The following is a 144,179-nucleotide window of genomic DNA, read 5'->3' on the forward strand; positions in this document are numbered from 1 at the left end:
TTGACAAACATTTTCTGTTCAGATTTGTTTTTTGTGTCTTTTAATGTCTAATGATGTAGTTTTGTATTTGGATGTTTGGCTGCTCATTGTTTGAGAGATTTTGAATCTCAATCACTTTCGTTCCTGGTTAAATGAAGGTTAACAAAAAAAAAGGTGTATCTAGTAGGGGTGTGACGAGATATCGCAATATCATAAACATGACAATATTTCTCAAAGGGGTGAAATCAGAACAGAGACAGAAAGCAACAGCCATTGTGAAGGAGTCTGATGTTGAACTGGATATTTACAGTAATTGTTGTGTGCCATTGTTGTGTGGCGTTCTAACCTCTCTCCATTTTTCAAAAGCATGTCCAACATTTATCCTAGTTTTAACACGTTTCTGTCCGTGGAGCTCATAAGAAACATGCAGAGGTCGGGTAGAATCAGTTATATCTGAACCAGTTCACTTGCCCGCTTCCATCACTGTAACACCTGATGGTCTGTTGTTCACCTGGAAGACAACGCTATGTAAAGTGCCCATTGGTATTAACTAATCCCATTCACATGCATTCCCACACCGCTGGTTATGCCACCTGGGCCAATTTGGGGTTCAGTGTCTTACCCACAGACACTTTGACACATGTTCTGCAGGAGCTGAGATCGAAGAGGACCAGCTCTCCCACTGATCCAAAGCACCCCTAACATCTATCAATGTCTCGAACAGAAAACCAGACAGGTCTCCCAAATGCCTGAAAAAAGCAGGGCAGCTCAAATTAAAAATATTCACAAATATACAGTCTCATGGAGGTATCGGCAAAATGAACAGTTACTGTAAAAAAACACAGAAGAGAAACGTATACTAATACACCAGGTTCATGTGGGTGTCTGTAGCTGCATGTGTGTGTGTGTGTGTGTGTGTGTGCGCATGTGTCGTGTGTGTGTCTGCATGTTTGCGTGGGTTTGTGTGTGTGTGTGTTGTGTGCGTGTGTGTGTGTGTGTGTGCGCATGTGTCGTGTGTGTGTCTGCATGTTTGCGTGGGTTTGTGTGTGTGTGTGTTGGGTGCGTGTGTGTGTGTGTTGTGTGTGTGTGTGAGTGTGTGCACGTGTTAACATTCTTAAGCTGCACCATGCTTCTCTTGGCAGAGGCTTTGCCAACCTCGAGACATGCTGTGTGTGTGTGTGTGTGTGTGTGTGTGTGTGTGTGTGTGTGTGTGTGTGTTGTATCAGTATCTTAGGTGCATGAGGGCAGAAGCTACCTGGCACTGATTGCAAAGTCTCTGTATCCGTTGTGCTCTCTCTTTCTCCACTCCTCTGTCAAACACACACGTACACTCCTCGTTGTATTGTCCACCAACGACTATTTTATACATGCAATTCATTTTGTTTAATTAATAACATAGAGTTTTAACTGACAAATGCTATTGTAACAACAATAATCATAACTTTCAAAGAATCATTATTTATATTTGAACAAGGGTTGGGCGATATGGACCAAAAATCATATCTTGATATTTTTTTTGCAGAATGGCGATACAGTGAATATATATTTCAAGGTTAGAATGCAGAAAGGTTTTAAGACCGATGTAGAGCTGGCTAAACACTGAAGCTTCTGCAACATGGCAGTCTGCGTGAGCATCGACTCTTAGGAGGAGGGCGTGGGGGGAGACAACTCTCTCCAATGTTTTGAATTTGGACTGCATTACTCATTTTAAACTCTGTGTGTAGTTACATATTGCTCCTTTAAGTGATGATAACAAGTAAAAGATGACTTTGAGAATGCAATAGTTGTATCTAATCGTAATAGAGCCTTTCAGTTAAGAAGAGTTAAACCTCATTCCCATCTTCTCATGAGGTAAGGTAGAATCCTTTTTCATCTTAATATGTCACAGATGGTGGACTTGAACTGATTGTTTGTGGCCTTTTGTCAAGTTGCTATGATGCACCAGCTAAATCCTAAAAGAAGATACGTCAACAACTGGAAAGTTACATCTGTATAGTATTAGAGCCTGTGGAAGAATCCGTCTACATCTTCTCACAATTACTTTTTTGCACTCACCCTCTGGAATAAAAAATCCACATGAAATTGCGAGTTAATGCAAATCCGGGAACGCTCTCGCTTTTTCAAAGCTGCCCTTTTCAATTATTTTTTATTAGCATAGATAAAATGTGTGTAATGTGAATGTTGTCGGTTGGAGTAACCACTCAGCAGAGATTAATCAGGAGCCTCAGTACTTTCATTCAGCTCTATGGAGCGCAATACTGTATGATCTAAAATATTAAGTTTTATTTTAACAGCCGCCCCTAGCTAGGCAGCTCTTAGGTTAAAATTATTATTTTATCTTTTAACTTACATAAAAGTGTTATGTTAACATGCCAATGTGCTGCTTGAAATATCGAAATACATAAACTATAAATAAGTTAATTATAAGCTTTCTTTACAATGACTATGTCTTTACAATGTGGAAATATAATCTGAAGAAACGTTAAGATTCTAAAGCATTCTCTGTCTTCAGGCTTCAGCATCGTGAACATGACAAACTTCTCTGTCTCATTTATCGGTTATTTTGTGCTGCAGAATAAAAAAGGATCTCATAAGATGCCATTACCAAGAAGTGCTCTGAAAGAATAAAAATCCATATATCTCAATAATATCAAAAACAATAGAAAATCAATTCTTTTTTGTTCCCTCCTGTATGGAATGGTAGAGATTTCTTCCAGAAATGTTTTTTTCAATTTATCTTATCACCTTTTTCGAACATTTTTTTTTGCAATTTCTTGTCAGTTTGGGAAGAGCCAGCTTCCTTTCACAGCCTCTGAGCAGCAGCTGATGTTGTTGTGAAATAACATTTGGTGGAGTTGGTCTGCCAAGCCAAGGCTCATCATTTAGCTATGATGCAAACTTCTATGATGAATGTTTTACTGCATTTCTTGACAGAAAAATAAAACACACCATCTACTCTTCTGACCAATCAAAGCTCTTTTACACTACTTGTCACATTCCCCCGTTCAGACCATATTGACACACTGACAGTAGATGATGTCATGTAAAGTGATAATCAGTATATACTAAGGATGAACCTGCTAACCAGTTAAACTATTAACCAGTTAACTGGTTAAATGATTAACTGGTTAACTGTGATGCTTTAAAACATCATGGTTAATTAATCGTACAGGCTCGCTACATTGAGTCTTTGGTAAATGGACTTGAGCTTTTCTAGTCTTCTGACAACTCAAAGCGTTTTTACACCTCAGGTCACACCTACACATTCAGACACTGAACGCAGAGGTTGCTATGTAAAGTGACCATCAGAAATAACTAATCCCATTTAGGGTACACCAAGAATGACCAGGGATTCTTGCTTGAAAAAGCAATACTTGTAATTATATGTTTAAATATTGGATCAGCATTAAAGGAAACATAATACAACAAATTTAATATAAAAATATATAGGGTTGGAATCCTGCCTGTGGCTCCCTTCCTGCATGTCATTCTCCACTTTCCCTCTCTCCTAGATTCCTGACTCTATCCACTGTCCTGTCTCTAAAATAACGGCATAAATAGCCTTGAAGTTATTATTACGAGTGTCTTTTAACCCACAAAACATGTGCCTGCTGTTATATTTTATTACAATGCTTAAACATGTGTAGTGAGGTCCTAAATTCACTACTTAAATGGTTTAGCCAATCACCATTTAGTGTCAATTAACATTCAAAGAAATCTCCCCCATGATCTCCTGCCATGATTAGTTTGCTACACAATCTGCAATTACCGCAAGAGCTATGCAACATTCAATTGAAGTCCTGTTGAAAGAATACAAAACCTTTAGATCTCTGAGCAAGAGAATGAGCCCAAGGAGGGCAAGGAGGAGGGAGGAACAGCAACTAACAGAGGGGCATTGAAAGCATTTTTCTTCAGGAGGAGAAGGAGAAAACCGACAGTCTTGGATTGATTAAGATTTGACAAAGGTGTTGGGAGTTTCAGGATTGTTTTCTCTCTCCTTTGTCTTCCTTAGGGACGATCTGCTATCGAGCCTGAGTCATACATCAATGGCCATGGACAGATTTAAAAGTCCAATTTGACAGATTTGCAACTTGAGGTTTGTGTCAGCCTTCATACCCGCAAAACCAATATAGAATTTGAGAGCATAAGGCCATTTGAAAATAACTATCTCTACATGTTGGTCTCTTGGTTTCCCTTCTAATAAGCTTGGACAGTTAAATCCTTTTTAACATTTATGAGCACTGAGAGATCAGTGACATCAAAGCAGCTTCCTGGAGCGGCTGGCAGAAGACATTGGTTAAAAGCAGAGAATCAACATGTTCTGCACTTGATAGGTCCAAAATACCAGTGCACACTTTTAGACAGTCTTTCTCCTTTATGGCTCTGGGACCTTGTACATATGAAACTAGACAGAGGTAGTCGGATTTGTTTTTTAAAACCAACTGCTGTGTGAAGAAGGTGTGATTATCACGTACAGAGAGGCTCGCGTTGAGCGACTTCTGTCCGGTGTTGACATAAGTCAGAGCTCAACATTTCAATCACGAATGTGGATATTATTTATGCACTTGTATCTCTCTAATTGGAAACAATAGAATCGAGCTGATTTGTCGCTGACGCTTGCTCACGTCGCGTGCTCTTAGGACAGGCTGTTACTCAAATACAGTCAACACAGCATCTTGAGCCTGTTTTATTCCTAAGGTTCGCGAGCTTACTGTTTAGTTAAGAGTGATGGCTTCCGTGGTTTTGTGGTTGATACATTTGAGTTACAAGTGATCAGTCAGCATTTTGTCAAGTTGGTGTCAGAATTGTGTATCAATAAGATTTAGAACAAAGTTTACCAAGAACTGTCAAATACAGAGCGAGTGGAGATAACAACAAATGCCTCCATGTAAATTCATGTGACAGAGAAATTATGAAAGGAGGAGTACATGGGAGGGTACATGTGGAGAACATGGGGGGGTACATGTGTAGACCCATGAGCCTGCTGTTAGCCCTCAGCAGTTCCACTCCAGCAGTGGGGTGTTAAGTACCCTGCTCCGGGGCTCTTTCATGGTGGCTGCTGAGGGACAGCAGTGTGTGTCACCTTCTGTGCTGAGATTCTCCCTGCTGGAGACGGTTGCCAAGTGATTGTACTCCCAATACACTGTTAGAGTGAAGAGGGATTTATACTTAACCTCCTTAACATTCAAGAACTGTCTAAAACTGTCAATATATTATAATGATCAAGGTGGTTAGCTCTGTAGTAACACGTGTCTAAATATTTTAAAGCATGACACATGAATTTGCTTTGTATTTTTTGAGTGCTTTGAAACATTTTAAAAATATTTGAAGCACAATAGTTTACCCATTGTCAAAAAGGTTTTCAATCCTGTTTTAAGTGGAGATGCACGATCCACTTTTTTTTCAGTTCTGATCTTGTTTCCGATACATATGTAATGCTTTTATATCTTAAGGATTAATGTTATTGTTGTTGTTATGTGTCAGGCTGCAAAAAGCTGTAGTAATCCCAGCATTGCAGTGTGATGTCTTCACATATAAACAGGAAGCAGCAGCAGCTGTCAGGTTTTCCAAATTAAATCTTTTAAACTGAAGTGTAAGAATTATACTTTTAATCATAAAGAAGGAGTTCTTCCTTCTCATCTGAATGTCGTCATGGAGACGAATTGTGAGCACTTATAGTTCTGTCTGAATGTCTTCAAAGTGAGAATATGATATGATACCAATATGAGATTGGATCGGTCCAATCTCTAGTTTTAATTTAATGCTGTTTTGTTTTTTCATTTGATGAAGAACAGAGGATTTTCTCATTTTCATTTACCGACATTAATCCTGAATATGTATGGACGACCCATCACCAGTCATGTCTTAAATACAAGCCATAGTTGTAAATTAATGTTGTAATAAATTCCATTTCATGCAGAATCTCCAACCAGCTGATGGACTGTCAGTGGTCTTTTAAACCTCCAACCTCTCTGACCTAAACAGTCGGCCTTTTTATTCTTGAGGTCTGGGCTGTATATCAAGTTTTTAAGATATAATATAGTTTATATTACATTAAATAATGTTATGTGTTTCTTCATTAGAGCCCCATTTTGCCTGTTTCTCCCCTCGCTGTCTGTCCTGCCCCGCCTCGCTCCCTCTCTGTATATGAAACTCAAAAACCGGCTGAATAACAAAAAAAATTATTTCACAAAGGGGTAGTTAAATTTCATATAATTTTTCATGTGCATGTTGATATTGTGCATCTGGCTGTCTAGAAAAGCGCTTCTGTGACATTTGAGATATATATAGTAAAAAGAAAATGGTAAATGGACTTTTACCATTTTCTATTCTTTTCAGTCTACTCAAAGCGCTTTTTCATCACAGGTCACACCTACACATTCACACACTGATGGTAGAGACAGCTGTGTAAAGTGTCCATCAGAAGTAACTCATCCCATAACATTATTTTGTTATTAACATCACATTTAACATTTCAAGTTATAAACTGAAAAAAGACCTAACATTTGCAGCATCTTTAAAAGACGTATCGTTTTTCATCTCAGACGAGGTTTAACCAGGCAAAGACATCCTACATTGAACTGGCAGTCACACGTTCTAAGAGCTACGAAAATATGTTCATTTGGGTCTAAGAACATGTCAATCAATGATTCAATATTAGGGGTCCAATCATTTGATCCCTGGTTGCTCCAGTCCAGAATCAGTCATATCCATCTGTGCATGTGGCTGACTGTGTGAGAGACATTTCAGTCAATATAAGATAAGATAATTTAATTTGGTTGAGATTACGAAACGTTTTTAAACACACACGCTGCCGTTAACATAAGTATACAACATTTATATATATAAATGTTTTATTTTTATTGTTTTAATATCTACTTTTATTCTGAAATGTGTAAAATGGTAAAAAAAAATATACAGCTTACAGTAACTATAGGCTTTTATAATGATATGGTTTATTATGGATAATACTGTTACTGTTGTGTTTCCAAACTTTTGACAGGTAGTATACATATCATATATATTATAAGATAATAATGTAATAATATAGTAGGACTAATCAATATTTTATATTTTTATATTCAGATTTATTATTTGTATTATTTAATTACAAAACCACGGCTCTACAAAGGAGACACTGGAAGCAGCACCGAATGAAGAATGGACAAACACGTATTATTCATTTAAAAGATAATTCTGAAATCATAAAAAGATAGGTTATATATTTTAATTAGGCTATTTTAAAAACTATTAATTTAATTCACAGTTGCATACAGGCAAATCAAGTCCACACACTAAATGCACATAAACACACGTGGGAAATTAATTAAAGCTCCGCTGACGTCCCAAAATCATTCCTCTCTCTCTCTCTTTCTCTCTAGCTCTCTCTCTCTCTCTCTCTCATGTGTCCATGACATCCTGTGCTCCTGACAACAGACCGACCGACCACCATCAGCAGCAGCTACAACTCACCTAAACTCTGTTGACCAACATTGTCTAAGATCAGATCTTTCCAGTCACAGTTGTGTTACCTGACATGAGGATACCGTCCACTGACATTGCATTATTTCTCCATAAATCTGCGGAGAAGCCGGCGTTACTCTGGGTATATTGTGCGTATGCAGACTACGTCTGGAGCAAAAGCGGCAGCTTTAAGGTGACAAAGGGAGACGGTCTGCACGATTTCTGAGAGACTCTCTTTGGCTGCCTTTCCATCTCCCCCAAAAAGAAGAAAAAACATGAAACCATTGATTTGAACTCCAAAGCAGGGCTGCCGTGTCCGTCCATTCACCAATTTAACCTCGTCAATTTAATATAAACACAAATAACTCACAGTGAATCTTTAAGCAGTGTGTCCAGGACTTACCATGGTTGTTCAATCTCCCAGTCTCTGAAAAAGTCGAACTCAAACAGATCCATTGCTTTTGCTTCAGCGCTGCTTCTGCTTCTGCCGCTGCCGCTGCTGCTGCTGCTGGTGTTTAAAATCCGAAGCTGGTGCTACGTGGTTCTACATGGGCTCCCTACTGCTTGTGTGAGTGTGTGACAGAGAGAGAGGGAGAGGAGGCAGAGTTGAGACAAGCGGCGGCCGCTGCCAGGAAGCTGCTACGTGGTCGAGGCGAGCTGACAGGCGGGCAGAGGTGGAGGGAGGGAGGAGTACAAATACAGACTGAGGAGAGCTGGGGAATACACTGATATATTCAGAGCAAACATTTCTTCCCTCACACGAAGAGTTGTGTGCCACAAATTCTTGAAAACAAAAACAAAAACGTCATTCTATTAAAAAAAAAAATTGTGACACTTTATACGTTAAATGTTAAAAATAATTCTAATACAGTCTAAGTTACTTTCTATTTATCAGCTGTTAGAGTAATCAATGGAGTATCATTTTCTTATGAGACAAATAGAATTGAGAATAGTACACTTCATGATCTTAAGATGTGTGATTTAGTTTGATTGTAATTATTTTACTGTAGTAAGCTATTCAAACTCTAAAAAACCTGTGTGAAATTCCCTTGCTTGCTGAGCTATGCTCCTTTGATCCACTTCAACTTTATTGTCCTCCAGGGACATTTGGTTTGCAGCCATGTGAAAACAATAAACATATAGAAACACAGGCACAAAGACTCAGACAATGGAAACAACATGCACAGTGAACAACATTAAGTACATAAATAGTCCTACTGGAGCTCATCAGTTAACAAGGGCTGCATGGTGGTGCAGGGGTTAGCGCTGTTGTCTTATAGTGAGGAGGTTTCTGGTTAGAATCCACCATCAGCCTCCCTGTGTTGAGTTTGAATGTGTGGGTTCTCTCCAGGTACTCTGCCTTCCTCCCACAGTCCAAAGATGTGCTGTTTAACAGATGACAATATTAAACCCTGACCTTCCAGTTGAGGAAACACAGCTGTCCCAGCAGCAAGATCTACAGTCTATAAACCTGTTGGCTCTAAATCTATAGCTTTTATTTTGTTCTCTTGTGTCTGAAACATCTTTTTAATCTTCTCTTTGTGATCTTTTGTCATCACAGTGCTTCATTTATTTTAATTCAGCGCTACTATAACCACATATCTGTTACAGTAATGGTCTGCTTATCCAGTCACTGTCTGTATCCACTGTGCTTCACCTGCGACTAAATAAAGGAATAAATGTCTCAATTACTAATTCTGTGTGTCTGTGTGCGATGGATTAGATCTGTTTGATTAGCCTCTTTTGATGATTTCAAATCAAACATTGGTAGCCAAGTTACTTTATGCAACCAGCTCTTTGTCTCAGATCAGCCAAGGTTACAGTAACAACAACACATGCAACCCGCTGTGGGTCATACACTTGCTGCAACCCACTGTGGGTCATACACTTGCTGCAACCCACTGTGGGTCATACACTTGCTGCAACCCACTGTGGGTCACACACTTATTGCAACACATGCAACCCACTGTGGGTCATACACTTGCTGCAACCCACTGTGGGTCATACACTTATTGCAACCCACTGTGGGTCACACACTTGCTGTAACCCACTGTGGGTCACACACTTATTGCAACCCACTGTGGGTCACACACTTGCTGCAACCCACTGTGGGTCATACACTTGCTATAACCCACTGTGGGTCATACACTTTCTGCAACCCACTGTGGGTCATACACTTATTGCAACACATGCAGCCCACTGTGGGTCATACACTTATTGCAACACATGCAGCCCACTGTGGGTCATACACTTATTGCAACACATGCAGCCCACTGTGGGTCATACACTTATTGCAACACATGCAGCCCACTGTGGGTCATACACTTATTGCAACACATGCAGCCCACTGTGGGTCACACACTTATTACACATGCAGCCCACTGTGGGTCATACACTTATTGCAACACATGCAGCCCACTGTGGGTCATACACTTATTGCAACACATGCAGCCCACTGTGGGTCATACACTTATTGCAACACATGCAGCCCACTGTGGGTCATACACTTATTGCAACACATGCAGCCCACTGTGGGTCATACACTTGTCCACACATGCCCAGGGGAACTTGTGACTGGACATTTGGTTCCTTTAAAAATTCCTTCAACCCACAAGCATGTGTATTTCTTTTCCTTGAATTGGAAGAGCACAAGAAGTCTAAATGTATTTAAAGTGATGTTTGAAAATACTGGCTGTGTGTTCATGTGTGTGTGTGCGTGCGTGCGTGCATGTGCATGTGTGTGTGTGTGTGTGTGTGTGTGTGTGTGTGTGTGTGTGTGTGTGTGTGTGTGTGTGTGTGTGTGTGTGTGTGTGTGTGTCTGTCTTTGTTTAGGATGGTGTGTCACTTTGTTTATGTGTGTGTGGTTGTGTGGTTGCGTGGTTGTGTGTTTGGGTCTGGTCTGGGGCAACATGCCAACACTGCTCTGCATCACACAACCAGAAGGAACAGCAGCCTGAGCTGAGGAGACAAGAAGAGAGGAGAGCTAACCACAGCATGATGCAATACTGTCTGAGAGTGTTATATTATGACCTTGATCAATTTCAGTTACATCTGACATCCCAAATCAAAATTCCAGACATCTTCTTGGACTTTAGAGACTCTACATTCAACCAATAGTCAAGGATTTTGTGTGTGTGTGTGTGTGTGTGTGTGTGTGTGTGTGTGTGTGTGTGTGTGTGTGTGTGTGTGTGTGAGAATAAGAAGGGCTGTCCAAAATTAGGTCAGACTCCAGGAGACAGAGAATGACTGGAGAGAGAGGGAGAGGAGAAGACGGAGCGACATGGCAGAATGTAAAAAAGGAAATGAAGGAAAAGCTAAAAAAAGAGTGAGATAATAAAAAAGACAGCGGTATGAAGATGAATCGTGGTAAGGTCAAATGTACAGAGAGCTTCACACAAAAAGTCAATGCCCACTCATTGCACAGTCATTACAATCAGAGTATATGTTTAGAGATGTTCTATTGTCTTTGCCAAAAGTGGTTTGCAGAATGGTTAAGGCCACAGCTGTGTCAGTTATTCATATTTTAATGACAACACAGAGTGAGAGTCTCACACACACACTCACACACACACACACACACACACACACACACACATAGACACTTGGCTGAAAAAGAAATACAAACTGCTAAAATAGTCATGAAGGACCAAGTTCTCATATTCAGCTCATTACACTTGCTGTGTATCTTGCAGATTTTTTGGGAGTGCGTGTCATGAATTTTCAATGTGTGTCTAGACTTTCTCTCGCTTCCAGCTCCATGAAAGTTGCAGAGAATCAACGCAGTGCCACAGCTCCCCCCTGTGGATTAAAGTAAGTATTAGAAGATGATACAACATTGATGTTCATGTTTAAAAAAAAATGGACTTGGTAAATGGACTTGAGCTTGAATAGTTCTTCTGAATACTCAAAGCGCTGAGTCACACCTGAGGTCACAGCTTTTCATTCACACACTGATGGTCACTATGTAAAGTGACCATCAGTAACCAATCCCATTCCTACACATTCAAACACTGCAGTGGAAGCAGCGAGAGCAAATTGGGGTTAAGTGTCTTGCCCATGGACCCACTGGACATGTAGCTTCAGGAGCTGGGGATCAAACCCCCAACCTTCAACCCTCAGTTGAGAGATGACCGACTCTACCAACTGAGCCATAGCCGTCTAGTGCATATCTCAAGTCTTTTCTACTTTTTCTCTACTTCACTCTTGTCAGTACAACAGTAAACATGCATCATGATTTTGATGTTCAAAAAAAAAAGTTGTCCAGCCTAAAACGTTTTTTTTAACCTGCAGTGAAGTGCTTTGAGAAGTCAGAAGACTAGAAAAGGGTTAAACGAGTCAAGTCCATTTACCATTTACTCATTTAGATTCATGATATCAGCCTGAGAGCTTGTCCATTGCCATGTTTGACTTTTAATTGATAACTGATAGTAGTCCTTAGACTCCTTAAAAGGCACACATCAGCCAGAGCTCTGGGAGAAAGAACAACCTTTATTCATCGAAACAGCTTGCATACAAAAGATATTGCACTATAACCAGACATGTCAATCCAAACATCTTGAATGACAATATGTACAAAAGGAAAAGAAATGCCCCAAAGTGCACACACGCTTTTACAGCTTTTTGACTACATTGGTTTAAGTGTCTACAGATTATCTGTGTCTTCACTTCTTGACCGTCTACTCATGAACATCGTCACTGCAGAGGCTAGTAAGTGTTAGTGTTATATACACTCAATGACGGTTCAGATCTCCTGCAGACTGGCTTACAACAATAAGCAAAGTTTTGGGTCGTCTTTTGTTGGTCCTACATAAAGCATGTTACAACCTTAGTTTGACTGAAGTATATTGTAGCAGTATATTGAAGGTCACGTCAGTCCAATGGCCTGTTTTCAATTTGAGCATCCTGTGGGGATGAACAAGAATTATTGTCATCCAGGCCAAATGCAGATGCCCATCCCATTGGAAATTGGGTTAAAGTACCAGATTTAAAAAGAACAGACAGCTACGGTGCCATGATTCGCTGAAAATACTCTTAATATACCCACGTCAATGCCAATCTTTGATAAATCAAATTTAATTTCTGTTATTTCAAGCTTTCTTGATCAGAAAAACAAATTTTCTCAAGACACAAATCTGTAATCCAGCCTCCCACCTCCTTTATCTGTTGAGACCAGATGTCGTAGCTGAAATAAGAAAAAGTTTGAAGAAAGTTTAATGTGAAAAAAACTCATCTGTTTCAATGACTTTACATTATACGCAGTACCAGTCATTGATTTTTTAATGTAATGTATTATTATTTAAGAAGTTTCATTTACGTTAAGTGAATCACACTTTTGAATCACTCTTACAAAACCTTTAAAGGTCACATATTGTACAAAATACACTTGACTATGTTGTTCTAACACTAATGTGTCCCTAGTCTGTCTACAAACCCCCCAATTATGAGAAAAGTCCATCCTCTCCGTCTTTTTGTCTGCTCCACTTTTCAGAAAATGTGAGCTCAAACAAGAGATTTGGAGATTTTCCCTTCATGACATCACAAAGGGCAGTAACCCCTCCCCCAGGTGGGTGACACTCCCACAGCTAGGTGTTTGTTCTGCCCTCTGAGTCTGCCTTCTCATCGTAAACTATAGGGCATGGACCGATAAAGCCTGAGCCACCCAAGCCCTTCCAGAGAGGGGCGTGGTCTAACAGCTCATTTACATTTAAAGAGGACATATTATCCCCCTTTTCCAGCTTTTCAAACAGTCCCCCTGTGGTCTAAATGAAACATCTGTGCTGTGCTTTGGTCAAAATATAACATGAGGTTTGTGACCCTGTATAAACCAGCTCTCCAATAAGCAATAAGACCTTTTGTAAGATAACAAAGGGTAAGGTTTTTTACCTCCTCTTTCGTAAAGTGTCTCTAGATAACACTTGTTATGAATTGGCGCTATAAAAATAAAGATTGATGTATCTTTCTGTAAAAGTTTGTCTGGCCAAGCAACAGTAGCTAACGAGGGTGGGGATTAGAAGTGGGCGATTCCTGTGTGGGGTTTTAACTTAAGAATTATTTCCAGCCTGGACCTTCTCCGTCAGCTCACCCTGTTTCTGCAACACCATGGACATTTGAGGATAATTCACAGCAGTATGCGTTTCAACCCGACGACAGAGAATAGTTTGTGTAAACTTCATGGAGATAATATCAAGAGCTGTAACTTTTATCTTTGATATGAAACAGCAAAAAACAGGAAAAAGATCAGGATAACTGGAAACAATAGTACAAATCTTTTCTCAGACAAATAATGACATCATTATATACAGTACGCCATCATCGCTTCCTTTAGGTTACTCACTTGAGCAATCTGTTGATGCTCTGCATAAAATGCTTACTGGAAGAAAATAAAAACTGCAAGATGGCTGTAGTGTGCACAGTAAGTTTTAGAGCTAAGGCAGATTGATAGGAAAGAAATCAAAACAAATCAAACATTTGAGAAATAATAAAAGAAACGAGTGCCACATAACAGTTTCTTTAGTCATTTTCTAAAGGTTGAATGTTTTCAGTGTGTCATTGATGCTTGACGTAATTAAAGTAACACTAATTGAATAAACTTATCTTATGTATACATTTTTTTAAACGTGTCAGATACCATAGAGTATCCTAAATGAAGACTCAATATGGACATGCATTGCACAACGAGAAAGGTATGATCTTAGCTGAAGAAATGGCTCCACTTTAGAAGTCTTTTAAGTTCACCACCTTAATCAGTGACTGGATGAGGGGGAAAAGGATTAAAGTTACACTTGGAAAATATACTTTTCAATCTAGATAACATTTTTTAAGTTTTTTTTTCTGTGGAGAGATGACTACCAATGACTTTGGAAAGAGGTCAAGGGGTCATGAGCTCTACTCGTCTCAAAACAAGGACGTGAATCCTTTTGATATCATGCTATATAAATACAAATGTCCATGACAAATCATTCAACCAGGACGGAAGCTACAAGTTTATATTTGCTAACGTCGTATACAACCCTGAATACAAAGCCTTCAGTGTTGAACAGGGTCAGTTGGTCCAAGCAGGCAGTTCTGAGGTGTGAAAAATCATCAATACTGATATCAGCCACTCTTTGAGTTGGAGCTCAGATAGATGAGGCTTTGGATAATACAAACTAGTGTGAAAACATGACATATCAGCACGAAGTAGCTTTTATACATCAGGTTCATCTACTTCAATCATCCCTGATTTACATGTGTCAACTGTTGAACTAAACAACTAAACAAAGTTAAAGGCACAGTGCACACAATCAGGAGATGTTTCTCTGAGTGTAGGAAAAGTTTATTTATGTGTAAATCTTATAAGGTCTGTTTTATTTGATTACCACTATGTTTTAAGAAACTGTTGAAGATGAGCCACAGTGGCTACTTTAAATTTGAAGTCATGTGTCTATTTTTGTCTGCTTGGTTCAAAGTATCAGAATCATTCTCAAGTTACTTTATTCAATGGTAAGAAAATAAATGTTTAAAAGGATTAGAAAATGTTTTATTACTTGCAGAGGTAAATGAAAAGTTTGATACCACCTTGATTTAAATGGGAAGGCCTTTGCCGGATCAAAGGGTATAGGTTAGCTTAAAAACTGGAAGCATGCAGAAGTTTATAGGAAAAACACCTCACACAAATGTAGATTCAGTCTCTAAAACCATAGATAGTCATTTTAAATATCAGGTTGTTTACAGTTCAAACAAACAGGATGTAATGATGTGGGTAGTTAGCTTTAGAAGAAATGCAGGTTAGAGGTCCCATACTATACAAAATACACTTTACCATGTTTTTATAACACTAATATTTGTACACAGTCTGTCTACAAACCCCCCAATTATGAGAAAAGTCAATCATGTCCGTCTTTTGCCTGCTCAACTTTTCAGAAAATGATTTTCCCTTCATGACATCATAAAGGGCAGTAACCCCTCCCACAGGTGGGTGACACTCCCACAGCTGTTTGTTCTGCCCTCTGAGTCTGCCTTTCCACTGTAAACCATAAGGCATGGCGTAAGAAAGCCCGAGCCAGAGAGGGGCGTGGTCAAACACAGCTTATTTGCATTTAAAGCTACAGACACAGAAACAGCCTGTTCTGAGCAGGGCTGAAATAGAGGGGTTTATAGGCATGATCAAATACAGGATCAGGATTTATAACAAGAAACTTCACACACATGTTTTGGGGAGCTCTGAGACTTATTTAAACTGGTTGAAATGGAGGACAATATGTGACCTTTAAAATAGACTGAGGCGAAGTAGGAAACTGTCCTGAGCTGTGACGAGTCAATATTTGACCTTCTACTTGGAGACGCCCTGTTCTCTGGGCTAAAGAGGAGAGGGAGCATCCGGCTTGTTCTCCGTGTGACTGGTCACCCAATGAAAATATCTGAAGCGTTATGAAGTGTAAATAAGACAAAGGAGACTGTGAAATGCTGATTCAGCTAAATTATGCCACAGTGCTTAACACCAACCTATCCCAACTTTTTTAAAGTTACTGGCATCAAATTGAAAACAGGCGTATCATTACACAAACATCGTCTTTATGCTATTTTCATTCAATTATGTGGTTGCAATCGACCTCATTCCCTAATATACGTGTGGAATCATCTAGCTCTGCTCATAAAACTGGTGCATATGCAAAATCACCATCAGATTCATGACGTGCACACCGGCCAACTTGTGCTCACCACCTTGCATACTGTAAGTGAATCAACCTGCAATCACTATACTCTCAATATAAGGACATCCGACTGGTGTATCAGGACGTGAGTGGTTAGGTGAAGACAGGTAGAATTTGCAGTCATGTATGTACCCTGCATGCCCTTAAATAGAATACCAATTATTTTGTTTTGACAATAGCTGCTGGATGTCATGGCACTGCTGGTGCGAGTGGTCGGCGATTTAATGAACGTCAAAACTGTTACATTTGAATGTGTACATTGTTATAATTTATTTTAAAATACGTTTTTAATTTAAGATTAAAGATTTTAAGTATCAATTTCATGATTATTTGATTCATTCAGTCAATGCATTATTAAATTCAAGGTTGTAATTATTCTTGTCTATTAAATGTTTTTTTTCAACTGAATGTAGTATTGATATGTCGTGCATTAAGTTAAAAGGATGTGTTCACATTTTTTCTAGTCCAGCATTAGTGCGTACGCATGGATTCAAGGATGTTCTAGCTTTGTTCGCAGAGAAAGAACATATTGATGAATCTCAGATTTGTGCGACAAATGGTTTAAGCAGATTTGTATGTGCGCACTGTGTGAATGAAACATTTCAGGAATTTGGATTGTAAATACATTTTTTTAGAATATCAAAGTTATCCCACACCAATGTTTCTACAAGAAATAAGTCAAAGTGAATCAAACATGCAAGAAACAACCCTGTTTGAGTTTCACAAAACCCTAGAGAGAAATGGAATATGAATGAAATGGAGGACCATAAATCCAAGGCACAACGTTTTCTCAAAGATGTCCAAACAGAAAGAAGCCCCGACTGTGGCTCAAACATTTGTAAATGAGGAGATTTCACAAAGAGGCTCAGATATCGAGTCATGTGGATGAGACTCAGTCGCTTTATTACACCTGACTTTAAACTCTAGCTTGGGACGGTTTCAGAATACTTGCTCAAGCTGTAAGTTAGTCAGGTGATATGAAACATTGGGTACTGTAGGAGCAGGAAGGAAATGCACAGGTGAAATCTTGCATGCAAAACAAGAACGCATTGCAACTTTTATGATCACTGAACAAGACCTGAATTTATGGTTTCAAAGATAACAATTTATTGTGACTCAAAGTCAGAGACCCTCCTCTCTATTTACACAAAAATAGGCAAGAGAAAAGAACAATATAAGATGAATGACAACAGTTAGATAAGAAGGCTTATCAGCCCCACATCAGTTTGAAAACCAGGAAGAGAAAAGCTGAGAGCAAAGGTTTATTTAGTAAAGGTATACGTCGGTGAAACGTTTCTTCTACAACACTTCAAACAGGTTCTCTAGCTGCAAAACAAAACAGTGAAGTACAAAAAGTTTGTATAAATTAAAGAAAAGCTTCTGTGATCACCCGACTACATTCATGATGATGCTGCCTTAATCTTTCAACCTCATCAAGTTTGTCTGAGAAGCGAATTGTCACTGTACTCATTAAGATGTAGAACAGATGTCGATCTAATCAAGCAAAGAAAAGTCCAGATCACAGGCTAAGCCTTCTCGGTGTGAAACCCCCCAGTAGAGACTTCAAAAGGCTCCCATCAGTCTAGTGGGGGATCCTTTTAACCGGCCGTTTCCAAGGAGATATTGAAAAATAAGCCCCTCCCTGTATAAAAAGGAGAGCCAGTGCAGAAGGGTACTACAAACATACTGTATATCAGAACATATGTATCACAACAGCTTGGATTCTCTGTACAACAAAGTTTTATTGATGACTGTTTATTTAATGACTGTACACCGTTTGGGAATATAAAGTCTGAATCTGTGTTCTAGACATCTTATACTGAATTGATTATTCCTTTAGCGGTGCTACATGGTATGAATTATTCACATTTACAGTAGCTTCTCTTTTTTTGTTTGTTTGTTTGATTCCCATAATTGTGGAGGCCAATCCGTAGAGCGTTATTGGTGTAAACTACTCATCCGTGTCAGCACAGATATGTTTGAAGCAGGAATAATGCTGCTGCCTCGTATGTGTTCTGAAGTAAATATTTAAAAGGAGTCACGTATGACTGCAATGGATCCGTGTTCACAGTTTCACCCTGGACAGTAGAAGCTCGCGAGGAATGAATCCATAAATAAAAACAATTGAATCTTCTTTCTGTATAATCCTCATGCAGCCTAATTTCAAACATGTTTACAGTAACTTTCTCGGTCAGCTTGGAGAAGACATTTAGGCTGTTTCCTGTCCCACCAGCCCCTCTGAGGTCTGTGCTGCAGGTTCTCAATACAACAAGGGGTCTGTGGGGGCTAAATGGTCCATGTTTCATCAGTGCTCACATACAGAAGACAATTTAAAGTGAATTCACAGGGACTGTTGTCTTAGTCAACTGATCACATGAAAAGTAGAGCCCGACCGATTAATCAGCCAGTCGATAATATCGGCCGATATGAGAATATCCAGTGAATATCGGTATCGGCTAATCTTATCGCATGTATGCACTGATATTACTAGATTTATTCATCAATCAAATAGCATTTAATTTGAGTATCATTGTATTTAACTAGTAGCGCTCTTTCTAGTTGTCACCAGCAGAGTGCGCTATATGGACTACAACAAGCATCATCACTCTCCAGAGTGTCAAGCAGTGATGCACATATATGGTTACTCTCCAGTTAAGTGACCATCTTGTGTTTATTTTACATCTTTTCCACAAGTGTTTGATAATTGCATTTGAGGGATTTACACAATAAATGTGTACATCTATGTCTTTCTATCTCTACAGATCTAAGAAAGATGTCAGCCGATATATCGGTATCAGGTTTTTTTATCTCCTTGATATCGACATCGCTATCGGCCCCAAAGATCACATATCGGTCGGGCCCTAATGAAAAGTAATTCATTTGAAAAGGAACCCTGGTAACTGACATGTTGTAGCCCGTTGGAGTGTCTGAGTAGTGGGTATCTTTGCCTCTGCTGTGCCTCAGATTTATGTCTCCACATTGGTCTAGTATGCTGCTGAATGAAAGCTTGGTCACACAGTCGGGGAGACTGAAGTTCTACATAACTGAGTTAACAAAACACAGATGACATCAATGATGGAACAAGTACTTGTTGAAAAATTCATTGCCTTTGCATACCTGTGTGCATTTCGATCTGCAACATTGAAACTCTCTCCTCTTTGCTGATCCCAAAGGCAATTAGGATTTAGACACAATGATCAGGGCTAGAAGAACTATCTTAAAAAACAAAAGAAAGAGGAAAAAGCTAAGTGCTGAAAACATCTTCTCTTAGTCTGGAGGATCTGGGTCCCCCCCCCACCCCCCACCCCCCAACGTCTCAAGGTGACACCAAAACACATCTGCAACTTCTGAAAAAAGGGGTTTTGGAATGAATCAAGAAAGTTTCAAAGTCTCTCTGGAAAAGCACCTGGAAGTTGCTGAATGGACTTTCTTCTCAGCAATGTTCTGTTACGATTGCCAAGTGTTGGGGGGGCAGTAAACACCTCCAGTCGACACACAGTCAAAGTGTGCCGTGGGAGTGGCACATTTCATCCTGCTCACGTTTTTTGACGTTAGCTATAATATGAGTGCAAGTTATTTTCTGTTCCTTAATTCAAATCCTTTTCTGGAAGGGCCCTGGGTTCTTGTTTCCTCATCACAGTATGATTTCCTTGATTCGTTTGATTTTATTTTGATGTGAGAAATTTCAGGTCAATGAAAAAAAAAACAAATAAACAAAGTTTAGCCTTTAATGGATAGGGGAGCACGTTTGACGTTATGCCTCTGTGAGTGATGAGCTGTAGTCTACTTTTTTTTACCAAAGTGGTAGTTTTTTTTTTTTTTAAGTTTTGAATCAATCAAGAACAGGAGAAACCAGACCAGTCAAGAAGAAATCCAGTCCAGGCCACTCAGAAGTCAACAAAGCAGACCAAACAGAAACCAGATCACCTCCGGTCTACAGCTTCACAGAGGTGAACTCTTCCATGCTGATGAAAAATATGTGTACCTGCGTGTTTGACAACAACAGAGAAAGAAAAAAGCCAAAGAGACTCTATGATGGTTTACGACGGGGTTGGTCGCGTGTGTGTTTCTGAGTGTGGTTCTCTGAGTGAGAAGGTCCTCCAGTGGTGTTTCTACGACACTCCATTCACCAGCGGAGGAGCGTCCTGTTTTTCCTTCTTCATCCCTCGGTCCCTGACGGGTCTCTGATGGTGATGGCGAGATGGGCCCTCGCTGCCAGCACTGATGCCAGCCTGGGATGAGTTGGGACCTCCTCCTCGGCCTCCTGAGGAGTGCTGCACGCTGCGCTCATTGTTACTGTCCACGCGGATCTGTGGAAGACATGAAGTACTGCCTGATTTCACAGTCCACAGCTACAAGAGAGTTCTATGAAGGGTAAATGGACTTGAGCTTGTATAGAGCTTTTCTAGTCTTCTGACTACTCAAAGCACTTTTACACCGCAGGTCACACCTACACATTCACCATCTCATCCATACACTGCGACGTAGCCGGAGCAATTTGGGGTTAAGTGTCTTGCCCAAGGACACATCGACATGTGGCTGCAGGAGGTGGGGATCAAACCCTCGACCTCCCGGTTTAGAGACTGACTCTACCACTGAGCCACAGCTGCCCTTGGCACAAACGCATGGTCAATGATAAATTGGGACATTTTCATCAAGCACCTCAGGATTACTCTGGGTATGCTTAAACTGTTCATTTTACTCTTAATATTTTGAAGAGTATTAAAATGTGGAAGCTATATATCCAAGTGAAAACAGGGTTATGCCGTAAATACATCTTTAATGCAATCCTTTGATTTTGTCCATATATGCGATAAGTTAATTACAAAGCCTGTAATTAATTTGATTATTTTTTAGAATCCAGTAACAGCGCTAGTGATTATTACTTAATCTGTGATTCAGAGTAGAAAATCAAGTAAAACATATTTGGTCTGACTTTTGGAATTAGCAGTAAACAACAGAAATCATTCCCTCAGTTACAGTAACTGAGGGAATGATTTCTAGTTCAGGCATTTTTACCAACTGGTATCATATGCACGTGTCTGGCAGAACGACATCACAACTTTTAAGCTTTTAAAACAGCGACAGGAGTAGATTTAGATTAAACAGGAAAGACTAGATGTTTTCTAAGGTTAAACATAGATTACCTCAGCAAGTCTGTGTGTGTGTGTGTGTGTGTGTGTGTGTGTGTGTGTGTGTGTGTGTGTGTGTCTTGTTAGAGGCAGACATGCACTGGAGGTGTGATGGAGGGCAGACTGACTTATTAATTGATCCGTGATGTCTCTTGTTTAGATAATGTAATAACAGTCAAAAGGCCATGTTTAGTTTATTACGCTACTCTGGACGTTTGCATGATCAGTGATGAGTGACGTCAGAGTGCAATTAATGTGTGTCCATTTTTTTACACATTATTTTCTCTGTAATTAATTTATCAAATGAACGTGTTATTCTGACAGCCTTAATAATAACAATTTTCTTGGTCTCTATCATTTTAATTATGAACGTCAATGTGTTTCCTCTATAGTAACAGGATTTACCAAAACACAAAGATGTGTGTGTGTGTGTGTGTGTTACCTGTAGTGTGTCTTCCGGCCCTCTTGGCTTGGAGTCTCTAACTTGACGAGGTCTCGGGTCGCTCCACTGGATGTCGTCACCTGAGACAAGACGGACAAATCCTTGAGCTCCCCACACATCATAAGCTTTATCCCTGTTCCTCTACACCACATGAGATCACTTAAACCAACATGCTCTTGGACTAAGTGTTGGGTCAAATCTATGTGTTTGCAACACATCCAATAACTTCAGAAAAAGTTTAAAACTCTAAATATAAATCTGCTTGAAAATCAGGAATCTTATGACTTGATTCATCCCAATGATCAAAACCATGAAAAACATCTCAAACGGCCAATTCTTTTCTCTTCACTTGACTGAAGAGAATATCCTTTCATTAGCTTCATCTCAAGTCAAACTGATTCAGAAAGCTGATCAAGCAAATTCAAGTTCCTACCAACCTTTATAACCTCCCCCTCCTCTTCCTCTCCCCCCTCTGCCTCGCGGCCCTCCTCCGCCCCCTCTCCTTCTCCCGTCTGTTCGTCTTGGCAGTGTCCCGCCTCCGGTCATTAGCTCCTCGGTGGGGGCTAGCGACCAATCACTGAGCTCCTCTCTGTGGTCGGACTCGGTCTCTGATGCGTTAGACGCCTCTGAATTGGTGCCTTAAGAGTGGGGAGGACGCATTTTAAATTTCATTTAAACATTTAACCATTTCATTCACTAAACATAGACTGTACGAGCATGTTACTCTAAAGGAGACATGAGGACATTTCTCAGATTTTTTATTCATCAAAATGTTATCTTATCTTACCTGAGGCAAAAGCTGCACCACCGCCTCTTCGCCCGCGGCCTCCTCTTCCTCCTCCTCCTCCTGCATAGGGCTTCCCTCCTCCTCCAGCTCCTCTACCACTCCCCAGCCCCCCCATGCCATTATCAAACACGTAGGTCTTGTCTTTGAGGTTCCGAGGCCCTGTCCCTCCTCCTCCACCTCCTCCTCCTCCTATCTGCCTGAGCTGCTCGTCAATCTGAAGGCGCTCCAGACGAAGCTGATCCACCTCCTGGAAATCAAGGAGTTAACTAATTATTACACCTAGTACATTTCAATGTGCACCTTTAGTTTATTTTTAATCCTAATCAACCCTCAACCAAGCCCAGTTTTTAAAACGCTACTGGAAAACAACAATTAATTTGTGTTTGTTTGTTAAAGATTTCATGTTTGAATTAGTTTTTACTTTTCACTTTTTTTTGTATTTTACTGTACAATTCACAGTATAAATAGATAAAGGCCGCCAATATTTGTGTGTGAGTCATTCCGTCACATGATCATTGAAAGGAGAACTTCACAGAATAGCGGTTGAAAAATGTCTACAATCATTGTCTGTGTATGTGTGTAAATTTTCAGTCACTGAGAGTTGCTCTTTTTCATACAGTAATGTTAGCTTGCTTAGTTAGCTAGGTATTGTTAGTGTACTCCAAAATACCCTACTTTGTCCATACATGATAACATACTCTGTAAACAAATGACATCAAATACTTTGAGGTAAACCATGAACATGACACTGACATGTATCTGACCTCGCAGGGTTCAGTGATCTTCTCCTCTTTATTCTCTTAATGTCTCTGTGGTCGACAGTAAACTTGTCCCTGATAGCCACAGTTGATAAGAACCAAAGGTTCCCGTAATCATTAATAGGAGACGCATGCGGCTCATCGTTGACCCACTTATGAAAGCTTGAGGTAGTATTACAAAAACTTCTATTTCTTAAAAGGTGTTACTAAGTTAAAATGTTGAATGAGATGATATCAGCTACAAGTGTTGGAGGAATACCTGGAATATGAAACTTAAAACTACTTCGATATTGCAAGGAAACAACCTCATCGGTTAGTGTTGACCCACTTATGCATCCAAGGGTTCATTCATGTCTCACCATGTTTCTTTCATTTTTCAGGCACGCTGTTGTAACTTCTTTTGTTGTAAAGCTTTATTGTTCTGGCTTGGTAATTATTACCAGTCTGAGACTTGTTCTGCACAGATGGCAGTAGGGCTGAAGGAGATATAGTTTTACCATTACACTTGTGATGGGCGCATGTGCAATAGTGATATTGAGGCACGTGTGTGACCTGATGCGTGTCATGCTGCCCGTTTTGTTTGTTTTGATGTTATTAAAAACTGCCATGTCTTCTAGTTTCCACGCCTAATCATGCACAATCTGTGTCACCCGCTTGTAAAGGGCTACAGGCAACGCTGTAGTCACAGACACATAAGCATGAAGTCGGAGGCAGAAGCTCAAATACAGATTTGAAATGAGTGTATCCATGCTACTAGCAGCACGTCGTCACGGTGCTCGTTGATGCTGTGGCCACATATTCAAAACCACTGACAGAGACAAAGTACTGCATGAATGTGACTCACAGGCAGCTCAAGACGTGACCTTTAGTTTGATTAGAGGTTACAATCACAGGATTGGTCTAACCGTTAACTTTGGAAATTATTAGATGAGGTCAATGACGTTTAAATGGCAAAAAAGTAAAGTAAAGTATATTTTTGGAAAGTTTAAGAAGAAACATGATGCTCCAGCTTTCCTACTCGTACTCTGTGGTGTGTGTGTGTTTGTCAAAGCCACTGTCAGAGGGCTGGACCCAGTGTGCGTTGAAAGTAGGAGGGGGTTTGGATTTGAAATCAGAAGATGACTTAAAGACCAAAACAATAACAAGTACATTATCTCATTTAAACGTTAATAGATGTACAAAGAACCTGCATTCATCGGGTACTTTGTGTTTTCTAAGAAGAATAACTGTATATATCGCAATGACAGTTCTGCCTAAAAGGCAGCATGAAAAGCAAAGCACCATGGGATAAATGACTGAAGGTAGCCTGCTCAAACTCACCTTTAGATAGTTCAGGTGATAGTCCAGCAGGACCGTGGCATTGGTGATGCTCTCCTTTGTCCCAACGAATACAAATGGAACCATTCCCTGTGAAAGAGGATCAGAGAGAGAAGAAAGTATTTATTCCCAGGAGTCCATTCACTAATTCTCACTGTCTGAAAGTATGAAAGAAATATTCATTCATCATTTAAGGAGAGTTCTAAGAAGACTCTCCGTCAGGTTCAACAACGTGTTCTTAAATGACTGAATTGTTTACAGCTGTGTTCTTATCTCTTTGTGTTTGAAGTTGAAAGTGCGTGCCTGTTGTTCATGATTAGCATAGGTAACCACCCACTAATGCTCATAAAAGGGCATGAGTGCAGAGCCCTGCAGACACACTGGAGATGCCTTTCGGAGCGCTGGTGCATACAAACACACACAGGGTCAGATATCACCGACTCCCTGTCAAACGAACTGGACTTGAAGCGTGCTTGGGCACGGTACGGATTGCCTACTGTGAGTGCGCCCTAAGAGTGCTCGAGTGTTCATAACTTCTGTTCTTACCTAAGAACAAATCCCACAGAAGAAAACATCGGTGAATCCCAGAATGTTCTGAAGTAGGATTTAAGAACAGATTTGATCTTAAGAACAGTTGGTGAATGAAGCCAAATGCTCTCATGCCTGTGGCTGCTAGTTTATCTTTGTGTGTGTGTGTGTGTGTGTGTGCGCGTGCGTGGGTGTCCGTGTGTGTGTGTGTGTGTGTGTGTGCGTGCATGCGTGGGTGTACGCGTGTGTGTGTGTGTGTGTGTGTGTGTGTGTGTGTGTGTGTGTGTGTGTGTGTGTGTGTGTGTGTGTGTGTGTGTGTATACATATGTATGGTTGGTGTTTAGTGCTTTTGAATCTATTTGTTCATTTTTGTATGATGGTTTGATTTGTGTCTGTTTGTTGTTGTCTTCTGCCACGTTGAGTTAAGGTTTGTATGAAACGTGACACTGACCTCATCATCTTCTGCTGCTCCTGCTGCCACCGTCACTGCCGCCGCCGCTGCTGCCGCCGCCGCCGCCACACCTGCAGCCGCCAGGGGCTTTTTATCACTCTCAGGCTCAATACGAACACGCACCACACCAGATTTATCAACCACTTCCTGGATCAGTTTGCCATTTTTGCCTATCACCTTCCCTGTTAGGGCAAAAACATATTCAGTCAGTCTGCTTCGACTTGAAAGTTTAGTCGTCTCTTTCATTCTTTTACCAATCCCAGGAAGGTTCTCATCGTGAAGGTTAAGCGCCATTCTCACCTACTAAGTTCCGGGGAACTTTGATGACGTCTTCAGAGAACTCCAGGTAGCTCCTGGCCATACGGACAGCCTCCTGATCCTATGACAAACAGCCAAGAGAAAACAAATCTGACTACACCTATCTCTCAAGTTTAACTTGCATATGAAAATAAAGATGGGTAAGTTAAAAATAAAGTTTGAAACTTGACCGCACAGATATACAGAACATACAGCATACATGGAATGTAAGAAACAGCACACTTTAAGGCACTCCTACATATCCGTATCATACCTCTCCATATATGTGGAAGGTGCAGGTCTCCTCATCCAGGTCTATGTTAGTAACTCCGGGGACTTTTCTCGCTTGCTGAATGTTGGCCCCATGAGTCCCGATGGCTAGACCCATCAGATCATCCCGAACCACAAACTGTTCATGAAACCGTGACGCCAGCTGCCTTGAGCTCTGTGCAAATACAACAGAAGGGACAACGAGAGGAACAAAAAAACACAGGATCATTGGCACAACAGTCTGAGGACGTGTTAATGACTGCTGTAGGCATAAAATGTCAAGTCAAACGCCTCCTGGAATAAAGTAGTTCTCTATTTATTATTGTTTTCAAATCTAACTGTGTATTAAACTGGCAGATCGACCAGAGCAATATGTAACAACACTTGGCACAGGTATTTAGCATTCACCTGCAAGGAGGACTCCAGACTGGTGTTGTTAGCAATGCTAACGTTAGCCACGCTGGTCAAAGCTATTCCAAAGTGTTTACTGATGGCCAAATTTAACGTGCAAAGAACTGCATGTTGGTTCACTTCCCTTGTTTGGTCTGGTATGCGTTCTCCCCATAGACTGTAAATATTAATGGACGAAGCCTGAGTGATGTCACCCGGAGGCTCATCAGCATCAGTCGCCATGCAGGAACTCCTGTCTCAACGTAACTTCCAGTCAACCTAACGACAGGCTGAGAGCTGGAGCTGAGGCCGGTTTTAAGCCTCTTTACGAACCATTACATCGCACTCACCTGTCAATCAGGTCAGCTACGTACCTAACTATGGATAACACGTATCGTTGATCAAATCTAAACGGAGCCGTTTTAGGAAAAAGTCACCCCCGTACAATGTGTGCCCATGATGACAATAACTAATCAGACCTATTTCATTTTTTGTACCCAGCTGTAAACATGTCAAGTTAAGCTGTAAAAAATGATTTTTTAGCTGTGGTGTGTATGTGACATCCGGGGCATTTGGAGCCAGCCTGAAGTGGACACTCGACGAACTGCAGGATTTTGCTATTCCACATTTCAAGAGGATTTTAAGTGGACTAGAGTTCTTTGACCTCCTCACCAGAGTTCGTTTGAGCTTACACACCACCCCAAACCAAACTATCCGACAAAGCGTTTCAGAGTTCATTTCTAACAGCTTAGGTGTGAATGAACCCTTACTCTGTGAGACGGATGAGAACAGAATTTAGGGGGAAAAAAAGGTGTTTTTATTATATTCAGATCCATCGTGCCCTAATGATGATTACATGAAATTATAAGCCTTATTGGAACATTTACACACTTGATTTATTTTCTCTGTTGTATCTGATTTTAGTCTGCTTTTTTGTTTAACTTCTTCATATTTTCTAGTATAATAATTTGATCTGAGTTTTTAAAGATATGATATGGTGATCTGCTGAAGGCAGACATGTCCATGATCATGATAGCCTGAGTATGAACCAGCGCTCCCGTCTGTCCTGTAAGCACAGAACTGTGACAGATGATGTCAAAGCTGCATGCATTCCTGACTTTGCAGACTTAAGTCACACTGAAAAACATCCGATCTGTATCCGATTTAGGACCACATACTGAAGTGGCCCAAATCTGATTTGAAAAGATTTTGTTTTAATAATGTGCTTTTAACGTTTGTCTTTCCATTTTTTATTATTCCTGTCCATTTGTCTGTTCTGCCACTGACAAGAGCTGCTAAACTGTTTTTGGTTGTTTTATAGCAAAGACAATAAAGATATTTTCTATTCAGATTTCATGTGACTTGTGTGGTTCAAACTGTCGTAAAAAATCTGATCTGAGTCACATGAGAAAAAACAACAGATTTGGGTCACATTTGCCTTCAGTCTGATCTGCAGTCGAAGCCTTTAGCAACCTCCTGTCTGTTGTTTGTTAGTTAATGTATGAATGGTCTGGGTAGACTGTAAAAAGAAAAGCCCTATGGGATGAATAAAGTTGTCTGAACAGAGACAACTTACTGCAGAATAAACAGACTTCACACACACAAACAGGAAGGTCCATACACTAGAGGTGACAGTCTGTAAGCCTCTTTGAATGTCTGTATGTGTGTATGTGTGTATATATTCACCTCCAGTTGTCTGCTGGCCTCTTCGTTCCTCAGCATGAGAGACAGTTTGGTGCGAAGGCTTCTGAAGTGCATGTCACTCATCATATTGGCCCGCTTTGTTGTGACCTCGTTCACAGACTGCGAGAACAAGAAGAGCTTAATTCACACAAACAGTTCGACTTTCATGTTATTGATCTTATCTGTAAATGATGTGAGATAGAGTGCGTCTGTCAGACTTGCCAATGACGAACAAAACAGATTTAAATGATGAAGAAAGAATCCTTTAGGAAATAAGACATGTACATGTTTTCTTTAAAATAAAAGTTATTCAGTTACCAAAATGACCAGCTGCTTTTTCTCGGAGTCGTAGGTGACACTGAATGCTCCCACAGCCTTTTTAAAGTCTTTGTGTGCCGATTCCTTGGAGCACCTATCAACACAGAGTTACACAAGTAAGTAAGACTTTATTTATATAGCACTTTTAAAACACTCAGTTACAAAGTGCTTCACAAATAAAAGCAATCAAACAATTCATACAGTGAGGCAAATGTACATAAATAAACCACATTGAACAAGACAAGGTTAAGAACAACAAAAAAAAAAGCACAAACACACACAGAGTAGCTACAAGAGAGGGTTCTTCAGGGGTTACATGAAGGCTTGTCTGTACAGGTAACTTTTTAGATGCTTCTTGAAACTGAAGGTGTGTGGGAGTTGATTCCAAAGAGGGAAGGGTTAAAACAGCGAAAGCACGATCACCTTTTATTTTATAATTAGAGCGGGGGATGGAAAGAAGGCCAAGATTAGATGATCTGAGTGGACGAGGGGTGGGATATGGTACAAGGAGGTCAGAAATGTTGCTGGCGAGGCAATCATTATCATTATTAATATTATTATTGAGGGACAAAGGCAAATAACTGCATGTACAAACACAAACATGTGCAAGTGAAGCCCAGTCACAGCCATTTCAAATTAAATCTGGCTTAGAAAAATGGGATTCCTAAACATAAAGGTTTGATCATTTGCATGTTGTATTGTCGGCTTTGACCATTTCTGTTCTACGACAATTTAGCCAATTATAAACCCACACTGGGTTGGTCTGACAGAGGGCAATAAAAAGCTTCAGTGTATTGTAGCTTCTGTTTTTAAGTTAAATCCCTTTAACAAGGTACTAATACCACTGTTGGACTCATTTCCCTGGGTAACATGGCCCAACAGCTTTGCAGAAGTTTGAGCTGGTTCTCTCTATGCTTTGTTTCTACTTCCACGTGGACCTCAAGCACAGAGCATTAACTCCTAGTAAACATGTCAGTGCTTTTAAATCTCTGGTTCCTTGAGCCCGAGCTTCTGATAAAGAACATCATACATTAACTTTGGTGTATTTGCTGGATGTAACAGTGTGTGTGCATACTCACATCTGTCGTAGATCCTCTGGTACATCCAGTCTGATCTTGATGAAGGTGTTTTTGTTGGCTGGTTTATTTGGGTTGACCGGCCGTAACCGCTCCAGCGTCACTATCTCGTTTAATGTAGCATCACATGCGGCATACTCTATGACATAAAACTGGAGATACAGAGGCAACAATGAGCTCAGAGTAAACTTTTTTTAATACATTGTGAAAGTCAAATATGCACAAGAAACAAAGGATTAGAAAAGAAACAGAGGAAACAACTGTGCTTCAAATAATATCTCAGTTTGAAAGATGGCATCTTACCCATCTGTGGATTGTCACAGCAGCCTAGGTGAAATAGCTTGGTATTTCCCCAGTGTTTCCCCTACCATTATATTATATCAAATATCTTAATCCCAGAGCTATGGCTCTGGTGTGAATTGCCCCATAGGTCAACTGTCTTTCAAACCGGTCCTCACATCTTGAAGCCATACCGATTCTGAAACATTTGCAAGGAGCACATGAAATTGCCATATATTGCCATATTGATTCTTTGAGCACAGCCCTAGTCTAAACTACCGGTAACCAAAACATAGTGGAGGTCTTGAGCGCTCATGTCTCGTAGGTTCTTCGGGATCATTGGTGGATGGACGGCCTGCCCACCATGGATTTCTCTTTTACATACGTCATCAGAAATGAGAACCTCATGATTTTCCTCTATTTTATGCTGCTCTATCAAGAACAATATAAACGTACTGATATGAGAACGGATGTTTTCGCCTTCTCGCTAATATCTGCTGTTCTGATTTGACTTCATTTTAGGATGATTTTGCAACCTTGATTTTGAAAGGGGTCTAAAGCCTACCTCTCCTTTGACCATGCGGACCTTGGCCAGCCACCAGCCACATGGCTCCTTGTCGTTAGCCCTGGAATACACCTAGAAACAAAGACACACAGAGTTAACTTTGCAGCGATTTCTACAATTCATCCAAACTGACATCAATACAATGGGGTACTCTGGCAAGGAATCTGAAACACAAGCATAAAGCATGTATGTGACCATATATATATATTTTTTTTATCATATATAATCAGTATGGAAATGAACAAATTCATTGCAGATTTGAGGATGTTTTGAATTAAAGCCATGTTCAATTTCTTTGCCATTTTTTCTGGTATCGGCTCAGCACATAATATGACATTAATAATTAATAATATTATGTTTATTGAGATGCTCTTTTATTCAGTTCCGATACGATTCAGATACATTTGTACCCATAAGGGCTGGTTAAAAAAAAATCGATTCATCAATGCATTGCAATTATTATTTTCCCAATATAATATTGATTCAAGGAAATCCTGAGATTGATTTAATGTAATGACCACTGGGGGCACTGTGGGTGTTGTGAATTCAGGTCACTTTACATATAGTTTTTGTCCATGCCATTACAGCCCTGTTATGTTTATTACAAACTTGCTGCAAATTCAGCTCAGGCACAAATGTGCGTTAGATCATATTGTACTTGAACGTTTTGTTCTTTGTTTATTAAAGAATAATGCAACGATCAAATACATTTTTGAGTCAGTTTGTTCTAAACCAATACAAACAATGCCAACATAATTATTCAACAAATATCAGAAGGTACTGTGATGAGTTATCTGGGTATTCCTGTCATCCGTATATATTCTTCAATCGATATCGAAGCATATTGATCAATATCGAATGAAATCGATATTGCATCGTGACCCAAATAAGTGAAATCGAATTGAATTGTGAGGTTGTGGATAATAGCCAGCTCTATAAGTCGTACTGGTATCTTTGGGGGGTTTCACAGAAAGAACAAGTTTTCAACTGTCTTCCTGCGTGATGATTTTTATTGTGTTCAGTGAAGTCTACAACGTGCCGTTTCTGTGCAGCTGTGTCGTTCAGCCTTTTTTCTCTTCATGGAGTTTGCACTCCTACGAGCTACAGTACGGTAGTTGAGCTCTCAGCCTGCAGTGAAAGTTGTTAAGCACAGACCCCTCCCGAGCTCTCTGCTGGTCACTCTTTAACTTCTATATAGTCTTTTATATAGACTCAACAAGGTTTATTTACAGAACAATATACCACAGTTTTCTGTAAATGCATGAGGGAGGGGGGAGAAAAGATGTTAGAAAGTAGTGCAGCCAGCCTGGTCTGTGTCGCTATGTATCCCAATACACAATGAACCCCAACGGGGAGGAATTTTCAATGGCGTCACCTCGCATGCAGTGTGTTGGTGGTGGCGGTGCACCCTTGGTAAAGGAAAAAAAAAAGGGGCGTTTCTGCATTTTATAGGCTACTGGTATATTGGTCACACCGGTGTATAAATCGCAGCCAACTTTTAGGATGAAATAATCGATATTAAAAATGCGTCTTATATACCAGATTTTACGGATATTAAGAATTGTGTTTGCATTAATTATGAATCTTCAAGAGAAGTAGTTTAATGACAAAGTCTATAAAAAAACACAATTTAAGTCAATTTAATCACTTCCAGATTTTTGTCTTCATTTTTCTTATGAGTTCTTCCACTCATGACAGAAGCCTAACGCTAGTCATGATCCAAAGTCCATGCCCTGACTCTGAACGGACTGTGTACGGTAAAGACTGAAGCAGAAACAAGAACATCCACTCTGAGGTGTGGGATCATATCATCATTATTTAACATTTCCACTTAATTTAAGTTGAAAAATTAGCCTCAACAATCTCTTCAGCCCACACACACTGCATTCCTTTTTTTGCACTCCTGCTATCCTGTATTTCTAATTAAATCCTATCTGATAGTAAAAACTGTTTTCTTGATTCATTCACTTAGTACTTAATCAGTCTCACCTCGACCTCATCACTTTCATTTATTTCCTTGCAGAACCCTGTTGGAGGAGGAAAACGCACATCCTGGAAAGGGATCTGACGTTCTGGTTGCCAGCTGTGACAGAGAAACACACACAGAAGACAAAAATGAGCAGGATTTACAAGATGATGACAGTATGTTATGTTTTGTTGTGTATGTGCATTACTCACTTGTTTTCAAATGCCACAGTGACGGATCCTTCTTGAACATCCTTCACAAAGGCCTACAAGAATTACAGCGGTGACAAAACAAAGGTAAGAATAACAACTACAAGACAAAGCTGTACAAATAATCAATGCAACTTTGTACTGGCATCAAGCGTGTAAATGGGTACATTTTTTGGCTTCTCAACCGTGACTCAAACCCCAGCAGCTCTGGGCTTGAGTCAGGTTTGGCTCTGCCGCTTTCTGGTAAGTCAATGTGTGTCAAGTAGAGCAAGTAGGACATGCTATGCCTAGAAGGAAAAGGAAGAGATAGAGAGCCTAGGCTAAGGGTTGCAGTAGCCTGATTAGCTAACAGTTAACAAAAATGAAACCTTTTTACCCAGGGCTTCTTAAAACGGGTGGCATGCCCACTGTGGGGACACAGAAACAAGAAAGGGGAGACAAATGTGGCTAAGGGGAACATACTGTGTGCAGTGTTTCCCGCGCATAGACCCGGGTGTGCTGTCCAGCCTCCAGGTATACTTGATGACCATTTTTTTCCCCCTGACCCTCCTATATAATCGCGATCTAAAATCATTATCTTTTGTCTCTCACAAAGCTCCAGGGGGCGTGGCTTCAGAGCACCAGGCGAGGGGGCTTGAGACGAGAGGCTCCAGGCTGCAGCCATATACTCTTGCTCAAACCTCCAGTGACAATTGGCACCGTCTAGTTTGTTAAAATTTGCATTTTTATTATTATTAGAAGTGCAAAAACAAAACTAAAGTCAATCCATATAAAACTAAATACCGGTATGAACTATACATAGACCACTTGTGTACAGAGACATGTGTGTAGAGATATTCTGCAGGGCTTCAACATTGCAGAAACTCAAGAACTCTTTAAGTCCTCCATATGCCTTATCCATACATTTATACAGGTCCAAAGAAATGGGAAAATACATGCAACTGCAACAGAGAGTAAGGGGATAAACATCTGAGGCCATACGGGACTACAGAATACTTTTTAGTGGACATGATTTATGTCAAACTGTGAGGGATGCCAGTGTTGTGAAAAGCAAAACAAACTAACACAACCAGTTAAAAAACGTTTTAACTGGTTGTGTTACCAAACTCTGATCAAGTACAAAAAGAATAAAAATAATCCACAATAACCTTTAACCCATTTGGCCCGGTTAAACCCTGTGTGGGCTAAATTTAACACTTCAGAGATTAGCATACTGGATCTTGGCATCAAAGTCCACTTTATTACCAAATCCAGGAAATGTACATCACCAGCATGGTCAGGTTTACCTGTATCCTATATAGTTACATCTGTGAAGTCACACACTTATGCATCTTGACAAACCATGAAACACTAATCAAATCTCAAAGCCAGGGCCTGAAAATAATTCTTCAACATGCCACACAGTCAACTTTGAGCCATTTAGCCTGCTACTTCACAGACTAAACCAGAATATGAATGGTGATCCAAAAAAATTCCCATGAGGCATCCCATGCAGTAACCTAGATGCACTACATTAGTAATAAAGGGAAAGAAATACGATTTTAAGAGTTTCTTTGTGCCATGACTTCAATCCCACAGGAAGTTAGCCATTTCAATTCATACTGAAATGTTTATGTTTTTTTCACTCATTTACATGCCTCATATTTGATCAACCTACTCCAACGATATGTATTTAAACAAGATGAACCTTTTATTAGACAAGAGGAAGCTTCATAAAAACGACATTAAAGATGCATTAATTACACCGTCGCCATTCATCAGGAACATCGGCACCAAACGTTCATTTAATGACTAGGGCAGGGCAATATGACTAAAAAAAATATCACGATAAAAATGTTCACATCAGTCGATATCGATAATTATCACGATAAAAGACAAATCATTATTTCTCTGAAATTGAAAGGCTGATTTTTACTCTTGAGTGAAAGTTGAAGAAACCAGATGGTTAATTGTGATTTCATTATTCTTTAAAAAGACAAACTCTACTTGAACAGAGGAACATTTCACAATCATAAAGACAGTGCACGCTGCTGGATAATTATCGTTGTTGTTTTATTGTCCAGGCCTAGTCCCAACCTAAAGAAATCTACATGCTGATATCTAATCATGATCATTGACCCACCTTCTGGTAGGAACAAGTTAGCCTTAAATGACTGACATCATTTGAGGGTGATGATATGAAACAAATTACAACATTTTGTTATGAAGCAGTGCAACTAAATTAAGCAACGGAAGCCTTTCTGTAGCACAGCCTGTCTACATCAGCGCTTAACAGCAGAAACAAGTATAAATGGCTGTACACGATCTAGGTCAATTCCTGCATAACATAAAACATACAGATGTATATTTTGTTATGCTGGTGTTTCTTTTGATAGGCGGGGCAGCGTGAAGAAGGACAGTGAGAGGAGAAATGGACAACTTTAGCTCTATGTTTACATTGTTAATTTTAATGCAACATACGATATCCATATAATAAACAATACCTTCTTATCTTTTCACATGTTTGAAAACACATCAATATATTTTAAAACTTGACATATTGTCCAGCGCTTCCTTCATAAATGTTGCCCATCAGCAGAATATTTTCAGTGGAGTGACAACACCTTGAACACCTGAATGTAGAGTAACTGGTTACTCAGAATCACTACCACACAAATAGCAGTAGCTTGCAAATCAATGGACTCCACTCTGTTGATTTAGTTGACTGTTTCAGAGTGATAAAAGTGACACTTGGAATAGAATAGAATAGAATTACTTTATTGATCCCAAACTGGGAAATTGTGGAAACATGTGTCTGATATCAGGGAAGAGTATGTTAAAGTGCTTCTTTAACAACTTTCAAGACTGGCCAATAGGATCAACACAGCCAGGTACATTAACATCTACCAAACAATCAAATAGCAAGGCGCCTTGCACCTGCCTAGAAAAACACACACTCCTAACACAGCCTGTAGTAAAATGTTTCTGAAATGTATCCACTCACTCATTGTCCCATTTGTTGACTTGTTATGAGCCTGGGAACCTCTGCAGCTCTAATGAAAGAAAAACTACACTACAGCTTGGGGAAACTCCAAAGCATAGCAGAACAGAAACCAAAATCGTTGGTGTTATTCAGAGAAAAGCACTTGAGTAAAGAAAGTATTACCCTGACTAACAAATGATCAAATGTTAAAACCAACTCCTGTCCATCAGTCAGCAGACAACACTGGATCACAGACTGTAAACAATAACGATACTATTACATCAAAGTGTGCAGGTCATCTACACACAGTGATAGAAAAGGGAAAAGGACAGATAAAAGCAGTGATGTGATGAGCAGGAGTGTAGTGACAGCTTTGTTTACAGATCTTCATTCTTCACGTCCCGGAGGCTGGACGGACGCGCTGAGGCCCCGACAGACGTTTCTATGTCACTTAGCCAAAACCTTACGCGGTAAATGACACGATAATGTTTTTAAAAAAAAGTAAATTTCTTACCTTATAAAATGCCCCACTTGTTCCCCTCACTTCAACGACTTGTTCATCCATGACGTAAGTAACCACAGCTCGCCAGCTAGCCAACTACCGTGAGCGACTTTAGTAGCTAGCTAGCTAGCTGGCTAGCCCGACGCTAGCCTATGAAGACCCTGCTGCCGCTGGTTTTCAGCCCAAAACAGCCTCCGAGCTGGAGTCAGGAAGAGGCCACGATAACTGTATTTGACCGTAATGTTGTTTCCCGTTTGGCACAATCTATGAATTTTGCCTGTGTTTCTTACAGATTTGACATTGCGGATGTAAAATTAATGAAATTCGAAGTCTGTAGCACGCTGTATTAGCATGCACTGTCTGGGTTTGTTAATGTTGTGTGATTGGTAGTGAAGCAGCTACTGCAGGTTGCATTTTCCATGTGACGTCTTCGCTCTCTTCTTCTACGGAAACCGAAAGGCTGTTTACACTCACAGCAAGCTATTGCTGCTCTCAACAGGCAACACGGAGGAATGCATTTTCACAACTCAGGAGAAGTTATCTCAATAAAAATGTATATAGTCCCCCCCCCCCCCCCACTCACAAATGACCTCATCACGTCTCCTAAACAAAATAAATTCTCAAGAATGAGCCCAATAAATCGCCCTGAAACAGCATCGTTGTGTAGAAGTTATGTGGTCTCGTTTAACTTTTGATTGACTTTATTATTCTCAAGATATTTGGACATATATATATACATAAATATACAAATATATTTCCATACCAGCTTCCCCGTTCTTAGCTCTTGAAATAGCCTGACATTTGTTTTAAATTACAGGTGATTAATCCAATTCTCTTGATAGCTGATTTACAATACCAACACATATTTAGACAGAAAATTCTTACCTCTCAGATTATATAAAAAATTCTATCATTTTAAGAATTTAATTTTCTAACAGTGTTTTCTATGATGATGCAAAGGGAAATTATAGACCCAAAAAGGAAGAAAATGCAGTGAATAACTTTTCAGACTTCACTTATAGATAGATAGGTATAGACCTGGAGATGTCTGCAGGCCAAGAGTCTTTATGGAAAAATACACAGCATCTTAACTGCTTTCTGTATGGGAGCAAAAAAAAATCAACAACCCTACATTGGTAAATAACTGTGGGAAATAAAAAGTACATCAGTGATGACTGAAAAGCTCACTGTGTTCATTCTTAAGACGAGAGATGTATAAGCACTCAGTGAAAAGTTAAGTGCTAAGCTCCAAAAATGATGATCTGAGACAGGCAGAATTACTTCAGCAGTTTTATCAGAAGTCTGTGAGATTGTAATGACGACAACGTTACAAGTGAATTATATTATTGAAAATCTGATACAGTAGAGAACAATAGTAAACTCATAGGCACACAAATTGTCAATTTGAAACAACAGAAAATTCACAACCAAAAACGGTCAACTCAGATTTAGCTATCCTCATAAAATTCAGACAAGAAAGTAAAATATAGTAAGATGAGTGTTAAGGCGTTTTTTTTTAAGGAGAAACTTGACGTATTTATTTTAAACTAAATGTTTTGAAGATGAGACTAGATTCAATACTGTATGAGGATCAGATGTCGGTCAAGAAGCATCCTTGAAGCTGAAAAGTCAGCGAGCAAGAGCTGCTGTGCAAAAAGAGCAAAAACAGAGCCATATTAATTCTAATGATCTGAAATAAATAAATAAACCATCTATCCATCAAAAAAAAAGTTCACACAGGTTCCTGTAGATTGTCTTGGAACATAACCTAATTCAGAGACGGGCTTTGTTAAACTTTTGTGATGGAATTAAAAATACAAATTTATAAACTAAAACTGTAATAGTTGAAGAATCATATAAAGTAAGATAAACACGTTTTAAAAAAAAAACAAATAACATAAAAATATGTTCAAGCATGGTCTGTTTACAACTTTCTTGTCTCTTACTCACCAACATTTCCAATTAGTTGATTATAGATTTTGTTTTGCACTGTGTTTTTTTCCACTGTAAACTTTAATCTGATACCGTAATGTTTCTGTTGTGGAGGGGAAAGAGTTTTTTTTTTCGTGCAATAATCCAAAGTAAAAATATATTCTGCATACTTTCACACAGGACACGGAAAAACAGCAAATATTCCCATTTCAAGCTGAAATCACCTTAACAGTTTTCAAACTAAACTCACACCATGTATTTGTTGTTTAACTAGCCCAACTATTTCAACTTCCTGCACAACTTCTCAGGACTCTCTGACCACACAAGCACCACATCCCCATACTGGCCTCGTGTTCTGCTGATTCATTTATATCCATTCCATATTGAGACGTCTCACAGATCACAACAAATACCTGACCATATTTGAAATGGATAAGGCATCCCTTTAACAGTAAACATTGCATTTTAAGAATAACACGAACAAAATGCAAAAATGACAGCAAGATATTTTTTATGAACAAAACATAGAAAAAAAGGAAGGCAAGAGAAAACATTTGCATTATACATTTAAAAACACAATGAGTCATGATTTCAAAATGACTGTTACATGTTAATAACAAGGATAACCAAACACTTCCCTCTTTTCAATAATTTCCATCAAAGTTAAATGTTATCATACTCAGATCTGGTAGTTTATGAAGATCATATAGACATGTTATTATTTTTCTTGTTATTAATTAGCTTGTCCAGCTTTCTTACATGTATAATGGTGATTAATATGTCATGTTATGCTAATCTAATATCAAACAAAGCCATAGATTATTTTTTTTGCAGGTACACAGTTGTAGAGTTTTACCTCTTCTCTCATATACATTGTAATTGGATATGATCCCGCCTCCCATCACTCCTAATTCATGTGTCCTTTTGGCCACTTATTTGTCCATGTAACACTGAGAAATTTAAATGAAGAATGAACTCAACCTGATAAAGCTCTATGAATTTCACTTGGACTTGCACAGTGTTTAGATTGCTTAAGTATATGTATTGTAATTCATCAGGAAACCAGTGTGAACTGAACACCAAGGCTCCGAGGTGTTATGCTGGGCTGTGGAGTCAATTAGACATAGTGGCCAAACATGTAACTGCGGCCTCTGGGGGAGTCATCTACTGCACATTTTCCCTTAAAACGGCATTTTCCCAATATACTTTCAAAATGAGGAAAAGACGTGTTAATTGGCTACTATTGAGTAATATCTCAGTGATACTGATGTAGAAAGCACAGACAAACAGCTGTTACTTTGACTGAATTGGGAGTTAATGTGGCCTACTGGATATACTGAAATATTGTGCAAAGGCTAAATCTTTTTGTATTTCCCCACAAAGTGAAACCTGGATAAGCCACTCTGTTAAGAGGCATGGAGAGCACATGTTTACATCAAGATCAAAAGGTGCCCTGAATGACATCGACATTTCTTGTTCAATGGGTAAAATGAACTTACAGCTTATAAGATAATATGTGAAATGATGCCTGATTCCCTCAAGCCGGTCCCTTTTTCAGGAAACCTTGTTGCCAAGCTCTTCTTGCATAGGTCCTCTGAGCTTACCTCAGAAAAATCCCATTAACCTTTTGGTACGTTTTCTCATTGTTCATGTGGTATGTCTCAGTTTTCACACATGCACTCCAGCAAAAAATTCTAGACATTTTCAAGAAGGCCTGCACCTGATATCTTCCTGAGTTGCTTATTCACACATACCTCATAGCTTGAAGCGACAGAGATCAACACTATAATTGCCCCTAAATCTATGCTACGTGTATTTGGTCATAGTCACAGTATCATGAATGACGGAAAGGAACATACTGGTGAGCTGAAAAGAGTATGTAGCTGCTCTATAACGATGACCGCACAGGTCGCAAACTGATCGCATGATATACACAATTTTACCCCCCATCTGCTAAACCACAGTGATTTTTCCTGAACATTTTCTACTTTTTTCAAACAAGCTGGAATTTAACTCAGGGGCTGGCAGGAAAAAGTCTGGATAAAGTCAGGTTAAAAAATACATGCAGCTCACCCTGAAAATGTTGTGAAATTTTCAGGAGTTTAGTGCATGTGTGAAAACAGCTTCACTGTGATTTAAGGGTCAACTGCTATACTTGTGAAGGGTGGACCTACTTAGATATGTATAGACTTAGATTTTTATATATATGTATATTAAAAAAAATGAGACAAAAAGAGTGTCATTCATCCTGTCCAATAGTCCATATTTTGACTCTTAGATATGAGATCATCCCAAGTGGGCCTATGCTTATTTTGCCAGACTGATTTCTCCTAAACAAGACAGATCCAGCTTTTTAAGGCAGAAGATAAATGTTGGGAAATGCTGCTTTCAGTTGCGGTTGAAGATCGATAAGGGTGTTATCATAAACAACAAACTGAAGAAGGCTTAATATAAAAAACCTTTCTTGAGGATACCCAAATGATTCATATGAAGTGTAGTATTTTCCTTCACTCTAGGCAGACTGAAAATATTTTATTATGTGTCTACATATCCATAAATGAATTGAAATTGTATTTGTTTATACTGCAGTCAAAAAAAGGCAACATAGTTTTGGAATTGTTAATCATACCCCTAAAAAATGTGTCTATTTTCTCTGTATCTCCACATCCACATTCCTTCATTGCCCCATCACTATGAACAAGTCTATTGATATGTCAGTCCCTTGCAAAATCATAACTCCATATCCTCAGCTTCTAGAAGCACAATGCTTTGAGTTCCAGGCTCAGCCCCTAATCCTCCTCCTTAACCAAGAAAAGTTACCCTTGGTATAAAAGACATTCTTCATTTATTCTTCGTCTTCTCCTCTACTCTGACATGCACAGTTTTCCTTCTCTCTCTCCATTTATCATGCCTCACACTTGTCCGTTTCCTCAACATGGACAATTACTCTTTGTTTCAGTCTCTTGTGTGAGTTGGACTTTCCCATTCTCTCTCTGCACATCTCTGTAAAGTAGGGATTTCTGGGCTTTTAGGCGGCAGGCCAGTGCCATGAAGATAGAGTCGACGTTTTGACTCTCCTTTGGGTCCTTAGCTGACGTCTCAAACAGCAGCATGTTGTGGGCATCAGCAAACTTCAACGCGGTGTTGGAAGGCACCTGTGAAAGCACAATTTCTTGGTTGCAGACTCAAATGAATATAGGAAGGTCTCATATTAGTATAGGTGGGTTCCTTTTTTGAGTTCACTCACCTGTATTTGGTCCACAAGGTCACACTTGTTTCCTACCAGGACTCGAGGTACTGATGCTGAGACGCGATGGCCGTTACACTCCTAGAAGACAAGATTATACAGTATTTAAAAACATACTTACCTTCAGTGGATTTATTTCGGAAGTCCTTTTAACATCCTATAGAATCCTCTAGAATAAAATAACTTTTCGACTAACTCTACTGTTACCCAAAAGGCTGTCTAGCCAACTTCCAAAACAAGTGATTTATTTTTGTAAACCCTCCTTCCCTGACCCTCAAAGCCCTCCCATCCACACCACAACAGTAACTGAAAGTTGAAAAGGAAAAACCACCAACATTGTAAAAAAACACTATATAGCTGATAAAGTAAGAAATAAGGTAAAGGAAAAAAGAGTGACGTAAAAACGTTAGAAAATACATAAATAGATCATAACTGTCTTTTTTTTTTTTTTTTTTTTACAGTGGATCTTTTCTTTTGTGTCACTGCCCATTCAGTGCTGATACAATTTTTCCAGTACAAGTACTAGAAACTACTGTTTGAAGTACTGTTTGGAGAACTCCAGTCTGGTTTCAGTCACTTCACAGTACCAAGACAATCCCTAAAATCACAAATGATTTGTTGATAGCAGCTGACTTTGACTAACAATACTCATCAACCATGACTTAAGCGCAGCTTTAGACACCATCTCTCACACACTCCTTCTTGACAGATTAGCTTTCTGTCAATGCGCTCAGTTCAAATCATATCTTTCTGGCCACATACAGTTTGTCAAACTCTAAAACTACAGATCACAGCTCTCCCCAGACATCACTGGTTTTCTTCAGGGCTCTGTCCTGGGGTCTCAGGATTGTCTACCTCCTACCTAACAATTTGGAGTTAATTTCATTGCTACACTGTTGACAGGCTCTATCTCATCCAAGTCGAACTCTTCCCTTCCACCATCATCCCTCTCCAACTGTCTACTTGAACTTCAATCCTGGTTCTCTTATAACTTTCTCAAACTTAATAGCAATAAAACGATTATTCTCCTTGTTGGTTCCAAATCCACTCTGGCAAATACTGACAGTTTCCATAGACAACACCATAGTTCCTCTCTCCTTCTAAGTCAAGGGTCTGGGTGTCATCCTTGACAGCACACAACCCTAGAAGCATACATCAATAATGTAACTCGGTCTGCATATTTCTACTTACACAATATCAATCCTCTCCGCTCATCACTCAACACTCAGTCAACACTCTGGTTACCTCCATATTGATTAGTGTAACTCTCTCCTTCTGGCCTTCCTCACAAGCTTCTCCATAAACTTAAACTGATCCAGAACTCAGCTGCCCGGATCATCAACAGAAACTCTTCCATAAAATACATCACCCCTGTCCTCAAACAACTTCACTGGCTGCCTGTCAACCTCTGTAGCTCTCTGACGTCCTTCATACCGACATCTCTTACCTTACTTTCTGGACCTACTCCTCCACATTTCCTGCTCTTCCTCCTTCCTGCTTAATCTCTATGGGGTCTCAAGCTTTTAGCTGTGCAGCCGCCCCCCCCCCCCCCCCCCCCCCCCCCCCCCCCCCCCCCAATCTCTGGAGCTCTCTCTTTTCAGCTGAGGCTGACAGAAAAACATTGAATAGGTATTGTCTTTCATGGAGCAATGTCAGATTTATTTCAAACAAATTGGGTGTTATTTTTAAATGTCCGCTTTGATTATTTAACAATAAAAGTGGAAGAGAAGTAAAATGAACAACTCGTATTTTTTGGTTGTCAAACTGTTGTTTCATCCTGGTCATATTAGCAGAGAAGTTAATACTTCATCAATTTCAGTTATTAAATTGTGTCCCACCAATATTATTTACTTTCTGGTTCAGCGTGATTTATTAGAGTTTTGTGTCACTTTAAACAGGGGAAACTCACAGCATCAGACTTATGTAGCTTTGGTGTAAAACTCTTTTCTGCCACTGGGTGTCAGTAGCAGCAATGCTTTGTTATTGCTTTGTGCTGTACTCCTGGTTTAGCAGGAAGTCAGCCAGCTGTAAAGCAGAGACAGTCTCAATAGTAGCAAAGCATGCCAATGTTCACAAGATTGTCTTTCTTGTGTTTTTGCAGGTTAGCAGGTCAAAAGGCGTAAGTATGGAGTCCCCCTGGTGACATGGACCAGAGATAATAACACATGGCCAGAAGTTAAAAAGCTGTGGCCATGAGAAAATAACTCTTTGAATGAGATGATTATTGTAAGTCATATCTATGCAGTAGCCATTCATTGTCGCTTTAGACACTTTTCAGAATGACGAACAGACAAAAGGAGTAAACATACGTTTTAGCTTTTAATGTTAAAACCTCTTCTAAAACACCTGCTTTTCAATGTTATACTACACTGATCGTAACATTACATGGAATCAGTTCACAATGCCAGAAGAGATAGTGGTTGAAATAAAGTGGTAGAAATTGTAATAGGATAAGCATTCTTTAAGCTCACATTGAAAATATGTTTCCTACATACACAACTACACAACGACTTGAAATAGTTACTTTTCATTAGTGATCATTAAGGACATGGTAGGAGCAATGCTAAATAATGTAGCAGCATATGCAAACCAAAGCTTTATGGTGGAAACATCCTAGCCCTCTGCTAATACATAGTCTGGGGAACTAACAAGTGGGAATACAAAAACTTTGAGATATGTTAGAGTTTATGAAATTGTACCTTCAACCTTTTCTTCATTTGCAATGTCTAATTGTTTTTAAGTAATTTAAGCCAGATACCAACCTCAATCCATGTCTGTAAATTGCGAAAGGAAGCCATCTTGGTGACGTCGTACACAAAAACCACTGCATGGACATTGCGGTAGTAGTGTTCTACCATGGACTTACGAAAACGCTCCTGGCCAGCTGTGTCCCAAACTTGCACCTGTAGAGAGATTCAAGAAAACACTGTGTTTCGATATGATTGAAAACTTGTATGTTCAAGTTCCAAGATTGCTCAATGCTGCCATTTAGTGTTTGTGATTTTTTTGTCATAAACCCCTGGCAGTGCTAGATTTGGTTGTCAGTGAAACAACAGCATCCACTGTTAACAAAATCCAGACAGCCAAGTTAACTATGAGCACATTTTTATCAATCACAGGACAATAGAAGACAATGAAAAATAAAACCCTGGCAACAATGAGTTGTTGCCTAAGAGCTGGGAAGACACAGCACATGGTAGTGTACTTCATCAACTTGAAGCGCAAAGAAATATTGGGCCATAGGGTCTCATAAGAGCACATCTCTATATGATAGACTTTTGAATGCCAGAATCAAAGGCCCAAAGGATGTCAGCTCTGAGCTTTTTACAGCATTTAAAGTGTATCTAAATTAAATGGAGTGAAACAGGCCCAATACTCAGCCAGGGAGGGTCGCCTGGAGAAAAAGGTGTAGGAATGGAGTTTCTGTTGTCAATAAGCCCTTTTTTAAGGTTTATTTTTGGACTTTTCATGCCTTTATTTAGAGACAGGACAGAGTAGAGTCAGAAATCAGGGAGAGAGAGAGAGTGGGGAATGACATGCGAGAAAGGAGCCACAGGTCGGAATCAAAACCAGGCTTTCTGTTTGGAGGACTACAGCCTCCTTACATGGGGCGTGCATTCTAACCACTATGGCTACCGCTGCCGCCATTATGCCTTTTAACTTACACAATGCATACGCAATGGCGGAATATTGGTGTCACAGTGTGAGATGTGAAAGCACAAGAGGCACAGAGTACAAACACAGCGGGAGCTCCCGCATACACACAAAATGAGATTGTTCCCTCCATTACACTTCTGTTAACAACTCTTATGGCGGATCAGGAGAAGGACTTCGCCCACCATTCTGTCTCCATGCGTTTCACATTGCATACATGGTGTCAGGGTCGTAGCTTTGAACTGTCAATTTGTAAGCACCCATTGAGACATGGTGAATGTTGACATAATTCTTCCAGTCAATCTATGAAACACAATTTAAGATAACTTGGCTATATGTCACAGACTTGTGAATCATTACAACTATTTTATCCACCAAATCCTATCTCCAGTCTTAGAGCTCAGTTCTGCTATTTTTAGTCCCCTGCAGCCTAAAACATTTGTTGTTGCCTATCAGTGCGCTACTTTTATCACCTGCCAGAGGACTTGAAAGCGAAAGAACAATCCAGTTAAATCCTTCTACAGCATAATTTATCATAGTTTTAAGTACATGTTGAGGTTATTCAACACAAATCCTGTTCCATGTACACTTTGAGTCAAACCTTTAACCTGAGCTGCCACTGTGAACCTCTCTGTGGTGGTGTATACTTTCACTTTACCAATAGAGGATTTCACTGTGGAGGCAATGAAATCGCCATCTGCATGATTACACATACAAATACAACAGATGCAATGTGAGGACTCCTCCACCCACAACGGCCAAGTTGTACATTTTCAGTTCTCACAAAACAACCACCAGCACTGAAACAATGCGACAAGATCAAATCAAACAAGTCCTTCACTATAAGAAGTGCCATCTCTTTAAATACATACTGTTGTAGTTTTACAATTCAGAAGTGGGTATACTCAATGTACTAACACATAAATGAGTATACCTGATACACAGGGGCGTGTCCAGACTTTTTTCACTGGGGTGGCCCAACTGGGGCATTGACTTATTCAGGGGTGGCCTTAAGTGTGATGTGCGCACAAACACACACTGATAAATATAAATGATTAACCCTTTCCATCCTGACAAATAATATGTAATTTATAACACAAGATAAAGAAAACATCAGTTTAATTTCTTAATGAGCCAAAAAGAAGATTTATGTCTTAAGTCACAATTTAAAGTACTTAAAATTGTATATTCAGACTCCTGCAGTCTAATTAGCAATGTTTTGGTCCTGACACATTGCCAGTTAGTTCATTGCAAGTAAAAAGCTTGCATTATATTTCCAATTTAAATTACAAACAAAAGAAAATATGCTACATTGATATGAAAACTATAGGCAGCCTTCTGCAAAAAATACCTAATAGTTTTAACATAAGGCCCGCCTCTGACATGGCAAATGGCCAATCACAGTTTAGGATCTTTGGGGAGGCACCTGGGGTGGCCAGTCAGATTTTCATGTCACCCCTGCCCACCCGATAGACACGCCCGTGATCCTACAACATGAAAGTTACAACAACACCCTTAAAACTTTGCTATGGTATGATTAAAAGGATGGTTTCTTTTCAAATGTATGGTTGTATGAGGAAGTTGTCAGTTGTAAGTGTATTAGCCACATGAGATGCCTTTCAGCTTTATACTTATAAAATAAGTGTTAGTACGGGGTCAATTTTACCACAAAATTGTTTTGAAGAAAAACTGACATAAAAATAAATGATTATGTAAATGTACACTCTATTTGTAAATGGTTCTGCACTTTCCGGCCGTCTACAATATCATTGATAGTCTCATGGCAAACTGTCAATTGTATGCTGATAATTATTTTGCATCCTGATGCTGACACTTAAAAGGTCAAGAGGTCACCATCTTCCTCTGGGGACAATAAATATCTGCAACAAAATGAACGGCCATGCAGTCGTCATCAAAATGTTTTGTTGTTGGCCAAATGGATGGTAGAACAAACCAATTTTAACATTGATGGATCAAACTTATAGAAGGACAAAAAAAATGACCTTTAAGAAGGGGCAGGGGATAATGCTTAGAGAAAGAAGGGCACAAATTAGCTTAATCTAGATCAGAAGAACATTTCAATTATCCAGGCATGCTGATCTAACAGGGGAGGTGTAAGGTGTACAGAGTAATGGGTGAGTGAGTGTGTTTGTGAGTCAGCATTAGGGGGCACCTGGAGGTTGCAGACAGGCTGTTTGACTGAGACAGAAAAGGGGGGGGGAGCCTACACATTCAGGTATATGACAGTAAACAACATAGAAAACAATCTTCACAAGGAGCAAGACATTCATTAGCATATGATTTACATGGATGAGATTGAGTAACATTTTAAATGTACTCTTACTTTAACTAGTCTGATATTTTGCTGCTGCTTTACTGTTGAAAGATTGATTTAGCTACTTCTGCTATTGGGCCTATACGGGGTAGGCTAATTCAAATCACAACAATGTAATTCATTAATTACAAATATATTTACAGCAGGCCTACTACTAGCCTATAACCACTATTTTACATGAAGAACATTTGTTGTGGCTGTTATCGACTATACTCTGACAACAAATGAGATTTCACTCATTAGTCCAAAAGGAAGTTTTAACAAACAAGAAGAAAAACAAGTGCTCCTCTTGCATGCCTTTTATAGCTGCTCTTCAGTTTAATTCTAAAAATGATTCAATCAGGGAAGCTCTTAGAAAAGTTGATTTAGCAACAAAAATCAAATAAAGCTGTAGCATATTGCCGATATCAGTGCTTTATCTCCAACAGTGTAAAAACACAAACCACGACATAGGAGAAATTCAGTTAAAGAATAGATCTACTAGATTGCATTGTTATTTATCCCTGCAGTGGGGTAGGTTATTAGAAATTACAAAGGCTAGCCTATATGTTCCCAAAACCAGTTCTATTTCTCCCACGATAAGACATGATAGTTTTACACAAAAAACATCCAAAAGAAAGAAAATGGCCTTAAGACTTTGAGCAGCAGTTGCGCAACAAGAAGGAAAATCAAAAAAAAACAGGAGAGGGGGAGGAGGGAAGGAAATGAGGAAACACCACTGATCAACATCCATCCTCTCTGTTGTCTTACCTTGATTGTCTCCCCTTCAATCTCCACCGCCTTCTCCCTGAAATCAACGCCGATGGTGGCCTCGGTCTTGTCGGGGAAGCTGCCCCCGGTGAAGCGAAAGGTGAGGCAGGTCTTCCCCACGTTGGAGTCCCCGATGACGATGATCTTAAAGATCCGGGTCTGGATGCTCAGCTCCAGGGAGGAGGTGCTCAGATCCACGGAGGATGTGAGGCTCGGGGCGGCATCGTTAGTGATGCTCGCTCGGCCCCGGCTGGCTCGTTGTAAGTCCATGGAGGATGTTAGGATGGTGACATTGTCGTCCTCTCGGTTCCTCCGTGCGATTCCTTTTCCACCACCACCACCTCCTCCGCCGCCACCGGGGGCTCGGGTCTCCTCCTCCGGAGAATCGTTGGTCATAATGCCGGGGAAGGGGATGCTCAGTCCGACGTGCGTTTGTGGAGAGGAGAGGGGGTGGGATGTATAATCAGAGATAGGGGGAGAGGAGGAGAAAGGAAGGAGGAGACCAGAGATGCAACAATACCAACGATGCCTTCTTTCAGCACAGAGTCGTCTTAAAGGGAGAAGCATTGTGAAACACAAGAATCATAGTTAACCCTCTTTACATTTGACATCTGATACTGTAGGCTACGTAACAGGCTACGATGTAAAACAATAAATCATTAGGATATTTTATTAATATCATAGCCTATTTAAGGGATGCTATAAGTTACCAAAAACTATGGAATGAGCAAACATTGTTGTAATCAAAGGGAGAGCAGATAACTTAGTCCTACATTAGTCTCAAGAGATGTAAGGAAGGAAGAGTGATTTTTTAGGATAATAAACCCTTAAGTAGATTACTATTAAATCACTTCTGACCCTACCCCTCTTATTCAAACATTTAGTCCCCCCAATTATGCATACATGACGCTGTGATAGTCTTTGATTACAGTTTTTTTATTACTCTGCTCAACTATATTCATTGGGGGGGGGGGGGGGGTGAAAGTTTAAGCGTGGCACTCGTACAAGACAGCAATGACAGAGCTGAGGGTATAGGACCAGAAATCTTGCAGCTTCTGTACACTGGGAAATTGGGGCGATACGTTGATGGGATATGATGATATAGGTGAGGAGGTAACAAAATACATTTAGGCTATATTTACCCTTTATATGTTTACCTTGTATTTCTCCTTCTGTTATATTGAAAGGTAACGTTATATGTGTTTCACCTTGGGACATTTTGAATGTTTGACCACACCTGCCATCTTAATGCCTATCAGCCTATTGGTGTTGAATATATACATATATATATATATAGACATATTATGCTTTTTGTCTATTTGATGTGAAGCACTTTGGCCAACTCTGTTGTTTTTAACTGTGCTCTATAAATAAAGTTGGATTGGATACACATATGGGTGTGGTCCACCTCCTCTGTTAAAAAATGATAACCTGAAGAAGACTTCTGGTCGAAACGTTGTGATGAATTAAAACTTTTTGCGGCATTTGAGTGAGTGTGCAGATGTATCATCTTCTTCTTCATTCTTCTGTTTTTGCACGGCCCTGCTCCTACATTATGTGCATATAACTCCTTTCTCTTGGGTTTAAGCTAACATCAACAAGACATCACAAAAAAAACGTTCAAACACCTTATGGAATGAATGGGCATAAAAGCAGGACTGCTGAACCACAAAGAAATTACCTCCCATGAATACAGAACAGAAGAGTGGTTGTAAAACTATAAATCAGGATGATTGTAAGCCAATCTAAGTTTCTATCAATTATTCAATGTCTATCACTCAAAGACAGGGTTATATATGGTGGTCAACAAGGGCAACAGACTTGCAACGGTTAAAACAATACAAAAAAACATGTAGCAATCTAATAATATAAATTCAGAAGCAAATGGAACCACTGAAATGCGCTGTAAATGAAAGGAACATGCTGCAAGGGAAAAGCTATCTCAGGCCCAGTCGCATTGGGATGGCCCATGGAGGTTAGCAAAAACATGGTCCATCCTGAATTTAAGCAACAATGATCATATTTTATTTTACACCTAAATACTCACCATGACCTCTGAGAGCAACAAAAACACACATTTCATTTATGGTTGCTTCAGTAAGATACCCTCAAAATGTAAACCCCCTCTTCTTAAAATGATATGAGCCTCTTTCTTTGTTTGTAATGTAACCAGTGTAAGCAGGCCCAGCGGGAGCTAACATTAGTCAGGATGCTAGCGCTAACTCTACTGATCGAATGTGCAACCATTTCTGTGGGCAGGCCTGGCCAAAACATCTGCATTTACATCAAACACGCAGAAAATACATACACGATAAAGAAGAAACACATTCTGGAAAAATATCTGCATCAACACAAATGCTGCAAATCTTCAACACAAGTGCTCCAGGCCTGCAGGGGCGCTAGGGAGAACAGTCCTTTACTAATGGAAGAGAGTGATGGAGACAAGGAAGTGAACGTTTTGTATAGATGGGAAATGCATTTTGATGAAAAGAGAGTAACGTTAAAATTACTGCAATGAGGACATTTAGAGTGAGTACGGCCTGGACTTGCACACCGTCGTTTTGGCAGTTGCAGCTCGATCGCCCTTGTTGGCCACCATAGTTAAACACTTGATGTTCTTTACATGCAGAAAATTAAGTAATTTCATGCAATTTCCATCTTGGCTAAGAGTCAATGATCGTGCCACCTCGTTTGGTTATGTATAACTTATTTGAAAATGATGGCAGGCAGAAGTTTTGGTTGATTTTCAGCAGTTAAAATGTTAACCTTTTAAATAAGGATGTGAGCATGTTAACACAATTTGCCCATCAGCCCTGAACACAAGATGCAGCTGATACTAAAGGGCACCTGTTTTGTTTGGTCATAACATTTTGTACATGTTTACTCAGCCCGTAGTTACTCATTTAAGCCTGAATCTGGATTACAAATAGCATATGAACATTTTGCAACCAATCTATTTAATAGCATGCTTTAAAGTCTTGTTCAACTTTATATACAAAACAAAAAAAAGAAAAGCAATGTGAGTGTCACTCACCATATGGAATATAGCTGTGAGCAGCTCTGTCTTGTGGTTGGGTTGCTTTGCTTCCATTAGGACTAACGGCACGAGTAAATCAACACTACACTCCCTGTTTGTTGATATCAGACTGAAATGCAGACAGAAATACTCAAACACTTAGAGACGCTCCCCTCTCTACATCAGTGTCCTTACAGTCGCACAACAAACACTGTTACAGTCACACATATAGGAACAGCACTCACTGTGTTGAACAATCACTCACACAAACACAATCTCTTCCTCAGATATATACACCATCTCAAAGAAACACACACACACACACACACACACACACACACACACACACACACACACAGACGCTTGCTGTGTCAAACAATCCCGATGCTTGTGTCTCACAAAGCTCCCTTTTCTTTGTTGAATAGCCTGTTTGTCTTGAAGCACGGCTCAGTGGGACATTTTAGGGAACACAAACCTTCAGTGAAACATAGCATACATTTCCATATACACATTTAAATAGTTTCCTCTTTTTAAACACTTTCCAATGTGGCTCTGGTTAAACAACCATATAGAAAAAATAAAGCATGCAAACATAGGGCAACAACCGAGATCATCTTTTGTCCTTTATGAGTCAACAGACTTCTTTTTCAAAGCTGGGTTATACGACTATACCACGAAATAACAGTCATGGCTTCTACTTCTGTATGAATCTATAGACTGAAAAAGCAGACCAAATAACAAGGCGCATGAAGAGTGAAACGCTCGGCGAGGTCAAAATGCTCCAGCAACACTTGTTGTAGTATGAAGATCAACTTTATTAACAAAACAGACCAACACCTTTCAGTTTTTGTCCTTCGTCAGGGTCATGAGTCGAAACATGTCGGCCTATTTTGTTAACAAAGTGGATCTTCGTACTACAAGTGTTGCTGGAGCATTTTGAACTCTGCATCTATCGACTGACCAGGCAGCAGATGCCACTCAAGCTTTAATTTCTAAAATTAGTGGATATGATAAGCAAAAAAAAAGTTTGTTATATCTCATTCCAAGTGAAACGAAGCAATTTCACAGATGGGGGATTGCTGTTGTACGATCATAGAGATCATATAGACCGACTTCCCTCAGCACTCCCAACTATCACTGACTTCTAGCGCCCTTGTAAACCACTGAAATGCAGATATAACAAGGACTTAACAGCTCAAAAAAGCTTCAGAAAGACATGACATTTATTAATACTCATTACAACAATATTAATAATAAAACTATCTGTTGTCGATTTGGTACAGCAACAATAAGACAAAGGTTAAAAAAAAGACAATATATTATTTGCTAAAGTATTCCAATGTGCTCCCTTTTTGTTTTATTGCCACTTAACTCTAAATGAGTAAAATAAGTTCATATCATAAGTATTATTAGCTATAACTTTATGTAATTGCATAAATGACATCAACATACAGTAATTGATTCAGTAATACACACTGGAAAGCTGTGTTACGACTGTGGTCATAACAGTAATTCTTTCTTGGCGTTGGTTGCATTGTTTGTGTCTGTGCTGTCTTCCTGTATGTATACAGGTCTGCCAGCCCCAGGAGCCGATTGGCCATCAATTTCCTGCTCCCGCCAACCTTGTACCTTGTTTTCACATGTTTTTGTTTAGTTAGGGAGGTAAGTTGGTTGACTTAGTTATTCATATGGTCACTAATATATTTGGGGTGGCTGTGGCTCAGTTGATAGAGTCAGTCACCTCTCAACCAGAAGGTTGGGGGTCGATCCCCAGCTCCTGATGTGCAAGATACTCAACCCCAGGTTGTTCTTGTCGGCAGCGTATGCATGTGTATGAGTGGGAATCGCTTGTCTCTTAACCGGAAGGTTCTGCAGCAACATGTTCGATCTGTTCTTGGGCAAGACCCTTAACCCGAATTGTACCCCTCTGCCATCAGTGTGTGAATGGGTGTACTATACCAGCTCAAGTCAATTTACCATTTACCAATATAACCCTGCATATTATTTCTGTAACAAAAAATAAACAATTTTCTGGTTAAAAACGTAAACTATTCTCAGTGGCTGCTTGGGAAGTGAGGGATTTGGGCCTTTCTTCTTGTTGTGTCTTGGCCCCCCGTTGATGGGGCATAACAAGTGCTATTATAAAGCATTTGAATTTCAAACAAGAGTCACTGCTCACTGAAAAATATGGCACCAACACACGTGTACAACGGCAGAACCCAAATGTGTTCATTATGAACTGCATTTCTCATTACTGCTGGATTCTAAACTGAAGGCGTGATACATGTCTGCTATAAAAACAGTTTACTGTGGTTTTACCAGAACACCAACAATAACAATCATATAAGGAGTACACATTACATTAGGATTTTCCAATCTCAAGGAGAGAAGAATGTTGAGTTTTTCATTGCATTGTAATGTGATGTAAACTTGAAACACTTTATGTTTAGCAGAATGTAACAATAAATATATGGGGATAGGCCAGAGATGCACACTTTTAACAATCATTAAAGCACTTTGAGGAGATGCAATGCATTTACAGGTCAGAAATGTAGATTTACAAATTATTATTTATACTTATTAATTATTTAGACCACACAACAAAAAACTGCAGTTAAAATCCCAAAAGGAGAAAGTGTAATAGGACGTCCACATCCAAAACTTTGAAACATTACTCAGTGGAAGCTGCTTTTCATTGTAACTCAAACCGAGCCACTAGTCGGTAAGTCTTTGTTATGCTGTAAAATCCAATCCTGAGGAGAAAATCCTCTATAGGTTGCAATTGTGCGTTGGGATTTCCTAAGAGAACACATAGAACTGCCACTCAGACCACTTGCAGGTAGGTAGATTTAAAATCTGTTCCAAGTGCATTTTTAGCATTGCATTTGTAAATACCAGAGTTCATGAGTACAGGGTTCTGTATGACCAGACTGCCCTCTTCTGTCATGTGAATCCCTCCTTGGACCGTGAACCGGTTATGTGGAACCAGAGTTGTGCGTCCAGGCAGTGTCCATGAAATATCCGGCTTGGGAATACCTGTCGCAACACAGTTCAACGTCACTGGTGATCCCCTGCTGGCTCTTGTGATTGAGGTCAGAGTGTTGGTGATGTGTGGCGGGAAAACCATCACTGCAACTGGGTAGGATAGTGTTGACGAACCAAAAGAGTTGGAGGCTTTACAAATGTATGTTCCTTTGTCAAAAGTGGACACCTGCCTGAGTTGGAGGGTGCCATTGGAGAGTAAAGATATTCGGCCCATGTTTTGAGGTTTATCCAAAACAAGTCCATTTGGTAGACTCCATGTGATTGACGCCTGAGGCCAGCCGTCCACAGTGCATGGCAAGTTGAGATTTAAGCCATAATTGATCTTCACCCCCCCTAGAAAAGTGCAATTAAAGCAAAGTCATTATAAATTATTTTTTTACAACGTAAGCTACAAATATGTCAACAGCTTTCCATATGATCTTTCTATTATTTTATGGCTTTTTCAAACCTGTCTTGTTTGGTCAGCCATCCTAATTCTTGGATGTGGATCAAAACAACTAACAATAGACCCTCAGGTCACACACCTTAAACCACTTCAGTTTTGGTGGGTCCATAAACAAGCCTTTTATCTTCTTCTTCTTCTTGATATCCAGGTGAATTCCACAAGTTCAAGCTAAGCTAAACCGATAGCTGTTAGCAATGAGCAAAGAATCAAGACTAACAAGGAGCTTATTTACTCCTTGGAATATTGGTGACATAAGACCTTTTTTGGACTCAACAATTTGGAAGAGCAAAAATATTGTTTTTGTCTAAAAACACCCTTAGTCTCTCAAAAAGTGTATACTTCATTAGCTTTGATGGAAAAAACTTACCTGTAGATCCTCTGATAACTGGCTTTCGGCCCGTCTCCAGTGCGTAACGTTTTTCTGCTTGTCCTGCCACATTTTTTGCAAGGCACCGGTACACTCCCTTATCACTTGCAACTGCTTGAGAAATCTGTAAACTTCCATTCCCCAGATGATGTGTGAAACGATGGAGTCGAACACCAGGTGTTAACATTGTCCCATTGGGTAGAACCCATGCAAACTCCGGTTTCGGCTTGCCACGTGCAGGGCAGTACAGGATCAGCGGCCCACTATCTTGCTTTAATGGTAAGATTTCAATATTTGGAAAAGCAAAACTTGGTTTCTCAGCTAGTGATGCCACGTCTAATTCAACCAAAAGTGAAGCTTCACCAAGATCGTTTTTAGCCAGACACGTGTACCTCCCTTCATCTGTTCTCCTCATTCCTCTCAGCTCCAAGCTTCCATTCAAGTGGACTTGGAAGCGACCTCCCAGGTAGGGCGTTGGTAGTGAGTGGCCATGAGGAGAAACCCACCAGACTCGTGGTTTGGGTTTTCCTTCCACTCTGCAATCCAGAAGAACTGTTTGGTAGGACACGGCCAAAACTGTTGTGGTGCTCTTCCCTTTCATGCCATTGATAAAGGGTTCCTGTGGTTCTACTTCAAGTTTCATGTTTTTAACATCGTCACCAGCCACATTTCGTGCTATACATGCATATTTACCTTCGTCAGCCAGTGATGTTTTTTTCACTACAAGCATCCCATCATCCATGATCTGAAATTTTCCTGATGAGATTGGTATCACATCATTTCCTGGTGAGATCCACATAATTGTTGGTGTAGGTTCACCCCTTGCCTGGCAACTAAATTTGGCTGATTCTCCTAACTTTACTGTCACCACTGATGGTATTTTTGATCTTATCTTTGGAGCAACAGGTCCCACCATGAGACTCACTTTTCTTTCATCCTTTCCAAGTTTGTTTTTGGCATAGCAGGTATAGTCCCCTTCGTCTTTTTTCCCTGCCTGATGTAGAAGTAAAGTTCCATTGCCAAAAATAACATAGCGGCGGTTGCGAAGGCCACTGTCGTCTGATTGAAGTGCATTGTTAATTAAAGTTCCATCGGGAAGACCCCAGGACACATCTGGATCAGGGAGGCCAGTTGCAACACAGTCCACCTGAAAGGGAGAGAAATTTACAAAATGAGTAGAAGTGGTAGAAAATCTAGACACATTTCTGAATAAAGATGTAATTGGTAAATGTTGAACTGTGTTTTATTTTGTCACTTTGATAATGGCACAGTCTCTAGTTCTGAAGGTTTGAGAGATAAGTCTGATTTAAGTATTTCTAGACTGCAATACATTTGCTTAAAGTCGAAATAAAACAACTGGCATGTTTAAATTATTTGTGGGGCTGCATGTTCGTTTCTTGTTTATAACAATGTGAGTCTGAACATCCTCTTTTGGCTTTTTAAATTTGTCAAATCTTATATCAACAAATCTATGAGTTACAAAAGAACAGTTTGTGGTAAGTTAGGGTTTTGTGGGGTTGTACAGACAGATTCTACTTCTCAGCCTTCTTTAATCCCATTTCCAACCACTGCTGTTTCAAGTGTAAATCTCTGATCAGTGATCAACCAACCTCTACGTGACCTGCCAGAGACCACACAGCAGACAGCATACTACTTACTGTTCTATTGAGTTTCTAATGTGACAGATATTTCCTACAGGAGATGTTTGAGGCCAAACCAGAAATATCAAAGGGAAAATTTGACAATGTTAACTCCAAGTAAATATTAATAATTTGTATCAATGGATGTGTACAAAGGAAATGGTTCCCATCTGTTATAAACTATAGGGTGGTAACATGACCACTTTATGACATGTCAATAATAGCTAATCCTTTTGGTGTTTGATGTCAATGATGACCTAAATGAAATCTTATTCATACATACAAATAAAATCAAATAATTGCCATAAAACCAATGGAAAATACTAGAACAGCTGATTTGGAAAAGTGCCTTTAATGTATGATCCGCCCTATTGTATTAAAAAAGTTTTGTGATGGCTCCCCATAAGTTACCCGGAAATTTTCACCAAAGGTGACTCGGGTCTGCGCAGTCCTCACATGTTCAATTTTAGGAGGGGTCATTACCACCTCCACCTGAGAAAGCAAAAACACAAAGGATTATAAGCAAATACATTAAGGATTTTTTAGTTGAAAATATTCTTGTGAAAGCTGTTAAATACAGAGATAGACTGTGTCACTAAATATCCCACTGTAACCCTTTTCACACATACGGAATACTCCTGAAAAACTCCGGAGATTAGGCTACCCGGAGGGGCTTTAGGCTATATGTGAATGCAAACAGCCGAATTTTTATAAAACCCCACTTGAATATGAGGATGGACCTCAATTTTAACTATTGAAGGAAGGCAATTGTAAGTTGTCTTTCAAACAATGACTTCTTTAGTTATTGACAAAGTAGACATGAAACAAAAGTGTTGTCAGCAGGAAATTAACAAAGGCCTATGGAAAAGAGTAGGTAGCAGAAAGAACCTGCCTGAAGTCATGATGATCTATACTGTTCATACCTGAAAGAGCTCTATATCCTCCCCATTCGGCCGCTGAAAGACACATAGATAATTTCCACCATCCAGCTCGGTTAGCTGAAGAATCCTCAGAGTCCCATTACGGAAAACTTTGATTGGTCTCTCTGGACTGCAGAAGGAAAGGAAAATAAATTACATAGAGATCGACCAGTCGAATAAGTTTGTTAAATTGACAACCCTTTGATGTATTTATAATTATTTGAGCATTGTACTCATTTGTGAATTTACAAAGTTAGTTACCTGTATTGATGTTCCATGATGGTCTTGGAGGGTAGCTGCCAGATGGTCCCTCTTGTGGAACCAGTTGACTCAGGACAGTGAAGGTAGACAGCAGAACCATACATAGCTGAGACAGAGTGCTGGCGGGACGGAGCACCAAGGTGGTGGGAGCGAGGGATAGGAAGAGAAGGAGGAGGCTGGTGGAAGAAGGGAGAGGAATCTGCCCTGACCTCCAACTGGACGGTTCTTTTGGCTATGCCGACAGTATTAGTGGCCAAACATTCATACCTGTGGAAGGATCAACCACAGCATCGAGATTTTTAACAAACTGGCAGCTTAGTATCATCATCTTTATGTTGGGATATAAAAACTTAGCCTGATGGTACTCATTTTCTGACAACAAATGTTATAGGCCTATAGAACACCTCCATGTACTTGGTAAAACATGCATTGTTTGTATAAAAAACTTCAGCTTCACTTGAATAACCTCCATTTTCTGTGTTGGTTGTACCCGCATATTTGCAGGCTATTTATATTAAGGCAGCAGTTGGACTTCCCTAAGATTAACAGAGTATCCCTCTCTTCCCTCCACAGTTATTTCTGCTCTTCTCTTCATGTCTTTTTATGTACATTCATTGGCATGGTCTCCCTCGCTCCTGCTTTTGCAGTCAGCTTTCAACACCTTGTTGTAACTTTTTTACTATGAGCTCTAGTTTTTGTTTTACATTTTGCAAATGTGTTTCTCCAACCACCTACAATTCTCCCTGCAGCCAGCCAAACATAACTAATTATCTGATATTGAACCTGAAATCCAAGAACTACATTGAAAGAAAGGAAAATCGTGAAAGAAAAAGACTCAAAGAATTGCGAAAATACCTTCCAGCATCAGCTGGCAAAATATTCTTCACAAACAGCGTCCCATTGGGAAAGACAAAAATCCGGCGACCAAGGAACTGGGATGCCTTAACAGTAACACCTGCTGGAAGCATCCATTTCAGAGTGGGCACAGGTTCCCCCATCACAGAACAGTGGACATACACACTCCTTCCTGTTCAAAGAGAGTTTATTATTTTAGTTTACGTGTTGTTAATTTGCCAACTTTATTTTCTATTATAGGAAGTTTGGGAAACTGTTTTTGTGTGAATTATTGTAGATTACCTGGGTGAATGATCACAGTATCCATTCCACCTTCACTGATGCTTGGAGGTAGTGCAGCCACATGAAGATAATAAGTTATTGTATCTGCCCCTGCTGCATTGCTTGCAATACATTTGTAGTCTCCTTTGCTGGAGAAATTGGAAGAATGAATTTGCAGGGTCCCATTTTGAAGTAGGGACATTGGAGAAAGGAGACTGTGAACTGTCCCGACTTCACGTACAAATGTCCTGTCTGGGAGAATCCAGGAAATTTGGGGAGGTGGTTTCCCCGAAGCAAAGCAGTCAAGAGTTACTCTTTTACCCAAATAAACAGCCATCTGTGTGGACTTTGGGGGCTGGATTTTGGGTGCCTCAGTCTGGACAGCTAAGGTGATGACAATACGATCTGATCCAAACCTGTTCTGGGCCGTACATAGATACTGGCCTCTATCCTGAAGCTGGATGTTTTTAATAACAAAAGATCCATCTTTCAAAACTTCAAAACGAGTACCATGTTTGGCATTGGCTGGGATGGTGGCCCCTGGGAGGGGGGACAGAAAGGATAAAGAGATTAAAAACCATGAAACCAATTATGGCACATTTAAAAAAAATCTCTGACATTTTGATAATAAAATAATAACTATAAAAACTGAGAGACAGTTCTGATAGGGGGGCAATTAGATAAATGCAAAGAAAACCACAATGCAGAATGTGTAATATTTTTCTGGGATTGCCTTATTTACTGACATTCTATATTTGTTTGTTTTGATTACACTTTTCTGTCTTTGGCTTTTGTTTCTCCGGGTCTTACCTGTTGAAACTTTGGTCCATGCAATGCTGGGTTCAGGATTCCCTGTTGCTTTGCAGGGTAGGAACACATCACTCTCTGCCAGTACTGACACACTAGCTGTGGCTATAGTGGTAATACGTGCCTTCACCCCACCACCTTCAGCTCCCAACACCAAGCGAAAAGGAGGTGCAGCTGTGGGTCGTCGAGAACTGATTCGACCTGCTACAGTGACACAGTAAAAAAATAAAAAGTTATGATAAGAAATTGTTTAACTAGTTTAGCATTCCATGCTGTTGAAGCAAGAGGTTATACAATTTGAAGAGATTTGATTGTCCAAACTCAACATAGGCTACTGTGGGCTGTACCACTCTGTCAGCTTAGCTCTAGTTTTAAGAATCACACCAGCTGGAAGCAAACCAAGTTGCCAATTTCTCTGTCACTCTTTCCCTAGATAACAGGCGTGATATCTTGAACAGATCACTGTCATAGGTACCAGGGGTGACGGACAGGCTTGCGGCCTCACATTGCTATCAATCTGACACATTCACTGATCACAAGATACATTTTCATTTACTATCCATAAAAGTGACACATACATAATCCAGTTTGTTACACTATATGAACATTTACTACATATTTTCTATTATTCAACTACCTCCAACAGGCCATCGACCTCCATAAGGTACCCAGGGAGTTGTGGGGTGGTAAGGACGAGAGGTTGTGAAGCCAGAGAAAGTTGATGATGAGGGTTGAGCAGGCCTAAGAGGTTGCAGGGTGTAGGTGTAGGATGCTGTGGCTGCTGGTTTGGGGATGTAGGGTCTATATGGAGATTGATTATTGATTTTAGGTGGAATGGAAGGGGGAGGATTGTAGAAGCTTGAGCGGGGTTTTGGTGTCACAGTCCTCCCTAGCTGAGCGATGCGATCAAGCTGCGCCTGAAAAATCCAGATGGAAATTATTACTTCATACAGTTTAGACCCATTAACCTGGAAGTGATCCAGTTTATTTTGAGACTAGCTCCTCTCAATGGCACTTTGTTGTTGTTGTTGTAACCTCTTGGGCTGTGAATTTGGGCCATGATATAATGTTGGTGTGAGAATATAGGTGCATATTCTTGAGAAGCCGCTTAAAGTCAAGCCAGTCCATGTTAGCTCCAACTCAGGATAAGAGGTGGAGATTAGCAACTGTTATGAACTCTGAACACATTCGTTTCTAAAACTATGTTAAATTGCATCACCTCTATTTAACATTTAACTACAACTATTTGAGTTAGAAGTGCATTTAATCCACAATTAGACTTTATCATACCTGTCTGTATCTGTTCCTCAGCCTTGCAAAAAAGAGTTGATCTCTGGTTTGGGTTGTGCCATCAAAATGATGAGTTTGATGAAGATGATGATTTGGCAGGTTGGGATGAGAGATTCTGTGCCTGGAGTTTCCTGTTGTTGCAGAAATGGTAGGCGTAGGCTTCATTGTTTCAGCTGTGATTTCTGGACGGTTAGTGACAACCAGGTCTTTTGCCCAGGGGTGGGGGAGGGGCCAGGGTCGATATGTGGGCATGGGTTGTAACCCAGACCCTGGATACAGAGAGCATTTGTTAATTCAACTTTATCCCTGCATTCTGATAGTCATCACTGCCTCTATAATACCTTAAATCAAAAAAGTATAAAAGTGCATCATTTACCTTGCCTTGGAGGGGTAAATGATCTTTGACCTGGCCAGTAAGGGTACACGGGGTAGTGGTGATGTTGATGATGGTAAGAAGGCCAGCGAGAGGTCGGGAGGACACTGGGAAGCTGGGAATGCCTGCCTGAATTCACTCCACCTTGTCTCTGTCTAATTCTGTCTTGGTGTGCAGGGGTTGGTCTTGAAGTAGTACTTTGCCCTCCTCCCTTATTGCTCTGATGGAGCCAGGGATGAACTGGTTCCATGACTGGGAATCTATGGATTTCCATCTTTGTTTCTGGCTTGTAAACTTCTTTGTCCTCTCCCTTTTTGACTTCTTCTCTTGCTCTGCCTGTTGATGAATGTGAAGTAATAGTCTTGGAAGATGAATCTCTTGTTTGAGTTGGTGTATTTTGTTCTTGTGAAGGTCTGGTGTTAGATCTTGATCTATCTTGTGTTGACAACCTAATGCTATCTGGGGTATTGCTGTTCAGTGAAACCCTCTCCTTATCAGATTTTTCTGTGTCTTTGTCATTGCAATCTGTGTTTTTGTGTTCTTCTGTGTTTTTGTTAACAGTAGTGTCTCTCTCCTTTTCTTCAGATGCCCTTTCAGTTGGATGGGGGATACTGTCCAGCTCTGGAGTGACAATTGTTTTTGGGTAAGGTAAATTATGTTCACTTTGAGAGCTACCTTCCTTGGAATCTTGTTCTGGTAAAAATGTGGTAATAAATTCTGTAGTGGTAGGACTTACACTGTTTAAATCTTTCCTTGCATCCGAACCATCAGTATGCTTGTAAGTGTATTCTTCATTGTAATCATCTTCATGTTCCTCAGTCTGATACTCTGCAGAGACAATTTCATTTTCAGTCACAGTTGTAGTAGCAGAAGAAGTAGTAGTCAAATCAGTGGTAGTAGCAGTGGTGGTAGTTGTTGTTGTTGTTGTTGTTGTTGTTGTTGTTGTTGTTGTCGGTGTGGTTGTTGTTGGGGGAACAGGTCTTTGGGGCTTGATTGATGAATGGTGGAAGGGGTGCAAATGCGGATGGACCCTTCTCAATGGTGGTTTTCTCCGTCTATAAGGTGGCCGTCTCCTGTTTGACTGATTAGGAATGAGGTTGTATTTCCTTCTCCCCTCTCCTGATTGCTGATTTTTTGACTGTTCGACAGGTTGAGGAGTTCTAACACCAGAATGGTCTGTGACTGTTGCTGCTTTTTCTGTGCTCACAACAATATAGAGTGGTGTTGATTCTGGAGTTGGATGTTGCAAAACCTCTGACTGACTTTCTGACATTTTTGAATCTTTTTCAGTGTCCACATTTTTCTTTGTAGAAAAGTTGTAATTTGTTGTTTTTCTATTTATGGGGAAATTGGTTTGCTGTATACTTAAAACAGAAGGGGTTGTGGTAGGGACTAAGTTGTAAGTATTGGAAGAAATTGTAAAAGCAGGTGTAGTGAAATGTTTGGATGTAACTGTATGGAAGGAAACTGTGCTTGGCTCTGGTAGTGTCTGCTTTGTAGGCATAAAAACACTTGGCATAGCTTTAGTAGATAGCTCTTCCCAATGATTAAGATCAAATTCCTTAGCTGGTTTATTAAGCTTTCTTTTTGAATCTTTAATTCCTATCCTTTTTGAAAAACCATTGGGATTTCTTTGCTGTGTTCCCAGCTTCTTAGGGAACTGCGTAGCAAAAGGACGTATAATTTCTTGGTAATCGCCCCCTGAACCTTCTCCTTCCTCCACAGCAAATGGCAAGATTTGCTGTTCTTTGGATTGATCAGAAGCCTTTTTTTCTGTGACTTCCACTGCGTGAGACAGCATGTCAACTCCATACAGATTTGAGGTTAAACAGCTGTATTCTCCTGCATCTTCTTTTGTCAACTTTTTTACCACCAAAGTCCCATTTTCCATTACCTCTGCTCGTCTTGTCTGTTGTGTGGGGAGAAGAATTTGGTTTTTGGGCAGGTACCACATAGTTTGACTGGGCTGGACTGTGGTAACGTCACAAGGGAGAGAAAAAGATTGTCCCTTTTCCACTATGATTTTCTGACCATTGAAAGCAGTGGGCCCGAGTGAGCGTTCTTTCACAGTGAGCCTTAAAGGCACTAAGTCCACTCCTGCTTTGGTTCTGACCATACAGTGGTAAAGACCTGAGTCGGACAGTGTGACATTTAAAATCGCAAGTTCTCCTCTTTCAGAAATTTCTATTTTATCAGTTACTTCTTCAGCGATGGACAAATCTGGAAGCATCCACTCAATTTTTATCTCAGGATCTGAAGTGACAACACGACACTCTAATTGAACCTTTGAACCATCAAGAGCAGTCTGAATCCGCCCTGCTGTTTTTCTATGAATTAGAGCCCAGGACGGGGCAGATTCATTGTCATCCTGCTGCCCTGTATTACTGCTCATGTGTCTTGTGATTACAGTGTTAAAATCCATAACCAGTTTCTTGGTTGTTGTCTGCTTTCTGTTGAGCTTTAAAGTAACTCTTGGTTGAAGCAACCATGAGGGTTCTGCTACCAAATACCCCTTTAAATCAGTGAAATATGGGGAGTTTTCATTAACAACCTGTGCATATTGATAGGTAACTCTGCTGTCATTTCCTCTCAGATGACCTCTCTCCAGGATGGCAGGGCTTTCATAGTAGTATGCAACCAATTGCCACAGATTTTGCAACGTCTCTCGGTCAATCTCACATTCAAGGGCAGTCATTAATGAGACATTGACAGATACCTCCCGAGGTGAAAGTGGATTTACTGTCCAGGTCATGGGTAAGCTGTCTCCAGGGTGACGCACATCGCATGCCAAGTGAGCATTATTTCCATGGCTGTCAGAGAGCACAAAGGTCAGATGCCCCAAAGGCTTCTCAAAGTCCCTGGTGTACGGGAGGTCAGGCTCTGCTTCAGATTCAGCCCACACAGGATTGTCCCACTTTTTGAGGGGGGACCGAAGAGCGGGAGGCACACAGGTTAGTTTGTCAGAAGCTAATCCAAGCAACAGAGTTCCATTTAGGGTTTGAGGAGAATAGCACTGGGGGCAGGTTTCGCTGGAGCCACGCTCCTTCTTGCACTTTATTATACCTAGGAGAAAGAGAAAGGGAGAGAGAGATTGTAAGGAAAAGCGAGGGAAAAGGTCAAATGTAAACAACATAGAGACAAAGGAGGAGAAAGGATATGAGGGAAGGAGTTGGGAAGTCGAATGTGGGGTGCGGGTGGGAGGGGGTGAGGGTGAGGGAAAGTAAGGAACATTTTAAGAAAAAGGGTGAAAAATAAATGGGTAATATAAGGTATTTTGGAAAATGCAGTAACTGTCTCCTGCTTTCATGAGTTTGAGTTCAGTTTAGGTTCATGCATTAACTCATAAAGATCTGGCAGTCACAGTCCCTTTGTTTCCACAGAAGGAGGTAATAAAAATGATTTATTATCAACTCCTCTGTTGATACAAACAACTAGCATATGGGAGTGGTTTAAGATCCATCCATGAAAACTCAACAAAGTAATAAAAAACTAGACAAGGCCCGTTTAACAAAAATGCTTTAAAAAATGAAGACGAAGAAGTCAACAACTTTGTTTTCTGGATTCATACGGATTGTATGCAGTCCATTTGTTCTTCATATGTTAATCAGAAAGCCAATTGCAGACATGAAACATTTTCTGCCGGTACAATGTTCCAGCTTCTGGTCAGAAATACTCATCTAACTTCCATTTAACCATTTAATGGTTGTTATGTAAGCCTTGCCCTTAGTGTGACACAGAACTCCTATACCCCCATTCATTTGTCCACAGTTTACCTGGCAGGTGGATGTTTATTGTCATGAGTTTCCCATATGTTAGGTACGTCAGCTTGATGCAACTGACAAGTTGAGCCTGCATGTTATTGCATTACTTTGGGTGGAGCTTTGTTGGAGCTAGTCCTTTTCTCCTGGTGTTTCTGGTGTTTTGGAAGCTGTACTTATCTGTATCTGTATTTACCAGTTTGACAGTGTTTCAGTCAAACTGGGTGCCCATTAATGAAACTTTCTGACTGATGGTCAGCTGTTGAGGTCAGAGTCTTTAACAGTTGTTGACACCGGTCCTGAACTTTGCATAGTGGCTTACAGTGTGGGCAGTGTTGTTTGGAACTACATACCAGATTTTCTTTCCATTTGTACCACATCTAGCTGTAATGGCATACTACAATCTGTGATTTGTTTGCATGCTTCATACTGCACAATGCTACATTTTGGTCAAAAATGTTCAGTTCTTAAATGGACTCCGTCATCCTATAAACTTTATAGTGTTTTACTGAAATCTTTCAACAACTGAATTGAAGAGTTAAAGATTACTGTATTTTCAAGTTCTAACGTTATTCCACACAGCTACAGTATTCATTTGGGTCCCTACCTTCATGTGATGAGCTCCACTCTACCAACCAGTGGAGTTGACAGTCACAGGTCCAGGGATTACCATGTAGAGTGAGAAGCTCTAGCCTGGAAGCTGTCTTCAGTGCTGCAGCAGGAAGCTGCTCCAAGAGATTGTCTGACAGATGTAAATGTCTGGGACGAAAGCATTACATATTTTCTTTCATTATTTGCATATAAAAATAGTAATTATACCAATTAGCAGTTTCTATGTGCTTTAAACATGATTATAAAATACACTCCACGGGTTCAATTTTGATTCCATTAGTGTGACCAATAAAACCACCTTATATGCAAATATGCTCCCAAAGACTAAAGTTACACAGCTGCAGCAACAAATGCAGGAAGGACAACTGGCAGAAAAATTTAAACATTGGCGAGTATCAAAGTGCAAACTATGGCTTATTATATTTTTTTCCCATCTTTAGTTCACCTTAGAACTGACTATAATAACTCCTGTTTTTTCTCTTAACTTAATGTGTTGCTCTGACTTTTTCATAAGGCGAGTATAACAGTTTGAGAAGTTATATTTCAGCTGCAGCTCTAACGATAACAAAGAGAGCGGCATCGAGACACTAAAAATTGAAAGGAAAATGTCATTCAAATCTTTCAGAAGTCTATTCATAATTTCAAATCTTAAAAACATAACTAAAGGCGCCAGTGCTTTTTCAGTCTCTGTCAAGAATGAAGTATGATATCTGTAAAAAGTGATTATTCACTTTAATGATTATATGTAAAATCTGAAGTGTTTGTCTCTCTCTCTCTCTCCCTCCGCCCCTCTCTCGATCACAGGACTCCACGATCAAGAGATCGAAGATTTTCACAGGTTGATCTCTTATCCCGAACATATTCTGCTCCGGACCAGGTTAGGTGTGCAGCATAAGTTACCATGGCGATATACCCAGGTAAGAAGTAAACCACTTCTTCAGTAATTAAATTAACTTCTTACTTGAGTCCAGAGGTCCAAAAGGTTCCTAGTAGTGACACCGTTATAAAGGTATGAGGGTGGATCTCTTGGAGAAGGTTTCCCTCCAGCTGCAGGAGTTTTAAGGAGATAAGACCGGAGAAGGAATATGGCTCTATAAATTCTATCAGGTTGTGGTCCAGATGGAGACGGATCAAACCAACAAGACCCTCGAACAGACCAGGGTTCACTGATGTTATCTTGTTGTAACTCAACTTCAAGATCTGAAAAAGAAAATGAATAAGTTTCATGAAAAGACATTTGTATGACATCAAAGTTATAAGCTATTATTCAACAAGGGCTCTGATATCGAATGGCTGATGAAGTTGCCTAGACTTTGTTTCCAAACCGCTTAATACATATAGAATGTGGTATGCAGTATGTACTGCGTATCTACTGTGAAATATCGATTAAGAAACATGCTCTACAATTATCAGCTTATACCTTTTGAAAATGAAGACTGCACCAGAATAATGTATCCGATCCTAATTTGACATTATCGTTCTGATTGGACAGATGTTCCCTTTTACCTCTGAACTAAACTGATACAAATCTTAATTAAATTTTAAAGTAGTCCATTATATTGGCAAGGTTCCTCTGAGTGTTAACGATGCAAATTTAGATAGTCATAAACCCATCTGGGCCCAACAAGACTTGCTGCATGTGTTGTTAGGCCAACAATGTGCAACTAATTACCAACTTTAATGGGATTTAGGCAAGGGAAGATTTGACTTGGCTCTTATTTTGCAAAAATATGTTCTTCTGGTTTTAGCAAGTGTTCATTTTTACACATCGATGAGTCTTTTTCCAAAATGTTGTTCGTCTAATGCATTACAAAAAAACAAACATTTCACACAATGAAAGACTCACACTTGTTGACTCATTATACCCAGAAAATGTACTCTCACATGGGCACATTTGCAATAAATAGCTCCAGCTATGTTTAAGAGACAGGTATGGTGACCTTATAAAACAAGGACCTTTAAGAGGTTTTAACTTAAATTGGTTGCAAAGACATCAGCAACACTTTGTTCTCGACTGTCAGAATAAAAAAGGTTAAGTTTAGGAAAAAATATTGGTAAATTTAAACAAACTTTAACCCTATTATCCTAACCCAAGGTCCTGTTTTAAATGGTCGATCCTTGATAACCACTTCAACAAAGCTTTGCCTGTTTCTTAACCATTAAGAGCAGCTGCTTTTATCTGCTGTTACTGTGCATTGATTTACATTTGAGGTGGTTAAAGGACAAGTGGGTGTCATGCAGGTGCAAAAACCCATGTGGGTTTGTATAAAAACCTTAGGTATTTGAAAACTTGGTGCTGAAGACGGGATGACAAACAAAGTCATAGTAGGTCATTTTAGTACATTCTGGGGTTCATGTAACTGGTATTAAGGAGGTAATTACTTAGAGACTACTGCTGAAAACAATCAAAGTTAACATTTCTAAGAACACGTTTGTAATATCACAATGCAGTTTTGTGGTCCGTCACGTTTAGACTGAATGGGTCTAAATCCTTTTAAATTTTTTTCTCTAGGAGCAGGGATGCCATCTAAGAAGGCCTTTCACATCCTAGTATAAATGCCTATAGTATCATCATCATTGTATGTTAGTAGTGGCTCCAAATCTTCCCTCTCTGTAGTTATTGTATTTTCTGCAAAAATAGCAGAGTTTTTCGTTCCTGAAGATAACACTTCAGGTGTGCCAAAACTCTTTTGGGACTGCTCTTGGTCCATTTTGATGCACACACATACACATACACACACAGAGACAGTCAAACACACACATAGAGACTTTACCTGTAGAGATCTCAAGCTGTAAAATGCTCCAGGGTGGACCGTGCTAATGTCATTGCCATGCAACATGAGCATTTCCAGTTGCTGTAGTGACCTGAACTCTGACCCCTCCACTTCTGTCAGGCTGTTATAACTGTAACGGAGAGAGAATAAACAGGACAAGTTACAGGGATGAAAGAGAAACCAAGGATCACTTGTGGGGTCCGAGGGAAAGGAAAACACAACAAGTTAGAAGTTGCTTTTTGCATGTGTGTCTTGGCCTTGTGACCTTTCAACTCAAGGGGAAAATATCAAAAGTATTGCCCTGTCATAAACAGCATCACTGTAACACTTTAAACTGGCAATATCTCTGTGCATAGGGCCCTGGAAAACTATACTTGCTATCAAAAATATAAAGACCTGTTGAAAAACTTTCTTTAGAGTCTTCAGGTCATAGCCAAGAAAAAAAAAAACGTCCGTCTATGAAAAAAAGCATCTGTCAAATACAATACAACCGAGTGACAGCCAAGAACGTCATAGAACAGAAAATGCCAGAGCCACAGTTTATATCCGTCCTGGAACACAACAGAGAACATTGACTATTTTTAGGGATCGACAGCATTTGGCAGATGTCAATGTTTGAGAGTTAACTAGGCTATCCATAATGTGTAGCAGAGTCCTCTACTGTGAGTTCCTGTAAAACATCCAACATTCCCTGCGTTCAGTTATCCCTACCCAATTGGACACATATGGGAGACCTTGCATTTTTCCACTGCCATCAATAAAACGTCCTGCTCACAATATATCATCCAATGCCTTTCACTATAATAATTCACATATTTTGAGAGTAGGTTTCCTCGATGAGAACTAACCTTCCAACCCTGGCTGTGCTTTCTCTTCCACCGTATTAAAAGCTGTTAAATTCCTACAGTTTACTGGATTTGCAAGTGATTGCATAATGTACTTTAAATCACACTGAAGCTGACCCAACATTTGGCAGTCAGTATTTTGCAGTTTCTTGTCAAGCTAAAACCAGTGAGTTATCTGGCAGCCTTACCTTGCAACGCTAAAAATCTTTGGTTCACATCTACGATTTCTAGCTGATGTATAACCGGATTATTTCTGTTGTCCATCATGACACTACTGTTGAATGGATTGTTTAATTAAAGGCATCGATTTGGATGGACATTATGTGTTTTGAACTGTAAGGCAGATACAATTCTGTAGTTGGCAGTAATGTAACAATTATGGATTCAAACTGCCGTAAAACTCCACCACAGAAGAAGAGGAAAAAAATCCTGGCTGCATGCACAGAGCCGCATGTTCTGATAATTCATGTCGTCAGCAGGAAAGACTCAGGTACTTCAGTCTGTAGGACCTTGGGTTGGGAACAGGAGGGTTGCCAGTTCAAGTCCCAGTGCAGACCAAAATATGGAAGTTGGACTGCACAGGGCCCGCAGTGCCCTTGAGCAAGGCACAAAACCCCAAACAGCTATGATGCAGTCCCTGCGTAGCAGCCGAACTCTGACATCTCTCCAGCAATGCAGATCCACAGGTCCTGTATGTGCATGTGTGTATGTGCCTATGAGTGTGAGAAGCATGTCTCTCAATAACATACTGTAGTGTAAACCAGAATTTCCCTCAGGGATAAATGTTGTTGTGGCCGACCATCCATCAGTTCAGACGGAGAGTTTAAGCATGCAGACGAGACTGTGCCCCAGTATATGGCACAGTCTAAGTAAGTTTGCAGCTACATGTACTTATTCCGAGGGAACTGTGCTAAGAGGTTTTCCTGGAGAGCACAACAACTACCTTGACCACCGTGTAATCATTGCATGCTGTCCAGGCTTGAAACTGAACCAGAGAAACTACTCATTTAAAAACTCTCAGATTCCTGGGCCACATATTTACCAGAAAAGGAATTCTGTTTGATGCAGACCACATCACATTCATCAGTGATGCCCCAGCGCCAGACAACCAGATTTTTCCAAGGTCCTTTCTGGGACTCATCTGATAGTAAAACAAGTTCCTGACAATCTTTGTCACGGCTGTGGAACCAATGAGAGCTTTACTGAGAGGTTCTACAGACTGCAACTTTGAATGGACAGTGAATGCACACGATCATTTTAAAAAACATTGACAGGACTTATTGATCTAAGATAGAAAAAGGATTGTCTAACAATGACTTCAGAAAAAACTCAAATAAGTAGGATTACTAATACGAACATGATGAACCAATTTGCCATTCAACATCAGCTAACTATGCTTGGCAAACATTATATTTGGCAGTGGAGATGTTTGCTAAAAAGCTAAACAATAAAGGCTCTTTAAGGAAGGTTTTGATGTTTCAATGCTGTAGACAAGCAGGCCAACCGCTGCTGCATATAAAGAACTGTTACAAGTGTATGACTTCATCTTCACATTACTGATTGCGTTTAGCCAAGTTTCCTTTGTAACTTAGCAATAAAAATTTGAATTTAGAAAGCACATATTGCATGCACTCAAAAGTGTAAATGAAACCTAAGCCAATTGTCAAAAGCAACACTTGCCTGCAAATAATATTTTCTACTTTTAATAAAAGCTAACTCAAAGTACAACATGATGTATCCCCTCCCCACCCACTGAAACGGTCTGCTCTTAAATTCTGTTATTCTGTTAGGAAAACAAATTTGAGAAAAAAGGGTTTGGTTGTACTACTTTTTGATGGTGGAGATGTGCAGCTGCAATTGTAAAATATACTCCATGGGTACATGCTATGGGTTATCAACTCTTCAATGTCTTTGCTGTTGTTAAAACAACTCATAAAACACAGACAAAAAACATATACAGTATGTATGACTTGCCTTAGTCTTCCTAATCGAGACCCTGTAGTGTGATGCTGTCTATATGAAACAAAAATGCATTATCTGGAATACACAAAAAGCGCCACTGAACTGTAAAAATCAAACAAAAAACTGACAGTTTTTCCTCTTGTGGCATTAAGATTGTACCTTTTCCCCCTGAGTTGATCCACCCCATTCAAACATTAATGCAGAGCTGGAGAGCTATGATGTGAACAGTCCTGAATAGAAGTGAGAACATTTTACATCACAGATCCTGACATGCCAACAGAAAGTGTAGCACTGGCTGATTTTGCCAAGTACAGTTTGCCATGTATATATGTGTTGTTTGGAGCCAATTATTAGACAGAGCCTTTTCTCTGCTGTGCATGAAGGTGGTTAAAGCCTGATCTACAATACAAAGACTCACATGGAAGTGATTAGGAGATTTATTCCCTCAGGAGTAAGTTCACAGTGACATGCTGGTGTGTATCCCTCAACGTCTGGGCTTAAAGCAGATGTTGTTCAATTCATTCTGTATAATCCACACTCTTAATGAGAGCCAGTTCTCTGTTGGATCCATGGCAAATAATATGATCTAAAGACAAATGCTATCACAAAAAGACAAATCGCATACACCTAAGCATTTCAGTTTGTGAGTTATTTAGCAGCGCTGACCATCTGGAAACCAAGCAAACCACTTCTCTGACAAATCAGCTACAGCTCATTCCACACATTTCCTGTTCCAGTGTTTAGTTTTCTTCCCCTTGGACATGGATTGATAACAAAAGTCTCAATGCTACTGTGTGCATGTGTGTGGAAAAATTATTGACTTACCCTAGGTTGAGCCTCTCAGTGTCTTTTGGAAATATTCTTGGTATGGTGGTGAGGTGTCTGAAAGTACAGTGGACCTCTTTAACCCCTGGACAACTGCAGCTCCGTGGGCAGGATGGGATGGCATGTATGGGTGAGCTCTACAGACAGAAGTGGAGGTATAAAGGAAGAAAAAGAAGATAGACACACACAAGATGTATCTGGTGAATTTGTTTTGTATTTTAGCTTTAATGCTTCAGGATAAAGTTGTTTTTTGTTTTTAAATTGAGATTTACCGATTGCCACAGCAGTGATGAGAAGAGCAGGGGAAACCACGCTGCAGCCAACCTGCAGGAGATGTTTGCACACCACCACAGCAGCATGACTGGATGGCTGTCTGACTGCTCACGTCATTAAAACACCTAAAGAAAGGGATGAATGGATTTAGATCACAAACCAAACAATATAACATAGGATTGGGTTTTATACGTCTCATGACCATATTACATGGTATGGAGCCACTTATTAAAACATGGAGACTTTCAAGACCAATGACAAAAGTAATCTGTGCTATAGTTGATCAAACATGTCTTTGTTCAAGTAGGCTATCTGGTTTGGTAGGGGGGTATGTAAACAGACTTAAGCAACAGATCTTTATCAAAGTTGAGTAGCTGTCTATTTATTTTTAAGACTAGACCCGACTAGTACTCGTCAGATTTGTAAATGAAGATCGACTCAAAACTAATGAATAAAACATGACCTGGATGATGTGTTCTGAGTGCTCTAAACACAGAAGCCACTAGCGTAAACAAGCTAAATGGCGAAGCGAAAGAAGAATAATGAAGTTGGTGCTACAAGATGGAGATATGAGACAGAGGAAAAGTTTGTCGAGCTCTGGCAACATTATCCCTGTCTGCATGATCTGTTGTAGAGGGAATACCACGACAGTAAAAAAAGGAGAAATGCTGGACGAGCTTCATCGACCTGGTGAGTAACGTTAACTGTTAGCTTTAGCATCAATCTAACGGTTAATTCATCCTATAACGTTTGGATAGACAAACAAATACTTTATAATCACTCAGTTGGCAGTTTATTATAGCTAAAAAAAATGCTGTTTCATTAGTCAGTCCTACAATCGTCATCACGTCGTTCGTGAGGATTGGTCGAGTACAACCTGTTAGTCCCAACAGGAAATGCTTCTGTCCATCCATTGGCCATCACAATAAAGCCATGTCAATATGTTGTTGTCAGTACAGAGTACAGTACAGGGCTAATGGAGACAATACCAGTTTTGAAAGAATCCACAGTCCAGCATTTGTAGTGCACTCCAACGTTGCAGGTGTTCATATATGTAAGGTAAGGCTGTACATACTTTTTAGTACAATGCAGAAAAAGGTCAAAGATTCCTGATTTCAGAAGTGCAAAAGAGTGTAAAGACAAACAGACCTTCTCATGGTAAATGGACTTGAGCTTGTATAGCAATTTTCTAGTCTTCTGACTAAACAAAGCACTTTTACACTGCAGGTCACACCTACACACTCACACCCATTCATCACAGATTGTAGAGGCTGCTATGGAAATTTACCATCAGTATTAACTCATCCCATTCACACACATTTATACACCGCTGACAAAGCAGCAGGAGCAAATTGGGGTTAAGTGTCGGGGTTATGTTGCTGCAGGAGCTGGGGATCAGAATTGGAGAGAGAGAGAGAGAGAGAGAGAGAGTGAGAGTGAGAGTGAGAGTGAGAGTGAGAGTGAGAGAGAGAGTGAGAGTGAGAGAGAGAGAGAGAGTGAGAGTGAGAGTGGGGAATGACACTACTTGATACTATTGATGAGTCCGAATATGATTTCACAGATAATGACATGGACACAGATATTTTTTAGATTGGAATACGCTCGTTAATATCCGGAAATTTAAAAAAGGAAGTCCATTTTTATTTTATGGAATTCATTCACACAACATGTGCAGCCTGGGTGCCTGCAGCTCCGATTGTCTTCCCCTCTTTAAATATGCTTTTTACGTATTTTAACTTGACATGACATACAGGATATCTATTCATGTGATTTATGGCAAATGATTATGCCAGCTTTAATGTAAGGTAAGATCTTTAATTATTTCCTTTGAGGAAATAGGAGAAGAAAAACAAAAGAAGTGTTTCACGGGTCGAACCAAACATCACAGATCCATATTTGAAGTCATTAGAGGCCAGTTTGGGGTTTCTGGTTTCCACTTCAACCTCTGTGTTCGCTCCTCTTAGGCAGGCTAATTCACCTAACAGCTGTGAATGAATGTGTGTGTGTGTGTGTGTGTGTGTGTGTGTGTGTGTGTGTGTGTGTGTGTGTGTGTGTGTGTGTGTGTGTTTGTTACATTAATGACAGGAAGTGCCCCAGATTTTGACCTGGACTGTGGGTTCTTCAAAATTCCAAATACATGTTGATAGCAGCAATGTTCTCTCTCTCTGTTCAAGAACATTTCAGATACACCCCCCCCCCCCCGAACCTCTCCTGACTTCCCTGTTCACACATGAAGTGGTACAAGACTATTTGGACAACAGGATGAAAACTTGTTGTGACATCTTTATCCTGGTTGACAATCTATTGTTCAAGTGATTTTGCTGCAACGCCCAAAACCACACCCTTCTTAATCCTTGCTTTTACTCTACATGGGACATATTCCAATTAACACCAGGCCGTACTGATGAAGACTTTAAGCTGGCAATAAATACTTTAAACTAAATCCACAGAGAAATGGGGTAATTTCCAAATACTTTTTCCATACCTTCTGCTGCCGTCAGCTGAAGGGAAGCAACTTGATAATAATAAAATAAATTGTTAATTTCACTCTTTCACAAAAACGGAGTAACATCAACATGCTGAAGCTAGATATAACCAAGTGGAACAGGGTTGTGCAGGACCACATATCTATCTACCTGTAATGCAATCCTTCTCAATCACAAGTCTTAATTTGATTCATGTTTTTAATTGACTGACAGCACTACTACGAATACAACATTTGATCTCTCATAGAAGTGAGTTGTAAGCCTATTATTACCTTTCATTCATCACCAGCCACCTTTTTTAAAATACAAAAGTAATTTGATGCATTTATAAAGCTACTGAGGGATACTTTCGTTTAGTGTCGTTGTCAGCGACCCCTGTTCACAAAACAGTGCGTCATGTGTCTGTGCTGATCTTGTCCTGTGCATACTCAAGTAGTATTTTTGGATGGAAATCTTATCCCGTTTCCTTTCATACGTCAAACACGTCTCTTACCACGAATCTTTAACATGTAAAATGTAAACAGAGGTTCTAATATGATTCATGATTGATGACAAGGATACTTCAGCAGGAGGGATGATACACCACAAAAACGTGAAATGTTCCCCACAGGTCTCTGATGACCCCCGTCTTTGGCGAGATCAGAAAAAAATATCCTGGCTACCATTCAAAAGGCCAAAAACACTAAACCTTTTCTCACAATAAATGTATCTTGTAATTTGTGTAAACGTGGTCATCAGTCCAATAACCTTATTGCGACAGTATATTACACAGTTATTCACTGACCAGGTGACTTTTACAACCCAGGTCAAAACGTTGACATGTTGCTGCAGCAGCTTCTACCTTGACTTTATGGACCAATAAACGTGTCCATTCAGTCGGTTCCTAGTATTGAGGGTCTATGATCACAGGTAAACACTGTCAGCCGGCTAGTTCTCTGTTCCTTTCCTCCGTTAATGGCTTCACCAGATCGCCTTTGGAGACAGAAGGGAGGGAGGACAGGAAGGGAAACAGAGAAGCCAGAGAAGAGAGAAGGCAAGGGGGGGTTAAAGGAGAGGACAGGAATGGTAGGAGCAGGAATGAATGGGGAAAGAACAGCTATGAAAAGAGAGTTAAGATATGAAAAAAGAAACTGATAAAGAGATATTAGTACATTAGAAGCCATGCAAAATGAATAGTGTTATAGTACTCAAGATCTGTACTTTTTGAAGGTCTTGGTCTCGTCTCGGAATCAAAAGCATTTTTACTCGGCCTTGTCTCTGTCTCAGACTGGGGGGACTTTGGATTTTAAATCTAGTCCAGTCAAGACCACCACTGAGAGGCTATTTATCAAAGTCATTAGTGTGACTAGAAGGAAAACGCCCCTTTTAAAAAGAACAAATAACTCCTATTCATTCATTATTTGTTTTTACCCCCCGGTTACTGACGCAACCATCCCAGTGTTACGGTAAGTGACACCAGTTGATGATGTTTCAGTGATATTTATGATCTTGGTCTTGTATTGATCTCGCCCTGCCTTGGTCTTGACTCGGTCTCGATCACTAATTGTCTTGGTCTTGTCCTGGTATCGGTTAGTGTGGACTACAACACTAAAAATGAACACTGATGGCAGAGGCTGCTATGTAAAGTGACAATTAAAAGCAACCAATCCCATTCATGCACATGCATACGCCAACAAAGCAGCTGGAGCTATTCGGGGTTAAGCGTGTTGCCCATGCACACATCACCATGTGGCTGCAGGAGCTGGGGTTCGAACCCCCCATCCCCTTCCGTTTGAGAGACAGCCACCTCTACCAACTGAGCCACAGCCACCTCTGTAACCTTTGAGCATCATTACCGATAAAGAATAATAAAATCTAAGTAAATGTATGTTTCACTTTTGATTTGTTACCTATAAGAGTCTGATTACATCAGCGAGACATAGACCTACTTTATCTATCAACTAATAATGCAAAATTTAGTTTGACTTAGGAAAAATTACCAGAGTTTTTTTTGTTATGTATTTAACACTGCTGTGATTTAATTTTCTTTGTGATAGTGTAACTTGTGGTGGCAAACCAAACTCCTCGAAACATGTTGTATTCCTTAAAGAATGTCTGAGCGAGGCCAATACATCTTTATATCAAACGCATCAGGCTTACTGCCAGCCAAGTCACAGCTGCTCCCTTCAAGATAACACATGTCATGAGAAGACTACAATATTCTTCCCACATGTTTTTCCTGGCATGTCCGTAACGTCACATGCTGCCCATATATCCTCAATCAGAAATCACCTTTAAACATACTGTGTGTATGTCTGCATACGCTTATTTAGCAAGCTGAAGAGCTGAGTTTCATTGCTGACATTTATGACTTGACAATTCAGATTTAAAAACAGCAGAGCAGTTGTGTGATGACCAACCCTAAAGCCCTTCTCATTTCTCCAATGCATGGCTCATGTTAATTTATTAACATCTATTGTTGCATAACTTTTTCACTTTCTAAAGAGACGGCTGTGGGCTAATAGAGTCCAAATTGGTTTCAGGAGTCTATAATATTTATTGATGTCATTAAACGTGTCAGCCATATGGGAGACAATATGGAACAGTTTACTTTTTTTTTTTTTTTTACATTTTCAGTCAAGAAGTCGAGCTCTGTGATTACATTAAATGATCAGATTCCAAGTATTTGCTGTAAATCTGTCAGAATTGTAAAATGGCTATCAGTAGCTGCTTGACGAGAAAAACACTTGGCTCTTAAGTTATTCTAAAATACTCTGTATAGTCTAGCAAAGTCTAAGAGCCTCCTTTTGCCCCTGGCATATTTTTTTTTTTTTTTACTGAAAGTTGTTCTCCTTCAGTCATTAAACAGAGCTGAATGTAGCTAATAAGTACTGAAGACTTTATATTTAGCGTCTGTTTGCCTGATGTGCTCATTGGAACCATTGGGACTAAAATGCACATAACTGAAAGGACCTGGTTATAGTAAACACACTTCCATTACAACCATCTGTGTTTGCACACATTATATCAAAGTATACATATTTGCAATTGCAGATGTTCTTTGAACACAAGTATATGGGAAACCCACTTTATTACAACTTTTTTTGGGGTGGTTTGTGGGCAAATAGAGGTCACGTTTAGGTCAGAAAACGTACAAAACCTTTCAAAGAGGGGCTCTGTTTCAGGTTACTTTGTAGTTTCACACAGAGAGATGCTCAGAGGACCAACACCCAAAGCATGGTGTGTTGTCTTCTGCAAGTTTCACTTGGTACAAACCAATCAACAGATTGATTTTACTCCTAACAACATAAGGCATCGGGCAAGATTTAAAAAAATGAGACTGCATCCTTGATGTTGAAAAACGTCTCTAAATAATCACTTTTGCAACCTTCTTAAATGCATTACCTTACATGCACAAATTCCCCCCACGAGGGATCAATAAAGTTTATCTTTATCTTTATCTTACATTTGAAGTTTGAAGGAGAACAATGAGTCATATCCCATACACCAGTGACAGTAAACTGTTTCAATCACAATCTGTAAAAGCTTTCACACAATTCCTGCAAAGGTTTAGCTTTTTTTTTTTTTTTTAAATGAAAGTCTCCCTAAGAAAGCCAAAGATTTAGTGAGAAAAAGGCACCCTGAATACTAACAAGCCTCAAATGCAAACATCAGCCAGTGTAGTTGTTAGTTATCAGAACATCTGGGAGCATTTAACAAGCTCTCAGAATAAAGACCACGAGAGACTCACCTGAAAATTCCTCCAGAAGGGAAAAAATAAACCTTTTAAGAAGAAATAGAATCCAAAACAGGTCCTTTAGGTCTGACTGCAAACTGGATGGTCGGTGCTTTATAAGAAAAACAGTATCCAGTTGATGTTCTAGTCCTGCTGCTGTTTGCTGACATGCAAAGCCAATGAGGTCCCAAGGTCTGCAAAAAGAGGCAGCGGGAGAAGGGATGGAGGGCTCTGTGTGTTTGTGTGGACAAGTTTGACCCTCCGTTGGTCCTTAAAGCATCTGGATTTCAGTTTAACTTCTGTCTTGTTCCGTTCTGTAAGTGTGCGGTCAGGAATGCTGCTTCTCCATCTCCTCCTACACCTACGCTCCTCTTTTCACCTCCTACATTCATCTCCTCTCCCTCGCTCCCTCTTCTGTGCTTTGACTACCTCGCACTCTCCCTCCCTGGGACTCATGCAGGGGCAGTCCTGGCGGAATCATTTTCACTGTTTTCTTTGCTTCTATGTGTTTGCCTCCCCTCTCGATCTCGGCTTCCTTTGTTTTACCGCTCAACCTGTTTTTCTCTTTACACCGTCTCATATTTCCAACTCTCCTCCTCCCTCCTTCTTCTTCTTCTTTCTTTTTGAGTTACATTACAGCTTTTGAATTCAGATGAGTCAATTATGATAATCTTTCAATGGATGTCAAGCCTGTGCCGGTGGCTACACACACTGACATGAACTCTGCTAATGTTGGCAGGCAGTCAGTATTAATGTGATCAGTCCACAAAAATTTACAGTGGATCAAAGAGGACGAGAATGTTTTGACAGTTAAATTGCCCTTGCAGCCTTACTGTATGTAAGTGTTGACTGTTATTATTGACAGTCTATGGTTGAAACACTGACACAAAACCAACAAAGCAGATCATAATATTGAAGGAATGTCATGTCTTTGCTTTTCACAACATGACTGGTGGTGTGCAGCCTCAAACGTGCATGCTGGCGGTGTAGGTTCGTCCATGTTGTTACCATTTGGAAACACTTAAGGTACTAACCTGCTCATTTATTCTCTAACTCTCGAAAAATCTTCACGAGAAGCTCTTTTGTTAAAGTGCCCTGCACCCTTCCTGTCCTTTTCAGATCACTTCTCTCAAGGTATAAAAGAGATAAAGCCAATAATGTGCAGTCTTGAATGCTGAAGCTTGTGAAACATTAAGCAGACATTATTTTTGAAATGTTTTGACGAATATCGGATAACCCGACATGGATTCAAAAATATATATATTTGTTTTTAGTGGAAGAATGTAATCATTTTGGCGTTCCCATGAGTTTTTAAAATAGCTCCACCAGCAGATTAAAATTTTCACGTATTGCTTAGATATCAGTGAAACACATCCTCCAGATAAACCGATTTCCATGGTTACCAGATGATGTATCCTGATGACTTAAGTGATCTACAGATCCTAAGAGAGTAAAATCTGAGGCTTGTACTACCAGGCAGGACTTTATCGATGTTACTTCGGGTTCAGATTCAGTTTTTCAGTAGCCTATATGCTAACACGTTACTGAGGTACTTAGTTACTTAGTAACACGTTACTGTACTGTAACTCCACTACTTTTTGCGGTAATTACCGGTAGTAATGAATTACTTACTGTCCAGTTTGTCCAAGTCTGGAACAATTTCTGAAATGTAAAAGGATGTGTTACTCGTTACTTAATGTGAAACAGCCGACAACATTAAGGTGTATTGACATTGATTCAGCGGGTGAGGTTATGCTTACGTAAGGCAGTTTGGATAGATTGAGTCCAGAGGTCCATATGTGTGCTTATCCAGGTCAAATCCAAAAATGTACAGGAGTTAAACAAAGGCTGGGGTCAAAGGAGAACAAGTTTGAGTAAAACATTTAAAATAGGGCAAGAGATTGAAGAAAAAAAAGCTAAACTGAATAGGGACACAGAGTCAACGGTCTGTGGTGTGTTGGAGTTGAGGCCTTTTATTTGAAGCAAGCAGAGTTGAATGGAGATGGTTAGCAGCTGCAGCACAATCCCTGCACACCTGATCCCACTCCTGCAATCAAGCGTGCACACACACACACACACACACACACACACACACACACACACACACACACACACACACACACACACACACACACACACACACACACACACACACACACACACACACACACACACAAAGACAGAGAGAGAGAGAGGGAGAGAGAGAGAGAGAGAGGGAGCTTAAGGTCTAGGATGAGGCCGAGGGCATGACAATATAAACAAATAGAATAATCTTACAGAGTTTCAACAGAAAGAGAGACAAGCTAAGGAACAAAAGGAACAACTTAAACATGTGCTCCAGTTTGATCTGCCTTCCCGAAGGTTTTCATTACCTTCTATGTTTGTTTTGACTCTTTGTTAAGTTCAGGGAAAATCCTGTCAAACTCTTGTGGTTCACGAGTAATCTCCTCCTTCCTTCTCATTCATTTTAAATCCCTTGCTACTGGTCTTTCATTCCCTAAATCTCACTAACTCTGAAGTTCTTTATCATAGTCCCTCTCCGTCTACTTTATCTTCCCTGTTCCACATTTCTATAGGCTGCCTATATGCCCGCTCTTTGTTTCTGTCCCCTATAGTCCTGTGGAAGAAGATTTAAAAGCAGATCCCTCTTGAAGGGAGCTCAGTCGTTTATTTGACGTTGCTGTGGAGAGATGAGTGGCTCTCTTCAAATGTTAGTTGTTGGATTAGACCCTCGCTGACTGTAGCTCAGCTAATGTCTTGATTTAGCGAATCATCCCTGAAAACTGTTTTTCTCTCAAATATTTCTCCCAAGCAAAGCATCAGATACTACTGTCAGATTCTCAACCCGAGGCTTTGAGAAGGGAGAAACCAGAGATGATGGTGTAAGTTAAAGAGAAGAGGAAAAGTTGGAGTAATAAGTAGCTTTTGCCCCCAGAGTCGCTGATATGTGGAATGGGAATCTCAGTTGGCTTGGCAAAGTGTACAGAACAATATTTAGTAAAACTGCGATCCATCATGGAGTACTGATGATCGATGCTTCCATGGACCTGCTAAAGTGCTTTCTACTGTAGCAAGCTTCTTTCTGTGACTGACTAAATCAAGGAGGCAAAAATAAACGAGATTATCAAACATAACTACAGTTATATAAATTCTCGATTACTGCTGGAGGGAGAGATTTATCATTTGATATGATCCATCTCGTGCATGCCAAATAAGAGTATCTTATTTCACAATAGTGATATGTGACCTGGGAGGACTGAGGTTCTTTAAATATGTCTGTCCCTGCTCTATCTGGATGACGATTAATAGTATAGTCACAAGGAAACCCATCTCACAGGCCTGAGGGTGTCTTGAATACAGCTGATGTTTCTGCATAAGGGGCATTAACATTAACCCTGTAGAAACAAGCAAAGGTGGGTGCTTTGGCCTATTGGTAGCACAGGGCTGCCCTGAGACTCTCTCCTAACGCTGACGGAAAAAAACGCAGATCCTTTAACCTGTATGCAAATGTAATTACCTGGTTACCTTGTCAATCATAGCAGACAAACAGACTACAAAATGCATTTCCTGTATGTGAGACCTTAGGGCTCTCACAGGGCAGAGCAGTTCTGTTAAGTTAGTGTTGTCTTGCAGGCTGAAGGGTCATACGCTGCCTGGTGCCTGTAGCTCAGTGGTCGAGTCGGTCGTCCCTCAACCAGAAGGTCGGGGGTCAATCCCCAGCTCCTGCAGTCATTCAGTAGAGTCCTTGGAAAGACACTGAATCACACTGCTACACGTGTAAATGTATATGAATGTGTATGAATGAGAATTCTGATGGGCACACCGCCGTCAGTTTGAATGGGTCCTTGTGTTTAAAAAAAATGCCTGAGTAGTCTTGCTATCAAAGCACTTTGTAATCTATTTACCATTCACCAATTACCCTGCAAACCTGGCACTGTCAGGGCCCCTGCTGCCTAGCGGTGAAGGGAGTTATGAAAGCAAGGCACACATGTGAACTTGACAAATCCAGACAGAGAACAGCAGGCTGCCAAAGAGTTGGAGTTTCCTAAAACTCAAATCAAATAAACTCCCTAAGTGTCCAGAGAAAACACTTACTGGGGAGCAGCATCTCACTCATAAACTGAAGCACAAGTTACACGCTTTGTTCGGCTAGAGTACTTCCCAGAGAAAGAAAGGAATATAAGACCCTCCTGATCTAGACAATGCACAAAACTTAAGTTTCCAAAAGTCAAATCAAGTGCACTTTCTTAGCAAACCAAAACACATAATTACCTGTATGAGGAAATGACTCACCAGCGAGCATGAAGTGGAAACATTCAATGATACGAGGGAGTGAGAGTCCTGAGAAAACACCAGCCTGGCAGCTCTTTTCAGACTGTAGCTGTGAGTGTTTTATTTTGGCCTCGACTGACAAACTCGTAGCTCCAACCATGATTGAAAGGCTCCTAGCAAAAAAGATGTACAGGAGTGATGTTGGATTTCATGCAGCCCAGGTCATTTTTGAATTTGTTGACATAAATTATTAGCTGCACTTGCACCAGATGGTTCATATCTATTTCTCAGGCAGAACCTCATGAGGTCAGGAAGAATTAAATATAATGTGCATAAGCACAGTATTGAAGAAAAAGAGCCAAATACTTTCTCTATTGAATAGGGTGAATTGAGCAATACATTTCATACTTATTTGTGTCAAAGGTGAATTCTGATGGTTTTACAACTTTTTATTTGACTCCCATGTGTATTTGACACTGCCGAGAATTAGAGCTGTTTCATTTTCTTGGTGAGGAGGATTCTCAGGTTTCAAACTACACTTTGTGTTGTTCAAAACTCTTGAAAGAAAAAGCATTAGGATCATCTGGATTCAGTTTCAGACAACTTTATTTATCCCAGAAGGGCAATTCAGTTTCACAGCCTACCGAGTCATTGAAAGAAGCAAAGACAACATAAAGAAAACAAACACAGTCACAGCAGCATTCAGTTATATTCACATGTCAGTGACAACAATTCAACAGACAAACAGGTCGCCAAATAAGAAGCCAGAGATAGCAATCTAGAATTTCATAAATACCTTTCAGTGGTGGTCTTGATTTAAAATCCGGAGTCTGCCCCGAGAACAAATGCTTTCGATTCTGAGACGAGACCTTCACAAAGTCGGTCTTGAGACCGATTTCAATGTGCAAAACTAGATTTTAATATCAAACATTACACATTCAGTTTAAAGCAGCTGTGAGGATATTTACATTTTTGTGGATTTTGGTGCCCCCTGTGGACAAAGTGTGTAGTATAAAGTCCCAATCCGAGCTCTGGTAATTTTTTTTAAAAGGCTGTAACTGGTTGATCCTATCCAATTTTTTTGAAAACCTGGACAAAAGTTAGCACGAATACCTGACCCTGGATAGAATAGTATCATCTTCCCCAGATTAAACCTTTGTGGGCCCAGAATTCACAGTTATACATGTCTTCAGATGTTCTTTATCACAGGGCTTTTCTTCTTTATTTTTTTTCTTCATGGTAACTTATGTCCATTTTCTTCCCTCTACTTTCTCTGAGTAATCAAGCCCAGCTGTGTTGATTTGTCAGCCATGATGGGAACATATGGGAGAAGCACCTGTGAGTCCTCCTCCCTCTTACTGTACCAGCTCTTGTCACGTACTTCTGTTTCTTCCTCACTTATTTCTTCTCAGAGCCAAGATTCCATCACCTGGTGGGCTATAAAATACGATGTCATGTTTCCATATGCTCAAGTTTCTTACTTTCCAAGGGAAAAGACATTGTTTAAAAGACTGGTGTTGTATTTATTTCACAAAGTTGCATGTGAAGGAAAAAAGAACATTATTTTGTATTGTAACAACACCAACTAGGGAAGACTGCCTTTAGTGATGACTGTAATTACAGCAACTGTTGCTCAAACTGGACCTGCGCTCTTCACCATCATAGGATCAATTTTTTTTAACACAGAAGGTAGCATTAGGCTTCTACATATGAGACAAATATAAGTACTTCCACTTAAATTTAGACTATGTTATGTATTATTAACCGTTGGAAAGCCTGTTTATTTCCCTTTTAAATGGTGCCACATTTGTAAGGAATATTGGTTGTGGGACAAGCAGCAGAGCTGAGTATGTGGGTTGTGCCCATGGAAATCTTGCAAAATTTCCTTACTGTTTGTGCAATAGATACAGCATTGGAGCCGGAGCCCCTTTAATCCCGATCTAGGCTGCTCAGTGGAGCATGAATCCGACTTATACTATAAAAGTATCCGGCACATCCGCATTACTGGGCCCTTAGAGCATGCTTACCTGGAGTCTCAGTCCCGTGGCTCTGATCTACATTCATTATTTCTACAAAAATATTTCTGAATTTGTTTTTAATTAGATTAAATTAAATTAAATCAAAAAGTTTTAGGACCTAATGATCTTCAAAGGGTTATTTTACAGGGGTTCGTATTGGAAAGTTGGTGTACCTCAACAAATATATCCACTGATTTATGGACGTTTCTTTCCCAATTTAAGCTCATGGAAAAAAGTATTTTTGGGCCCAATGGCATCATTGTTGTTTTGATGTTGATGTCCCTGGACTCTGTTACAGTGAGACTTTGTTTTGCCTTTTTTTCTGTTCAAGAGGGAGAAATCAATGGACACAATCTTGTGCTGTCTTTATTTTATTTTTTTCCACAACTATCTCTGAACAGAAATCACAGCCAAGTTCCTCTAGATATCTGCACTGCCTGCTACAACAGGTTTCCCAAAGCTTGATATTACTCATGCTCAAGGTATTTTTTTTAAAGAATAAGGAGTTTCTTTTCAGCACAGTCTCTTTTGTGTCTCCTTCTCAATTTGATTTGCTACAATTCCACAAAAGCTTCTTCTAGTGTTCACAGTTTGGTGCACACTGATGTTTCTAAAGGTCTTGCAACATTTCAATGAGCAATCTGTGCTAAAAATGTCTCCTGACTCAGCTTTATGTTAGACAAACATGTCAAATCTACATCCACCATAGTCGATCCTGCAGCAAAGCTGTAGAGAAGCTCTATTGTTTTATGGTCAAAATGTAGGAAATCTGAAGACAGAGAAAAATATCTGACAACCTCTGCAGACATCTGGAATACAAAGTGTTTTGGCGAGTGATTGCATTGAAACTGATGTAAAGTTTTCACAGCTCATCAATCTGTAAATACATGAATCTCTGTGTTGTAATGATACAGTAACATCCTTTTTATTACCTGCATCCATTTATAATATACAGCTAGGATGTCCCGTATTGTTATGTATACCATCTTAGCAGCTGATAATATCATGGATTAGCTTATCTAGCCTTTTGTTTTGTATGTATTCATTTCCCCTGGCCTTGCACCTTGATTTTTTAATTCCAGAAAATTATATAAAATACAAACTAAACTTTTAGCCACATCACTAGATTTTAGATTTGTGTAAATTAGTGCTGTAAGCTAAATGCTTTTGAGGCGGTTATCCTTAACCAAATGGCAACATAGATCAAATTGACAGGGCCTGGACCTAACATCAACATGCTAACGTTTGCTGTGTTTCTACAGATGACAACACAACAGCACCAGAAGTGTTGAAGAGTTGGGGCATCTAACAGGCTCTGGAACTTTTGATATTGCTTTGAATGTCCTCAGACAATTTAATCAGCCATTATCATTTGTTATCAATAATATAAAATTACACAGGACCTGTGACATGAGATCAACCAGTAATATACAGTATACATATTTAACGGGAATATGGATCATAATTTAAGACCAGTTGCAGCAGCACGACTGGTCTTCAACCTACCCAAAAGAGGAAATACCTTACCTAAACTCAAAAACTAATGTCTACATTCTCTCTCGCCCTCTACGCTCTGCCATTGAGAGGCTTCAGATCCAACCTTTACAACAGAGCCCTTAGATTCTAACTAGACTATTCTCCTTTGTCGCCCCCTGGTGCTGGAACGAACTTCCAAACTCCATTCAATCTGCAGAGTCCCTTTGCACCTTTAAGAAAAAGCTAAAGAGCCAGCTTTTTATGAACACCTACACACTTCAAAATATTTCTGATGATTATTATGATATTTAGGATGGTTTAGTTGCAAATGAGAACTCTAAAGAACATCTTCATTTGCACTTACTGCTGTTGTTTGTCTCCTTTCTAGGTCCTTGCTTGTGCTGTTGTACTCTCTGCTGTTCATCGCTTCAGTGTATACTAAGTGAATTGTAGAATTGCAGACATCCAAGAAAGGAGACACTTTATGGTGTCATACAGATACATTTCAAATGTACACCAATAGTCATGCTGGTAAAGCAAAGTTACAAGTTACATCACTCAACTTCCAGGCGGAAATCATTCATCTTCCAAGAACAGCAGCAAAACTCAGCTGAGCTGGGATCAGCACTCTACTCTAGAGTTGCTTTCATTTGTGGCTGCAAGCTCTGTAAGATTTTTAAGTTTAAAATGAAGACTCACATTCATGATTGAAGTAATACTAAAATGCTTGAAATATTGTGTGTGTGTGTGTGTGTGTGTGTGTGTGTGTGTGTGTGTGTGTGTGTGTGTGTGTCGGGGGGGGGGGGGGGGGGGGGGGTAGTCCTATGTCTGTGTATTTCTGTGCCCATAGGGCCCAGACATCAGTTTACGTTGTAACCACTTTCAGATGTGTGTCATTAATAAAACCTCACATTGTATATTTTATATATCTCCATGGCAATGAAATACAGGAATGGGTAAGTGTGGGCACTTGTCTGTGTCAATGCGTGTGTGTATGTGCGTGTATGTGCGTGTATGTGCGTGCGTGCGTGTGTGTGAGTGATCGTGTGAAAGGGAGTGAGTGTGTTCCAACAAACAGGCATAGACAGATGCGTGGGCCCTGGGGCCAAAACAAGCCAGCTATGAATAAGAATGAGGACCTGGTGCATGTGCACGCACACACACACATGCACAGACTGGTCTTCTAGTCTCATAGGTATGCAGATGCTGAAGTTGACAGGACTCTTGAGTGCTTTTCATCAGGTACGCTTAACTATTATTAAAGTGAAAAAATGCAGAGATGATGTCTCTGAAAGTCAGCGAGATCAACAATATGTAAGGATGTCATGTATCTGACAACAAATGTTTTGATGCACAATTGAGGCCATGGAAGATTCAACACAAAGACAAGTGATATAAAAAATATTTGTCAGCTTATGAGTTGGGCACAGCTTTGCCCATGTGCATCACACTTGAAAATGCAAATGCCAAGATTTTCTTGCTCTTTCCTTTATATAAGTAATAAAAAAAGAAATAACATTGTTCCGCTGGCAGTAGATCAGTCTGTAGGGACTTCGGTTGGGAACCAGAGGGCCGCCGGTTCAAGTCCCGGTGCAGACCAAATATGGAAGTTGGTCTGGTAGCTGGAGAGGTGCCAGATTGCTTCCTGAGCACTGCCGAGGTGCCCTTGAACAAGGCACCAAAAACCCTACCCACCACCAGCTCAGGAGCGCCTGCTGGGGGTGGCACCCTGACATCTCTCCATTAGTGCATGTCCATAGGACCCTGTTTGTGCATGTGTGTATATTTCAACCTATGTGTATGTTGCATGACTTACAGAGTGTAAGAAGCGAATTTCCCCTTGTGGGATCAATAAAAGTAAATCTTAATCTTAGAATGCATCACCAGCTACTGATGTAGGAAAAATTACTTAACTCAAGGGAAACTATTTTTTTTCTTTTTTTTAGAGCTGTCCAAATTTTCTTGTGTTCATTTCTGAAATATGAGATTAAAATAATGGAGATACAGAAGACAGAGGAAAGGTACGCTTGGTTTTGGCATACGCTGTGGGAAATATAATGGAGCAGGTGCACCATGTATGCAAAAATATATATTGTGCATAAAAAGGGGGATTCCGAGTTCAAATCCACACACACACACACACACACACACACACACACACACACACACAGACACACACAGACACACACACAGACACACACACACACACACACACACACACACACACACACACACACACACACACACACGCACACACACACAGACACACACACACACACACAGACACACACACACACACACACACAGACACACACACACACACACACACACACACACACACACAGACACACACACACACAGACACAGCCCAAACATGAACACAATCCATTCCTAAGGCTCACCTGTTGATCCAACTGTAACCTGTAACATCAGGAATACATAATAAACCATTCAATCCAGGTAACTCTCTCGTTTAGCTGCAGGCAGAGAAACATTGAAAGGGGTGTGAGAGCTTGAGAGAGGAAGAGAGGACGCAAATAAGCAGGAGGAAAAAAGGTCAAATGTACGTCCAAACATTCCAACGCAAAAGAGCCGACAAGCCAACACACATACTGTCAGTGAGGGTAAGGCAGTGTTGCTTTGTAAGAGATTGTTAGTGTCAGCTTCTCCGTCACACTTTTTAAAACACATGTATCCACCTATCATCTCATGTTGTCAATGTCAAATAGACCTTTTGGATACTAAGTCAACGAACTCTGTGCACTTAGTAAGGATTTCATGTGGCAGTCTTGAGAGTTTCTAGAAATTTTAAGGACAGAGTCTGCACCCATTGCCCTCCGAGATGGAAACAGATCCTGCACTTTTTAACCACCTGTCCACTGTGCCAGGACATCATCATTCTTTAATTATACTTCATGTTGTGTTTTATTTTGACTTTAGCTTTAGCAATGTAAACTTATGATTTCCATGCTAAAGCCTTTGCATTTAATTTAAGTTATTTGAGAGAGAGAGGGAGAGAGAGAGAGGGAGAGAGAGGGAGCATTGCTAGCAACATGCAGCTTATTTGTTATAATAAAAACCAAAGGTCCAGATTCAACACATGATATCCTTTATTAATTCCTGAGGGGAAATTCGGATTTTACACTCTGTGATTTATAGGGACATGTTTCTCACACACATAAGCCCGAATCACACACATGCACAAACAGGACCTGTGGACATGCATTGGTGGAGACATGTCAGAGTGGGGCTGCTACAAGCTGCTAAGCAGAGAGCGCACCAGAGCAGTTGGGGGTTCAGTGCCTTGCTCAAGGGCATCTCTGCAGTGCTCGGGAAGTACCCTGGAACCTCTCCAGCTACCAGACCAACTTCCATATTATGGTCCGCCCCGGGACTTGAACCGGCGACCCTCCTGTTCCCAACCCAGGTCCCTACGGACTGAGGTACTGCCGCCCCTAGACACTCTTTTATTACCATGCATGTGCATTTTTGTAGGCCTATATAAAAACTACACCTGCATAGTTTAACCCAGCATTGTCTGATTTCTGTTATAAATCCTGTACTTGCAGTTTTAAGTGTCCGTGAAGTCTGGTGTTACTAACTCCATTATCTGGCAAATCTCCATCAGCTTCTTGTCCAGATGTTTTTCAATGAACAGGTTTTCAAACACAGTTCCAAAAAGTATCACTCTTAAGCTCTGCTTTGAATTCATATTCAAGTTATTCATGAGTTAGCCTGCAGAGACGTGCTGCTACCTGATACTAAACTAGTTGCTGTTAACATCAACAGATTAACAAAAAAATAAATCATTTGAATGCACCTTAAAGGTAAACCTGATCCCCATTCAAATTCATGAATGGACTGATAACAATTTTCAAAGTGTAGTGTTTCCTCTGATGTCTCTTATAGATTAAAGGGAGCATTTTTTTAAAGACATGTGCATATGAAAATATTAGGCCTATAAATCCAAGTGCCTGATAACAACTTTTGAAATTAAACGTGTCTATTCTGTAGCTTTTGATTCAGTAGATTTGACTTGACCCTGAAGATGTCTTAAAAAGCCAAGCCGAAAAAAAAAGTTTACCCTTTTGTGAATAAGAGTAATCATAGTCAGGCGGCTGCGGCCTCTTCCATCAGTGTGTGAATGGTTAGGTATGACCTACTTTAAGTAGTCAGAAGACTAGAAAATAACTTCAAGAACTTCAACTAGAAAAAGTCCAGTTACCATATACCAAGTCCATATCAGCCTTTTTGAATAGCCTGGCTAATTAAGAATACTTTGAATACATTAAATAAATTGTCTCAATAATAGGCATTGGCTTCACAATATTTTTTACGATACTATTTGCCTACAGCATGTGATTTAATTCCTAAGCCATTATAGCTTATTGTTTTGTGTATTTATTTGATTTGAGGGGTCGAATAAGAGGTTAAGCTTTACAGTAGACGTTTACCCGCTGTAGGCCTCGATGAATGTCAGAGCAAGTGTAAGACCGTAACACCAGGAAGGTTGTAGGAGTAACCAGGGGATCAAAATCAATCTATGAATGAATTGCAGTTATTCGTTCTTTTACAAATGTGCGTTTGCCTTCGGATCAGTGATGACGTGGGAAAACAGCCTTTCAGTGGTGGTATCACTGGTCTTGATTTAAAATATGGAGTCCGCCCAGTCTGAGACCGAGACAAGGCCGAGGAAAAATCTGTCGATTCTGAGACGAGACTGTAACCCTTAAAAAATTGGTCGAGACCAAGACCAATTTCGAGTACTACTATACTAATTTGAGTATTGAATTTATCCTCTTGCTACTGTCATTTAAAAAAAATAAAATGCACACGTGTCATACAATTAATGTTTTTTTATTTATAAAAAGCAGACAACAATATCAAAAAATACATAAAAACTGTCTGAAAGAGGAGGGGAGTGGCGATTGGTCGATGAAACTTTTACAGTGTGATGTTCATCTGTAATGAGCCGGTGTGAATACAGTCGCTCTCCTTCATCTTATCCCTGAATCAACTACCCGCTTCAGTCAAACCAAATATTTAGTTACCAAACTACCAACCTCGTCCCTTTCAACCCACTTCTCTACAGAATGAACACACTTAACGTCCTCATATTTATATGCATTTATACAATGAGTGAAGAAAACAGAAGAAAGACGATGGAATGAAAGCACAGACAAAGGATTCAGGTTTGGTTCAGCTCAGGTCTTAAGGCTTTTTTTTTTTTAACCAACGCTCACTTGTAGAAATCCATATCGACATCTTCAACAATATAAAAGAGATAAAAGTATTGAAGTAAAATGGCAGTTGGAATAATTTTGTCTCAAGCTGTTCAAGCATGATTGTTTCACATTTGAACTGGGTATTTTGTAACTCATGGATACTGGCAGGCACATGAATGTACTACATGTACTACCCCGAGATAACTGAAACCTCAGGCATTGTTTACATTGTTACAGATAACTATTTTATTTCAAAAGTAATGTTCATTACTAGGATAACATGAACATTAAAACAAGTGGAAAAGATATAAAGAGAAAATATGCTCTTATGAAGATGTTGACTTTTGAGTCTTCATAAGCACATACAGAGGAGAGGTTTGTTATGAGTCCTGATATGTGTCCATGCTGCTTGTAAATTCAAAACAAGAGAGAACAAGCTGCGATATTAAAGGTCACATATTATGCAAAATGCACTTTACCATGTTTTTCTAACACTTATATGTGTCCACAGTCTGTCTACAAACCCCGTAATTATGAGAAGAGTCTATCCTCTCCATCGCTGGCCCGCTCCACTTAAAAAAAAACATGTGCTCAAACAGGCCATTTGGAGATTTTACCACAAAGGGAAGTAAGCCCTCCCCCAGGTGGCTGACACTCCCACAGCTAGGTGTTTGTTCTGCACTCTGAGTCTGCCTTCTCATCGTTTACAGTAGAGTATGGTGCAAGAAAGCCAGTCACCCAAGCCCTTAAAGAGGGGGCGTGGTCAGACACAGATATTTTCATTTAAAGCTACAGACACAGAAACAGCCTGTTCTGAGCAGGGCTGAAATAGAGGGGTGTACAGGCATGATCAAATACAGGATCAGAGTGGATTTATAACAAGAAGCTTTACAGACATGTTTTTGGGGAGCTCTGAGATGTATTTCAACTGGTTGAAAGGGAGAATAATATGTGACCTTTAATACGTAAATGTACAGTATATCATTTTATATAACAGCTAAGGTTCAGTTTGAGACCCTTGCCTGTTAGAACATTTGACATATGACCCAAACATCAAATAGAAATGACAGATACTTGTGTTGTGAAACTAAAAGTAAAGTATTTACAGGGCTCTGGTGCAAAGGTCAGGGTTGTTCCGGTGAACTATGTCCGTGAAACAAACACAACGTCAGGATGTTGAGTGGCTGATTGAGGACTCTCAGGATGAGCACCTTCTCACTGTTACTGTCGAGGTAAAGAGTTTTTTTTCTCGGTCCTTCCACAAAAGTTTTGCTTAAATCTGCAGAAGTGACGTGAAGTTTCATTCTCGTGGGTCAAATTTCTACGTCACTCTCTTTGTCGTTGTCATGGTCACCATCGTAAAACTCGTTGGCTGCCTCTGGCCTGAAGAAAAAATAAAGTACACGATGAGTTTGGAGATCACTGACAATTCAGAAGTCACATTTTAGCTTCTGTCTGGTGTGTCCACGCTTTCCTGACCTGGTGTAGTTCTCCTCTGCTCCCCTCTCATCGGGGTCCGGCTCGTCGTTGCGTTCATAGCTCAGCATGTCAGAGGGAACATCATGGATCTGGACGCTCGGTGCGTGGTTCAACATCTTCAAGTTCTCAAACACAGTCTGGCGAATCTGCTCCAGGTACTGCACCAACGTGTCCAGAGTTTCAACAACAACAACAAATGGTAAATGGACTTGAGCTTGTACAGCAGTTTTCTAGTTTTACTGAGTACTCAAAGTGCTTTTACACTTACACATTCACACACTGATGGTAGAAGCTGCTATGTAAAGTGACCATCAGAAGTAACTCATCCAATTCCTACACATTCAGAAACTTGGGGTTAAGTGTCTTGCCCGAGGACACATCAGACATGTAGCTGCAGGAGCTGGGGATCGAACCCCCCGACCTTCCTGTATAGAGATGAACCACTCAAGCAACTGAGCCACAGCCGCCCAACAAGGGACTTGTGCTTTTTCAATTTGAACTTTTTGCCCCAAAAAGAAATACCTCAGCACTGTGAAGCAGGAATAAGTCTGTTATAACCATTGCTAAATCCTGAGGACTCTCTAGAGGGTACGTAAACTTCTCTACTATAATGCTGTCAATATGAGAGTGTGTGTTGATGTTTTTACCTGTCTGGAGTTCTGGTTTTCTATCCTGGTGCTGACATCAGGATGCAGAGTGAAATCTGGGGCAAAGTACTCAAAATACTCTGTAAATGACAGAAAGGAGGAGAGGGAGCCATTTAGAAGGAATTCACGAGTGTTTTACATCAGATTTTACGATGAAAGAAAGGCATCTAAAAAGTTAGTTTAGGGTAAAAGTCGAGACTACTTTAGGCTGATATAGCAAAGAGTGACACTGAACTAAGAAAGAAAAAAAGAACGTTTGTCAATCGTGGCTCTGATACTTCCTGTTACTGCTCACTGCACAGCAGTAATGTTAAAAAAGACCACTGAAGACTCACCGCTATAAGGCAGCTCATCACTGATGGACTCATCTAATAACAGAGACGTCTCAAATGTCCTGCAAGAAAGAAACAACAGCTTTCATTTCAATACAAACCAAAGAACTCTGACTTCCACACTGCAGGTCTGTATATCAGACTTACCAGCAGCGAGCCACATTCCTCACGGTGTATCCTCCTCCTCCCAGGACCAACAGAGGGATCTTAAAACTCTTGACAAACTCCACACACTCACTGACAGACGAAAAGAAAAAAATCGAGGCAAACAGCAATTACAACTCAAGGCCAGCAGGTGGAGCAAGTGAGCACTTTTGAATACCTGGGTTTTAGATTGGTCTTACATCCTTTTGAATTAAAAACATTACATTCAAAAATAATCAAGGAAGAGCTTCTCAAAGTGGTTAACATCAGAACAAAATCAGTCTGTAAACAAATTCAACTGCCCCGTCATCATTAGCAGAGCAAGAGGTCAACCTTGCTTTGGGATATTATTCCCTGGTCAAAAGGCAACACTCGACTTTACCCAGTAAACAGTAAGAAAAAACAAAAGAGGTCTGTCTCACCCATGTCCCCGTATACTGAGGTTGAAGCAGCCCAGTCTGTCACAGCCCAGGGAGTCTGCTCCGCACTGATGGGAGAACATTAACAAATCGTTTCATGTGTAAATACAGAATCATGATCTGATAGTTAACTGCATCTGGTCCTGATCACAGTAAAACACAAACACGTGTTGATTTCTAACACACACAGACCGAGTAATCCATCATCTAATGAGAAGTGTTACAGAGATGAGATATAAGAGATGAACAATCACACACTGACCTGAAGAACGATGCATGTAGGCTGGTAGAAATCCACCACCTGTTTAATAACCGGCTGGAACAGCTGCCTGTAGCCTGAAACACACACAGAAACACACACACACACACACGTTCTTATATCACATGTAGAGTGGACCAGCTGGGGCTCAGAGGTGAAGAAGATGGTCTGCAACTAATGAGAGGATCTGACGTTTGGTCTCCTGGTACTGCTAAAGGCATATCCATCAAGTGTGTGTGTGTATGTGTGTGTGTGTGTATGAATTATTTAAGTAACAACCTGATGGGTTGGCAGCCTGCACCAGCAGCGTATAAATGTGTGTGATAGGGTGACTGATGTAGTACTTCAGAAAATGAAAGAGGTGCAATTAAAGTGCATTCTATTTACGATGTCTGCACATATACATACCTACAAATGTTGGTAGTCACATTGATAAATGAGAAATGGACTGCACTTATTAAGGGATTTTCCAGACGACATGTCACTTTCACCCTTTCACACACATTCATACATTTATTGCAGAGAGGCTACTATGCAAAGTGCCAACCTGGAGCGATTTGTGGTTCAATGCCTATCAATCCCAAGGACACTTAGACAACATTTAGACAGCAGGAGTTGCATAGCCAACCTTCCAGTAAGAAAACTCGCTCTTCCACTCAGAACAAACCTATCCTTGACATTCAACATAATAATGCAGATCTGAAAATCTACAGAACTTTGTGCACTCACTCTGGTCATCGATTCCATCTCTGAGAGGAACGTTGAGGCAGTAGTACCGTCCACTCTCAGCTCCAACCTCATACATGTCACCTGCAGAAAGCAAATGCACACATACACACCGTTATGCCCATGAGACAACTACAGAGCGTTTGCACTAACTGCTAGATTCCACCAGATGCGTGTTTGAACCGTCTCCGCTACGCTCCGTCACAGCAGCAGAGCTGATAGGTATTTACTTTCATCCCAGCTCTGGCAGTCCAGAGTCCTCTGCGGCAGGGCGCATCAATTTACCACAGAGCAGGTCGAGCGGGACAGGAAGTCACACACAGAAACAACATTGACACATCCGGTTTATTTTCAGAATAAACGGAAGAGAGAGCACGGAGCTGTGACGGAACGGAGCTGAAACACGATGCACATGTATCTGGTGGAAGTTCTGGGTCACACAGTGCTGAGTGCTGAAACGCCTCATATTTAACATTTGACTTTGAAACACTGTTAAACATCTCAGTGATGTGTAGAGTGTGGCACAAGTGTCTTAACGTGTAGCTTTTTAAAAAAAAATTTGATTCATCCATGTGGTTGCTTAAACTTTGGAGTTTTTCTCATTTAATGAAAAATAAATACTCAAAATATATTCTATTCATTTGCATAGCAGTGCAGGCCTCATTTGATAAAGTCAATAATCAAACAAAATTTTTATGTGATTGTCTTTCTTTTAGGACAAAGTGTTACTGCTAGCTCCAGATGAAACACTTCTCCACAATCTGCTCATGAACGTTGAGGGTGTAGTGTAAACAAAAAGAGATTCTATGCGATCAGAAAATATGTACGAGACCTGTTCCTGGAAAAAAGTAGTTTCCATATTTGTGAAAGGACACGGTCATGACCCTGTCAGTCAGGTAAAAGGCTTCCTGGACGCCGTCGCCATGGTGAATGTCGATGTCGATGTAGAGAACTCTGGGGTGGTATCTGTAACATAAACAGGTGTAAGGAGAGAAACTGACACGACAAACGTTATGTGAAGGTTGTGAAGAAGAGTTCTCTTACTTGAGCAGCTCCAGTATACTGATGACGATATCGTTGACGTAACAGAACCCAGATGCCTGAAACACACAGAATAAAAAAACACCTCAACCCTTTAGTACTTGAAGCATAATTGAAGGAGTTTAGCAGAAAATATTGACACAGAGGACTTTGCTCTGACCTCAAATTTCTTGGCATGATGCAAACCACCAGCCCAGTTAATGGCAATGTCACAGATCTGAAAAACAAATGAAATCACAGAATCAAACTTTAGTCCCACCAGGTCTGCCCATAGCGCTGAAAACATGCTGCTTTGTATGAATGATTTACTACACATACAAGATGCAGATCAGATGCTTACACTGTGTGTGTGTGTATGTGTGTGTGTGTGTGTGTGTGTGTGTGTGTGTGTGTGTGTGTGTGTGTGTTACCTTGTGGTTGAGCTGTGTAGCTCCCTGCAAGGATGCTCCTGTGTATCTTGAGCAGAATTCAAAAAGTCCTGGAAACACAGGACTGAAACAAAAAACATAACATTTAATTATGACTCAGTTAGTCCTCTAAAAACAGTCAAAGTTATTTTGAGAATTAAGGGGGGGGGGGTGTTGTATCATATGTATAAATTGGCTTCATGTTTTCTAAAACAAAAAAATAATAGAGTAATGCTCACCAGTCGTCTCCCACATTGAAGGTGTTGAGGCTCTTGGTGAAGCCCTGCATGTTGTTGGGGCTCACCTTCTGGAGGAAGTCGATGTAGTCTTCAGAGTGGAACCGACACATGTCGTGCTGAGATGCTTTGTATGGCTTGAACACCTTATAGAGGAAACAAGATCAAATACAATGTGATAGCGTAAGAAAGTCTTATTTTGAAGGGTGTGAATCTGTAACGACAGTTTTGCTGTACTGCTCACCATCATTTTCTTGTAGAGTCCGTAGTGCAGCACCAGACTGTGAGTCAGAGACAATCGATGAGGCTTCATTGGGTGGCCAGCGCCTGGCAGAGACAGAAAGTTTCCACATATATCCCATGAATTCAATCAAAGAGTATTAGACAGTCTTCAGTGATTGCCAATGTGGTGAGATCTGATCTCAGATTCGCAACAACACCGAGTGGATAAATAAATGACAACATCATTCACACAATAATAGTTACATTACATGGATTTATTTGTTAACCCTACAAGAAATCATGTTGCTGAAACACCAAAACAGACAAAATAACAGTAGCAGATCAATGTTTGTGCATAGTGAGCACTGCAGTTATAATAGACTGTAAATAATAATGGCTAAAGCCTGAGTGATGTCACCCATCTGTTACTGCAGGGGGCTCCAGAGGTAAAGTGAAAAAAACAGCACAAGAAATGAATGCCAATGGGGATGTGGTCTGCATATTCTAACTAATGCTCACATGTGATGTGCTGAATATTTTTGTATCCCATTACCATCTTAATTTGAAAATCCAAAGCAGGTCGATCGACATGAATGGTATTAATGGATTTAACAGAAGAAATCACGAGTTGCATTGATGAGAAGTATGTAGCATGAGTTTTTATAGATTCAAAGTAAACATTTGACCCCATAAACCATGACATATTACTCCAAGAATTGGAAAGATGGTTTAGGAGGGGTGGTGTTGGATTGGGAAGAAAAGCTACATGGGTAACAGGCAGCAGCTTGTGCAAATGGGTGATTACATACCAACACGCCTGGACATAACTTTTGGGGTCCCACAGGGAATGGTAAATGGACTTGAGCTTGTATAGCGCTCTAGTCTTCTCTAGGACTAAAAGTCTTTTTACACCACAGGTCACACCTACACATTGACACACTGATGGCAGAGGTTTCTATTTAAAGTGTCCATCTGTGTTAACTGATCTCATTCATACACCGCTGACCAAGCAGTGGGAGCAATTTAGGGTTCAGTGACAAGGATACATATGCCATGTGGCTGCAGGAGCTGGGGATCGAACCCCCAACTTCTTGGTTGAGAGACGACAGACCCATAACTGCCCCACAGTGCTCTATATCAGGTCAGAAATGTTTTTTATACATATTGTAAAAGGTATGGTGTCTAGAAAAAAATAAAGTTTGTTTCATCCGCAGATGACACCAATGTTATTTGTTGGGGGAAATACCTGGAGCAGTTTTTGGAGGAGGTTACGTCAGAAATGATTAAATTAAAACGGTGGTTAAGCATACATAAATGATCACTCGATTTAAACACAACTAAATTGATGTTGTTTGGAAGCCGTAATATAGATAAACAAGCACAAATGATGATCGATAATGTTAATGTTGAAAGAGTGTATAAAAACACATTTCTGGGTGTGATTTTAAAAGACAAAATCTGCTGGAAACCTCAGATGAATTATGTCCGTCAGAGAGCATCTCTGTTTTAGGGAAAACAGCAACAGATACTGGACCATACATCACGGCACATTCTCTATTCTTCACTTGTACCATATCTAAATTACTGTGTGGACGTTTGGGACAACACTTACAAAAGCAACAATATTACATACTTCTAAGGATAGTACACAAGGTGGGGTATAGGGAACACTGAATGTATAGATCTGGTCAAACTTAAAAAGGCAATAATCATGTTTAAAACAAGAATAAGATTCCACATTAAAAAACAGGGAGAGGGATTATGACTTCAGAGGTGAATTAAATTTAAAAAATAAACAATATGTAAGAAGAGTCGATTTCAGGGTACGAGTTGGACAAATATAAATCAATTCAAAAGATGATATGATATTAGGTACATGGAAGAAGGAAATGTTGCTTTAGTGGAGTTCCTATTGATTTAGTAAAACAGGGTGGATATGTTGACTGTAAACACACAGGGTTTGTTAATTATTTATTTTGGGTGGCACATAAACTGGCAATACTTGTTTTGGTCAGAATAATATGTTAAGGGTAAGGGATATACATATTTAACTTTTACACAGTTACTTGTTTTATCTAAATAAAGTATTTGATTCATGATCATATCGTCGAGGTTACACAGCTTTAGTTTATCCAAAAACATTGTACTTTAGCTATCTAATAAAATGATAAGACAACCTGCATCAACGAGACTGTAACCCTGATCCTAACCTTTGACTTGTATAAGGATTAAGAGAGTGTGTGAACTACGTTTAGGACTACAGGACAAACAAGGCAGCTAGCTACAGTGACCCATTTAAATTATTACACTAAAATAAGGCTACAGATAAATGAGAAACTGATTCAGAGTATTACAAAATGAAGCGATAAACACCCATTTTAACACATAAAAACGTCGGGTGTTAATAGTAACATAAATGTGGACATGAACACTGACAAGACAGATCTGATTTAGCATGTAGCTAATAGCTCTGATCGCATCGTTTGTCTTTTTCACGCCTCAACGACACTCACCATAATGAAAGTTGCCCACATCTGGGTCGTAGAAGTATGATGTCCTATTGGTCATTTTGCACGAAGAAGGTTTTTTACTATTTTCGTAAAAACGTTGTTGAAGCTGTAAACCCACAATTTTCTTTCAATCAGCAGATAGCCGCCATGATAAACACTGCCGGCCCTACGTCATCAAAAGTGGACAGTGACGGCAGAGAGGGGCGGAGGAGGAGGAGGAACTAATGTTGGTCAGCCTAATTCAGAAAGGAATTTATTTCTGTTGATAATAGTTTTAAATTACCCTACTTATCGTTCCCTATTGTTAACAGACCCAACACAATTTTCAATAAAAACATAGTGTAGTGTTGTGCTGTGAAGACAGACATCTGTTAGGACTGTGTGAAAGCCCTGACATATGGAATCATATTTGTGCCAGAAAAATCAAACAAAACTTCTTAAATTGCAAACAAAAAACAAGACTTTGAGAGAATATAATCTCACTGAAGCAAAAAAAAAAAATACTTGCAATTAAAATATTTGTGTAATCGTGTAAATAATCGGCCTTTTTCTTTTCTCATTATCAGTCCTTTTTTTAAGTTCCCTCTTTTTCTTTCTCACTGATCAGACTCTTGCTCTGTCAGCTTTCTCGTTTGTGTTTTGCTTCTGGCACAAACCTCTCGAGTGGGTGGGCTTTTTGAGGAATGCGTCCCCATTGGCTAATGAGTTTTTGAGTGACGTTCCATGATAAGTCTGTCTGCCCGTCTGCATGATAAGTGAAACATAATATAGCCTATATACTGTATATTTTTTCTCTTCATTGAACAAATTCCTATAGGGAATTTAACATTTGCATACGAAACAGAAAACTATGCATGAAAACATACATCAGATACGGTCAGTATACATTACAAATAAAAAATATTAAGACAAAAATACCATGAAACAGAAGACTTTTAACACGGGGTTGAAAAAATAAATTAAAAAAAGTGTTGTTTATGCTACAAGGGGATATACAGTCACAGTACTCACAACTAAAATGTTAGAAATAAAAACATGACTTCATGTAATTTGACATCACTTTTAAAGAACATAAGTATTGTTTACATTCATTTTTAAAATAGGCTATGGAGAGTTTGCTGTTATTCCATTTACATTTATGTATGTGATATTTACCCAGTAAGAGGATTATGTTGACCATATTGGACACCTTATTGGGATCCATATATAGCAAAATCTGAAAAGGTTCAAAGGATGGGTTCTCAGTTCCGATGTTTAACCAGTTGTAAAGATCCCGCCAAAACTGGAATGTGATTGAACAAGAGAAGAAGAGGTGCTCAATCGTTTCAGGTTCTTCTAAGCAGAATCCATACTGATCTAGCCTACTTCAAAATTATACCTCTAAAGTAAGATTTCAGCAGCTGGGTAAACGTTGTTCAATATCTTAAACTGCATTTATTTTATTTTAGGAACTACTGGCCATTTAAGATACTTACAAGATGTATTAGTTATCATTGAATCATTTCCTAATCTTAATTTAGCAGGTGAGTTAAAATCAGAAAATAATATGCATTTCAAAGCCCTTCCAGTGAACTTACTGTTACATTTCCTTTTTCTGATGTACATTATACCAATTTTTAGTTCTGGAAGTTTAACTGTAACATTTGAATATATCAACGCATTTTGTATCATGTGTTTTAAAGGAGTCGGGATGGCTTTACAAATGCAAGAGAATTCTCTGTAGGAGGAGTTAACATTAAACTTTTCAATACATGCGTTAAACTGTATGAAGTGGACACATTCATCCATTAAATCAACAACAAATAACTCAGACCATTCATTTTTGAACAAAGTTTTTCTATTGATTGCAATGGTCCTATTATTCCACAGGGTGGAGCCATGTGGTGTGAAGTTGTGGATAAATATCATTTTCTAGTAATGCACATTTTTTTATGGACGTTTGAGAGCTTGATAGGTAGTTTGGAGATCTCAAAGTCACAGCTCATCAAAAATTCCAACACTCCAAGTTTCTGGAATAAGCACAAGGAACCATTTAATGGTAATGGTAATCGTTTTAAAAAAAAATTGTAGGGGGGGTGTATGTACAGAAGCGTATTGCATTCATGTGCAGATTTTTTTTTTGCCTGGTTTATTGTTATTACGAGATAAAGATCTCGTTATAACGAGAAAAATGTCTCGTTATAACGAGAAAAGATCTCATTATTACGACATAAAAATCTTGTTATAACAAGAAAAGATCTTGTTATAACGAGAAAAGATCACATAACAGACTAAAATGATATAGAGGGGTAATGAAGTTTGCATTGTGGCAGGCAGAGGAGGGAGGAAGATCAAAAGGCAACGATGACCAGGGTTATTGATTTGATTGCATCTTGGGTTAAGACATTGGGAAATATTAATGTCTTTGAGTAATACAGATGGTATTATCATGAGCTTGTCAACTTAGCGCAGGCATCTGAAGGCGTTAAGGTTGTTCAGACAGAAAGAACACTCTGACCTACTTGACATTGCGTTATTCCTCCAGGATCAGTTGAATAAATACGGTATGCTTCACGGATATAAAGTAATGCATCTGAAATGCATTCAAGCTGGCTATGTGGTGACTCAAAATACGATTAGGCATTTGCTGAAAATACTGGATCCCCATGGAGTTCAACTGCGGCGCCGGAATCGCCTGTGACGGCGCCTCTACCAAAACCCAGGTCCGAATTTCTTGTGGCATGTTGATTCCTATGATAAACTGAAACCATATGGGATCTGTATTAACGGTGCACAATATTCTCTGTGTCTCTGGACAATATTCTCTGTGTCACTCAGCACAGATGCAAAATCTGTTTTTACGCTCAGCTGAGAGACACAGAGACCATCTGCAACAACTGCATGCGTTTTTTACACTTTATCCTTAATGGGGATAGATAGTGTAAAGGTTGAAAATCGACAAAGTCATCCATTAAGTCAAATGTAATTCCAACATCAGTGGAGAATGAATTCTATTTGCAATGAATTGGCTTGGATTAAAACAACACTGATACCAGAAATCAATACCCAGGCCTTCTGATAGAAACATAATGAACTTCTTAAGTTAAGTTGAACTATTTTCCACCGTAAAAACATGGGAAAAATGGGAAGGAGGAGGAAACCCTGTCGTTTGTGTGTGTGTCTGTGTATGTGTGTCTGTCTATGTGTGAGTGTGTCTGTGTGTGTCTGTGTGTGTGAGTGAGTGCCCCCTTGCTCTCTAAATTATGTCCATTGTGAAGGAGTTACTGGCCAGAATGTTCTCCATTTCCACACGTAGCTCTGGATAGCAGTTGTAAGTAGAGGGCAACTGGTCGCCGTGCCAGTTCATCCAAAGGGGTGAATAAGACTTCAATCTTGCGAACACAGAGGACATCAGACCCTGTCACAAATCTCATCATCTTTCTAAGGCCCAGTTCATCCAACCCTCTTCTGTACTGCTGAATAAACCGCAAACTCTGGTTTTCTGCTGGAGTAGTTGGAGATGCATCTATCAACTTTAAAACCTTCCTTGTTGTGGGTTTCAAATCATCGTACATCTTGTGCATATCTGACACGGTGAGAAAGAACCTTCTGAGTGTCGGCCCTGCGACTGCTGCAATGCTATCCAATGCATATTTTGGTTGCTGGATTAGCTGCTTGTGGGCCACTTGTAGAAGCACTGCTTTCAGGTTGTCTTTTGTTGGCACTTTTGTCACACCCGTGCGATCCAAGAGATCCAGTAGCTCGCCATGCTCATCACCAACAAGTTCCTCTTGCAATGCAGTGGACAAAATATCCCTCTCAGACTGGCTCAGGTATAACATCGGGGAGTCAAACAGTAAATCAGTTGAGACATAATGTTCTCCAAATATGACTGCTGCTGTAAAGGCAGGAGCCAGGTGAGAAGGAAAATATCTATGGTCCTGAAACCCTTTGGCCATTATCCTACTGATAGATTTTCATTCCTCCTCCTGCCATTTCAGGGTTAGACAAGGAACTCTCACATCTGCACCCTCTGCAGCACAATCCAGGAATTCTGTCCAGAAGGCGGCATACACATCCCTGGATACATCATCTGCATCTGCACCTTTTTCACCGGTGAAGCTGTATTTCAAGGTGTGGTCCATTATCGCGGGGTCTTTGAATTGGCTAACCATTTCCTCTAAGAGATTCGCTCTGTGAAGGTTAACAGTCACATGTACAAGTTCATAGCCAGGACTTGGTGGGGCAGCATGTACAACATAATCTGAAACAGGTGGAATAGGAGTGGAAGTGGAGGGGATGGCGATTAGTTCCTCTTTGTCTGTCTGAAGGATAGGCAGGTGTAAAAGAGTATCATCAAGACGACATGCAAAGGGTCCACCTAGCAATGGACCTGTGATGACTTCAGATATGTCACTGAGAGAGGAGAGATCAATAAGGTGCTTATCTGTTTCTGATGTCTCTGTCTGTTGATTAGCTGTTTCCACTGTATCTGTCTGTTTTGTTTCTTCCATTGGCTCAGCTTGTTTTTCAACTTCACCATGAATCTCTGTTGAATTTTCATCTTTGTCTACCAGCAGCTCCGTCAGTAAGTAAAATCTTAAGAGCCCCAATTTCAGTGCCTCATACAGCTCTCTCACATTAACAGTATCCTCAAGTTCTGCTTCCTGAAAGTCAACAATGTTGTGACTGAATTCTTCCCATTTTCCCTTTCTTGATTTCCCATTTGGGGAAAACAGCTGTTTAGCATGTGATATAATTTGCCCTCGGGTCTCTGTGTTTATCTATGTTCAAATGAACCTTGTAATTTACAAATGGCATGATAGCTACTATAATGTTTCCCTCAAGAGAAACATGTATCTTTCTATTATCATAGTGCTTTATCATTTGTATTATTATTTTTTATGAATGTTATTGTGTAATTCATTGCTTTTGTTTCTTTATTTACCCCTTTTTTTAATCTTATAACCCTCTCCAACACTAGTGTTATTCTTTTTCTTTATACAAAGCATCCAGATCACATAACACAAAAGTTGTCTTTGCATATTACACAAGTATGCACACATACCTGTTGACACCTGATGACACATACAAAACTTTTATTTCACCAATTTGTAGTTGATTTTATTGTTGTTACAAAAAGGAAATTGCTGCAACCTTTACCGTTTGTATTCTTTCATCTTTGTCCCAATGAACCTTGTTTTTATTTTATTTTTCTTTGTGTCTTTTTAACAGTCAGTATTGTACTTTTTCGATGTCTCTAGTTTGTAATGTAATACAAAGAATAGAAAAAATATTTTATCCATATTTCCTTTCAAGCAGCACTTTCACAGTGCTTGTTTTTGCCCAAATATGGGCATGGTTTTATACACACACACATATAGTAACAATATGTTACAATCTACCTATTAAACACAATCTATTGACATGACTGACACTGAGGCAGTAAAGGCTAAAGCTCTTTTTGATGTTCAAGATTAAGGAGCAGAAAACATTTGAGTAATTCCAGCTGCAAAACCCTCTCAAGCTGTGTCTTCTTACAGAAGGTTGTAGTACAAGTTCTTCATTGATGGACAGCTGGACAGCTGAGAGGATGAGGGACAAAATCACAGCCATCCTGGACAACTCCTCTCACTCTCTCCATGATGAGCTGTGGCAGACGGGCAGTTCCTTCAGCCATCTTTTATCTTTATTTTTATTTTATTCCTATTTTATTTGTACTCATATGCACGCTCTTCTTCTTTTCTTTTACTGCTGCAACACTTGAATTTCCCCACGGGGCATCACTAAAGGATTATCTTATCTTATTATCATTCCTTTTTTGGACCTGCTATAGCAGCAGTGAAGTAAACTTAAGTTTATCTGATTTGTTTCAATGTTTGTTCTAAATTATTCAAATAATATTATGAGTTTTACATATAAAACGAACTAAGAACCTTTGACAAATGATTAAATATCACACACTTAAAAGTTGCACTCGTAACAATAATTTATTTGATTTTTTTTTTTGAAAATCAAAATCGCTGGGCTGCAGGCTGAATAGGGTGGTGCTGCGGGTGGAGGTGGAGGGGCAGGACCGTTGAATTCATAGGGTTTATGTTTACAGTCAGCTGCTCCAGGAACGCAGAGGACTCCTGCCCTGTGAGACAGAAAAACAAATAGTGAATAAGAGAGAACAGAACTCTTAACAGTCGATATAATGTTATATTTGCCTTCCAGGAATGGAATGATTAAACCTATAATAAACATAATCCACATATTCAGAGTTATCTTGACCTTATCATTACTTTATTTTGTAACTTCAACTATTGAGGTCTCAGTGAGGGGATTACTTACTCAGAAAAATGAAAGAGAGGCGACCACCGCTCTCCAGCTGGTCCTGTAGTCATCCATCCTTCTCATCTGGTCTGGGATGTAAACATCTTCTCTTGATGTGGCGTCTTCATTCTCCTTGCCGGCATGTTGGTACAACAAAACACATAAAGATCCCACAGAGTTAGTCAGACAAATAATCATGAAATATATTTTAAGAAGTGCAAGAAATTCAACCAAAGTTGTTTTCAATTACATAGAGTAAAATCAACAGAGGCTTTAAAATAATCTTTAATAAATTATAAAAAAAATAAGCTGGTAAAAGACAATTCTTCTTAATGTTAAGAAATTATAACCTTACCTTTTTCATGGACAATCACCTATTAAAAAAACATGAACAGAATGAGTAAAATGTTCTTTTTTTTAAATTATTGACGAGAGGGATGATGATTTACAGGACACATTTGTTTGTGTTGTCAACAAGTTAACTTACTTTAATCTGCAATAATCATCTACACTTTATGGAGACAAACAGATACAAAAAAGTGAGTAGAAGTAATCATATATGAACAACTGAGTAAGTGGATTGAATATATAAAATACAATTTTTGTTGATGCCGTTAAGAATTGTGAACTTACCTCTGGTACAGTCATCTACAGCTTTATTAATACAATCAAATCATAAGGCAGCCAGGTATGAATTAGAACCTTGTGCTAGAGATACCACCTGAGTGATCACCAACCACATCAAGTATTTGGGAAGTTGATCCTGGGCTCTTCAGTCCTGCTGGTCACAAAATGTATATACTATTTGTATACGCAAACAGGTCCTCTACAGCGACTGTTTAAGTCCGAGTCGCTGTCGTCCACAGGAGCTGGTCAGAATCTTATGAGTGTAGAGGAGCTTGATCCGGAGGTGGCAGGCTGCTTGTCGTCGATGTCTTGGTAACCCCTCCTCTGCCTCTTCACACCGTCCAGTGCAGCAGCACTCTCCTCCCTGGTCCTCTTCACACCGTCCAGTGCAGCAGCACTCTCCTCCCTGGTCCTCTTCACAAGATCCTGTGCAGCAGCACTCTCCTCCCTGGTCCTCTTCACACTGTCCTGTGCAGCAGCACTCTCCTCCCTGGTCCTCTCACAAGGTCCTGGGCAGCAGCACTCTCCTCCCTGGTCCTCTTAGCACCGTCCAGTGCTGCAACAATCTTCTCCCTGGTCCTCTTCAAAACTTCCTGTGTCCTCTTCACAACGTCCTGTGCAGCAGCACTCTCCTCCCTGGTCCTCTTCACAACGTCCTGTGCAGCAGCACTCTCCTCCCTGGTCCTCTTCACACCGTCCTGTGCAGCAGCACTCTCCTCCCTGGTCCTCTTCACACCGTCCTGTGCAGCAGCACTCTCCTCCCTGGTCCTCTTCACACCGTCCTGTGCAGCAGCACTCTCCTCCCTGGTCCTCTTCACACCGTCCTGTGCAGCAGCACTCTCCTCCCTGGTCCTCTTCACACCGTCCTGTGCAGCAGCACTCTCCTCCCTGGTCCTCTTCACACCATCCTGTGCAGCAGCACTCTCCTCCCTGGTCCTCTTCACACCGTCCTGTGCAGCAGCACTCTCCTCCCTGGTCCTCTTCACACCGTCCTGTGCAGCAGCACTCTCCTCCCTGGTCCTCTTCACACCGTCCTGTGCAGCAGCACTCTCCTCCCTGGTCCTCTTCACACCGTCCTGTGCAGCAGCACTCTCCTCCCTGGTCCTCTTCACACCGTCCTGTGCAGCAGCACTCTCCTCCCTGGTCCTCTTCACACCGTCCTGTGCAGCAGCACTCTCCTCCCTGGTCCTCTTCACACCGTCCTGTGCAGCAGCACTCTCCTCCCTGGTCCTCTTCACACCGTCCTGTGCAGCAGCACTCTCCTCCCTGGTCCTCTTCACACCGTCCTGTGCAGCAGCACTCTCCTCCCTGGTCCTCTTCACACCGTCCTGTGCAGCAGCACTCTCCTCCCTGGTCCTCTTCACAAGGTCCTGTGCAGCAGCACTCTCCTCCCTGGGCCTCTTCACACCGTCCTGTGCAGCAGCACTCTCCTCCCTGATCCTCTTCACACCGTCCTGTGCAGCAGCACTCTTCTCCCTGATCCTCTTCGAGTAGGGGCCCAGGCCTGAGGTGAATGGAGCAGACTCTTCTGGAGTGGAGACAGAAGGACCAGCAGGAACAGGCGGTCCAGCAGGAGGACGAGCAGGTAGACGGATGGGGAAAGGCGGTGCAGCAGGAGGACGAGCAGGTAGACGGATGGGGAAAGGCGGTCCAGCAGGAGGACGAGCAGGTAGACGGATGGGGACAGGCGGTCCAGCAGGAGGATGAGCAGGAGCGGGTGGACGGATGGGGACAGGCGGTGCAGCAGGAGGACGAGCAGGAGCGGGTGGACGGATGGGGACAGGCGGTCCAGCAGGAGGACGAGCAGGAGTGGGTGGACAGGTGGGGACAGGCGGTGCAGCAGGAGGACGAGCAGGAGCGGGTGGACGGATGGGGACAGGCGGTCCAGCAGGAGGACGAGCAGGAGCGGGTGGACCGGTGGGGACTGGTGGACACCCTGGGAGCTGCTTCACGAGAGAGGAGCGAGGTCTGGAGTCTTCATCTTCATCTTTTCCAGCGTCAGTCCAGTCCATGCTGTCATCGGTTTCTGGGTGTCCATGGTCATCAGTCCAGTCCATGAAGTCATCATCCTCCTCATCATTGCTGACATCGACGTCCATGAGGTGTTCGATGCTGTCGTCAAAGACTGGGGGACTGCCCCCAGCCTTACCTGCTAAAGGAATTCCATACTTACCTTTCGCCACGCCAGGAATGGAGACGACTGGGAGACGGCGATCCTGGTCAGCGTGGACAGCCCTGACGACTGCGGGGATGCCATCTCCTGCAGGCTGCGCGGGGACGTTGGACACAGTGTCTGAGGGGGAAAAGCCAAAGGGGTTTTAATAATAAAATCAACAATTAACTTTTCCTTAGATCATTCAATGTTTGTAACCAAATAAACAACAGTAATAAAAGTAAAGTAAGTTGAGGCTTTTTTAAGAGTGGCAGATATTGTGCACTATTTTATATTTCAAAGAAAATGAGAATAACTTGATTCTACATTTACTGGACCCTTTCTGACAGACTGAACATGAAAGAAAAGTTTTAGCAAGGACACATTCAGACTACATGGATGGAAAGAATATTCAATGATATGGCTGAAGAGTTTGAGTTTCAAAATTAGAAACTAAACTTCAAAGACCTTATCAAATGATGTCATGATTGCAAACATTTCTTACAGTGATAAAAACTTTAAAGGTGCGAGACATTAAAATAAAGGCTGCAGAATGACCTGCCAGCTGAATGACCTCATTGTTTTGACTGAGGAGAACAGCCGTGTTTCAGAATATATAAATATATATTTATTAATATATAAACTTTGATAATCATTTTGAAGCCATTCTTATCAAACTTTTGTTCAGGTAGGAGGTGCTCAACAATCCTATCCTCAATAGCCCATGAAGGATGCCTAAGCACGGTCCTAATTTGAGTTCATTGAATAGGCTATGAGTATTTTAAAAGGACTAGGTGTTAATATAAACTAAAGATATAATAAACCAGACTTCAACAGTCCAATCAAACGAACAAGATCCAAATCCACACAGAAGAACGTGCTCCTGTTTGTCACAGGAGGCGTGTGACGTCATGACGTCGCGTGTGTCATGACCATCATCTCCATGGTGCACAAGAAATACACATATTTAGCATTTTACGAATTTCTGCTGATATCATGCTAACATTTGCTTAATGTCGGTTCAAAATTTGGTAAAATAAAATGCTCTCAAACCAAAATAACATTGTTTAAACCACTTTAACTGTTAGGTAATTCCCTCCACTTTTTTCCCGGGATATTTGAAAGATTTAAGTCCTCAAAAAGTGTTTTACAAGGGGACGTCGACTAGTGAAAGGTTATTTCTAGAAATTAGTTTTCTATCAAACAGTCCTAATAACACGGTGTGAACGACTTTAAAATGTGAAAGTTACACTGATTTCTGAACTGATAACGCATTTAAAAGTTGTAGGGAGGATTAATACTGCATTATTAAGTAGTAAACTGATAAATTAGGCTGCATAAAAGGGTTAAAGTCTTACCTGAACACTGGTTCGGAGGAGCGACTCCCGTCGGCAGGTGTCCCGGGTCCATGAGTGGTCCGCTGAAGGCTATTTAAAGACTCTTCGGCTTTCCACTACAGATGAAATATCCAAAAGCTTTGTTGAAGTTTTGTAGAAGTTCTCTTGAGCGCGTTTCAAAGGTTAGCTTCACAGCTGAGATTTTGCAGGTCAACTCGTTCAAAGTTCAAGTGCAAAAGGGAAGAGTTGAAGGTTCGATGGCCTTATATAGCCTCGGTTGGATCTGTTTCCATGACAATTACTGACGCGCTTGCGTGCGTGCGTGCAGGTACAGAAAGAGAAATATTGTTTTTATTATTTATCACTATTATTTTATTTTCCCTGTATTCATTTTTATTTTTCATACTTTTACAAATGTGTAAATGGTATAAAAATACTTTCATGATGATATTTGTGTGTGTTTGTGTGCCCGTCCTCATGTCTCTGCGTGCAGATGCATTTCTATCTGTTATATAGCCTTCACATGTATAAGAGGCTATATATTCATGTTTCTATTTTGACTGAGACAGTCTACATTGTACTTCACTGTACCAGAGATACATGAGCTAAGTTACATCTGTAGGCCCTGGGCAGGAGACAGAGACAACATCTCTGTTAAAGATGAAACAACCCCACGATATAAAAGTGATATTTACATGGTTGATGCATGATGACTGAATCATAAAATGATAATGATAGGCTACATCAAGAAATAAAATCGGCGTTTGATTTTTTTTGTCAATTTGTTTCTCTCCAAAAAAAAAAAAAAAATCCGTGACAAAAACACAAAGTAGGCTACAACAGGAATGTGTTATCATCAAGCTATTTAAATCACCTAAATTCAATTACCTGATTAGTTTATTTTTAATTATTATTAAATTACGCTACGGTGCCTACAATATACAACATGCATTTTGTGAAGGTGAAAACAATCCAATCGCAAATATTTAATCAATTTAGCCTTAGAACAATGTTGATAACTTTGTCATTGTTTACATATTAATCATGTTTGCAGCTTGTAAATGTTTGCATGCATTTTCTTTCTGTAAGACACATTCGTTTTTAAAAGCAAATCAGCAGAAAAGAAGCTTTTGTATGTTGCAAAGTGTGTTAAGAATTTCTACATTTGAATCAAAGACATTAATGTGAAAGAAAAAAGTCATCATATCATCTTGTAATGTTGATTTTTTTTAACTGTTTCACATGTATACCAACATGTGAGCTAAAGGTACCACATTAAGAACTATTATCCAAATTTTGCATAAGCTTACTTCAGATTTGTATACCAACACTGACACTGATAAACCAGCAGAGGGCGCACAAGTACAGCTTCTCCCAGTCTTAGAGAAAGGAAAGCTGTAAGCCTCTGTTCAGGTTTTTAACTTAAGAATTCATTCTTCAGAACTACATCATGAACACAAGATGGTTGTGCATTATAGAGCATGTTTACTCATTTATTCTAATACGGTTTTTAGCTTAATCCTTTGTTTTATTTATAAACTTTGGGCTATGATGTTATGACCCTGCTTGCATGACAATGACAGTATCCACATTTGTGATCATCAGTGTACAGTGTTCTGTGTTCAAAATTAAACCAGTGCAATTAAAAAAAAAGACAAAAACTTTTACATAACCTGTGCAGGGATAAAGATGGATGTGTAGTTTAAACAAAACCTATTAACAGTTTAATAGAAGAACAGCAGCAAATTAGACCTGTACATAAACAAGGTAGACCTCCTGAAAGTTTATGCAGGCTATGTACAGCAGTGTTTGAAAGCAGGTAGTACAATTTTTAAAAACACTTTATAAAGAAGAGTCTGTGCCAACTTTAAAAGTGCTAATATGATTTATTATAGTTGGTTGTAAAGTTAATTGAAATATATTGGCACTAATTATTATGCAATTAATACATGACCAAAACATCACAGCATAAAATATGATATTTGATATGATCAACTAAATACTTTAAGTATAGAGTGTGAATGTCAGCAAAATCAGTAGTGTAGGGTGTGCATGAAGGATAATGTAGTGTGTATGTTGTTAAGAGTTCAAAGGCATAATATAATATGAGGCAACGCTGCAGTCCTCACACCACTGGCAGCGTGCCTGCAAAGAAAAGAGCAAAAAAATTAGGAACAAGTCAAAAAATACGAACCACATCCAAAAGCAGCAGAGAGCAGACTGGGTAACATGGCCTTGATTATATAGCCTGGGAGCACCAGGCCCCAGGTGTTTGTAGTAGTACACCTTGTGATCTGGCCTAAACAAACATTACAGTGACACCAAAAAAACATCCACCTTACTTTTTTCTCTCTGATCGTATCCTAATGTGTCTAACATCTAAGGTGTAAGACTGAAGAAATAGCATCCATTGGCTCAGCTTGTTTTTCAACTTCACCATGAATCTCTGTTGAATTTTCATCTTTGTCTACCAGCAGCTCCGTCAGTAAGTAAAATCTTAAGAGCCCCAATTTCAGTGCCTCATACAGCTCTCTCACATTAACAGTATCCTCAAGTTCTGCTTCCTGAAAGTCAACAATGTTGTGACTGAATTCTTCCCATTTTCCCTTTCTTGATTTCCCATTTGGGGAAAACAGCTGTTTAGCATGTGATATAATTTGCCCTCGGGTCTCTGTGTTTATCTATGTTCAAATGAACCTTGTAATTTACAAATGGCATGATAGCTACTATAATGTTTCCCTCAAGAGAAACATGTATCTTTCTATTATCATAGTGCTTTATCATTTGTATTATTATCATTTTTTATGAATGTTATTGTGTAATTCATTGCTTTTGTTTCTTTATTTACCCCTTTTTTTAATCTTATAACCCTCTCCAACACTAGTGTTATTCTTTTTCTTTATACAAAGCATCCAGATCACATAACACAAAAGTTGTCTTTGCATATTACACAAGTATGCACACATACCTGTTGACACCTGATGACACATACAAAACTTTTATTTCACCAATTTGTAGTTGATTTTACTGTTGTTACAAAAAGGAAATTGCTGCAACCTTTACCGTTTGTATTCTTTCATCTTTGTCCCAATGAACCTTGTTTTTATTTTATTTTTCTTTGTGTCTTTTTAACAGTCAGTATTGTACTTTTTCGATGTCTCTAGTTTGTAATGTAATACAAAGAATAGAAAAAATATTTTATCCATATTTCCTTTCAAGCAGCACTTTCACAGTGCTTGTTTTTGCCCAAATATGGGCATGGTTTTATACACACACACATATAGTAACAATATGTTACAATCTACCTATTAAACACAATCTATTGACATGACTGACACTGAGGCAGTAAAGGCTAAAGCTCTTTTTGATGTTCAAGATTAAGGAGCAGAAAACATTTGAGTAATTCCAGCTGCAAAACCCTCTCAAGCTGTGTCTTCTTACAGAAGGTTGTAGTACAAGTTCTTCATTGATGGACAGCTGGACAGCTGAGAGGATGAGGGACAAAATCACAGCCATCCTGGACAACTCCTCTCACTCTCTCCATGATGAGCTGTGGCAGACGGGCAGTTCCTTCAGCCATCTTTTATCTTTATTTTTATTTTATTCCTATTTTATTTGTACTCATATGCACGCTCTTCTTCTTTTCTTTTACTGCTGCAACACTTGAATTTCCCCACGGGGCATCACTAAAGGATTATCTTATCTTATTATCATTCCTTTTTTGGACCTGCTATAGCAGCAGTGAAGTAAACTTAAGTTTATCTGATTTGTTTCAATGTTTGTTCTAAATTATTCAAATAATATAATGAGTTTTACATATAAAACGAACTAAGAACCTTTGACAAATGATTAAATATCACACACTTAAAAGTTGCACTCGTAACAATAATTTATTTGATTTTTTTTTTTTGAAAATCAAAATCGCTGGGCTGCAGGCTGAAGAGGGTGGTGCTGCAGGTGGAGGTGGAGGGGCAGGACCGTTGAATTCATAGGGTTTATGTTTACAGTCAGCTGCTCCAGGAACGCAGAGGACTCCTGCCCTGTGAGACAGAAAAACAAATAGTGAATAAGAGAGAACAGAACTCTTAACAGTCGATATAATGTTATATTTGCCTTCCAGGAATGGAATGATTAAACCTATAATAAACATAATCCACATATTCAGAGTTATCTTGACCTTATCATTACTTTATTTTGTAACTTCAACTATTGAGGTCTCAGTGAGGGGATTACTTACTCAGAAAAATGAAAGAGAGGCGACCACCGCTCTCCAGCTGGTCCTGTAGTCATCCATCCTTCTCATCTGGTCTGGGATGTAAACATCTTCTCTTGATGTGGCGTCTTCATTCTCCTTGCCGGCATGTTGGTACAACAAAACACATAAAGATCCCACAGAGTTAGTCAGACAAATAATCATGAAATATATTTTAAGAAGTGCAAGAAATTCAACCAAAGTTGTTTTCAATTACATAGAGTAAAATCAACAGAGGCTTTAAAATAATCTTTAATAAATTATAAAAAAAATAAGCTGGTAAAAGACAATTCTTCTTAATGTTAAGAAATTATAACCTTACCTTTTTCATGGACAATCACCTATTAAAAAAACATGAACAGAATGAGTAAAATGTTCTTTTTTTTAAATTATTGACGAGAGGGATGATGATTTACAGGACACATTTGTTTGTGTTGTCAACAAGTTAACTTACTTTAATCTGCAATAATCATCTACACTTTATGGAGACAAACAGATACAAAAAAGTGAGTAGAAGTAATCATATATGAACAACTGAGTAAGTGGATTGAATATATAAAATACAATTTTTGTTGATGCCGTTAAGAATTGTGAACTTACCTCTGGTACAGTCATCTACAGCTTTATTAATACAATCAAATCATAAGGCAGCCAGGTATGAATTAGAACCTGGTGCTAGAGATACCACCTGAGTGATCACCAACCACATCAAATATTTGGGAAGTTGATCCTGGGCTCTTCAGTCCTGCTGGTCACAAAATGTATATACTATTTGGATACGCAAACAGGTCCTCTACAGCGACTGTTTAAGTCCGAGTCGCTGTCGTCCACAGGAGCTGGTCAGAATCTTATGAGTGTAGAGGAGCTTGATCCGGAGGTGGCAGGCTGCTTGTCGTCGATGTCTTGGTAACCCCTCCTCTGCCTCTTCACACCGTCCAGTGCAGCAGCACTCTCCTCCCTGGTCCTCTTCACACCGTCCAGTGCAGCAGCACTCTCCTCCCTGGTCCTCTTCACAAGATCCTGTGCAGCAGCACTCTCCTCCCTGGTCCTCTTCACACTGTCCTGTGCAGCAGCACTCTCCTCCCTGGTCCTCTCACAAGGTCCTGGGCAGCAGCACTCTCCTCCCTGGTCCTCTTAGCACCGTCCAGTGCTGCAACAATCTTCTCCCTGGTCCTCTTCAAAACTTCCTGTGTCCTCTTCACAACGTCCTGTGCAGCAGCACTCTCCTCCCTGGTCCTCTTCACACCGTCCTGTGCAGCAGCACTCTCCTCCCTGGTCCTCTTCACACCATCCTGTGCAGCAGCACTCTCCTCCCTGGTCCTCTTCACACCGTCCTGTGCAGCAGCACTCTCCTCCCTGGTCCTCTTCACACCATCCTGTGCAGCAGCACTCTCCTCCCTGGTCCTCTTCACACCGTCCTGTGCAGCAGCACTCTCCTCCCTGGTCCTCTTCACACCGTCCTGTGCAGCAGCACTCTCCTCCCTGGTCCTCTTCACAAGGTCCTGTGCAGCAGCACTCTCCTCCCTGGTCCTCTTCACACCGTCCTGTGCAGCAGCACTCTCCTCCCTGGGCCTCTTCACACCGTCCTGTGCAGCAGCACTCTCCTCCCTGATCCTCTTCACACCGTCCTGTGCAGCAGCACTCTCCTCCCTGATCCTCTTCGAGTAGGGGCCCAGGCCTGAGGTGAATGGAGCAGACTCTTCTGGAGTGGAGACAGAAGGACCAGCAGGAACAGGCGGTCCAGCAGGAGGACGAGCAGGTAGACGGATGGGGAAAGGCGGTGCAGCAGGAGGACGAGCAGGTAGACGGATGGGGAAAGGCGGTCCAGCAGGAGGACGAGCAGGAAGACGGATGGGGACAGGCGGTCCAGCAGGAGGATGAGCAGGAGCGGGTGGACGGATGGGGACAGGCGGTGCAGCAGGAGGACGAGCAGGAGCGGGTGGACGGATGGGGACAGGCGGTCCAGCAGGAGGACGAGCAGGAGTGGGTGGACAGGTGGGGACAGGCGGTGCAGCAGGAGGACGAGCAGGAGCGGGTGGACGGATGGGGACAGGCGGTCCAGCAGGAGGACGAGCAGGAGCGGGTGGACCGGTGGGGACTGGTGGACACCCTGGGAGCTGCTTCACGAGAGAGGAGCGAGGTCTGGAGTCTTCATCTTCATCTTTTCCAGCGTCAGTCCAGTCCATGCTGTCATCGGTTTCTGGGTGTCCATGGTCATCAGTCCAGTCCATGAAGTCATCATCCTCCTCATCATTGCTGACATCGACGTCCATGAGGTGTTCGATGCTGTCGTCAAAGACTGGGGGACTGCCCCCAGCCTTACCTGCTAAAGGAATTCCATACTTACCTTTCGCCACGCCAGGAATGGAGACGACTGGGAGACGGCGATCCTGGTCAGCGTGGACAGCCCTGACGACTGCGGGGATGCCATCTCCTGCAGGCTGCGCGGGGACGTTGGACACAGTGTCTGAGGGGGAAAAGCCAAAGGGGTTTTAATAATAAAATCAACAATTAACTTTTCCTTAGATCATTCAATGTTTGTAACCAAATAAACAACAGTAATAAAAGTAAAGTAAGTTGAGGCTTTTTTAAGAGTGGCAGATATTGTGCACTATTTTATATTTCAAAGAAAATGAGAATAACTTGATTCTACATTTACTGGACCCTTTCTGACAGACTGAACATGAAAGAAAAGTTTTAGCAAGGACACATTCAGACTACATGGATGGAAAGAATATTCAATGATATGGCTGAAGAGTTTGAGTTTCAAAATTAGAAACTAAACTTCAAAGACCTTATCAAATGATGTCATGATTGCAAACATTTCTTACAGTGATAAAAACTTTAAAGGTGCGAGACATTAAAATAAAGGCTGCAGAATGACCTGCCAGCTGAATGACCTCATTGTTTTGACTGAGGAGAACAGCCGTGTTTCAGAATATATAAATATATATTTATTAATATATAAACTTTGATAATCATTTTGAAGCCATTCTTATCAAACTTTTGTTCAGGTAGGAGGTGCTCAACAATCCTATCCTCAATAGCCCATGAAGGATGCCTAAGCACGGTCCTAATTTGAGTTCATTGAATAGGCTATGAGTATTTTAAAAGGACTAGGTGTTAATATAAACTAAAGATATAATAAACCAGACTTCAACAGTCCAATCAAACGAACAAGATCCAAATCCACACAGAAGAACGTGCTCCTGTTTGTCACAGGAGGCGTGTGACGTCATGACGTCGCGTGTGTCATGACCATCATCTCCATGGTGCACAAGAAATACACATATTTAGCATTTTACGAATTTCTGCTGATATCATGCTAACATTTGCTTAATGTCGGTTCAAAATTTGGTAAAATAAAATGCTCTCAAACCAAAATAACATTGTTTAAACCACTTTAACTGTTAGGTAATTCCCTCCACTTTTTTCCCGGGATATTTGAAAGATTTAAGTCCTCAAAAAGTGTTTTACAAGGGGACGTCGACTAGTGAAAGGTTATTTCTAGAAATTAGTTTTCTATCAAACAGTCCTAATAACACGGTGTGAACGACTTTAAAATGTGAAAGTTACACTGATTTCTGAACTGATAACGCATTTAAAAGTTGTAGGGAGGATTAATACTGCATTATTAAGTAGTAAACTGATAAATTAGGCTGCATAAAAGGGTTAAAGTCTTACCTGAACACTGGTTCGGAGGAGCGACTCCCGTCGGCAGGTGTCCCGGGTCCATGAGTGGTCCGCTGAAGGCTATTTAAAGACTCTTCGGCTTTCCACTACAGATGAAATATCCAAAAGCTTTGTTGAAGTTTTGTAGAAGTTCTCTTGAGCGCGTTTCAAAGGTTAGCTTCACAGCTGAGATTTTGCAGGTCAACTCGTTCAAAGTTCAAGTGCAAAAGGGAAGAGTTGAAGGTTCGATGGCCTTATATAGCCTCGGTTGGATCTGTTTCCATGACAATTACTGACGCGCTTGCGTGCGTGCGTGCAGGTACAGAAAGAGAAATATTGTTTTTATTATTTATCACTATTATTTTATTTTCCCTGTATTCATTTTTATTTTTCATACTTTTACAAATGTGTAAATGGTATAAAAATACTTTCATGATGATATTTGTGTGTGTTTGTGTGCCCGTCCTCATGTCTCTGCGTGCAGATGCATTTCTATCTGTTATATAGCCTTCACATGTATAAGAGGCTATATATTCATGTTTCTATTTTGACTGAGACAGTCTACATTGTACTTCACTGTACCAGAGATACATGAGCTAAGTTACATCTGTAGGCCCTGGGCAGGAGACAGAGACAACATCTCTGTTAAAGATGAAACAACCCCACGATATAAAAGTGATATTTACATGGTTGATGCATGATGACTGAATCATAAAATGATAATGATAGGCTACATCAAGAAATAAAATCGGCGTTTGATTTTTTTTGTCAATTTGTTTCTCTCCAAAAAAAAAAAAAAAATCCGTGACAAAAACACAAAGTAGGCTACAACAGGAATGTGTTATCATCAAGCTATTTAAATCACCTAAATTCAATTACCTGATTAGTTTATTTTTAATTATTATTAAATTACGCTACGGTGCCTACAATATACAACATGCATTTTGTGAAGGTGAAAACAATCCAATCGCAAATATTTAATCAATTTAGCCTTAGAACAATGTTGATAACTTTGTCATTGTTTACATATTAATCATGTTTGCAGCTTGTAAATGTTTGCATGCATTTTCTTTCTGTAAGACACATTCGTTTTTAAAAGCAAATCAGCAGAAAAGAAGCTTTTGTATGTTGCAAAGTGTGTTAAGAATTTCTACATTTGAATCAAAGACATTAATGTGAAAGAAAAAAGTCATCATATCATCTTGTAATGTTGATTTTTTTTAACTGTTTCACATGTATACCAACATGTGAGCTAAAGGTACCACATTAAGAACTATTATCCAAATTTTGCATAAGCTTACTTCAGATTTGTATACCAACACTGACACTGATAAACCAGCAGAGGGCGCACAAGTACAGCTTCTCCCAGTCTTAGAGAAAGGAAAGCTGTAAGCCTCTGTTCAGGTTTTTAATTTAAGAATTCATTCTTCAGAACAACATCATGAACACAAGATGGTTGTGCATTATAGAGCATGTTTACTCATTTATTCTAATACGGTTTTTAGCTTAATCCTTTGTTTTATTTATAAACTTTGGGCTATGATGTTATGACCCTGCTTGCATGACAATGACAGTATCCACATTTGTGATCATCAGTGTACAGTGTTCTGTGTTCAAAATTAAACCAGTGCAATTAAAAAAAAAGACAAAAACTTTAACATAACCTGTGCAGGGATAAAGATGGATGTGTAGTTTAAACAAAACCTATTAACAGTTTAATAGAAGAACAGCGGCAAATTAGACCTGTACATAAACAAGGTAGACCTCCTGAAAGTTTATGCAGGCTATGTACAGCAGTGTTTGAAAGCAGGTAGTACAATTTTTAAAAACACTTTATAAAGAAGAGTCTGTGCCAACTTTAAAAGTGCTAATATGATTTATTATAGTTGGTTGTAAAGTTAATTGAAATATATTGGCACTAATTATTATGCAATTAATACATGACCAAAACATCACAGCATAAAATATGATATTTGATATGATCAACTAAATACTTTAAGTATAGAGTGTGAATGTCAGCAAAATCAGTAGTGTAGGGTGTGCATGAAGGATAATGTAGTGTGTATGTTGTTAAGAGTTCAAAGGCATAATATAATATGAGGCAACGCTCCAGTCCTCACACCACTGGCAGCGTGCCTGCAAAGAAAAGAGCAAAAAAATTAGGAACAAGTCAAAAAATACGAACCACATCCAAAAGCAGCAGAGAGCAGACTGGGTAACATGGCCTTGATTATATAGCCTGGGAGCACCAGGCCCCAGGTGTTTGTAGTAGTACACCTTGTGATCTGGCCTAAACAAACATTACAGTGACACCAAAAAAACATCCACCTTACTTTTTTCTCTCTGATCGTATCCTAATGTGTCTAACATCTAAGGTGTAAGACTGAAGAAATAGCATCCATTGGCTCAGCTTGTTTTTCAATTTCATCATGAATCTCTGTTGAATTTTCATCTTTGTCTACCAGCAGCTCCGTCAGTAAGTAAAATCTTAAGAGCCCCAATTTCAGTGCCTCATACAGCTCTCTCACATTAACAGTATCCTCAAGTTCTGCTTCCTGAAAGTCAACAATGTTGTGACTGAATTCTTCCCATTTTCCCTTTCTTGATTTCCCATTTGGGGAAAACAGCTGTTTAGCATGTGATATAATTTGCCCTCGGGTCTCTGTGTTTATCTATGTTCAAATGAACCTTGTAATTTACAAATGGCATGATAGCTACTATAATGTTTCCCTCAAGAGAAACCTGTATCTTTCTATTATCATAGTGCTTTATCATTTGTATTATTATCATTTTTTATGAATGTTATTGTGTAATTCATTGCTTTTGTTTCTTTATTTACCCCTTTTTTTAATCTTATAACCCTCTCCAACACTAGTGTTATTCTTTTTCTTTATACAAAGCATCCAGATCACATAACACAAAAGTTGTCTTTGCATATTACACAAGTATGCACACATACCTGTTGACACCTGATGACACATACAAAACTTTTATTTCACCAATTTGTAGTTGATTTTATTGTTGTTACAAAAAGGAAATTGCTGCAACCTTTACCGTTTGTATTCTTTCATCTTTGTCCCAATGAACCTTGTTTTTATTTTATTTTTCTTTGTGTCTTTTTAACAGTCAGTATTGTACTTTTTCGATGTCTCTAGTTTGTAATGTAATACAAAGAATAGAAAAAATATTTTATCCATATTTCCTTTCAAGCAGCACTTTCACAGTGCTTGTTTTTGCCCAAATATGGGCATGGTTTTATACACACACACATATAGTAACAATATGTTACAATCTACCTATTAAACACAATCTATTGACATGACTGACACTGAGGCAGTAAAGGCTAAAGCTCTTTTTGATGTTCAAGATTAAGGAGCAGAAAACATTTGAGTAATTCCAGCTGCAAAACCCTCTCAAGCTGTGTCTTCTTACAGAAGGTTGTAGTACAAGTTCTTCATTGATGGACAGCTGGACAGCTGAGAGGATGAGGGACAAAATCACAGCCATCCTGGACAACTCCTCTCACTCTCTCCATGATGAGCTGTGGCAGACGGGCAGTTCCTTCAGCCATCTTTTATCTTTATTTTTATTTTATTCCTATTTTATTTGTACTCATATGCACGCTCTTCTTCTTTTCTTTTACTGCTGCAACACTTGAATTTCCCCACGGGGCATCACTAAAGGATTATCTTATCTTATTATCATTCCTTTTTTGGACCTGCTATAGCAGCAGTGAAGTAAACTTAAGTTTATCTGATTTGTTTCAATGTTTGTTCTAAATTATTCAAATAATATAATGAGTTTTACATATAAAACGAACTAAGAACCTTTGACAAATGATTAAATATCACACACTTAAAAGTTGCACTCGTAACAATAATTTATTTGATTTTTTTTTTTTGAAAATCAAAATCGCTGGGCTGCAGGCTGAAGAGGGTGGTGCTGCAGGTGGAGGTGGAGGGGCAGGACCGTTGAATTCATAGGGTTTATGTTTACAGTCAGCTGCTCCAGGAACGCAGAGGACTCCTGCCCTGTGAGACAGAAAAACAAATAGTGAATAAGAGAGAACAGAACTCTTAACAGTCGATATAATGTTATATTTGCCTTCCAGGAATGGAATGATTAAACCTATAATAAACATAATCCACATATTCAGAGTTATCTTGACCTTATCATTACTTTATTTTGTAACTTCAACTATTGAGGTCTCAGTGAGGGGATTACTTACTCAGAAAAATGAAAGAGAGGCGACCACCGCTCTCCAGCTGGTCCTGTAGTCATCCATCCTTCTCATCTGGTCTGGGATGTAAACATCTTCTCTTGATGTGGCGTCTTCATTCTCCTTGCCGGCATGTTGGTACAACAAAACACATAAAGATCCCACAGAGTTAGTCAGACAAATAATCATGAAATATATTTTAAGAAGTGCAAGAAATTCAACCAAAGTTGTTTTCAATTACATAGAGTAAAATCAACAGAGGCTTTAAAATAATCTTTAATAAATTATAAAAAAAATAAGCTGGTAAAAGACAATTCTTCTTAATGTTAAGAAATTATAACCTTACCTTTTTCATGGACAATCACCTATTAAAAAAACATGAACAGAATGAGTAAAATGTTCTTTTTTTTAAATTATTGACGAGAGGGATGATGATTTACAGGACACATTTGTTTGTGTTGTCAACAAGTTAACTTACTTTAATCTGCAATAATCATCTACACTTTATGGAGACAAACAGATACAAAAAAGTGAGTAGAAGTAATCATATATGAACAACTGAGTAAGTGGATTGAATATATAAAATACAATTTTTGTTGATGCCGTTAAGAATTGTGAACTTACCTCTGGTACAGTCATCTACAGCTTTATTAATACAATCAAATCATAAGGCAGCCAGGTATGAATTAGAACCTGGTGCTAGAGATACCACCTGAGTGATCACCAACCACATCAAATATTTGGGAAGTTGATCCTGGGCTCTTCAGTCCTGCTGGTCACAAAATGTATATACTATTTGGATACGCAAACAGGTCCTCTACAGCGACTGTTTAAGTCCGAGTCGCTGTCGTCCACAGGAGCTGGTCAGAATCTTATGAGTGTAGAGGAGCTTGATCCGGAGGTGGCAGGCTGCTTGTCGTCGATGTCTTGGTAACCCCTCCTCTGCCTCTTCACACCGTCCAGTGCAGCAGCACTCTCCTCCCTGGTCCTCTTCACACCGTCCAGTGCAGCAGCACTCTCCTCCCTGGTCCTCTTCACAAGATCCTGTGCAGCAGCACTCTCCTCCCTGGTCCTCTTCACACTGTCCTGTGCAGCAGCACTCTCCTCCCTGGTCCTCTCACAAGGTCCTGGGCAGCAGCACTCTCCTCCCTGGTCCTCTTAGCACCGTCCAGTGCTGCAACAATCTTCTCCCTGGTCCTCTTCAAAACTTCCTGTGTCCTCTTCACAACGTCCTGTGCAGCAGCACTCTCCTCCCTGGTCCTCTTCACACCGTCCTGTGCAGCAGCACTCTCCTCCCTGGTCCTCTTCACACCATCCTGTGCAGCAGCACTCTCCTCCCTGGTCCTCTTCACACCGTCCTGTGCAGCAGCACTCTCCTCCCTGGTCCTCTTCACACCATCCTGTGCAGCAGCACTCTCCTCCCTGGTCCTCTTCACACCGTCCTGTGCAGCAGCACTCTCCTCCCTGGTCCTCTTCACACCGTCCTGTGCAGCAGCACTCTCCTCCCTGGTCCTCTTCACAAGGTCCTGTGCAGCAGCACTCTCCTCCCTGGTCCTCTTCACACCGTCCTGTGCAGCAGCACTCTCCTCCCTGGTCCTCTTCACACCGTCCTGTGCAGCAGCACTCTCCTCCCTGGGCCTCTTCACACCGTCCTGTGCAGCAGCACTCTCCTCCCTGATCCTCTTCACACCGTCCTGTGCAGCAGCACTCTCCTCCCTGATCCTCTTCGAGTAGGGGCCCAGGCCTGAGGTGAATGGAGCAGACTCTTCTGGAGTGGAGACAGAAGGACCAGCAGGAACAGGCGGTCCAGCAGGAGGACGAGCAGGTAGACGGATGGGGAAAGGCGGTGCAGCAGGAGGACGAGCAGGTAGACGGATGGGGAAAGGCGGTCCAGCAGGAGGACGAGCAGGAAGACGGATGGGGACAGGCGGTCCAGCAGGAGGATGAGCAGGAGCGGGTGGACGGATGGGGACAGGCGGTGCAGCAGGAGGACGAGCAGGAGCGGGTGGACGGATGGGGACAGGCGGTCCAGCAGGAGGACGAGCAGGAGTGGGTGGACAGGTGGGGACAGGCGGTGCAGCAGGAGGACGAGCAGGAGCGGGTGGACGGATGGGGACAGGCGGTCCAGCAGGAGGACGAGCAGGAGCGGGTGGACCGGTGGGGACTGGTGGACACCCTGGGAGCTGCTTCACGAGAGAGGAGCGAGGTCTGGAGTCTTCATCTTCATCTTTTCCAGCGTCAGTCCAGTCCATGCTGTCATCGGTTTCTGGGTGTCCATGGTCATCAGTCCAGTCCATGAAGTCATCATCCTCCTCATCATTGCTGACATCGACGTCCATGAGGTGTTCGATGCTGTCGTCAAAGACTGGGGGACTGCCCCCAGCCTTACCTGCTAAAGGAATTCCATACTTACCTTTCGCCACGCCAGGAATGGAGACGACTGGGAGACGGCGATCCTGGTCAGCGTGGACAGCCCTGACGACTGCGGGGATGCCATCTCCTGCAGGCTGCGCGGGGACGTTGGACACAGTGTCTGAGGGGGAAAAGCCAAAGGGGTTTTAATAATAAAATCAACAATTAACTTTTCCTTAGATCATTCAATGTTTGTAACCAAATAAACAACAGTAATAAAAGTAAAGTAAGTTGAGGCTTTTTTAAGAGTGGCAGATATTGTGCACTATTTTATATTTCAAAGAAAATGAGAATAACTTGATTCTACATTTACTGGACCCTTTCTGACAGACTGAACATGAAAGAAAAGTTTTAGCAAGGACACATTCAGACTACATGGATGGAAAGAATATTCAATGATATGGCTGAAGAGTTTGAGTTTCAAAATTAGAAACTAAACTTCAAAGACCTTATCAAATGATGTCATGATTGCAAACATTTCTTACAGTGATAAAAACTTTAAAGGTGCGAGACATTAAAATAAAGGCTGCAGAATCACCTGCCAGCTGAATGACCTCATTGTTTTGACTGAGGAGAACAGCCGTGTTTCAGAATATATAAATATATATTTATTAATATATAAACTTTGATAATCATTTTGAAGCCATTCTTATCAAACTTTTGTTCAGGTAGGAGGTGCTCAACAATCCTATCCTCAATAGCCCATGAAGGATGCCTAAGCACGGTCCTAATTTGAGTTCATTGAATAGGCTATGAGTATTTTAAAAGGACTAGGTGTTAATATAAACTAAAGATATAATAAACCAGACTTCAACAGTCCAATCAAACGAACAAGATCCAAATCCACACAGAAGAACGTGCTCCTGTTTGTCACAGGAGGCGTGTGACGTCATGACGTCGCGTGTGTCATGACCATCATCTCCATGGTGCACAAGAAATACACATATTTAGCATTTTACGAATTTCTGCTGATATCATGCTAACATTTGCTTAATGTCGGTTCAAAATTTGGTAAAATAAAATGCTCTCAAACCAAAATAACATTGTTTAAACCACTTTAACTGTTAGGTAATTCCCTCCACTTTTTTCCCGGGATATTTGAAAGATTTAAGTCCTCAAAAAGTGTTTTACAAGGGGACGTCGACTAGTGAAAGGTTATTTCTAGAAATTAGTTTTCTATCAAACAGTCCTAATAACACGGTGTGAACGACTTTAAAATGTGAAAGTTACACTGATTTCTGAACTGATAACGCATTTAAAAGTTGTAGGGAGGATTAATACTGCATTATTAAGTAGTAAACTGATAAATTAGGCTGCATAAAAGGGTTAAAGTCTTACCTGAACACTGGTTCGGAGGAGCGACTCCCGTCGGCAGGTGTCCCGGGTCCATGAGTGGTCCGCTGAAGGCTATTTAAAGACTCTTCGGCTTTCCACTACAGATGAAATATCCAAAAGCTTTGTTGAAGTTTTGTAGAAGTTCTCTTGAGCGCGTTTCAAAGGTTAGCTTCACAGCTGAGATTTTGCAGGTCAACTCGTTCAAAGTTCAAGTGCAAAAGGGAAGAGTTGAAGGTTCGATGGCCTTATATAGCCTCGGTTGGATCTGTTTCCATGACAATTACTGACGCGCTTGCGTGCGTGCGTGCAGGTACAGAAAGAGAAATATTGTTTTTATTATTTATCACTATTATTTTATTTTCCCTGTATTCATTTTTATTTTTCATACTTTTACAAATGTGTAAATGGTATAAAAATACTTTCATGATGATATTTGTGTGTGTTTGTGTGCCCGTCCTCATGTCTCTGCGTGCAGATGCATTTCTATCTGTTATATAGCCTTCACATGTATAAGAGGCTATATATTCATGTTTCTATTTTGACTGAGACAGTCTACATTGTACTTCACTGTACCAGAGATACATGAGCTAAGTTACATCTGTAGGCCCTGGGCAGGAGACAGAGACAACATCTCTGTTAAAGATGAAACAACCCCACGATATAAAAGTGATATTTACATGGTTGATGCATGATGACTGAATCATAAAATGATAATGATAGGCTACATCAAGAAATAAAATCGGCGTTTGATTTTTTTTGTCAATTTGTTTCTCTCCAAAAAAAAAAAAAAAATCCGTGACAAAAACACAAAGTAGGCTACAACAGGAATGTGTTATCATCAAGCTATTTAAATCACCTAAATTCAATTACCTGATTAGTTTATTTTTAATTATTATTAAATTACGCTACGGTGCCTACAATATACAACATGCATTTTGTGAAGGTGAAAACAATCCAATCGCAAATATTTAATCAATTTAGCCTTAGAACAATGTTGATAACTTTGTCATTGTTTACATATTAATCATGTTTGCAGCTTGTAAATGTTTGCATGCATTTTCTTTCTGTAAGACACATTCGTTTTTAAAAGCAAATCAGCAGAAAAGAAGCTTTTGTATGTTGCAAAGTGTGTTAAGAATTTCTACATTTGAATCAAAGACATTAATGTGAAAGAAAAAAGTCATCATATCATCTTGTAATGTTGATTTTTTTTAACTGTTTCACATGTATACCAACATGTGAGCTAAAGGTACCACATTAAGAACTATTATCCAAATTTTGCATAAGCTTACTTCAGATTTGTATACCAACACTGACACTGATAAACCAGCAGAGGGCGCACAAGTACAGCTTCTCCCAGTCTTAGAGAAAGGAAAGCTGTAAGCCTCTGTTCAGGTTTTTAATTTAAGAATTCATTCTTCAGAACAACATCATGAACACAAGATGGTTGTGCATTATAGAGCATGTTTACTCATTTATTCTAATACGGTTTTTAGCTTAATCCTTTGTTTTATTTATAAACTTTGGGCTATGATGTTATGACCCTGCTTGCATGACAATGACAGTATCCACATTTGTGATCATCAGTGTACAGTGTTCTGTGTTCAAAATTAAACCAGTGCAATTAAAAAAAAAGACAAAAACTTTAACATAACCTGTGCAGGGATAAAGATGGATGTGTAGTTTAAACAAAACCTATTAACAGTTTAATAGAAGAACAGCGGCAAATTAGACCTGTACATAAACAAGGTAGACCTCCTGAAAGTTTATGCAGGCTATGTACAGCAGTGTTTGAAAGCAGGTAGTACAATTTTTAAAAACACTTTATAAAGAAGAGTCTGTGCCAACTTTAAAAGTGCTAATATGATTTATTATAGTTGGTTGTAAAGTTAATTGAAATATATTGGCACTAATTATTATGCAATTAATACATGACCAAAACATCACAGCATAAAATATGATATTTGATATGATCAACTAAATACTTTAAGTATAGAGTGTGAATGTCAGCAAAATCAGTAGTGTAGGGTGTGCATGAAGGATAATGTAGTGTGTATGTTGTTAAGAGTTCAAAGGCATAATATAATATGAGGCAACGCTGCAGTCCTCACACCACTGGCAGCGTGCCTGCAAAGAAAAGAGCAAAAAAATTAGGAACAAGTCAAAAAATACGAACCACATCCAAAAGCAGCAGAGAGCAGACTGGGTAACATGGCCTTGATTATATAGCCTGGGAGCACCAGGCCCCAGGTGTTTGTAGTAGTACACCTTGTGATCTGGCCTAAACAAACATTACAGTGACACCAAAAAAACATCCACCTTACTTTTTTCTCTCTGATCGTATCCTAATGTGTCTAACATCTAAGGTGTAAGACTGAAGAAATAGCATCCATTGGCTCAGCTTGTTTTTCAATTTCATCATGAATCTCTGTTGAATTTTCATCTTTGTCTACCAGCAGCTCCGTCAGTAAGTAAAATCTTAAGAGCCCCAATTTCAGTGCCTCATACAGCTCTCTCACATTAACAGTATCCTCAAGTTCTGCTTCCTGAAAGTCAACAATGTTGTGACTGAATTCTTCCCATTTTCCCTTTCTTGATTTCCCATTTGGGGAAAACAGCTGTTTAGCATGTGATATAATTTGCCCTCGGGTCTCTGTGTTTATCTATGTTCAAATGAACCTTGTAATTTACAAATGGCATGATAGCTACTATAATGTTTCCCTCAAGAGAAACCTGTATCTTTCTATTATCATAGTGCTTTATCATTTGTATTATTATCATTTTTTATGAATGTTATTGTGTAATTCATTGCTTTTGTTTCTTTATTTACCCCTTTTTTTAATCTTATAACCCTCTCCAACACTAGTGTTATTCTTTTTCTTTATACAAAGCATCCAGATCACATAACACAAAAGTTGTCTTTGCATATTACACAAGTATGCACACATACCTGTTGACACCTGATGACACATACAAAACTTTTATTTCACCAATTTGTAGTTGATTTTATTGTTGTTACAAAAAGGAAATTGCTGCAACCTTTACCGTTTGTATTCTTTCATCTTTGTCCCAATGAACCTTGTTTTTATTTTATTTTTCTTTGTGTCTTTTTAACAGTCAGTATTGTACTTTTTCGATGTCTCTAGTTTGTAATGTAATACAAAGAATAGAAAAAATATTTTATCCATATTTCCTTTCAAGCAGCACTTTCACAGTGCTTGTTTTTGCCCAAATATGGGCATGGTTTTATACACACACACATATAGTAACAATATGTTACAATCTACCTATTAAACACAATCTATTGACATGACTGACACTGAGGCAGTAAAGGCTAAAGCTCTTTTTGATGTTCAAGATTAAGGAGCAGAAAACATTTGAGTAATTCCAGCTGCAAAACCCTCTCAAGCTGTGTCTTCTTACAGAAGGTTGTAGTACAAGTTCTTCATTGATGGACAGCTGGACAGCTGAGAGGATGAGGGACAAAATCACAGCCATCCTGGACAACTCCTCTCACTCTCTCCATGATGAGCTGTGGCAGACGGGCAGTTCCTTCAGCCATCTTTTATCTTTATTTTTATTTTATTCCTATTTTATTTGTACTCATATGCACGCTCTTCTTCTTTTCTTTTACTGCTGCAACACTTGAATTTCCCCACGGGGCATCACTAAAGGATTATCTTATCTTATTATCATTCCTTTTTTGGACCTGCTATAGCAGCAGTGAAGTAAACTTAAGTTTATCTGATTTGTTTCAATGTTTGTTCTAAATTATTCAAATAATATAATGAGTTTTACATATAAAACGAACTAAGAACCTTTGACAAATGATTAAATATCACACACTTAAAAGTTGCACTCGTAACAATAATTTATTTGATTTTTTTTTTTTGAAAATCAAAATCGCTGGGCTGCAGGCTGAAGAGGGTGGTGCTGCAGGTGGAGGTGGAGGGGCAGGACCGTTGAATTCATAGGGTTTATGTTTACAGTCAGCTGCTCCAGGAACGCAGAGGACTCCTGCCCTGTGAGACAGAAAAACAAATAGTGAATAAGAGAGAACAGAACTCTTAACAGTCGATATAATGTTATATTTGCCTTCCAGGAATGGAATGATTAAACCTATAATAAACATAATCCACATATTCAGAGTTATCTTGACCTTATCATTACTTTATTTTGTAACTTCAACTATTGAGGTCTCAGTGAGGGGATTACTTACTCAGAAAAATGAAAGAGAGGCGACCACCGCTCTCCAGCTGGTCCTGTAGTCATCCATCCTTCTCATCTGGTCTGGGATGTAAACATCTTCTCTTGATGTGGCGTCTTCATTCTCCTTGTCGGCATGTTGGTACAACAAAACACATAAAGATCCCACAGAGTTAGTCAGACAAATAATCATGAAATATATTTTAAGAAGTGCAAGAAATTCAACCAAAGTTGTTTTCAATTACATAGAGTAAAATCAACAGAGGCTTTAAAATAATCTTTAATAAATTATAAAAAAAATAAGCTGGTAAAAGACAATTCTTCTTAATGTTAAGAAATTATAACCTTACCTTTTTCATGGACAATCACCTATTAAAAAAACATGAACAGAATGAGTAAAATGTTCTTTTTTTTTAATTATTGACGAGAGGGATGATGATTTACAGGACACATTTGTTTGTGTTGTCAACAAGTTAACTTACTTTAATCTGCAATAATCATCTACACTTTATGGAGACAAACAGATACAAAAAAGTGAGTAGAAGTAATCATATATGAACAACTGAGTAAGTGGATTGAATATATAAAATACAATTTTTGTTGATGCCGTTAAGAATTGTGAACTTACCTCTGGTACAGTCATCTACAGCTTTATTAATACAATCAAATCATAAGGCAGCCAGGTATGAATTAGAACCTGGTGCTAGAGATACCACCTGAGTGATCACCAACCACATCAAATATTTGGGAAGTTGATCCTGGGCTCTTCAGTCCTGCTGGTCACAAAATGTATATACTATTTGGATACGCAAACAGGTCCTCTACAGCGACTGTTTAAGTCCGAGTCGCTGTCGTCCACAGGAGCTGGTCAGAATCTTATGAGTGTAGAGGAGCTTGATCCGGAGGTGGCAGGCTGCTTGTCGTCGATGTCTTGGTAACCCCTCCTCTGCCTCTTCACACCGTCCAGTGCAGCAGCACTCTCCTCCCTGGTCCTCTTCACAAGATCCTGTGCAGCAGCACTCTCCTCCCTGGTCCTCTTAGCACCGTCCAGTGCTGCAACAATCTTCTCCCTGGTCCTCTTCACACCGTCCTGTGCAGCAGCACTCTCCTCCCTGGTCCTCTTCACACCGTCCTGTGCAGCAGCACTCTCCTCCCTGGTCCTCTTCACACCGTCCTGTGCAGCAGCACTCTCCTCCCTGGGCCTCTTCACACCGTCCTGTGCAGCAGCACTCTCCTCCCTGATCCTCTTCACATCGTCCTGTGCAGCAGCACTCTCCTCCCTGATCCTCTTCGAGTAGGGGCCCAGGCCTGAGGTGAATGGAGCAGACTCTTCTGGAGTGGAGACAGAAGGACCAGCAGGAACAGGCGGTCCAGCAGGAGGACGAGCAGGTAGACGGATGGGGAAAGGCGGTGCAGCAGGAGGACGAGCAGGTAGACGGATGGGGAAAGGCGGTCCAGCAGGAGGACGAGCAGGTAGACGGATGGGGACAGGCGGTCCAGCAGGAGGATGAGCAGGAGCGGGTGGACGGATGGGGACAGGCGGTGCAGCAGGAGGACTAGCAGGAGCGGGTGGACGGATGGGCACAGGCGGTCCAGCAGGAGGACGAGCAGGAGCGGGTGGACCGGTGGGGACTGGTGGACACCCTGGGAGCTGCTTCACGAGAGAGGAGCGAGGTCTGGAGTCTTCATCTTCATCTTTTCCAGCGTCAGTCCAGTCCATGCTGTCATCGGTTTCTGGGTGTCCATGGTCATCAGTCCAGTCCATGAAGTCATCATCCTCCTCATCATTGCTGACATCGACGTCCATGAGGTGTTCGATGCTGTCGTCAAAGACTGGGGGACTGCCCCCAGCCTTACCTGCTAAAGGAATTCCATACTTACCTTTCGCCACGCCAGGAATGGAGACGACTGGGAGACGGCGATCCTGGTCAGCGTGGACAGCCCTGACGACTGCGGGGACGCCATCTCCTGCAGGCTGCGCGGGGACGTTGGACACAGTGTCTGAGGGGGAAAAGCCAAAGGGGTTTTAATAATAAAATCAACAATTAACTTTTCCTTAGATCATTCAATGTTTGTAACCAAATAAACAACAATAATAAAAGTAAAGTAAGTTGAGGCTTTTTTAAGAGTGGCAGATATTGTGCACTATTTTATATTTCAAAGAAAATGAGAATAACTTGATTCTACATTTACTGGACCCTTTCTGACAGACTGAACATGAAAGAAAAGTTTTAGCAAGGACACATTCAGACTACATGGATGGAAAGAATATTCAATGATATGGCTGAAGAGTTTGAGTTTCAAAATTAGAAACTAAACTTCAAAGACCTTATCAAATGATGTCATGATTGCAAACATTTCTTACAGTGATAAAAACTTTAAAGGTGCGAGACATTAAAATAAAGGCTGCAGAATCACCTGCCAGCTGAATGACCTCATTGTTTTGACTGAGGAGAACAGCCGTGTTTCAGAATATATAAATATATATTTATTAATATATAAACTTTGATAATCATTTTGAAGCCATTCTTATCAAACTTTTGTTCAGGTAGGAGGTGCTCAACAATCCTATCCTCAATAGCCCATGAAGGATGCCTAAGCACGGTCCTAATTTGAGTTAACTGAATAGGCTATGAGTATTTTAAAAGGACTAGGTGTTAATATAAACTAAAGATATAATAAACCAGACTTCAACAGTCCAATCAAACGAACAAGATCCAAATCCACACAGAAGAACGTGCTCCTGTTTGTCACAGGAGGCGTGTGACGTCATGACGTCGCGTGTGTCATGACCATCATCTCCATGGTGCACAAGAAATACACATATTTAGCATTTTACGAATTTCTGCTGATATCATGCTAACATTTGCTTAATGTCGGTTCAAAATTTGGTAAAATAAAATGCTCTCAAACCAAAATAACATTGTTTAAACCACTTTAACTGTTAGGTAATTCCCTCCACTTTTTTCCCGGGATATTTGAAAGATTTAAGTCCTCAAAAAGTGTTTTACAAGGGCACGTCGACTAGTGAAAGGTTATTTCTAGAAATTAGTTTTCTATCAAACAGTCCTAATAACACGGTGTGAACGACTTTAAAATGTGAAAGTTACACTGATTTCTGAACTGATAACGCATTTAAAAGTTGTAGGGAGGATTAATACTGCATTATTAAGTAGTAAACTGATAAATTAGGCTGCATAAAAGGGTTAAAGTCTTACCTGAACACTGGTTCGGAGGAGCGACTCCCGTCGGCAGGTGTCCCGGGTCCATGAGTGGTCCGCTGAAGGCTATTTAAAGACTCTTCGGCTTTCCACTACAGATGAAATATCCAAAAGCTTTGTTGAAGTTTTGTAGAAGTTCTCTTGAGCGCGTTTCAAAGGTTAGCTTCACAGCTGAGATTTTGCAGGTCAACTCGTTCAAAGTTCAAGTGCAAAAGGGAAGAGTTGAAGGTTCGATGGCCTTATATAGCCTCGGTTGGATCTGTTTCCATGACAATTACTGACGCGCTTGCGTGCGTGCGTGCGTGCAGGTACAGAAAGAGAAATATTGTTTTTATTATTTATCACTATTATTTTCCCTGTATTCATTTTTATTTTTCATACTTTTACAAATGTGTAAATGGTATAAAAATACTTTCATGATGATATTTGTGTGTGTTTGTGTGCCCGTCCTCATGTCTCTACGTGCAGATGCATTTCTATCTGTTATATAGCCTTCACATGTATAAGAGGCTATATATTCATGTTTCTATTTTGACTGAGACAGTCTACATTGTACTTCACTGTACCAGAGATACATGAGCTAAGTTACATCTGTAGGCCCTGGGCAGGAGACAGAGACAACATCTCTGTTAAAGATGAAACAACCCCACGATATAAAAGTGATATTTACATGGTTGATGCATGATGACTGAATCATAAAATGATAATGATAGGCTACATCAAGAAATAAAATCGGCGTTTGATTTTTTTTGTCAATTTGTTTCTCTCCAAAAAAAAAATAAAAAAATCCGTGACAAAAACACAAAGTAGGCTACAACAGGAATGTGTTATCATCAAGCTATTTAAATCACCTAAATTCAATTACCTGATTAATTTATTTTTAATTATTATTAAATTACGCTACGGTGCCTACAATATACAACATGCATTTTGTGAAGGTGAAAACATTCCAATCGCAAATATTTAATCAATTTAGCCTTAGAACAATGTTGATAACTTTGTCATTGTTTACATATTAATCATGTTTGCAGCTTGTAAATGTTTGCATGCATTTTCTTTCTGTAAGACACATTCGTTTTTAAAAGCAAATCAGCAGAAAAGAAGCTTTTGTATGTTGCAAAGTGTGTTAAGAATTTCTACATTTGAATCAAAGACATTAATGTGAAAGAAAAAAGTCATCATATCATCTTGTAATGTTGATTTTTTTTAACTGTTTCACATGTATACCAACATGTGAGCTAAAGGTACCACATTAAGAACTATTATCCAAATTTTGCATAAGCTTACTTCAGATTTGTATACCAACACTGACACTGATAAACCAGCAGAGGGCGCACAAGTACAGCTTCTCCCAGTCTTAGAGAAAGGAAAGCTGTAAGCCTCTGTTCAGGTTTTTAACTTAAGAATTCATTCTTCAGAACAACATCATGAACACAAGATGGTTGTGCATTATAGAGCATGTTTACTCATTTATTCTAATACGGTTTTTAGCTTAATCCTTTGTTTTATTTATAAACTTTGGGCTATGATGTTATGACCCTGCTTGCATGACAATGACAGTATCCACATTTGTGATCATCAGTGTACAGTGTTCTGTGTTCAAAATTAAACCAGTGCAATTAAAAAAAGGACAAAAACTTTTACATAACCTGTGCAGGGATAAAGATGGATGTGTAGTTTAAACAAAACCTATTAACAGTTTAATAGAAGAACAGCGGCAAATTAGACCTGTACATAAACAAGGTAGACCTCCTGAAAGTTTATGCAGGCTATGTACAGCAGTGTTTGAAAGCAGGTAGTACAATTTTTAAAAACACTTTATAAAGAAGAGTCTGTGCCAACTTTAAAAGTGCTAATATGATTTATTATAGTTGGTTGTAAAGTTAATTGAAATATATTGGCACTAATTATTATGCAATTAATACATGACCAAAACATCACAGCATAAAATATGATATTTGATATGATCAACTAAATACTTTAAGTATAGAGTGTGAATGTCAGCAAAATCAGTAGTGTAGGGTGTGCATGAAGGATAATGTAGTGTGTATGTTGTTAAGAGTTCAAAGGCATAATATAATATGAGGCCACGCTGCAGTCCTCACACCACTGGCAGCGTGCCTGCAAAGAAAAGAGCAAAAAAATTAGGAACAAGTCAAAAAATACGAACCACATCCAAAAGCAGCAGAGAGCAGACTGGGTAACATGGCCTTGATTATATAGCCTGGGAGCACCAGGCCCCAGGTGTTTGTAGTAGTACACCTTGTGATCTGGCCTAAACAAACATTACAGTGACACCAAAAAAACATCCACCTTACTTTTTTCTCTCTGATCGTATCCTAATGTGTCTAACATCTAAGGTGTAAGACTGAAGAAATAGCATCCATTGGCTCAGCTTGTTTTTCAACTTCACCATGAATCTCTGTTGAATTTTCATCTTTGTCTACCAGCAGCTCCGTCAGTAAGTAAAATCTTAAGAGCCCCAATTTCAGTGCCTCATACAGCTCTCTCACATTAACAGTATCCTCAAGTTCTGCTTCCTGAAAGTCAACAATGTTGTGACTGAATTCTTCCCATTTTCCCTTTCTTGATTTCCCATTTGGGGAAAACAGCTGTTTAGCATGTGATATAATTTGCCCTCGGGTCTCTGTGTTTATCTATGTTCAAATGAACCTTGTAATTTACAAATGGCATGATAGCTACTATAATGTTTCCCTCAAGAGAAACATGTATCTTTCTATTATCATAGTGCTTTATCATTTGTATTATTATTATTTTTTTATGAATGTTATTGTGTAATTCATTGCTTTTGTTTCTTTATTTACCCCTTTTTTTGATCTTATAACCCTCTCCAACACTAGTGTTATTCTTTTTCTTTATACAAAGCATCCAGATCACATAACACAAAAGTTGTCTTTGCATATTACACAAGTATGCACACATACCTGTTGACACCTGATGACACATACAAAACTTTTATTTCACCAATTTGTAGTTGATTTTACTGTTGTTACAAAAAGGAAATTGCTGCAACCTTTACCGTTTGTATTCTTTCATCTTTGTCCCAATGAACCTTGTTTTTATTTTATTTTTCTTTGTGTCTTTTTAACAGTCAGTATTGTACTTTTTCGATGTCTCTAGTTTGTAATGTAATACAAAGAATAGAAAAAATATTTTATCCATATTTCCTTTCAAGCAGCACTTTCACAGTGCTTGTTTTTGCCCAAATATGGGCATGGTTTTATACACACACACATATAGTAACAATATGTTACAATCTACCTATTAAACACAATCTATTGACATGACTGACACTGAGGCAGTAAAGGCTAAAGCTCTTTTTGATGTTCAAGATTAAGGAGCAGAAAACATTTGAGTAATTCCAGCTGCAAAACCCTCTCAAGCTGTGTCTTCTTACAGAAGGTTGTAGTACAAGTTCTTCATTGATGGACAGCTGGACAGCTGAGAGGATGAGGGACAAAATCACAGCCATCCTGGACAACTCCTCTCACTCTCTCCATGATGAGCTGTGGCAGACGGGCAGTTCCTTCAGCCATCTTTTATCTTTATTTTTATTTTATTCCTATTTTATTTGTACTCATATGCACGCTCTTCTTCTTTTCTTTTACTGCTGCAACACTTGAATTTCCCCACGGGGCATCACTAAAGGATTATCTTATCTTATTATCATTCCTTTTTTGGACCTGCTATAGCAGCAGTGAAGTAAACTTAAGTTTATCTGATTTGTTTCAATGTTTGTTCTAAATTATTCAAATAATATTATGAGTTTTACATATAAAACGAACTAAGAACCTTTGACAAATGATTAAATATCACACACTTAAAAGTTGCACTCGTAACAATAATTTATTTGATTTTTTTTTTTGAAAATTAAAATCGCTGGGCTGCAGGCTGAAGAGGGTGGTGCTGCGGGTGGAGGTGGAGGGGCAGGAGCGTTGAATTCATAGGGTTTATGTTTACAGTCAGCTGCTCCAGGAACGCAGAGGACTCCTGCCCTGTGAGACAGAAAAACAAATAGTGAATAAGAGAGAACAGAACTCTTAACAGTCGATATAATGTTATATTTGCCTTCCAGGAATGGAATGATTAAACCTATAATAAACATAATCCACATATTCAGAGTTATCTTGACCTTATCATTACTTTATTTTGTAACTTCAACTATTGAGGTCTCAGTGAGGGGATTACTTACTCAGAAAAATGAAAGAGAGGCGACCACCGCTCTCCAGCTGGTCCTGTAGTCATCCATCCTTCTCATCTGGTCTGGGATGTAAACATCTTCTCTTGATGTGGCGTCTTCATTCTCCTTGCCGGCATGTTGGTACAACAAAACACATAAAGATCCCACAGAGTTAGTCAGACAAATAATCATGAAATATATTTTAAGAAGTGCAAGAAATTCAACCAAAGTTGTTTTCAATTACATAGAGTAAAATCAACAGAGGCTTTAAAATAATCTTTAATAAATTATAAAAAAAATAAGCTGGTAAAAGACAATTCTTCTTAATGTTAAGAAATTATAACCTTACCTTTTTCATGGACAATCACCTATTAAAAAAACATGAACAGAATGAGTAAAATGTTCTTTTTTTTTAATTATTGACGAGAGGGATGATGATTTACAGGACACATTTGTTTGTGTTGTCAACAAGTTAACTTACTTTAATCTGCAATAATCATCTACACTTTATGGAGACAAACAGATACAAAAAAGTGAGTAGAAGTAATCATATATGAACAACTGAGTAAGTGGATTGAATATATAAAATACAATTTTTGTTGATGCCGTTAAGAATTGTGAACTTACCTCTGGTACAGTCATCTACAGCTTTATTAATACAATCAAATCATAAGGCAGCCAGGTATGAATTAGAACCTGGTGCTAGAGATACCACCTGAGTGATCACCAACCACATCAAATATTTGGGAAGTTGATCCTGGGCTCTTCAGTCCTGCTGGTCACAAAATGTATATACTATTTGTATACGCAAACAGGTCCTCTACAGCGACTGTTTAAGTCCGAGTCGCTGTCGTCCACAGGAGCTGGTCAGAATCTTATGAGTGTAGAGGAGCTTGATCCGGAGGTGGCAGGCTACTTGTCGTCGATGTCTTGGTAACCCCTCCTCTGCCTCTTCACACCGTCCTGTGCAGCAGCACTCTCCTCCCTGGTCCTCTTCACAAGATCCTGTGCAGCAGCACTCTCCTCCCTGGTCCTCTTCACACCGTCCTGTGCAGCAGCACTCTCCTCCCTGGTCCTCTCACAAGGTCCTGGGCAGCAGCACTCTCCTCCCTGGTCCTCTTAACACCGTCCAGTGCTGCAACAATCTTCTCCCTGGTCCTCTTCAAAACTTCCTGTGTCCTCTTCACAACGTCCTGTGCAGCAGCACTCTCCTCCCTGGTCCTCTTCACACCGTCCTGTGCAGCAGCACTCTCCTCCCTGGTCCTCTTCACACCATCCTGTGCAGCAGCACTCTCCTCCCTGGTCCTCTTCACACCGTCCTGTGCAGCAGCACTCTCCTCCCTGGTCCTCTTCACACCATCCTGTGCAGCAGCACTCTCCTCCCTGGTCCTCTTCACACCATCCTGTGCAGCAGCACTCTCCTCCCTGGTCCTCTTCACACCGTCCTGTGCAGCAGCACTCTCCTCCCTGGTCCTCTTCACACCATCCTGTGCAGCAGCACTCTCCTCCCTGGTCCTCTTTACACCGTCCTGTGCAGCAGCACTCTCCTCCCTGGTCCTCTTCACAAGGTCCTGTGCAGCAGCACTCTTCTCCCTGGTCCTCTTCACACCGTCCTGTGCAGCAGCACTCTCCTCCCTGGGCCTCTTCACACCGTCCTGTGCAGCAGCACTCTCCTCCCTGGGCCTCTTCACACCGTCCTGTGCAGCAGCACTCTCCTCCCTGATCCTCTTCACACCGTCCTGTGCAGCAGCACTCTCCTCCCTGATCCTCTTCGAGTAGGGGCCCAGGCCTGAGGTGAATGGAGCAGACTCTTCTGGAGTGGAGACAGAAGGACCAGCAGGAACAGGCGGTCCAGCAGGAGGACGAGCAGGTAGACGGATGGGGAAAGGCGGTGCAGCAGGAGGACGAGCAGGTAGACGGATGGGGAAAGGCGGTCCAGCAGGAGGACGAGCATGTAGACGGATGGGGACAGGCGGTCCAGCAGGAGGATGAGCAGGAGCGGGTGGACGGATGGGGACAGGCGGTGCAGCAGGAGGACGAGCAGGAGCGGGTGGACGGATGGGGACAGGCGGTCCAGCAGGAGGACGAGCAGGAGTGGGTGGACAGGTGGGGACAGGCGGCGCAGCAGGAGGACGAGCAGGAGCGGGTGGACGGATGGGGACAGGCGGTCCAGCAGGAGGACGAGCAGGAGCGGGTGGACCGGTGGGGACTGGTGGACACCCTGGGAGCTGCTTCACGAGAGAGGAGCGAGGTCTGGAGTCTTCATCTTCATCTTTTCCAGCGTCAGTCCAGTCCATGCTGTCATCGGTTTCTGGGTGTCCATGGTCATCAGTCCAGTCCATGAAGTCATCATCCTCCTCATCATTGCTGACATCGACGTCCATGAGGTGTTCGATGCTGTCGTCAAAGACTGGGGGACTGCCCCCAGCCTTACCTGCTAAAGGAATTCCATACTTACCTTTCGCCACGCCAGGAATGGAGACGACTGGGAGACGGCGATCCTGGTCAGCGTGGACAGCCCTGACGACTGCGGGGATGCCATCTCCTGCAGGCTGCGCGGGGACGTTGGACACAGTGTCTGAGGGGGAAAAGCCAAAGGGGTTTTAATAATAAAATCAACAATTAACTTTTCCTTAGATCATTCAATGTTTGTAACCAAATAAACAACAATAATAAAAGTAAAGTAAGTTGAGGCTTTTTTAAGAGTGGCAGATATTGTGCACTATTTTATATTTCAAAGAAAATGAGAATAACTTGATTCTACATTTACTGGACCCTTTCTGACAGACTGAACATGAAAGAAAAGTTTTAGCAAGGACACATTCAGACTACATGGATGGAAAGAATATTCAATGATATGGCTGAAGAGTTTGAGTTTCAAAATTAGAAACTAAACTTCAAAGACCTTATCAAATGATGTCATGATTGCAAACATTTCTTACAGTGATAAAAACTTTAAAGGTGCGAGACATTAAAATAAAGGCTGCAGAATCACCTGCCAGCTGAATGACCTCATTGTTTTGACTGAGGAGAACAGCCGTGTTTCAGAATATATAAATATATATTTATTAATATATAAACTTTGATAATCATTTTGAAGCCATTCTTATCAAACTTTTGTTCAGGTAGGAGGTGCTCACCAATCCTATCCTCAATAGCCCATGAAGGATGCCTAAGCACGGTCCTAATTTGAGTTCATTGAATAGGCTATGAGTATTTTAAAAGGACTAGGTGTTAATATAAACTAAAGATATAATAAACCAGACTTCAACAGTCCAATCAAACGAACAAGATCCAAATCCACACAGAAGAACGTGCTCCTGTTTGTCACAGGAGGCGTGTGACGTCATGACGTCGCGTGTGTCATGACCATCATCTCCATGGTGCACAAGAAATACACATATTTAGCATTTTACGAATTTCTGCTGATATCATGCTAACATTTGCTTAATGTCGGTTCAAAATTTGGTAAAATAAAATGCTCTCAAACCAAAATAACATTGTTTAAACCACTTTAACTGTTAGGTAATTCCCTCCACTTTTTTCCCGGGATATTTGAAAGATTTAAGTCCTCAAAAAGTGTTTTACAAGGGCACGTCGACTAGTGAAAGGTTATTTCTAGAAATTAGTTTTCTATCAAACAGTCCTAATAACACGGTGTGAACGACTTTAAAATGTGAAAGTTACACTGATTTCTGAACTGATAACGCATTTAAAAGTTGTAGGGAGGATTAATACTGCATTATTAAGTAGTAAACTGATAAATTAGGCTGCATAAAAGGGTTAAAGTCTTACCTGAACACTGGTTCGGAGGAGCGACTCCCGTCGGCAGGTGTCCCGGGTCCATGAGTGGTCCGCTGAAGGCTATTTAAAGACTCTTCGGCTTTCCACTACAGATGAAATATCCAAAAGCTTTGTTGAAGTTTTGTAGAAGTTCTCTTGAGCGCGTTTCAAAGGTTAGCTTCACAGCTGAGATTTTGCAGGTCAACTCGTTCAAAGTTCAAGTGCAAAAGGGAAGAGTTGAAGGTTCGATGGCCTTATATAGCCTCGGTTGGATCTGTTTCCATGACAATTACTGACGCGCTTGCGTGCGTGCGTGCGTGCAGGTACAGAAAGAGAAATATTGTTTTTATTATTTATCACTATTATTTTCCCTGTATTCATTTTTATTTTTCATACTTTTACAAATGTGTAAATGGTATAAAAATACTTTCATGATGATATTTGTGTGTGTTTGTGTGCCCGTCCTCATGTCTCTACGTGCAGATGCATTTCTATCTGTTATATAGCCTTCACATGTATAAGAGGCTATATATTCATGTTTCTATTTTGACTGAGACAGTCTACATTGTACTTCACTGTACCAGAGATACATGAGCTAAGTTACATCTGTAGGCCCTGGGCAGGAGACAGAGACAACATCTCTGTTAAAGATGAAACAACCCCACGATATAAAAGTGATATTTACATGGTTGATGCATGATGACTGAATCATAAAATGATAATGATAGGCTACATCAAGAAATAAAATCGGCGTTTGATTTTTTTTGTCAATTTGTTTCTCTCCAAAAAAAAAATAAAAAAATCCGTGACAAAAACACAAAGTAGGCTACAACAGGAATGTGTTATCATCAAGCTATTTAAATCACCTAAATTCAATTACCTGATTAATTTATTTTTAATTATTATTAAATTACGCTACGGTGCCTACAATATACAACATGCATTTTGTGAAGGTGAAAACATTCCAATCGCAAATATTTAATCAATTTAGCCTTAGAACAATGTTGATAACTTTGTCATTGTTTACATATTAATCATGTTTGCAGCTTGTAAATGTTTGCATGCATTTTCTTTCTGTAAGACACATTCGTTTTTAAAAGCAAATCAGCAGAAAAGAAGCTTTTGTATGTTGCAAAGTGTGTTAAGAATTTCTACATTTGAATCAAAGACATTAATGTGAAAGAAAAAAGTCATCATATCATCTTGTAATGTTGATTTTTTTTAACTGTTTCACATGTATACCAACATGTGAGCTAAAGGTACCACATTAAGAACTATTATCCAAATTTTGCATAAGCTTACTTCAGATTTGTATACCAACACTGACACTGATAAACCAGCAGAGGGCGCACAAGTACAGCTTCTCCCAGTCTTAGAGAAAGGAAAGCTGTAAGCCTCTGTTCAGGTTTTTAACTTAAGAATTCATTCTTCAGAACAACATCATGAACACAAGATGGTTGTGCATTATAGAGCATGTTTACTCATTTATTCTAATACGGTTTTTAGCTTAATCCTTTGTTTTATTTATAAACTTTGGGCTATGATGTTATGACCCTGCTTGCATGACAATGACAGTATCCACATTTGTGATCATCAGTGTACAGTGTTCTGTGTTCAAAATTAAACCAGTGCAATTAAAAAAAAAGACAAAAACTTTTACATAACCTGTGCAGGGATAAAGATGGATGTGTAGTTTAAACAAAACCTATTAACAGTTTAATAGAAGAACAGCGGCAAATTAGACCTGTACATAAACAAGGTAGACCTCCTGAAAGTTTATGCAGGCTATGTACAGCAGTGTTTGAAAGCAGGTAGTACAATTTTTAAAAACACTTTATAAAGAAGAGTCTGTGCCAACTTTAAAAGTGCTAATATGATTTATTATAGTTGGTTGTAAAGTTAATTGAAATATATTGGCACTAATTATTATGCAATTAATACATGACCAAAACATCACAGCATAAAATATGATATTTGATATGATCAACTAAATACTTTAAGTATAGAGTGTGAATGTCAGCAAAATCAGTAGTGTAGGGTGTGCATGAAGGATAATGTAGTGTGTATGTTGTTAAGAGTTCAAAGGCATAATATAATATGAGGCCACGCTGCAGTCCTCACACCACTGGCAGCGTGCCTGCAAAGAAAAGAGCAAAAAAATTAGGAACAAGTCAAAAAATACGAACCACATCCAAAAGCAGCAGAGAGCAGACTGGGTAACATGGCCTTGATTATATAGCCTGGGAGCACCAGGCCCCATGTGTTTGTAGTAGTACACCTTGTGATCTGGCCTAAACAAACATTACAGTGACACCAAAAAAACATCCACCTTACTTTTTTCTCTCTGATCGTATCCTAATGTGTCTAACATCTAAGGTGTAAGACTGAAGAAATAGCATCCATTGGCTCAGCTTGTTTTTCAATTTCATCATGAATCTCTGTTGAATTTTCATCTTTGTCTACCAGCAGCTCCGTCAGTAAGTAAAATCTTAAGAGCCCCAATTTCAGTGCCTCATACAGCTCTCTCACATTAACA

General features: G+C 40.1%; 5 protein-coding genes across 6 annotated transcripts in view; all 5 read right to left on the bottom strand.

The window, feature by feature from the left end:
• Positions 1–8,096, bottom strand: part of aff2 (AF4/FMR2 family, member 2) — a 99,696-nt gene extending 91,600 nt beyond the window's left edge. The window contains exon 1 of the mRNA XM_061048751.1: positions 7,847–8,096. Coding sequence (XP_060904734.1) covers positions 7,847–7,899 — 53 coding nt within the window. The 5' untranslated portion in view covers positions 7,900–8,096. The remainder of the gene's footprint in view (positions 1–7,846) is intronic.
• A 9,123-nt stretch (positions 8,097–17,219) lies between these two features.
• On the bottom strand, positions 17,220–36,495 carry fmr1 (fragile X messenger ribonucleoprotein 1). Of its 2 annotated transcripts, none has more exons than XM_061048756.1 (15): positions 36,081–36,495; positions 32,608–32,660; positions 32,419–32,512; positions 30,430–30,501; positions 29,589–29,737; positions 28,510–28,603; positions 28,195–28,311; positions 26,123–26,281; positions 25,852–25,930; positions 25,552–25,733; positions 24,576–24,662; positions 22,498–22,744; positions 22,148–22,348; positions 21,711–21,790; positions 17,220–20,446 (listed from the first exon to the last, which is right to left on the bottom strand). In XM_061048756.1, the coding sequence occupies exons 1-15, from the start codon at positions 36,129–36,131 to the stop codon at positions 20,249–20,251; spliced, it is 1,863 nt and encodes a 620-aa protein (XP_060904739.1). In that variant the 5' UTR covers positions 36,132–36,495; the 3' UTR covers positions 17,220–20,248. The 2 variants fall into 2 exon arrangements, with proteins under 2 accessions (XP_060904739.1, XP_060904738.1); XM_061048755.1 differs by having other exon boundaries at positions 26,123–26,293; positions 36,081–36,494.
• An 849-nt stretch (positions 36,496–37,344) lies between these two features.
• rab33a (RAB33A, member RAS oncogene family) lies at positions 37,345–51,295 on the bottom strand. Its single transcript, XM_061048757.1, has 5 exons — positions 51,021–51,295; positions 47,987–48,536; positions 44,010–44,150; positions 41,248–41,328; positions 37,345–41,155 (listed from the first exon to the last, which is right to left on the bottom strand). Exons 2-5 carry the CDS (start codon positions 48,380–48,382, stop codon positions 40,931–40,933), a joined length of 843 nt encoding a protein of 280 aa, XP_060904740.1. The 5' UTR covers positions 48,383–48,536; positions 51,021–51,295; the 3' UTR covers positions 37,345–40,930.
• An 886-nt stretch (positions 51,296–52,181) lies between these two features.
• On the bottom strand, positions 52,182–78,854 carry si:ch211-159i8.4 (matrix-remodeling-associated protein 5). Its single transcript, XM_061048758.1, has 17 exons — positions 78,532–78,854; positions 72,315–72,440; positions 72,043–72,179; positions 68,411–68,540; positions 66,598–66,836; positions 65,632–65,783; positions 61,270–64,329; positions 60,894–61,162; positions 60,241–60,520; positions 59,607–59,807; positions 58,818–59,336; positions 58,536–58,707; positions 57,681–57,947; positions 57,423–57,549; positions 56,911–56,991; positions 54,860–56,006; positions 52,182–54,380 (listed from the first exon to the last, which is right to left on the bottom strand). The coding sequence occupies exons 2-17, from the start codon at positions 72,399–72,401 to the stop codon at positions 53,827–53,829; spliced, it is 7,422 nt and encodes a 2,473-aa protein (XP_060904741.1). The 5' UTR covers positions 72,402–72,440; positions 78,532–78,854; the 3' UTR covers positions 52,182–53,826.
• A 12,269-nt stretch (positions 78,855–91,123) lies between these two features.
• hdac3 (histone deacetylase 3) lies at positions 91,124–100,104 on the bottom strand. The gene is made up of 15 exons (XM_061048759.1): positions 99,933–100,104; positions 97,442–97,524; positions 97,201–97,343; positions 96,965–97,046; positions 96,715–96,771; positions 96,558–96,613; positions 96,346–96,479; positions 95,517–95,597; positions 94,791–94,864; positions 94,532–94,596; positions 94,113–94,202; positions 93,969–94,027; positions 93,634–93,713; positions 92,987–93,144; positions 91,124–92,890 (listed from the first exon to the last, which is right to left on the bottom strand). The coding sequence occupies exons 1-15, from the start codon at positions 99,985–99,987 to the stop codon at positions 92,821–92,823; spliced, it is 1,287 nt and encodes a 428-aa protein (XP_060904742.1). The 5' UTR covers positions 99,988–100,104; the 3' UTR covers positions 91,124–92,820.
• Positions 100,105–144,179: the final 44,075 nt, after the last annotated feature.

The sequence above is a fragment of the Labrus mixtus genome, chromosome 10, assembly GCF_963584025.1.
Source record: "Labrus mixtus chromosome 10, fLabMix1.1, whole genome shotgun sequence".
Classification (NCBI taxonomy): Eukaryota; Metazoa; Chordata; class Actinopteri; order Labriformes; family Labridae; genus Labrus; species Labrus mixtus.

What these genes read in the sequence shown, in the direction of transcription:
- fmr1 (XM_061048755.1), bottom strand. Translation starts at nt 36,131, where the DNA reads ATGGATGAACAAGTCGTTGAAGTGAGGGGAACAAGTGGGGCATTTTAT. An exon ending in ACTGTGGCATTTGAAAACAA is followed by an intron (nt 32,513 to 32,607) that starts GTGAGTAATGCA and finishes TCTCTGTCACAG; the next exon opens with CTGGCAACCAGAACGTCAGA. An exon ending in AGTTCCCCGGAACTTAGTAG is followed by an intron (nt 25,734 to 25,851) that starts GTGAGAATGGCG and finishes TTGCCCTAACAG; the next exon opens with GGAAGGTGATAGGCAAAAAT.
- rab33a (XM_061048757.1), bottom strand. Translation starts at nt 48,382, where the DNA reads ATGACCAACGATTCTCCGGAGGAGGAGACCCGAGCCCCCGGTGGCGGC. An exon ending in TTGAAGGGGAGACAATCAAG is followed by an intron (nt 44,151 to 47,986) that starts GTAAGACAACAG and finishes ATCTCTCTACAG; the next exon opens with GTGCAAGTTTGGGACACAGC. An exon ending in ATTTACAGACATGGATTGAG is followed by an intron (nt 41,329 to 44,009) that starts GTTGGTATCTGG and finishes CTTGTCTTCTAG; the next exon opens with GAGTGTAACGGCCATCGCGT.
- si:ch211-159i8.4 (XM_061048758.1), bottom strand. Translation starts at nt 72,401, where the DNA reads ATGCTGCTGTGGTGGTGTGCAAACATCTCCTGCAGGTTGGCTGCAGCG. An exon ending in TTTTGGACCTCTGGACTCAA is followed by an intron (nt 65,784 to 66,597) that starts GTAAGAAGTTAA and finishes CTTTCGTCCCAG; the next exon opens with ACATTTACATCTGTCAGACA. An exon ending in TACTGTGATCATTCACCCAG is followed by an intron (nt 58,708 to 58,817) that starts GTAATCTACAAT and finishes CTCTTTGAACAG; the next exon opens with GAAGGAGTGTGTATGTCCAC.
- hdac3 (XM_061048759.1), bottom strand. Translation starts at nt 99,987, where the DNA reads ATGACCAATAGGACATCATACTTCTACGACCCAGATGTGGGCAACTTT. An exon ending in TGTGGGCAACTTTCATTATG is followed by an intron (nt 97,525 to 99,932) that starts GTGAGTGTCGTT and finishes TGTCTCTGCCAG; the next exon opens with GCGCTGGCCACCCAATGAAG. An exon ending in AAAACCAGAACTCCAGACAG is followed by an intron (nt 93,145 to 93,633) that starts GTAAAAACATCA and finishes ACGTTGGTGCAG; the next exon opens with TACCTGGAGCAGATTCGCCA.